Source organism: Aquarana catesbeiana, linkage group LG02 (genome assembly GCF_042186555.1).
Source record: "Aquarana catesbeiana isolate 2022-GZ linkage group LG02, ASM4218655v1, whole genome shotgun sequence".
NCBI lineage: Eukaryota > Metazoa > Chordata > Amphibia > Anura > Ranidae > Aquarana > Aquarana catesbeiana.
In genome coordinates this window covers 52,050,794-52,172,689 of record NC_133325.1, presented here as the reverse complement: position 1 = coordinate 52,172,689, position 121,896 = coordinate 52,050,794, and the positions used below count along the sequence as shown (strand labels likewise).

Genomic DNA, 121,896 nt, shown 5'->3' with positions numbered 1-121,896 from the left:
GTACACCCCTAAGTGAAAATGTCCAAATTGGGCCCAATTAGCCACAGTCTTTCATTCAGGTATTGCTGGCTGTTGCTGTCCCAAGCGGATGCATTTGGTCACTCCATCACTCATCACTCCACCTGTGACAGGAGCCGGCGCCAGGGGCGTAGGGAGGGGGTGGCTAGGGGGGGCTGAAGCCCTGAACGTGATCCCGAAAAGCCCCGAGTCTATGGAATGCTGCATTCCATTGTTAGCCCTGAGCGCCGGCCACTGGGACCGATCTGATTGCGGGTGCGGCTGAAAATGGCTGAGTGTGGCCGAAAGTAGCCGAGTCCCCGAGTGCCATAGCGGCCGAGTGCGGCCGAAAGTGGCCGAGTGCCGCAGCTCCCGCCTTCTGGAGCGGGACGTGTGACGTATGTATGTAGGTCAGGCAGGTTGGTGTAATGGTCAGTGTCAGGCAGGTGTGTTTACTGCTGGTCAGCATTGATGGGCACTGGTAAGTCACACAATCCCACCACCCAGCCCAAAAAAAAAAAGCCGCGCCAAACACCCCCCCCCCCCCTCCCCGGTTTTTGGACTTCGGCTGAAGCCCCTGGTCTTTTTGCCACCTAGCAACGCCCCTGGCCGGCGCTATACAGGAAGCATCGGCTTATGCGGCTCTGCTCTGCAGCCGCTTCCTTCCTCTACCGCCAGCTTCATTCAAAACACTGATGCTCTGGGATGGCAGGTCGGTAACCCACGATCTGGGCTTACCAACCCACCATTCCAGAACATGAGGTCACGGGCCACATCAGAGGGCTCCGTGGGCCATATGTGGCCCCCAGGCCACTGGTTGGGCACCCCTGCTCTACATAAAGATGGCCGAGAAGATTGCCAAGACCCTGAAACTGAGCTGCAGCATGGTGGCCAAGACCATACAGAGGTTTAACAGGGCAGGTTCCACTCAGAACAGGCCTCACCATGGTCGACCAAAGAAGTTGAGTGCACATGTTCAGCATCATATCCAGAGGCTGTCTTTGTGAAATAGACATTAGAGTGCTGCCAGCATTGCTGCAAAGGTTGAAGGGGTGGGGGGGTCAGCCTGTCAGTGCTCAGACCATACGCCACACACTGCATCAAATTGGTCTGCATGGCTGTCGTCCCAGAAGGAAGCCCGCAAACAGTTTACTGAAGACTGAAGCAGACTAAGGACATGGATTACTGGAACCATGTCCTGTGGTCTGATGAGACCAAGATAAACTTCTTGGTTCAGATGGTGTTAAGCGTGTGTGGCGGCAACCAGGCCAGGAGTACAAAGACAAGTGTGTCTTGCCTACAGTCAAGCATGGTGCTGGGAGTGTGGGGAGCTACAGTTCATTGAGGGAACCATGAATGCCAACATGTACTGTGACATACTGAAGCAGAGCATGATCCCCTCCCTTCGGAGACTGGGCCGCAGGGCAGTATTCCAACATGATAACGACCCCAAACACACCTCCAAGACAACCACTGCCTTGCTAAAGAAGCTGAGGGTAAAGGGGATGGACTGGCCAAGCATGTCTCCAGACCTAAACCCTATTGAGCATCTGTGGGGCATCCTTAAACGGAGGGTGGAGGAGTGGAAGAGGACTCCAGTGGCAACCTGTGAAGCTCTGGTGAACTCCATGCCCAAGAGGGTTAAGGCAGTGCTGGAAAATAATGGTGGCCACACAAAATATTGACACTTTGGGCCCAATTTGGACATTTTCACTTAGGGGTGTACTCACTTTTGTTGCCAGCGGTTTAGACATTAATGGCTGTGTGTTGAGTTATTTTGAGGGGACAGCAAATTTACACTGTTATACAAGCTGTACACTCACGACTTTACATTGTAGCAAAGTGTCATTTCTTCAGTGTTGTCACATGAAAAGATAGAATAAAATATTTACAAAAATGTGAGGGGTGTACTCACTTTTGTGAGATACTGTATGTGTTTTTTAAGCATGTGTGCAAAAAATGCAAAAACGGCTCAGGTAGCGAAAAGGTTAAATGGCAAAATGTACCTTTATGGACACCCAGGAGGCTGTAGTGGTGTAAAGTTGGGGTTTTACTTTAATATCTAGATACACTGATACATTTTTGCTTATTTGGCATCTGTGCAGAGAAATGCTATTGAGCAAAGCTGATATTATCAGACAGGGGCTGATAAGTGAGTAAAACTTCCACTGATTACTGACTAGAGTTCAACCATTGAGGTGAGCGGAGCAGCCTTGCTCCAAATCAGAGGATTGCAACATCCCGTCTAATAGCCGGCAGACTTTGGACCCCGATTTCCAGCTTTCAGGAAGCTCTCTTCTCAGTGTCTGCTGTGAGAACATGGCGATTGAGTTTGCTCCACGCTCGGTCCCTTTGGAAAGGAGGCTGCAGATGGTAGCTGTCCTGCAATGGGTGTACTCCTTCCTGGCTCTGGGTAAGGAACCGTTTACTGATCTGTGTTGGACTTAGGGTTGCCACCTTATCCCTTTAAAACCAAACACATATGAATTACACAGGTTCTGTGGTTGATTAAGGTGGTAATTAAACTCACTTGATGCCTTATCTGCATTAAATTAGCCTCAGAACCTGTGTAATTTCTATGTGTTCGGGGTTTAAAGGGATGAGGTGGCAACTCTAGTTTAACTTGGTTCACGCGAGGCGTATTAAAGCGTATGCCTGCGGGGGGCGCCATGTTTAGCTGCACAGGTGTTTCCTGCAGTCCCATTCATGTCAATTGGGATCAGGGCTGGACTGGGACAAAAATGTGGCCCTGGACTTCATCCAGACCGGCCCAGGGCACAACACATCAGGGCACGGTACATCAGGCCACATCAGGGTACAGAGCCCAGCACATCAGGGCACAAGGCACATCAGGGCACAACACATCAGGGCACAAGGCACATCAGGGCACAGCACATCAGGGTACAGCACATCAGGGTACAGCACATCAGGGTACAGGGCACAGCACATCAGGGTACAGAGCCCAGTACATCAGCGTACAGGGCACAACATATCAGGGTACAGTGCCCAGTACATCAGCGTACAGGGCACAACATATCAGGGTACAGTGCCCAGCACATCAGCGTACAGGGCACAACATATCAGGGTACAGTGCCCAGCACATCAGCGTACAGGGCACAACATATCAGGGTACAGTGCCCAGCACATCAGCGTACAGGGCACAACATATCAGGGTACAGTGCACAGCACATCAGGGTACAGAGCCCAGCACATCAGCTAATAGGGCACAACACATCAGGGCACAGTACATCAGGGCACAGAACATCAGAGCACACGACATTGAGGCACAGCACACCGGGACACAGGACATCAGGGCAAAGCACATGGGGGCACAAGGCACATCAGGGCATAGGACATCGGGACACAGCACATCAGGGCACATAGCACATCAGGGCGAATCAGGGCACGTGGCACATCAGGGCACGGGGCACATAGCACATCAGGGCACATGGCACATCAGGGCACGGGGCACATCAGGGCACGGGTCACATCAGGGCACATCAGGGCACGGGGCACATCAGGCCACATGGCACATCAGGCCACATTATGGCACATCAGGGCACATTATGGTGCACATCGCACATCAGGGCATGGGGCACATCAGGCCACATGGTACATCAGGGCACATAGCACATCAGGGCACGGGGCACATGGCACATCAGGGCACATGATGGGGCACATTATGGGGCACATGGCACATCAGGCCACATGGCACATTAGGGCTCGGGGCACATGGCACATCAGGGCACATTATGGCACATCAGGGCACATGATGGGGCACATCAGGGCACATTATGGGGCACATCAGGCTACATGGCACAGTAGGGCACGTGGCACAGCGGGGCACATCAGGGTATGGGGCACATCAGGGCTCGGGGCACATGATGGGGCACATAGCACATCGGGGCACATAGCACATCGGGGCACATGACGGGGCACATAGCACATCGGGGCACATGATGGGGAACATAGCACATCGGGGCACATGATGGGGAACATAGCACATCGGGGCACATGATGGGGAACATAGCACATCGGGGCACATGATGGGGCACATGATGGGGCACATAGCACATCGGGGCACATGATGGGGCACATAGCACATCGGGGCACATGATGGGGTGATGGGGCACATAGCGGGGCACATAGTGGGGCACATAGCACATCATCAGGGCACATTGTGGGGTCTTACTAGCCAGCATGCAGAGTAGCGCAGGGAGCTTCTGTAGTAATAAGTTCTCTCTCGTGTCATCACGCTGTTCTCCGGCGGCCCCGCCCCCTCCTCTCTTCTTGTCTATACCAGATGATCCTACAAGCCAATTAGTATAGACGAGAAGAGAGGAGGGGGCGGGGCCGCCGGATAACAGCGTGATGACACGAGAGAGAACTTACTACTACAGAAGCTCCCTGCGCTACTCTGCATGCTGGCTAATCTCGATCTACCCGTCAGGCGCCAGCTGTTGGCGGTTGACGGGTAGATCGCCGCACACCGCAGATGCGCCTGAAAGTGAAAGTGGCCCAGACTGAGCCATCGGCCCACCGGGAATCTCCCGGTAGTCCCGATGGCCAGTCCATCCCTGATTGGGATGCAATGGCTGCACGGATTCAGATGCTGCTTCCAATATGTCATCCATGCGGGTGCATGGCCCCGAACGCACATTGTCAGATTGGGGACAGAGTCTATATCCGTGCATCCACATCCCACTTGGCATGAATAGTACTGCCTGCATGGGGATGCACAGAACACCTGAGCATCCCTATGTGGGTAAATACATCTCTCCGCAAGTGTATGCTTTAGTACACCTTGTGTGAATCAGACCTTAAAAGTCTCTATTAAGTTTTTAGATAGAGTTGTGAAGAGTTAGAACCTCTGTCTTTCCTAGACATCAGTCTGCTGCAGGCAGGAGAAAGCATTTTCTCAGTCTCTCCTACCCTAGTGGTCAGATTGCAACACTGTTACTTTGTAGTCAGAAGGCGAGTGGTAGCTGTCGGTGTTGGGCCAATGAGCCGCGGGCTGGGAATTCCCCACCCCGCAGCTGCAGATAAAGGGGTGGGGATGCTTGTGACATCATTGACCTAATATGGGTATGTGCTGGGCCAAAGCCACATTAATGACCTAATATCGCCATATTAGGGGATTGATGTCATAAGCATCCCAGCCTCTTTGTGTATATGCAGCTGCGGGGTGAGTGAACCCCACTTGCCAGCTGAATGGCCTAGCACTGAGAGCTGTCTTCTCGGTTTGAACACCCCCTTTTAACCCAACACAGTAGCTGAAGGAGGTTGTACAACAGCTGGCTGTGAATTATACCCTCTGTTGCATTTGGCGGGCAGTACCACCACTGAATGCAACCCATTCAAGTGAATAGGGCTGTGATGCAACCCGTCCTGCAAATGCATGCAATACATGCGAGTGCAGAGCAGTGGTTTGGGCTATTTAGGGTTAAAAGAGGCACCATACACTATTTTACCAAAAGTATTGGGAGGCCTGCCTTTACAGCCACGTGAACTTTAATGGCATCCCAGGCTTAGTCCGTAGGGTTTAATATTGAATTGGCCTACCCTTTGCAGCTAGAACAGCTTCAGTTCTTCTGGGAAGGCTGTCCACAAGGTTTAGGAGTGTGTCTATGGGAATGTTTGACCATTCTTCCAGAAGCGCATTTGTGAGGTCAGGCACTAATGTTGGACGAGAAGGCCTGGCTCACAGTCTGTGCTCTAGCTCATTCCAAAGGTGTTCTATCTGGTTGAGGTCAGGACTCTGTGCAGGCCAGTCAAGTTCCTCCACCCCAAACTCACTCATCCATGTCTTTATGGACCTTGCTTTGCGCACTGGTGTGCAGTAGTGTTGGAACAGGATGGGGCCATCCCCAAACTGTTCCCACACAGTTGGGAGCATGAAATTGTCCAAAATGTCTTGGTATGCTGACGCCTTAAAGAGTTCCCTTCACTGGAAGCAAGGGGCCAAGCCCAACCCCTGGAAAAAAAACACTGAACCATAATCCCCCCTCCACCAAATGGTTTGGGCCAGTGCACAAAGCAAGGTCCATAAAGACATGGATGAGCGAGTTTGGTGTGGAGGAAACTGATTAGCCTGCACCTCCTGACCTCAATCCGGTAGAACACCTTTGGGATGAATTAGAGCGGAGACTGTGAGTCAGGCCTTCTTGTCCAACATCAGTGCCTGACCTCACAAATGCGCTTCTGGAAGAATGGTCAAACATTCCCATAGACACACTCCTAAACCTTGTGGACAGCCTTCCCAGAAGAGTTGAAGCTGTTATAGCTGCAAAGAGTGGGCCAACTCAATGTTGAACCCTACGGACCAAGAATGGGATGCCATTAAAGTTCATGTGGGTGTAAAGGCAGGCGTCCCAATACTTTTGGTAATATAATGTATCTCCTCCCAGCCACCTGTCATCCACCCTGTAAGGCGCCATTCACACTTGTAGGACTCCAAAGTTGTGCCGACTTTGGACTTCAACTTTGATGCAACTTGTTATGGGTGCAACTTTGATACGACTTTGGCTTTGAACAGTGATAATGGACAACTGTTGCACGCAAGTCGCATTGTATAGCTTTCAGGTACAACTTTCATGCAACTTCTGAGGGTTAACATTGTAGGCCCTCAAGTTGCCTGAAAGTTGGACAAAAGCAGTGCATGAACTACTTTGAAGTTGCTGCAATTTTAAGCCGTGCATATATGAATGGTGATCATTGGAAAACATGGGGAACGACTTGTCATGCAACTTTGAAGTCACACAAGTGTGAATGGAGCCTAAAGAGCATTCCAATTACAACTCGTAAAGCCTTTTTTTCTTTCCCCCCCCCTCTTGCCACCTCTGGTCCTGCCTGGCTGAACTCAACAAGAAAACCTTACAGGAAGGTGGTGCTTGCGATGCTGAGAGGAGTCAGAAGACTCTTTTTATATTTCAGGTGACATGAACATTTTACAAGTAGACTCTTTTGATATAATCACATGGACATAAGGAGGAGGACTTTTCAAAAGAGCACCACCATTCAGATGTGCCAACAAGATACCCAGTTATAGTGCTGCTGGCTACTTGTTTTGATGATCTGTCACTTCCTCAGGGTCCTTTTGAGCTTCCCGACACGGGGGAAGCATGTGACCTATTTCCTTAGATCTAGCGGCCAATCGCTAGGCCCAAGCACCTAATGGAGGGGGGTTACATTACTACTCCCTCTGACAACCAACATTGGAATTTCGGTAGAGGCTGCAATGGGAGGAAGGAGCAGAGAGGGTGGAGCCCTTGCCTATATAACAGCTGTCATGGCCAAGAGACAGCAGTCGCCGGGAGGCCTCCCAACGAGGCAAAGCTTCTTTTTTTTTTTCTATTTTTCGTGTCCGTCGGGGGGGGGGGGGGGGGGGGGCGTGATTGACGATGAATGGACATCGCAGGACACTTTATTTTTTATTTTTTCTTTCAAATATTTTATTGGAAAATTCACAAACAGCTGTTACATTAAGTTCCATACATAGTTTCAATTGAATATATGACAGTGAACATAGAAATAATGCATGAAATTTTGGCTTGATGGAAACTAAGTACTAGAATAACATGTATAATACTAAGTTGTGCGGCATGTTGGAACTGCGTACGTATATATTTGAGAGATGAAAGGGAGGTATGGTCCCTTTTTTAACACTATAAATCCGGGCCAATCCCCAACAACTGTGGTGGGGGGGCCCTAAAAAGTATTGCTAGTAACAGAGTATATTACTCTTTTTCAATTTTGGAGGGTAGGGTGGAATGGAGAGGTGAGATTATAAGAAAGGAGGGGAAGTAAAGAGGGGGTGTAAGCGGGAAAGTAGTAAATAGGAGAAGGGGGAAGAGGGGGGTGCCGGTCAGCCCGCGTGGGCACAGGTGCCAAAATAGAGTCTCGGGATGACATCCAGGTCTGCTTAAAGCGTTACCAGGTCCTCGTCGATATCTGTTGGCAAAAAGTGTTCCACCCAGGGTCGCCAGACTCTGTTGTGTTGGGTGGCCTTATCTAGGATTTTTGCCTCTGTTTTGCTATGTATCATTGCTTGGGTAATCCTATTCTTTGTTTCGGCTATGTTAAGAGTGGGGGTTTTCCAGGCCTTAGCTATCGTCTGCTTGGCTGCTGTGAATAAATGTAAGAGAAGTCGGAGTTGTGATCTGGTATAGTCTTGTGGAAAGAGGTTGAGGAGGGCAATTTTGGGGCTGGGAGATAAAGTGGTTTGGTGTAGGGTGGTTGCCATCTGAAATATTATCGCCCAGAAGCGTTGTACATGTGGACATGTCCACCATATATGTAGGTGCGTACCCCTTTCCCCACAACCTCTGAAACAGCTTGGGGAGGAGTCTGGTAGAAACTTAACAATTCTAGCTGGGACTAGGTACCAGCGCATTAGCACTTTATAGTTCGCTTCGGAGGCAATAACATTCTGGGATGAGTTTTTTGTGTTAGACCATATGGTCGACCAATCTTCTGGTTCGAGTGTAGTGTCGAGGTCTCTCAACCATCTTTGCGCATACGTGGGAAGATCTGGGGGTGGTAATGTAAGGTGGGAGTATAGGCGGGAGATAATACCCGGGGCATGCGGATCAGACTCGCACATACGCTCAAACTCGGTCAGAGTACCCAGACCAGAGTTGGTTTTTATAGTTTCTTGCACAAAGTGCTTAATTTGGAGGTAGCGGAAACATTCCCTATGGGGAAGTTGTGTTTGCTCCTGGATAATTGGAAAGGGTTTCACAGTGTCTCCACTAATGAGATCACAAATGCGAGTCAGACCCGCCTGGGCCCAGGCATGAAATGAGGTTGGTTCTGTGTAGGCTGGGAGGAATTGAGGGTGACCTAAGTAAGACAGAAGTGGGGAGTGTGGAGAGATTAGTTTAAATGGAGCTTTTAGTCTATCCCAAAGTTTAAGAGTGTAAAGTGTTAACGGATTAGTTATAGGTCCTCTAGCTGATGTAGGAAGCCATAGTAGATTGCCTATATTAAGCGGGTGTAAATCGATGGCTTCGAGGGCCACCCAAAGTGGGGTCTCTGACTTGGCGTGGTATAAAGTCGACTGTGCTAGACGGGCTGCGTGGTAGTAGTGTGCGAAATTGGGGATACCCATATTTTTTATTTTTTAATAAAGGAATTGTCAAAAACTGTATATTGTGGTTTTTACTCTTTGACACTTTTTTTTGGTGAATGGGTAGGGGTACAATGTACCCCTACCCATTCACATAAGGGGGGCTGGGATCTGGGGGCCCCCTTGTTAAAAGGGGGCTTCCAGATTCCGGTAAGCCCCCCGTCCGCAGACCCCGACAACCAATAGCCAGGGTTGTTGGGAAGAGGCTCGTGTCCCCACCAACAAAGTTGGGGGGGGGGGCACTCGCTCCCAAAGGGCCTGGTATAGATTTTAGGGTGGGGGGGGACTCCTTGACATTTTTTTTCCTTAATTCTGTCATAGGTTTCCCCTTAACCACTTCAATGCACTGTATTATATACTGTACACTGACTGCACTATATATATATATTTACACTGCCTGCACTGTATATATATATATATATATACACACACATATACACACACACACACACTAACACTATACTGCCTGCACGCCACTAACTTACCTGCCTGATCTAGCTTAAGTTCTCTCAATCTCCTCCACATATCACACTACCTACGGCTGCCTTGTAAGCAGCCTTATATAGTGTGAGGCGTGGACTTAGCCCCCTTAGCCATGATTGGCCAAAGGCACCCTGCCTTTAGCCAACCATGGCTCTCACAGCAGATCGCACTGTGATTGGCCAAAGCATGCAGGTCAGGTGCATGCTTTGGCCCATCAGCAGCTGTCAATGCACTGTGATCTTGCAGTGCATTATGGGGCGCTCCCCGGTGCTCAAATTTGCCGCAAACGCCCCATATGTTCGGTTCTTATGCGAACAAACAAACACCCGATGTTCAAGTCGAACTTACGTTAGATTCGAACATCGGAACCATCCCTAGTGAAAGATAGGAGCTGAATGATCAAATTCACCCTTCCCACGGTGCACACAAGAGGGGAGGATGGGAGGAGAAGGAGCAGATCGTCTCTCTCCTCTCATTCGTGCGAAGGAGGGGGAACTGTCAGTGCAAGCTCTGAGCTGTATAAGAGACACTCTCAGCTCAGAGCCCTGTGGCAAGCAGCCCTGCTGGGGCCCCCTGACAATGGCGGAGCACCAGGGCCTGGTTGCAAGTGTGACCTTTGCGACCCTGGTAGTTCCGCTGCTGGAGCGGAGGTTACGAGGGGAAGAGTAAGTTGATAGAAGTTCAGACAGATAATGGGGTGCTAAGCCATGAAGAGCCTTAAATTATGGAATCTTTGGAATACAATATTAACCACCCCACAACCATTTGTTGCATTTGAAAGGATGGTTGGGGGAATTGTTCTAAATAGTCATTATAAAATGTCCTTTTTTTCCCCTGTGTGTGCACTCATGTATGCAGAGTGCATGTGATCGCACTGTCATTGGATGACGCAGATCACCGTCAGTGTTAGGCAGAAATTCTACTTCAACTCCTAATTCTAAATAAACACATGAATTGCATACTGTATATGGGAAGGTCTGCAGACAGACCTTCGCTACCCCACAAGCCTGTGGCTGGGCAATGAAGGAGCAGCAGCACACTGTTGAGGTCATCCTGCTGCTCACTCTTGTCAGCTTGTTCCCTGTTAACACACGTGCATGCCCAGTCTAAATACTGCTGTGCAGAGAAGTACACCCAGACAGAAGCAGCTATTTACACTAGCTGCATTTAAAGTGAATATGTTCTACTTCCTATACTGGACAAAGTATTGGGTTAATTTTGCAGAAGCAGGCTGTGCTTCCCTGCAATCCCTGACTTCCCTGGTCTGCCTCCGGGCGCCTGCAATTCCTGTGTAACTTTTGACTTGCTAAGCATATTCAGCTAATGTGTTTTTTTTTATGTTTTTTTTTTTTTTATTGAATACAGAACTGCATTAATTGGCGCCTTTTATATCTTCCCGGAGTTTAGCTTTAAGGATTTTCAGTTGTATTGGATTATTGCTTTGTGATGTACAATTTCCTCCTCTGTGAATGTCTGGTCAGCTTATCTCTTACATAATCTCAGCGCCTCGTTTTATCCTGCCTGTCATTGCAGTTACTTAAAGCAAATCAGTGAATATTATGAAATATTCAAAAGGTGTTTTGCGTCTGATCGGTCGGCGACATCAACACTTCAACACACACTCTGGCCGAATGTGCACCTAGGTCCCCGAAAAGGACTGGAGTCAGCGCCGGGATAGAAAGCCAAAGCACTTTAAAGAGGACCTCTCTTTTGCCACAGTTATGCCGCATACACACGACCGGTCTTTGCGGCATACTTTGCCTGGGGGACTTTACGACGGACTTTCCGAATGAACGGACTTGCCTACACATGATCAACCAAAGTCCGACGGATTAGTACGTGATGACGTACGACCGGACTAAAACAAGGAAGTTCATAGCCAGTAGCCAATAGCTGCCCTATCATCGTTTTTTGTCCATCGGACTAGCATACAGACGAGCGGACTTTTCGACCAGACCCGAGTCCGTCGGATAGATATGAAACATGTTTCAAATCTAAGTCCGTCAGACTTTTGACAAAACAAAGTCCGCTAGAGCCCACACACGATCGAATTGCACAACAAAATCCGGTACGCCGGACCAAGTATGCCGTAAAGTCCGATCGTGTGTACGCGGCATTACTATCCAAAGCTGACAAACATTTGGAAGCAGAGCAAGTTGTGGGCCAGGTAGCTCACTGCAGTGGCACACTCTGTCCCAAACAAGCACCAGTACCCACAATCAGCAATGGCAACCTCCACCAATGGGGAGAAAACGTTCCCTTGACCTACTGAAGATTGACCATCTTCATGACAAGGCCATTTTTTGTGATACGGCACTGCTTTACTTTAGCTTCCAATTGCGCGGTCATGCAACGCTGTACCCAAATAAAAATGTACTGTATATCTTGCAAAAAGAGCTTTGTTTTGGTGGTATTTGATCACCTCTGCGTTTTTGATTTTTTGTGCTATAAACAAAAAAAAAAAAAGCTAACTATTTTTTTTTACTTTCTGCTATTAAACATATCCAATAAAAAAAACAATAGGAAAAAAAAAATCAAATTTCTTCATCAATTTAGGCCAATATATATTCTGCTACATATTTTTGGTAAAATCCCAACAAGCGTATATTGATAGGTTCGCGCAGAAGTTGTTTTTTTTTTTTTTTTTTTTTACTAATTATGGCGGTGATCAGCGACTTATAGCGGGACTGTGAAATTTTGCGGTGGACAAATCGGACACTGACACTTTTTGGAGACCAATGACATTAATACAGTGATCAGTGCTAAAAATATGCACAGTACTAATGACACTGGCTGGGAAGGGGTTAGCATTAGGGGCGATCAAAGGGTTAACTGTGTGCCTAGCCAGTGTTTTACTGTACTGTGAGAAGTGCTTTTACTAGGGGGAGACAAGAATCCTAGTCCCTGCTTTGCAGAGACACAGGATCCATGCCTTCCCTACTGGCAGAATGGCGATCTGCCTCGTTTACATAGGGAGACCGCTGTTCTGCCTCCTTACCAAACAATCGGTAGAGTTTCTGGATTCTGAGTCATGGGGAAAGCAAAAAAATTGTCAAAGGATCTGCGGGAAAAGGTAGTTGAACTGTATAAAACAGGAAAAAGGATATAAAAAGATATCCAAGGAATTGAGAATGCCAATCAGCAGTGTTCAAACTCTAATAAGGAGTGGAAAATGAGGGGTTCTGTTGAAACTAAACCACGGTCAAGTAGACCAACTAAAATTTCAGCCACAACTGCCAGGAAAATTGTTTGGGATGCAAAGAAAAACCCACAAATAACTTCAGGTGAAACAGGACTCTCTGAAAACATATGGTGTGGCTGTTTTAAGATGCACAATAAGGAGGCACTTGAAGAAAGATGGGCTGCATGGTCGAGTCACCAGAAGAAAGCCATTACTATGCAAATTCCACAAAGTATCCCACTTACAATACGCCAAAAAGCACAGACAATCCTCAAACCTTCTGGCACAAAGTCATTTGGAGGGATGAAACCAAAATTGAGCTTTTTGGCCACGACCATAAACACTACATTTGGAGAGGAGTCAACAAAGCCTATGATGAAAGGTTCACCATTCCTACTGTGAAACACGGAGGTGGATCGCTGATGTTTTGGGGATGTGTGATCTACAAAGGCACAGGAAATTTGGTCAAAAATGATGGCAAGATGGATGGAGTATGTTATCAAAAAATACTGGAGGAACATTTGCATTCATCAGCCAGGAAGCTGCGCATGGGACGTACTTGGACATTCCAACATGACAATGATCCAAAACACAAGGCCAAGTCAACCTTTCATTGGCTACAGCAGAATAAAGTGAAGGTTCTGGAGTGGTCATCTCAGTCTCCTGACCTCAATATCATTGAGCCACTCTGGGGAGATCTCAAACGTGCAGTTCATACAAGACAGCCCAAGAATCTACATGACTGGGGTGTTAAAGATGATTTGTCTCAAATCTGCTCAGACCATAACTCCCTTCACCCCTTATAAATAACCACATGACAACGAGTTGGAGTTAAATGGCCATAGCAGCCTTATATTAACAAACTGTATACATAACAGGTAAATAACACATTAAAACCCAGTTTTACTGGAACCTCAAAGGTCCTGGTAGGCATCAAAGAAGAAAGTACCTGCGTCCCACTTAATTAGGCCTCCAGCCGCCACAGCATCGATTCAGGCAACCAGTCGCAGATACCAACATACCAAAATAGTGGGAGCCGTACCTCAGACGGGTCCCTACCAAGTATATGTTTGCCCCATATTAACCTACCAGGACCTTGTACCCCGCCACCACCACACAAACATGACACCTTATGTTTGTGTGGTCCACCACACCCGCAGGACCCACCAAAGACTGGCCTGCACAACCAAACACCACCGTTCAATACCCACGGCATGCAAGTACAAAACCCATCACCGCACAATTACATTTCCTTGTTTGATCTGAGCTTTTCAGGTCACATGGTATCACATCACACATTTGGGCATGTCTACAGATCCTAAATGACAGCCCAGTCCCTCCCCCATCCTCCATGCCCAGTAACTAAAAAAGAACACAGTGGGTGGGATGTCACATCTTGATTGATGGATGATCCGCCATCCTTAACAGCATGAGGAGGACACAGGCTGTAGTGGAAATATCCTCCTACCTGAACACTCAGCACTCAGGCAGACCCTGCAGTTTATCATGTGGCCGTGGTATACAGATCAGCCAAAAAAGGTATATAGTGGCAGTATTTTAATGTAAAAAGAAGATTTATAAGCTGTGGGAGAGGTGCGGATGAACTATTTTTATATTACTGGGTTTAGTAACACTTTAATTATATCACTCACACTCCACGCAATTATCTTACAACATCCAGTAACAATGTTTCAGTTCAGCAAAAGTACGATTTATAGCGTCATGTTGCAATTGCTTGCACTTATCAGTTTTCGCTGTTCTCATTGTGATTTGTTCTCCTGCAGCACAGACTTGCATTATCCTGTTCTTCGCTCTGCTCTTCACCCGCTTCTGGATAATCAGTGTTCTCTATGGGATCTGGTGGTTTACAGACTGGGACACCCCCAGCCGTGGAGGAAGGAGGAGCCACTTTCTGCAGAGTCATGTGGTCTGGCGATACCTAAGAGACTACTTTCCTATCAAGGTACATGCTAACCTCAGTCTATTCATTTTTTTTCACCATCGACTCATCGGGTGTTTTGTGTACATATCTTCTTCATTCACCTTCGGTAATTGTTTAAAAATATTTAACTAGCAAAAGTGTGTCTGTTCCAGAACAGGAAAGTTTTTAGTGCAGAGGACAGCAGTGTTGAATCGTGAGGGTGGGGAGGTCAGCAGTGTGGTCTGTGGGGGAGGGGCAGTGGGGTAAAGTAGAATTCTCCATATTTATTTTTACAGACAGCAGAGTGCTCTCTATGCTCCTTTTTGTGTTTGTGTTTCTGTCTGCTTAGCTGCTCAATTGCAAAAAAAATAATAAAATCTGTTTACAGAGCTCAGTAGCTCAAATTGTACATTAAAAAAAGTTAGAATTGATTGATTCCTTCTCCTCTTTTCCTGCCCTCCTCCTCTCTTCCTGCCCCTCTCACACAGGGCCATACAGAGCTTCAATTAGAGAGAGCATGTGTAGGCAAACAGCTTCTGCTTGGATCTCACTAGTGCCTAGTTACTGACCGCTCCATAGCAGATTTACTGCTACAGGGTGGCTCTCCTGTGCAGACTCCCATGTACAGTGGAACCTTGGATTACAAGCATAATCCGTTCCAGGAGAATGCTTGTAATCCAAAGCACTCGCATATCAAAGCGAGTTTCCCCATAGAAGTCAATGGAAACTAAGATAACTCGTTCCACATTGACTTCTACTGCATGCAATACCGCATGTGGCCAGAGGTGGGTTGGGGGGCACTGGAGAGCCTTGGAAATACTCTGTGGCAGCTGGGCTGTACTCGGAAACCCTCGGAAAGGCTCGTTTTGCGAGACAACACTCGCAAACCGAGTCAGGATTTTCCAAAAAAAGTTGCTTGTCTTTCAAAACACTCGTTAACTGCGTTACTTGTTAACCAAAGTTCCACTGTATATGTGATTCTGCACTTCCACCAGCAAGGTGCATGCCAATCATCGAGCAGAGGCTCAGAACAGAGCTCTGCCTATGTAAACAAGGCAGACCTCTGTTCTGACAGGGGAGAAGTGATGGATTTTGTGTCCGTGCAAACCAGGCTATAAAATCCATCACTTCCTTTAGTAAAAGCATCTAACACAGTACACATAAACACTGGCTAGGCGCACAGTTAACCCTTTGATCACCCCTGATGTTTTACCCCTTCACAGCCAGTGTGATTAGTACAGTGACAGTGCATATTTTTAGTCCTGATCACTATATTAGTGTCACTGGTTTCCACGAAGTGTCAGATTGTCTGCCTCAATATTGCAGTCCCGCTATCAGTCACTGATCGCCGCCATTACTAGTATAAAAAAATAAAATAAATAAAAATAAATAAAAAATTCCAGTATATATCCCATCGTTTGTTGATGCCATAAATTTTGTGCAAACCAATCAATATACGCTTATTGTGAATAGATTATATATATATATATAATTTTTTTTTTTTTTTTTACCAAAAATATGTAGCAGAATACATATTGGCCTAAATTGATGAAAAAATTTGATTTCAAAATTTTTTTTATTGAATATGTTTTATGGCAGAAAGTAAAAATAAATAAAAATAAATGTGTGTGTGTGTGTGTGTATATATATATATATATATATATATATATATATATATATCAAAATTTACTTACCTGTAAAATCCTTTTCTTTGAGTACATCAGAGGACACAGAGCCAGTTATTATAATAATAAACTACTTGAGTTATACGCCACTTATAGGTGAATTATTGTTCTGATTGATCTACCAGTGTTCAAACAGGAAGTCCCCCCCTAAATAACCCCTCCTACACAGGAAGCACTTCCGTTTTGTAGCAAGCAATAAATTCCCAAAAAGTGGGGAGGGACCTTTGTGTCCTGTGATGTACGCAAAGAAAAAGGATTTTACAGGTAAGTATGACAAAAAAATCCTATTTTCTTTATTGTACATCATAGGAAACAGAGCCGGTTATTAGAATAACTACTTGGGACGTCCCAAAGCAATATCCTTGAGGAGTGGGAGACACCATCATAGAAACTGCCACCAGAGAAGGACCTACTCTGTTATTTGTAATACGCTGAGGCCAAAGGCAGTATCCTCCATGTTATTGACATCCACCTGGTAAAAATACTTTAGATGTATAAACTAAAGATCAAATAGTGGTCTTGCACACCTGGGCCATGGACACCTGATGACAGATGGCCCACTATACTTCCCCACACATGGTAGAGAATCTCTCCCCAGAAAAAAATGGGATGTTGCCCTTTAAACCATATGCATCATTGGTAAACTGGCAGATCCACTGCTAAAAATATATTCGACCTGGATGCCGCCTGCCCTTCCTGGGCTCTTCTGGCAGCACAAACCAGGATTCCTGACCTGTGCCGACAACTCAAGTAGATCCTGAGTGTCTGAACAACCTCTAGAGTATGTAGCGACCGTTCTTCTGCCGACTGTGGATTAAGAGAAAAATAAAAGGCAAGACACTGTCCTGATTCAAGTGAAAACTAGAAACCACTTTAGGCAATAAAAATGGATGAGGATGCAACATCACCTTATGATGCGAGACCAAGAAGGGCTCCTTGCATGAAAGAGTCTCTGACTCTGACACTCCACTTAGTGAAGTGATAGCAACCAAAGAAGCCACCTTCCGAGATAAAAGGACCAACAGAATCCCCCGATTGGTTCAAAAAGTGGCATCTGCAAGGACAGTCAAGATCAAATTCAAGTCCCAAGGACACAAGAATGGCCTGATAGGTGGGACTGTCCAAGTTACATGCTGTATGAACTATGAATCAAGGAGTGAGAAACAATGGCCTCTGGAAAAAAAAATGGATAGGGACAAACTCTGACCCTTAACGGTACTTAAGGCCAAACTCCTTGTCTCTACCGATTGGAGAAAGAAAAAGAAAATCTCCCACTCACATATTTCTGCAGGTGCCACTTCCTGGCTTCACCCCAGGCAAAAAAATATTTTTAAGTCCTGTAATTGAAGTTCCCTGAAGCTGGCTTCCAGGGGCTTAACAGTGCTGAGATACTGTCAGAAACCATGAATCAGACCGAGATAGAAGTACAGTTAAATCACACTTGTTAATAATAAAAGTAAATAGAACAAATGTAGTCAAAGCATAGCCAAAGTTCGGTAACCGGAACAGATAGTCAGCCAAGCCAGAAGGTCAGGGATCAATGTAGTGGAACAGCAAGCAGGATCTGGAGCCAGAAGGGATGTCAGCCAAGCAAGTCTTTAACAGGAACGCAGGAGATCGCCTTGGTCAACATCACAGAGACTAAGGCAGAGATCCTCTGGGCTGGACGGCTTAAGTAGGCAGGACTGACGAGCTGGATATCAGCAACAGGTGAGTAACTGTGGAGAGATAGGAGCTGGCAATTAGCCGACAGCTGAGAGGCCAGCTCAGAGAAGGAAAGGCTGAGCTCAGCCCTGACAGATACAGGACTCAAGACCATTAGGTCCTGCTGGACTGGGAGTGTCCAAGGAGCAACCCCCGCAAGACTCGCTATGTCTGTGTACCAAGCCCTCCTGGGCTAATTCGGCCCACACTATTATCAGTGTTACCACCTCCCCGGATTCTTCGCAAGAGATGTGGCAGAAGCCGAAACAGAGGAAAATCATCAAATAAGGGAGAACCGGTCCCTAAGGTGTTGCCAGTACATCTACCCCTATTGGCAGCAGGACTCTCGTCCCGGACACACCTGTCCCAACTTGTTGTAGAACTTGCAATCTAGTAGATTCACCTGCAGAGTTCCCTCTCCCACTATTCTCTCCCTGGAATATGTATTGGCGATAGAGACAGCACTTGTACTGTCCCAGACAACTGCCTAGACAACGTTGGTCCACCGCTATACAACACCGTAGGTACACTGTAAGTATGCGGGTACCCAGGTAAGCCGTTACATTGGTACCTAGGAATGCAAACACGCAAGTATACAAGTATTCTTGCTGTTCATGAATTACCATATGCAGTAAAATGCAAAAAAAAAAAAAAAAAAAAAAACCTATCTTTACAGTTCAATGTAAAAAACAAAAACAAAAAAAAAAACAAAAAAACATATTTATACATGCATTTATAGAATATGCATTTATGCACACATGTGCTCATCCAAGGTGTTTATGCTAGTAAGCGAGCATGTGTTTATGCAAAACATGCGTTTATGTGCAATCATATGTCTATGCTAGGGATGAGCTTCGAGTTCGAGTCGAACTCATGTTCTACTCGAACATTGGCTGTTCGCAAGTTCACCGAACAGCGAACAATTTGGGGTGTTCGCGGCAAATTCGAATGCCGCGGAACACCCTTTAAAAGTCTATGGGAGAAATCAAAAGTGCTAATTTTAAAGGCTTATATGCAAGTTATTGTCATAAAAAGTGTTTGGGGACCCGGGTCCTGCCCCAGGGGACATGGATCAATGCAAAAAAAAGTTTTAAAAACGGACGTTTTTTCAGGAGCAGTGATTTTATTAATGCTTAAAGTCAAACAATAAAAGTGTAATATCCCTTTAAATTTCGTACCTGGGGGGTGTCTATAGTATGCCTGTAAAGGGGCGCATGTTTCCTGTGTTTAGAACAGTCTGACAGCAAAATGACATTTGGAAGGAAAAAACTCATTTAAAACTACCCGCGGCTATTGCATTGCCGACAATACACATAGAAGTTCATTGATAAAAACGGCATGGGAATTCCCCACAGGGGAACCCTGAACCAAAATAAAAAAAAAAAAAATGATGTGGGGGTCCCCCTAAATTCCATACAAGGCCCTTCAGGTCTGGTATGGATATTAAGGGGAACCCCAGCCAAAATTTAAAAAAAAAATTGACGTGGGGTTCCCCCTAAATTCCATACCAGACCCTTCAGGTCTGGTATGGATTTTAAGGGGAACCCCGCGCCAAAAAAAAAAAAAAAACGGCGTGGGGTCCCCCTAAAAATCCATACCAGACCCTTATCCGAGCACGCAACCTGGCAGGCCGCAGGAAAAGAGGGGGGGACGAGAGTGCGGCCCCCCCCCCCTCCTGAACCGTACCAGGCCACATGCCCTCAACATTGGGAGGGTGCTTTGGGGTAGCCCCCCAAAACACCTTGTCCCCATGTTGATGAGGACAAGGGCCTCATCCTCACAACCGTGGCCGGTGGTTGTGGGGGTCTGCGGGCGGGGGGCTTATCGGAATCTGGAAGCCCCCTTTAACAAGGGGACCCCCAGATCCCGGCCCCCCCCCTGTGTGAAATGGTAAGGGGGTACTTACCCCTACCATTTCACTAAAAAACTGTCAAAAATGTTAAAAATGACAAGAGACAGTTTTTGACAATTCCTTTATTTAAATGCTTCTTCTTTCTTCCTTCATCTTCTTCTTCTTCTGGTTCTTCTGGCTCTTCTGGTTCTTCCTCCGGCGTTCTCGTCCAGCATCTTCTCCGCGGCGTCTTCTATCTTCTTCTCCTCGGGCCGCTCCGCACCCATGGCATGAGGGGAGGCTCCCGCTCTTCTCTTCATCTTCTTCTCTTCTTCATCTTCTTCTTCATCTTCTTCTTCTTCTTCTCTTCTTCATGTCTTCTCCGGGCCGCTCCGCAGCCATGCTGTGGCATGGAGGGAGGCTCCCGCTGTGTGACGGCGTCTCTTCGTCTGACGGTTCTTAAATAACGGGGGGCTGGGCCACCCGGTGACCCCCCCCCCCCTCTGACGCACGGTGACTTGACGGGACTTCCCTGTGACGTCACGGGGAATGCCACAGGGAAGTCCCGTCATGTCACCGTGCGTCAGAGGGGGGCGGGGTCACCGGGTGGCCCCGCCCCCCGTTATTTAAGAACCGTCAGACGAAGAGACGCCGTCACACAGCGGGAGCCTCCCTCCATGCCACAGCATGGCTGCGGAGCGGCCCAGAGAAGACATGAAGAAGAGAAGAAGAAGAAGAAGATGAAGAAGAAGATGAAGAAGAGAAGAAGATGAAGAGAAGAGCGGGAGCCTCCCCTCATGCCATGGGTGCGGAGCGGCCCGAGGAGAAGAAGATAGAAGACGCCGCGGAGAAGATGCTGGACGAGAACGCCGGAGGAAGAACCAGAAGAGCCAGAAGAACCAGAAGAACCAGAAGAAGAAGAAGATGAAGGAAGAAAGAAGAAGCATTTAAATAAAGGAATTGTCAAAAACTGTCTCTTGTCATTTTTAACATTTTTGACAGTTTTTTAGTGAAATGGTAGGGGTAAGTACCCCCTTACCATTTCACACAGGGGGGGGGCCGGGATCTGGGGGTCCCCTTGTTAAAGGGGGCTTCCAGATTCCGATAAGCCCCCCGCCCGCAGACCCCCACAACCACCGGCCACGGTTGTGAGGATGAGGCCCTTGTCCTCATCAACATGGGGACAAGGTGTTTTGGGGGGCTACCCCAAAGCACCCTCCCAATGTTGAGGGCATGTGGCCTGGTACGGTTCAGGAGGGGGGGGGGGCCGCACTCTCGCCCCCCCCTCTTTTCCTGCGGCCTGCCAGGTTGCGTGCTCGGATAAGGGTCTGGTATGGATTTTTAGGGGGACCCCACGCCGTTTTTTTTTTTTTTTTTTTGGCGCGGGGTTCCCCTTAAAATCCATACCAGACCTGAAGGGTCTGGTATGGAATTTAGGGGGAACCCCACGTCAATTTTTTTTTTAAATTTTGGCTGGGGTTCCCCTTAATATCCATACCAGACCTGAAGGGCCTTGTATGGAATTTAGGGGGACTCCCACATCATTTTTTTTTTTAATTTTGGTTCGGGGTTGCCCTGTGGGGAATTCCCATGCCGTTTTTATCAATGAACTTCTATGTGTATTGTCGGCAATGCAATAGCCGCGGTAGTTTTAAATGTGTTTTTTCCTTCAAAATGTCATTTTGCTGTCAGACTGTTCTAAACACGGGAAACATGCGCCCCTTTACAGGCATACTATAGACACCCCCCAGGTATGAAATTTAAAGGGATATTACACTTTTATTGTTTGACTTTAAGCATTATTAAAATCACTGCTCCTGAAAAAACGGCCGTTTTTAAAACTTTTTTTTGCATTGATTCATGTCCCCTGGGGCAGGACCCAGGTCCCCAAACACTTTTATTGACAATAACTTGCATATTAGCCTTTAAAATTAGCACTTTTGATTATTCATGTTCGTGTCCCATAGACTTTAACGGTGTTCGCGTGTTCGAACGAATTTTTTTCCTGTTCGCATGTTCTGGTGCGAACCGAACAGGGGGGGTGTTCGGCTCATCCCTAGTCTATGCATCATGTGTCCATGTATATATATGCAAAATGTGTCTCATGTAGACATGTGTCTATGCGCCTTACGCAAACACGAGCCTATGCGACATGTGCCTACGCAGACACGAGCCTGTGCGACATGTGTCATGTGCCTACGCAGACAAAAGCCTATGTGACACGTGTCATGTGCCTATGCAGACACGAGCCTATGCAACATGTGCCTACGCAGACACGAGCCTATGCAACATGTGCCTACGCAGACACGAGTCTATGCGACATGTGTCATGTACCTACGCTGACGCGAGCCTATGCATCATGTGCCTACACCGACGCGAGCCTATGCGACATGTGTCATGTGCCTTACACAGACATGAGTTGAGTCTATGCCACACGAGTCTTTGTGCCTTATGCAGACATGTTTTTAGCAAACATAAGCTTTCAGCAAGCATGAGTTTTAGCAAGCATACGTTTTTTTAGTAAAAATATAAGCTTTTAGCAACATAAGCTTTTCGCAAACATGAGCTTTTCAGCAAGCATAAACTTTTAGCCCAGTTTGCAAGTATGCACCTGCTCAACTGCACCAGGCCCCATACTAGTTGTGTGTCAAATGTGTCATTATTCTGGAGACACACTACTCTAAAGTGCACTGCTAGGGGTGTATCGACTTACAGTCGTACATGCCCCCTGAATTAAGCAGTAAGTATGCAGTATATAATCATGACTTGTCTGGCCACGCAGTTCTCCCCTAGTAAGTACTCACACTTCACTACTATTCATGGGCTGCTGTTATGTTTCAAGAGGCCCAGCTGAATCTGCCGAGCACATGGCCAACATGGGCACCCCTCTACTTCCTGCCTATATAGAAATCGGCCCCTGCGCCCTCTAGTGGCTGGAGGAGAAACGGCAGCCCATACTCCTAAGAAGTACACAGAGCATGATTTCAAACAGCACACTGCCCCTAGAGGCTACTGAGAGAACACCAGGCAGTCAGATATTTGTATAAAGAGAAACTGCAAGCAAATGCAGACTTACCATTCCTGCTGCAGGACTCTGAACATAACAGGAGTCCAATCTTCACCCATCACGGCAAACTTTGTCATAAAAGACCTTCAGGGTCTGGGTCCCTCTTAATGTGGGGTCCACTCCCCTGGACCTGTATAGCACCCTGCAGGAAAGCATCTTGGTCAGAACAAACACTGCACAGGGTTCCAATATGCAGGGTCCAGCGTCGTAAGGCTGCATTAAAGGCAAATCTCGAGGAGTCTTCTCTCCTTCCAATGAGGATCGGGTACCATCTATTTTGGCTGACAGATCTTTCAAATTCATCCAAATGAAGTCTATGATTCTAAATAGAACTGTCCAGACCTCCAAGTATGCACCCAGAGCACATGTATCACATCAGTGACCATCACCTTACAGACACTGGCGAAAAACTGAAGTGCTTCCTGTGTAGGAGGGGTTTTATACGGAGGACTTCCTGTTTGATTGTTCTAATTGATCTACCAGTGTCCATTCACCTATAGGTGACATATAACCCAAGTAGTTATTATTATAACTTGTAAACGTGCCCCGTCCCGCCTATCTCGCGCACAGAAGCGAACACATACATAAGTAGCGCCCACATATGAAAACGGTGTTCAAACCCCACACATGTGAGGTATTGCCGCAATCGGTAGAGCGAGAGCAATAATTCTAGCCCTAGACCTCCTCTGTAACTCAAAACATGCAACCTGTAAAATTTTCTTTAAACGTCGCCTATGGAGATTTTTAAGCGTAAAAGTTTGTCACCATTCCACGAGCGGGCGCTATTTTGAAGCGTGACATGTTGGGTATCAATTTACTCAGCATTACATTATCTTTCAAAATATAAAAAATTGGGCTAACTTTGTTGTCTTATTTTTTAATTTAAAAAAGTGTATTTTTTCCAAAAAAAGTGCGCTTGTAAGACCGCTGCGCAAATACGGTGTGACAGAAAGTATTGCAACGACCACCATTTTATTCTCTAGGGTGTTACAAAAAATGTATAATGTTTGGGGATTCTAAGTAATTTTCTAGCAAAAAAAAAAAAAAACCTGTTTTTAACAAATCTCAGAAAGAGGCTCAGTCCTTAAGTGGTTAAAGAGGTCCTGTCCTGCTTATTTCTATTACAAGGGATATTTGAATTCCTTGTAATAGGAATAACAGTGATCAAAAACATTGTTTTAAAGGGACAGTGTAAAAATAAAAAATAAAATGTAAAATAATAAAGAGAAAAAAAAAGTTTAAAGCGCCCCGTCCCGCCGAGCTCGCGTGCAGAAGCAAATGCTCAAGTCACGCCCACATATGTAAATGGTGTTCAAACCACACATGTGAGGTATCCCCGCAATTGTTAGCATGAGAGCAATAATTCTAGCAATTGACCTCCTCTGTAACTCTAAGCTGGTAACCTGTAGAAATGTTTAAAGCGTCGCCTACGGAGATTTTTAAGTAGTTTGTCGCCATCTCACGAGTGTGCGCAATTTTAAAGCACGTCATGTTTGGTATCAATTTACTCGGCGTAACATTATCTTTCACATTATGCAAAAAAATTGGGCTAACTTTACTGTGCTCTTCTTTTTTTTAATTCAAAAAATTTATTTTTTCCCGAAGAATTATGTTTGTAAGAGCGCTGCGCAAATACAGTGTGACATAAAGTATTGCAACGATCTCCATTTTATTCTCTAGGGTCTCTGCTAACAATATATATATATATATATATATATATATATATAATGTTTGGGGGTTCTTAATAATTTTCTATCAAAAAATAATAATTCTAGCAACAAATGTCAGAAATAGGCTTGCTCCAGAAGTGGTTAAAAACGTCTTCTGAAATGAGTTAACTCACCAGATACAAAGGCATATACAAAGATACTGTACAAATATAGAATACATAAAATACAAAGACCTATTCAAGGAGATATTTTATTATTAACAAAAAAATCAATCCCCACTTGAGATATCTGGGATATGTATCAACGCTCTTCCTCCATTCCTTTTCCCCTTTACTTCACACAACTCCAAAGTTCAGTAGAACAGAGAAAACGGAGATCTCCTCCACAGTGTACAATTGTTTATTTTATTTCAATAGTAATTATATTGCCTGGTGCTAAACTAATACACCCGATGTCCTCCAGGTCTAGTCTTCCAGGAGTGAGGAGTAGACATGTGCAATTCGTTTAGTTCCAAATTAGTTTTTCGATGATATTCAACAAATTTGTTAATTTGGAAATATTCTAATTAATGAAAACCCGTTTAAAAATTGTTTCCGAAAATGTGAAAAATTAGAAAATTTTGAAAATTCAAAAATCCAAAATAATAACTAACTAATAATAATAACTATTACTAACTAATAAATTATAGATATTGGAATTTCCTTTCAAATTTGGTTGTTGGTGAACGTAACGAATACGAATTTATCCAAAGTTATGAATTACCTGAAATAACGAATGTCGCATCTAAACGAATGGAATGTAACAAATTAATAATAATTAATAATAATAAAAACTTTTTATTATTAAGTTGTTAAGTTCCATTCGTTTAGATGCAGCATTCGTTATTTCAGGTAATTCGTAACTTTGGATAAATTCGTCACGTTCGTTAACAGCCAAATTTGAAAGGAAATTCCAATACCTATAATTTATTAGTTATTATTATTAGTTCTTTTGAATTTTCCGATTTTCCTTCTTTCGAATTTCTCAGATTTTTGTTCTAATTTTTGGATTTTTGAATTTTGGATTTTTCCAAATTATCGAAATAACAAAAACTGCATATAAACGAATGGAACATAACGAATTCTAATTTTTACGAAATTATTTGAAATAACGAATGACGCAAAAAACGGGGAAAAAACAGAATAAAACTAAAATGAACATATTTTTCGGCAGTGCAAATGTCTAGTGAGGAGCATACCGTCTTACATAATGACGTCACTGGACATTCTTAAAAAGGGTAACGGCACTTTTGTGTTGGCAAAAAAAATTAAAAGTATGTGTGTACATATGTACAGTATATGTGTGTGTGTGTGTATATATATATATATATATATATATATATATATATATATATATATATATAAATATTCAAATATTCAATTGCGACATTGTAATGGAATGTTATTAAAAACAATGGTCTTGCCTTTTCAATCTGCAGCTCTATAATTTTCTGTGAAGTGCAATATGACTACCTGGAGGCGTTCTGTACACAGATGGTGTACGGAACACACCCCACCCCACCCCGAAAATGTACAGGTAATTTGCTCACTGATTTTCTTAGAAGTCTGCACTAAGATACAAGTCAGATTGTGGGCATCCCCTGCAGCAAAATGTCATTTTTGGTGAGATACTCCCAAAGGGAAATCATCTGTAAAGGGATGCAGACCCTGCCACTTTCCTCAGAGCCCTGCAGGTGCAGAAGCTGATTGATAATTCTAAAATCACTTCCGTACAGATGCTCTCGGCACATGAACACAGACAAACAAACAGCTACTGCTTCAGAATAACAAAAGGTAGGACTCTGCAACAAAATTTGGTAAAATACTTGCAATGTACATCGATCACCCAGAGGGCAATGTTATTTTGTTTCTCAACAAAAGTAGAGTTATTTTTTAAAAGTGGTGACAGTGGCATTAAATAGGGAACAATTTGTACACGTCTTCTGCAATTTAACCACTAGGTGGCAGTATATATGTCTCCTTCCTATAGACTTTGCAGGCAACATTTTTTTGGCAGGGGAATTTATTATTTCATATTCTTGATAGGGATAGGATCGCACCCCAGGCCAATACACCTACAAGCATGTGCGGTGGCCCATCTCTACATTACCGTTATTGACGGGGGGGATATCTTATTTTACAAGCTTTATTGTTTTTATATATGAGGCTTACTTGTATGTCTGACAGTTTGCAATATACACTATATACTTCAGCCCCGGAAGAATTTAACCCCTTCCTGACCAGGCCGTTTTTTGCGATACGGCACTGCGTCGCTTTAACTGACAATTGCGCGGTCATGCGACGCTGTACCCAAACAAAATTTATGTCTTTTTTCCCCCCACAAATAGAGCTTTCTTTTGGTGGTATTTGATCACCTGTGCGGCTTTATTTTTTTGCGCCATAAACAAAAGAAAAGCGACAATTTTGAAAAATATTTTTTACCTTTTGCTATAATAAATATCCCCCCCCAAAAAATGTCTTCATCAATTTAGGCCAATATGTATTCTTCTAGATATTTTTGGGAAAAAAAAAATCACAATAAGCGTATATTGATTGGTTTGCGCAAAAGTTATAGCATCTACAAAATAGGGGATAGATTTATGGCATTTTTATTTATTTTTTTACTAGTAGGCGATCAGCGATTTTTATCGGGACTGCGACATTGTGGCGGACAGATCGGACACTTTTGACACTTTTTTTGGGACCAAAAAAAAAAAAAAAATAGCCACTGATTACTGTATAAATGTCACTGATAGGGAAGGGGTTAACAATAGGGGGCGATCAAGGGGTTTAATGTGTTTCCTAGGTGTGTTTCTAACTGTGGGGACATGGAACTGAGTAGAGGAGGAGCCAGATCGTTGTTCCTAACTAGTAGGAACAGACGATCTGTTTCTCCTCCCCTGTAAGAAAAGGGATTTGTGTGTTTACACAATTCCTCGTTCTAGCTCTCGTGCCCGCTATCGTGGGTGGCCAGCGGCGATCGCACCGGCCAGCCATGTGCATCGGGTTGCCCCCGCCATGCATCGGGCACGCACGTCTGCTATGGCTCTTAAAGGAGCCGCCATACATATACGGCGATTCGGGCAGGAGAGCCATCCTGCTGCCGTATATGTATAGGAGCTATACAGTGTATACATTATTTTGGATAATGTATACACTATATTACCAAAAGTATTGGGACGCCCGCCTTTACACGCACATGAACTTTAATGGCATCCCACTCTTAGTCCGTAGGGTTCAATATTGAGTTGGCCCACCCTTTGCAGTTATACCAGCTTCAACTCTTCTGGGAAGGCTGTCCACAAGGTTTAGGAGTGTGTCTATGGGAATGTTTGACCATTCTTCCAGAAGCGCATTTGTGAGGTCAGGCACTGATGTTGGATGAGAAGGCTTGGCTTGTGTATATGCACATATTTTCTTGGTATCGAGTTTAGAGATTTGACAAAGACCTGTGTGTTATATGTACAGTATTGGATGATGATTATATGTGTATTATATATGTATTGGATATCATTTTTGATATAACACAGCAGCTAAGATAGAGTGATAAGGTTTAGTGCAGAGACTGTTGGCTTATACTGTGTTTGTTTTTTTGTTTTTTTTTTTAAACTGGGATATGTGGACCTTTCCTATTGGCTGTTGGGTTCTAGTCTCCAGAAGACCGCACAGCATCATAATGAAGAACAGAGAAGATTTACGATTTACTGATCTACTTTTATTTATTATATAGAAGCATAGGTGCGAGCAGCCTATTGCATTAGGGTGTGCACCCCGAAGCTCAAACACACATGCCTTTCTCTGCAGCCTCAGCTGCACTGGACAGTGAATGAATAGGAAATGCTCTGTGCTGAGCGGCTTCCTGTTCATTCACAATCTGAAGCATAGTAAACAGTTTACAAGGCTTCAGTTATGATTGAACACAGTGAGTGTGTTCATTTAGAAAAGGAAGGGGCCGGTAAATGACATATTTACCAGCCCCTTCCCCTGCTCTCTATCTGGAAACATCCCCCGCAGCAGCTGGGAGGAGAGGAGGGAAGCCAGTAGACTGTAAGGCGGGTGGCAGCAACACAGGGGGGGGGGGGGGCCTGGGCAGTAGGGGGAATCTGCACCACAATTAGTGATTAGGGTGTGCCCTGTACACGCCTGTTAGAATATCCTATGTATAGAAGCATTTTTTTTTTAAAGGGAGGGATGGGAGAGAGATTTGCCCAGAGATTGGGTATTTTTTCTCAGTTCTCAGTTACAGGGGGGGATATGCAGAACAGTACAATACATAAAAGAACCGCGCTAAATATAAGCAATCAATGAATCCTCAATTATTTCGAATGCTGTAAAGTGATCAATATAAAATAAATTAAATATCGACACAATATATATGTGAAAAATAATCAGAGAAATGTGCTATAAAACTGGATGCAGATAAATATAAAAAGTGACAAAAAAAGGTAAAGTCCGTGACAGTAAAAGTGACTTCTGATATCAACAGTCCTTATTGCAATATGTTCCACCAATAGTGATTGGAAACTTTAGTGAATAAAAACATCTTGTGAGAAGAATCCACCACCTATGTAGATATATGTTTACCAGAGGTAAGCTGTAATGAAGCTTATGCCAGAAATCCACTCAGTGGGGACACCACCATCTGTCTCAGCATAGAGGGAGGATCACCCGGGACTCACCGACAACAAGGCCCAATAACTCAGCAATGGGAACCCAGGGGAATAAAAAACACATCCTCCATAGTGTGAATCCGCTTGAATAGTTTATTGAAAACAGTAAAAGTAGCGCACTTACCAAAAAGAACGAATAAAACAGCATGTAATATAAATCACCTGGCCGGCCTGCATGCACCCGTTCGCAATGGGATAGAAACGATGACGTCAGCGCGTCTGCCTTCCGACGTACGTTTCGTCCTATTGGACGTTGTCATAGGAACGTTGACGGTGGTGTCATGTAGGCTGGACGGGACCCTGTGATTTGTAACAGCGGCCCTGGACTCATCAATGTTGGTTGTGTTTCCTCTGATGGCGGATCCAGGCAAGCATGGAGAAGGTAAATCCGATTTGCTTTTGATGCCTGGCAACCTGCATACCAGTTGTATGTAAGACTAAAACTTTTTTTTTTAACCTTTGGATAGAATAGGAAAGAGTTAAACCACATCAGTTTATTTTTTGTGCCCTGTTGGGGGCATTTCCCTTCATTTCCTGTGCTGGTGACACATCAGAAAGTGCAAGGAAGTTTCTCCAAAGTGATGGGAATTACTCTCTTATGGTGGCCATACTCACTTTAATAAATGATTGATTTCTTTTGCCAGTCAATCTCTTCTGATAGGAATAATCGATCTATAGTTAACTACCCATTGCATTGATATGCCACACATGGGGAAGTGGATTTCGATCGATAGGATATGATCATAACTTGCAATTGTAGGTTATTGATCACATCTCCCCACCCCCATGTAATCTCATATTCAGATCAATTTAAACACGATCGCTGGTCCCAATCTATGGCTGGTCATAGCAGGAAGCGACCGAGATTCGAACCATGTATAGGCAGGCTGAATGTACCAAGTTGTTTGATCGATCAACTTGGGTACAACCAGCCTGCCGGATTTTACATACGATTATCGCCAGCCGGAAACTGGAGAAAGTGCAGAGAAGGGCAACCAAACTGATAAGAGGCATGGAGGAGCTCAGCTATGAGGAAAGATTAGAGGAACTGAATGTATTCACTCTTGAGAAAAGGAGATTAAGGGGGGATATGATCAACATGTTCAAATATCGAAGTGGTTCATATCGTGAACTTGGTGTTGAGTTATTCACTTTAAGGCCATCACAAGGGGGCACTCTTTACATCTGGAGAAAGATTTCATCTCCAAATATGGAAAGGCTTCTTCACAGTAAGAGCTGTGAAAAGCGGTGGTTCTGGCCAGCTCGGTAGATTGCTTTAAAAAAGGCCTGGATTCTTTCCTAAATGTACATAATATAACTGGGTACTGACATTTATAGGTAAAGTTGATCCAGGGAAAATCCGATTGCCTGTCAGGGGATCAGGAAGGAATTCCCCTGCTGTAGCAAATTGCATCATGCTTTATTGGGATTTTTTGCCTTCCTCTTGATCAACTGTGGGTATCGGATTGTGTGTGTGTGTGTGTATATAGGATTGTATTTTTTTGTTGTTGTTTCCCTTCTATTGGTTGAACTGGACATTCTTTTCTTTTTTTTTTTTTTTAACCAGACTAAATATTTAACTCTATGTAACCTCTGGTCAATAAAGGGATAAAGAATATATGTACTATAAATACTTAGCTTGTATTCCTGTAATGCCCCGTACACACGGTCAGATTTTCCGATGGAAAATGTTCGATGGGAGCCTTTTGATTGTAAATTCCGACCGTGTGTAGGCTCCATCGGACATTTTCCATTGGAATTTCCGTCGCGTAAAATTTGAGATCTGCTTCTTAAATTTTCCGCCAACAAAATCCAATGTCCAAATTCCGACGCACAAAGTTCCGCGCATGCTCGGAATCAAGCAGAAGAGCTGCACTGGCTATTGAACTTCATTTTTCTCGGCTCGTCTTACGTGTTGTACGTCACCGCGCTCTTGACGTTCAGATTTTCCGACAAGATTTGTGTGACCGTGTGTATGCAAGACAAGTTTGAGCCAACATCCGTTGGAAAAAATCCATGGATTTTGTTGTCGGAATGTCCGATCAATGTCCGATCGTGTGTACGGGGCATTACTCTTTCCCACTTGCTCAAAATGTCATTTTCAAGGGAACTTAGTTTACTGGAGTAAGGAGCTCCAAACACAGGGTCTAATAATGTGTTCAAATCAGCTGCTCCTGGCCACCACTAGAGGGTGCTAAGAGACTTTCTATGGGGATAAATGAGCAGGTCTCCCTAGTCCTTATAGTCTTAGGGAAATTTACCTTAAAGCGCAGTTCCACCCAAGAATTGAACTTCCGCTTTAAGGAAGGTAACCCCCTGACATGCCACATTTTTTTTGGGGGGGGGTACCCTCCTTCCCTGTCCCACTCGGCAATCATCTGGGACATGTCACAGGTCCCAGATGATTGCCCAGCCAGTCACGGCGGGCGCCCAAAGTTACAATGCCGGCACCGCAGAGAGGAGGAGGAGAGGAGTGGGGCTTCGCTCCCCCGCATCACTGGACCCTGGGACAGGTAAGTGTCCGATTATTAAAAGTCAGCAGCTGCAGTATTTGTAGCTGCTGACTTTTAATTTTTTTTTTTTAAGCAGAGCTCCACTTTTAGGCCCCTTTCACACTAAAGCGCTTGTAAACTGCCAGTAGAACACTGAGCGCTTTTGAAGAGCTTTTTAGGCGCTTTTGAAGCACTTTCCATTCATTTCAATGGAGAGGAGCGTTTTTTCACCACCCTGCCAGCGCACTGCCCCAGGGTGAAAGCATTTATTGGTTTTAATGAAAATAGGTTTTCGTGAGCTTTTCAGGCTTCTTTTTTAGTGTGAAAGTGCCTGAAATGCGCCTTAGTGTGAAAGGGGTCTAAACAGGAATTAAACCCTGATGTGTTTTACTTACTTTTCTTTTCCCTACAAAATCGCATACTAGCACATTATGTAACACTTACCTGAAAACGAAGCCCGCGTCGTCCGCGCTCTGTGAGGCTCCATTCCCACTAGCGCGTTTTTTGATGCATTTTGCATTTTGCAGAAATGCATGGGAATTTTTTAACATGGGTTCCTATGGAGCATGTTCACATCAATGCCTTTTTGTACCTCTGCGTTTTTGGAAAGGGTCAGGGACTTTTTTTCATGCAAAATGCAGCGTTTTGCATGTAATAGAATTCAATAGACCAGCATCAAAAACGCAAGTGGAGCGTTTTTGCAGCGTTTTTGATGCGTTTTTGTTGCGTTTTTGGCGGGGGGTTTTTTTGTTTTGTTTTTTTATTTCTTTTTTTGACTGTATACAGTCTAAAAAAAACTGTAAAAAAAAAACAAAACGCAAAACGCAGCAAAAACACTACAAAAACGCTGTAAAAACGCTACAAAAACGCTGCTCAAAAACGTGGCAAGCATCACAAAAAAAAACTCCAAAAACGCTCAAAAGCAACATGCATAGATGTGAATCGAGCCTCACTGGCCGGAGCGGCGTGACGTCACTCCCGTGCATGCGCGTGGGAGCCGCCAGTCACGGCACTCGCTACTGAAGAAACGGTACGGAGGGCCAATGACCTCATCGGCGCAGTACAAAGTGAATATCTCCGAAACGGCGCACGTTTAGGAGAGATTTATAGTAACTATCGGCAAGCTTTTTTATAGGTTTACCTATAGGTACAACGTGCAAATGGAGATTTACAACCTCTTTAAGGATAAGTACTAATCATGTACTCCTTCTTTAGATGGGCATAAAATTGGACTCGCCAACACCAAAGGTGCAAGAATCTGTCATATCCTCCCTAGATCTCCATCACTACTTGATTAGTCAATGGGGTTGATTTACTAAAACTGGAAAGTGCAAAAGTTGGTGCAGCTGTGCATGGTAGCCAATCAGCTTCTATCTTCAGCTTGTTTTGACAAAAAAACAAACAAACCTGGAAGCGGATTGGTTTCTATGCAGAGCTGCACCAGATTTTGCACACTCCGGCTTTAGTTAATCAACCTCAATGACCCAACGTTGATCAGCTGCCATATTTCTTCTGCAGGTTTCATTTAGGATTCATCCGACAAAAATTGCGGGTATGCCATACATCCCTCCATAAAGGTTCTTTTTTTTTTTTTTTTTCCCAATCACTTGTGATCGGGAATAATCATCTATAGCCAGCGACCCATTTGATCAATCTGCTGCACACAAGGAAGTTTATTTCCATCAATCACATTATGTAATCCCATAATCTGATCGATTGAAATATGATCATATTCATGAGCAAAGTATCTTAGTGCAGTCTGTGAGATACAATGTGACAGGAACTCTCACCAATTGAACACAGATGGTAAAAAAACAAAAACTGATAACTTTAACCATTTCATAATCTAGAAAAATAAAAAAAATCCATGAAACCTATTTTAAAATTGCTCAGTAGCGTGACATTAAAATTACTCAGGTACTTTAAACTTGAAGCAGAGTCCAGTAACAATAACATAGAAGATAAAATAAAAAAGTCGCTTTTTGGGAGTTGTCCCCTGTAATGATACTTTTGTGCCACTAGATGTCCTCAGTCTTCCAGTGTGAATGATGGCCAGCATCATTCAACCCATTTCTTTTGAGCACGGGCTGTCGTGGACCCGCCCCCATCATGTGACCGGATAGTGGAGCAAAAGTAGCACAATGATGAACTCGTCTCTGTCACTCTGCATTCTCCTCCTGTCAGCGTGTGTCTTATCACATTGACTGGCTGCTTGTGCTGCTACTTCTTCTTCTCCCACTCTGGGCTCTGCTGTACAGGGACTGCAAGAGGCTGATTCCAGGTCCCATTGCATTGCATTAAAAAATACAGCATTTAATGATGCATTATTGCATACAGGTCTACATTAAAGTGATAATAAAGCTTTGTTTTTGTTTTTTTGTTTTGTTTTAAATAACAAACATATCATACTTACCTCCACTGTGCAGCTCGTTTTGCACTGAGTGGCCCCGATCATCCTCTTCTGGGGTCTCTTGCGGCTCCTCCCCACATTAGATAACCCCCTGGGAGAAGTGCTCTCCCAAGGGGGTTCCCTTGTGGGCACGTGCTCCCGAGTCATTATTCGGCATCCATAGAAGCTGAATGTATGACTCGGCCCCCCCCCCCCCCCCCCCCGGTGCCCGGGTCATTGGATTTGACTGACAGGAGCGGGAGCCAATGGCTGCGCTGCTATCAATCTATCCAACCAAGGCCGGGACATTGGGGAGAGAAGGACGGCGCCCGAAGAAGATGAAGGGGCTCAGGTAAGTAAAATGGGGGGGCTGGTGACTAATGCTAATGCATTAAGGTGAAAAAACACGAGCCTTTACAAGCCCTTTAAAGCATTTGTTACCCCACTTCATATTTCATATTACTGATAGGTGGCTGCTGTACCATGTACTTGTACATGAGAGTCTCCTGTTCTCTTTGTATTGCTTCCTTTGTGTGAAATCCCTGGTGTTCCTGCCAATCCCTCTGCCACCCTATTAAAAACTAACCACACTAAGCAGGGGAGCACACTGTGGTCAGTTCTCTAGCCATGCTGGGAACTCAGTGTACTCTCCTCCAATGATCAGACTTGTCCGGACATGACCCCCCCCCCCCCCCACTGCACAGCCTGTCGCTGGGAAGCTCAGTGTGCTGTTGTTTCCCCTCCCCCAGCTGTTATGCAGCTGACAACAGAGGGAATGTGATCACTTATCAAAAAGGGCATTTACAATGTGTGTGTTTTTTTTGTTTTTTTTTTATACAAAAATGTTTTGCCTTTCATTTCTATTTTAAACTGGGATGTTTTACAAGGTGATCGTTTACAATCACTTTAATTTGTGTCTTTTCCATCTGCCCAGAATTCACCTTTAACAAATCTCTTTATATTTTAATGGAAGTACTTTAAACTAGTAATTGCCACTTCAGTAAATTGATACTTCTATATCTTTGGTGGTGAACCTGTGACCCAAGGATGGTATGCGGCCCCTTTGACACTCACTGTGCAGCCCTTGGAGCCCCTGCACACAATCGTCTGTTTTGGTATTTACTCAGGCCAATTGAGAGAGTGGATTAGGAGAGTGGATTAGGAGTTTAATTGGGCAGCACTTGTGCCCTTCTCAAGTACTTGACTTATTTGTCAAGTCAGTGGACCACCAATGCTGTAGAATATTAGTTTGAACAGAATGGGGGTCCCTTCTTTTTTTTGAACACTAGGTGGCGCTTGTAGCCAGTGTATGGATGGGACACATGGTCTGTCTTGTTTGCTGTTGCTGACTTCAAAGTTATCTTTCTAAAGGCAGTTCTTTTATCTCTGCTGAAAATATCTCAAGGTCTGAGATCCAGGCTCCACCAGTTCTCTGTGATAATGAATAATAATAAAAAAAAAAAACATTAGCCTCAACATTACCAGGGCAAACAACAGAGCACATAAATTTGTACACCATGCATTGCCCTCCAGCTGAACTGTATTGGAACGGAAGTCACAGACACACAACTGGACCTATAACAAGGGCCCATTGTCCTCTGTAGTGCCCACACGGACCATTCACACCACCATTCTGGGTCATCGTTTAACCCCTTAATAACGGAGGTAAAACAAACCTTAACGCCTGGACCCAGTTTTACAACTTTGGAGGTGAGTTGCCATCTAGATAAAGGAAGGCCCGTAGACGTGGTGTATCTGGATTTTGAAAAAGCATTTGACACAGTTCCCCATAAACGTTTACTGTACAAAATAAGGTCCGTTGGCATGGACCATAGGGTGAGTACATGGATTGAAAACTGTCTACAAGGGCGAGTTCAGAGGGTGGTGATAAATGGGGAGTACTCAGAATGGTCAGGGGTGGGTAGTGGGGTTCCCCAGGGTTCTGTGCTGGGACCAATCCTATTTAATTTGTTTATAAACGACCTGGAGGATGGGATAAACAGTTCAATCTCTGTATTTGCAGAGGATACTAAGCTAAGCAGGGCAATAACTTCTCCGCAGGATGTGGAAACCTTGCAAAAAGAACTGAACAAATTAATGGGGTGGGCGACTACATGGCAAATGAGGTTTAACCACTTCAATACCGGGCACTTTTGCCCCTTCCTGCCCAGAACAATTTTCAGCGCTGTCGCACTTTGAATGACAATTGCACGGTCACACTGTAACACTGTACTCAAACTAAATTTTTATCATTTTCTTCCCACAAATAGAGCTTTCTTTTGGTGGTATTTGATCACCTCTGGGGTTTTTTATTTTTTGCTAAACAAACTAAAAAAGACCGAAATTTTTGAAAAAAAAAACGTTTTTCTTAGTATCTGTCATACAATTTTGTTTTCTCCTTCACTGACGGGCACTGATGAGGCGGCACTGATATGTATAATTGACAGGCACTGATAAGGGGCACTGATATGCAGCACTGATAGGCGGCACTGATAGACACTAATAGATGGCACTAATGGGCAGCACTGATGATGAGGTACTGACAGGTGTTACTGCTGGGCACTGATTGACACTGTGGTGGGCTCTGATTGGCACTTTGAGTAGCACTGACAGACTTTATTGATGGGGCACTGATTGGCAGCTGATGGGCACATCTGATGGGGTCTGTCTGACATGTACCGGCACTACCTGGTTCACGCGATGATCAGCTGTGATTAGTCACAGCTGATCACGTGGTAAGAAGCCTCTGACAGAGGCTTCTTACCACGATTGGAGATGCGGCGTGTCAGACTAACACACAGCACCTCTGATCACCATGCTGCGGGACCCCGCGGGCGTGCACTGGCATGTTATCCTGACTGGACTGCTGGACGTCATATGACGACCAGTCAGGATAACAGAACCACTTCCCGGCCGTCATTCTACTATAGCCCGGGCGGGAAGTGGTAATGTAGAAAAATGTAAAATAATGCATTTGGGTGGCAAAAATATGAATGCAATCTATAGACTGGGGGGAGAACCTCTGGGGGAATCTAGGATGGAAAAGGACCTGGGGGTCCTAGTAGATGATAGGCTCAGCAATGGCATGCAATGCCAAGCTGCTGCTAATAAGGCAAAGAGAATATTGGCATGTATTAAAAGGGGGATCAACTCCAGAGATAAAACGATAATTCTCCCGCTCTACAAGACTCTGGTCCGGCCGCACCTAGAGTATGCTGTCCAGTTCTGGGCACCAGTCCTCAGGAGGGATGTACTGGAAATGGAGCGAGTACAAAGAAGGGCAACAAAGCTAATAAAGGGTCTGGAGGATCTTAGTTATGAGGAAAGGTTGTGAGCACTGAACTTATTCTCTCTGGAGAAGAGACGTTTGAGAGGGGATATGATTTCAATATACAAATACCGTACTGGTGACCCCACAATAGGGATAAAACTTTTGCAGAAGGGAGTTTACCAAGACTCGTGGCCACTTATTAAAATTAGAAGAAAAGAGGTTTAACCTTAAACTACGTAGAGGGTTCTTTACTGTAAGAGCGGTAAGGATGTGGAATTCCCTTCCACAGGCGGTGGTCTCAGCGGGGAGCATCGATAGTTTCAAGAAACTATTAGATAATCACCTGAATGACCGCAACATACAGGGATATACAATGTAATACTGACATATAATCACACACATAGGTTGGACTTGATGGACTTGTGTCTTTTTTCAACCTCACCTACTATGTAACTATGTAACGTGTTAGTAAAACGGTTCATATCTTTGCATTTGCTTGTTATCTAGGTGAATGACGTCTTGTTTCTCAGGACAGATTGCGCCTTCACTGGCCCAAAGTATTTAAAATATATATTTTTAAACTTTAGCTGTATATTTCTTGCCTATTGCCAGGACCAACCACCAAATTACAACTTCAAATAAATTCTCCTGCTCCTTCTGCCTTCTGTGTAGGGACACTATATGTCAGGGGTCTCCAAACTTTCTAAACAAAGGGCCAGTTTACTGTCCTTCAGACTTTGGGGGGGGGGGGGCGCACTGTGGCAAGTAGGTGTAGAAAATGTCCTGGCATCCATTGGGAGTACATCATGCCCTATCTTTGGTGCCAGTGGAAGGAATTCAGCCCCATCGTTGGTATCAGTGGAAGGAATCGTGCCCCATTGTTAGTGTCAGTGGGACGAATAGTGTCCCCATCATTGGTATCAGTGGGACGAATAGTGTCCCCATCATTGGTATCAGTGGGAGGAATAGTTCCCCATCATTGGTATCAGTGGAAGGAATTGTGCCCCATTGTTAGTGTCAGTGGGAGGAATAGTGTCCCCATCATTGGTATCAGTGGAAGGAATAGTGCTGCATTGTTGGTATCAGTGGAAGGAATTGTGCCCCATTGTTGGTGTCAGTGGAAGGAATAGTGCCCCATTGTTGGTATCAGTGGGAGGAATAGTTCCCCATCATTGGTATCAGTGGGAGGAATAGTGCCCCATTGTTGGTGTCAGTGGGCGGAATAGTGCCCCATCGTTGGTGTCAGTGGAAGGAATAGTGCCCCATTGTTGGTGTCAGTGGGAGGAATAGTGCCCCATTGTTGGTATCAGTGGGAGGAATAGTTCCCCATCATTGGTATCAGTGGGCGGAATAGTGCCCCATCGTTGGTGTCAGTGGAAGGAATAGTGCCCCATTGTTAGTGTCAGTGGGACGAATAGTGTCCCCATCATTGGTATCAGTGGGACGAATAGTGTCCCCATCATTGGTATCAGTGGGAGGAATAGTTCCCCATCATTGGTATCAGTGGAAGGAATTGTGCCCCATTGTTAGTGTCAGTGGGAGGAATAGTGTCCCCATCATTGGTATCAGTGGAAGGAATAGTGCTGCATTGTTGGTATCAGTGGAAGGAATTGTGCCCCATTGTTGGTGTCAGTGGAAGGAATAGTGCCCCATTGTTGGTATCAGTGGGAGGAATAGTTCCCCATCATTGGTATCAGTGGGAGGAATAGTGCCCCATTGTTGGTGTCAGTGGGCGGAATAGTGCCCCATCATTGGTATCAGTGGAAGGAATTGTGCCCCATTGTTAGTGTCAGTGGGAGGAATAGTGTCCCCATCATTGGTATCAGTGGAAGGAATAGTGCTGCATTGTTGGTATCAGTGGAAGGAATTGTGCCCCATTGTTAGTGTCAGTGGGAGGAATAGTGTCCCCATCATTGGTATCAGTGGAAGGAATAGTGCTGCATTGTTGGTATCAGTGGAAGGAATTGTGCCCCATTGTTGGTGTCAGTGGAAGGAATAGTGCCCCATTGTTGGTATCAGTGGGAGGAATAGTTCCCCATCATTGGTATCAGTGGGAGGAATAGTGCCCCATTGTTGGTGTCAGTGGGCGGAATAGTGCCCCATCGTTGGTGTCAGTGGAAGGAATAGTGCCCCATTGTTGGTGTCAGTGGGAGGAATAGTGCCCCATTGTTGGTATCAGTGGGAGGAATAGTTCCCCATCATTGGTATCAGTGGGCGGAATAGTGCCCCATCGTTGGTGTCAGTGGAAGGAATAGTGCCCCATTGTTGGTGTCAGTGGGAGGAATAGTGCCCCATCATTGGTATCAGTGGAAGGAATAGTGCCCCATCATTGGTATCAGTGGAAGGAATAGTGCTCCATTGCTGGTATCAGTGGAAGGAATAGTGCCCCATTGTTGGTGTCAGTGGGAAGAATAGTGCCCCATTGTTGGTGTCAGTGGGAAGAATAGTGCCCCATTGTTGGTGTCAGTGGGAAGAATAGTGTCCCATTGTCTTTACCAATTCCATAAAAACACACCCTATTAATAAGTGGGGGAAAAAGTAGATTGACAAAATCTTTTCTTGGAAATGGATCATTTGGTGGTGAATCTAATTTCAGTGACCTCACACCATTCATCCCTATTGATGCCTCTTTGCTTTCTATCAGCACAGCCCTCACCAATACTTTTACGTATGTGCATTGTATTAAGAAAGAAAAATCTTAGGCCTCATGCAAACGGACGCTTTCAGGTATCCAATGTAAATTGCATGCACATTTCCACACTCGGGAGAGAGTAATAAATAGCTGTATGCTGTATACACCGTGTCTGCAGAAACTTACATGGGCATAAATCACACACATGTAAATCAGAGTTTGTTGCCTCCATTGGGTCATCATTAAAGAGGAACTGCAGTCTGCTCACATAGTAATAAAAACCTTATTTGCCATTCTGAAGCTTCCATCCAACCACTTTGCATATTATTTTATATATACTGTAATTCTGTACTTGCCAAATATGCTGCAGAAATCTCCCTCCACTAAGTCTGGCTGCAGCCATTTTAACTGTGGGCAGCTGAAGCTGCTACCTGTTTACTTCCTGGATTTACACAGACACACACCTCCAGCTCTGCAGCTCTCATTGGCCCTCTTGTGACTCATCCCCCCCTCCTTTACTGGCAAAATCTCACGAGACTGAGAGTGAGAGTGAGAGAGAGAGACCTGTGCATGATGTCATAATCCTAGGCTTTTTACCAGACAAGAAACAAGAAGTGGGCTGTATAAGGTATTTACTGGCAGAAAAAAAAATGTTTTACTATCCAAAGTTAAAACAACAACAAGAGCAGAAGATTTAATGGAAAGATGAAAAAATGACTGAAGTTCCGCTTTAATATTACTGGTTGGGGGAAGAAGAAGGAGACCTTCAGGAAATGGTGTGTATGGAAAGGTGTCTTTATTGTCAGGGTTGAAGGGCAGACCAGACTCTGAGAAGTCTAGATCACCGGAGGGATCCGTCAAGTGTCATGGCGTCTTGAGGGTTAATCCACAGATGCCCTTCATTCTCTCAGCCTTCTAATCCTCCTGTCCTCCGCTGTCCCTGAAAACTGACAGGTCCCGCTGGTGTGATCAGATTATGTAACAAGCTGGATTTGAGGAGTTTGCGTATGTTAGCGGAATACAAGAGACGCCCCTCTCTGAACCATTCATTCAAGTTCACTTCTCTGGAAACCAGTGACCTAAGTGACTCTCTATGCTTATCAGCCACCATTTCCCTGCTGGTGTGATCATATAAATGAACCACTCCAGCCCTGGAAGGATTTACCCCCCTTAATGACCAGGCCATTTTTTGCGTTACGGCGTCTCTTTAACTGACAATTGCGTGGTCGTGCGACGTTGTACCCAAACTAAATTTACCTCCTTTTTCCCCACAAATAGAGCTTTCTTTTGGTGGTATTTGATCACCTCTGCGGTTTTTATTTTTTGCGCTATAAACAAAAAAAGAGCGACAATTTTGGAAACAAACTAAATTTTTTACTTTCTGCTATAATATATATCCAAAAATAATATATAAAAAAAATTAATTTATTCATCAGTTTAGGCCGATGTGTATTCTTCTACATATTTTTGGTAAACAAAATCGCAATAAGCGTATATTGATTGGTTTGCGCAAAAGTTATAGTGTCTACAAACTATGGGATACATTTTTTGGACTTTTATTTTTTTTAGTGTTTTTACTGGTAATGACGGCGATCTGCGATTTTTTTTTTTTTTTTGCGGGACTGCTACATTGCAGCGGACAAATCTGACCCCAAGTGACACTTTTTGGGGACCAGTGATTATTACATTGATCAGTGCTAAAATGCACCCATTAATGTATAAATGACACTGGCAGGGAAGGGGTTAACACTAGGGGGTGATCAAACGGTTAGCTGTGTTCCCTGTGTGTGTGTTCTAACTGTGTGGGGGATGGGCTTACTGGGATAATACAGAGATCGCTGTTCCTTATCACTGGGAACAGCCGATCTCAGTATTGTCCCCTGTCAGAACGGGGATCCGCCTTGTTTACATGTGTTTACTCTGTACCGCGGTTGCCAGTAAACATCGAGTCCGCCGGGCGCAACGTATCTCATACACAGACCGACGTACAGGTACGTCGGGAGCGCAGCCGGGCCGCCCTGCCACAGTATATGTGCAGTGGGCGGTCCGGAAGTGGTTAAACTGCATATACACTAGTACAATTTTGTTCTAATTTTTTTCCTTGTAAGATTGTCCATTACATTTTTCTGATCCTTTTTTTAATTTTTATTTTATTTGTCTTTATTTTCATTTTACCCAGTAAACAATATTTCCATGCAAAAGCAGTAAAATACATTCCTTACTCCCTCTTCTCCCCCCCCCCCCCCCCGAATTCCCATCCACCCTCCACATATTCATAGGCATGCGCACAGGGTGTGCCAGCTGTGCCTGGGCACTACCTAATCACCCTGTACAGTGCAGATCCCCCTACTGCCCTGGCTCCCCCCCCCCCCCCCCCACAGTGCTTCCGGTTTCCTTCCTCTTCTCTCCTACTGGCTGCTGCTGTATTTTTTTTTACTGCAGTGAAAAGAAAATTAGTAGGAGCGGATGGGAAAATGTATCTCGCATGTACACATTTCTAACTGTGGTTTTCTTTTGGTAAAGTCCATTCCTTCCAAAATTGATTGTTAAAAGAAAACTAAATCTCAAACTACTTTCAAACGACTTTTAAATTTTCAGGGAAATTTGTATACATTTTTTCTGTTTTCGGCTTTGGTGTTCATAGGGAAAATCCGTATTCTTGATGGGATTACAGGATGCTAATATATATATATATATATATATATATATATATATATATATATATATATATATAGCTATCTATATAGATATACAGTATCTCACAAAAGTGAGTACACCCCTCACATTTTTTAAAATATTTTATTATATCTTTTCATGTGACAACACTGAAGAAATGACACTTTGCTACAATGTAAAGTAGTGAGTGTACAGCTTGTATAACAGTGTAAATTTGCTGTCCCCTCAAAATAACTCAACACACAGCCATTAATGTCTAAACCGCTGGCAACAAAAGTGAGTACACCCCTAAGTGAAAATGTCCAAATTGGGCCCAATTAGCCATTTTCCCTCCCCGGTGTCATGTGACTCGTTAGTGTTACAAGGTCTTAGGTGTGAATGGGGAGCAGGTGTGTTAAATTTGGTGTTATCGCTCTCACTCTCCCATACTGGTCACTGGAAGTTCAACATGGCACCTCATGGCAAAGAACTCTCTGAGGATCTGAAAAAAAAGAATTGTTGCTCTACATAAAGATGGCCCAGGCCAGGGATATGCAATTAGCGGACCTCCAGCTGTTGCAAAACTACAAGTCCCATCATGTCTCTGCCTCCGGGTGTCATGCTTGTGGCTGTCAGAGTCTTGCTATGCCTCATGGGACTTGTAGTTCTGCAACAGCTGGAGGTCCGCTAATTGCATATCCCTGGCCTAGGCTATAAGAAGATTGCTAACACCCTGAAACTGAGCTGCAGCAAGGTGGCCAAGACCATACAGCGGTTTAACAGGACATGTTCCACTCAGAACAGGCCTCACCATTGTCCACCAAAGAAGTTGAGTGCGCATGCTCAGCATCATATCCAGAGGTTGTCTTTGGGAAATAGATGTATGAGTGCTGCCAGCATTGCTGCAGAGGTTGAAGGGGTTGTGGGTCACCCTGTCAGTGCTCAGACCATACGCCGCACACTACATCAAATTGGTCTGCATGGCTGTTGTCCCAGAAGGAAGCCTCTTCCAAGGATGATGCACAAGAAAGCCTGCAAACAGCTTGCTGATGACAAGCAGACTAAGGACATGGATTACTGGAACCATGTCCTGTGGTCTGATGAGACCAAGATAAACTTATTTGGTTCAGATGGTGTCAAACGTGTGTGGCAGCAACCAGGTGAGGAGTACAAAGACAAGTGTGTCTTGCCTACAGTCAAGCATGGTGGTGGGAGTGTCATGGTCTCTGGGAGTGCTGCCAACACTGGTGAGCTACAGTTCATTGAGGGAACCATGAATGCCAACATGTACTGTGACATACTGAAGCAGAGCATGATCCCCTCCCTTCAGAGACTGGACTGCAGGGCAGTATTCCAACATGATAAGGACCCCAAACACACCTCCAAGATGACCACTGCCTTGCTAAAGAAGCTGAGGGTAAAGGTAATGGATTGGCCAAGCATGTCTCCAGACCTAAACCCTATTGTGCATCTGTGGGACATCCTCAAATGGAAGGTGGAGGAGGGCAAGGTCTCTAACATTCCCCAGCTCTGTGATGTCATCATGGAGGAGGGGAAGAGGACTCCAGTGACAACCTGTGAAGCTCTGGTGAACTCCATACCCAAGAGGGTTAAGGCAGTGCTGGAAAATAATGGTGGCCACACAAAATATTGACACTTTGGGCCCAATTTGGACATTTTCACTTAGGGGTGTACTCATTTTTGTTGCCAGCAGTTTAGACATTAATGGCTGTGTGTTGAATTATTTTGAGGGGGCAGCAAATTTATACTGTTATACAAGCTGTACACTCACTACTTTACATTGTAGCAAAGTTTCATTTCTTCAGTGTTCTCACATGAAAAGATATAATAAAATATTTACAAAAATGTGAGAATATATATATATATATATATATATATATATATATATATATATATAGATAGAGATAGAGATATATATATATATATATATATATATATATATATATATATATATATATATATACACACATACATACATATTTACAAGATATGTTGGTGATACAGCCACAGAGAGACATGGTAGCATTTGTCTGGGGTCAAATTTAATCCTACCCGATTTTCTACTTGCCCCCAATGTTTGCAAAAGGTAGCTGGAATCAATTCGTTTAGGACAAAAGCACCAAAATTGGCGAACAGCAAAGAAAACCTATTCATCAAAAATGAGCACATTAATACACTTATATGCTGTATTCATTGAAATGAAGCATATGTTTTAAAGCTGAAGTTTAGGTATGGCAATTTTCACATAGATAAAATTGGTCCAGCCTGGACCACTCTAATGCCCCGTACACGCGATAGGATTTTCCGACAACAAATTCCATGGGATTTTTTCCAACGGATGTTGGCTCAAACTTGTCTTGCATACACACGGTCACACAAAGTTGGTCGGAAATTCCGAACGTCAAGAACGCGGTGACGTACAACACGTACGATGAGCCGAGAAAAATGAAATTCAATAGCCAGTGCTGCTCTTCTGCTTGATTCCGAGCACGCGTGGAACTTTGTGCTTCGGATTTATCTACACACGATCGGAATCTCCAGCAACGGATTTTGTTGGCGGAAAATTTTATAGCCAGCTCTCAAACTTTGTGTGTCGGAAATTCTCATGGAAAATGTGTGATGGAGCCTACACATGGTCGGAATTTCCGACAGCAAGGTCCTATCACATATTTTTCATCGGAAAATCCGACCGTGTGTACAGGGCATAAGTATGTATGTGAGACCCCAAATCATTCCTTTGCCCTCAAAAGCATCTGGACTGATCATACCGAGATGGGTTTGATCAGATGCTTTATAAGTTTGTAAGAGCTTGTAAACATCAAACCAAAACCAAAGATGAAAAAATCCTTGGGAGGGGAGGGGGGCTTTCCATGTCCTGTAGAAGTGATCAAGTGGCTGTATAGTCACTTGGATCACTTTTATAAGAGAACCCATCACCGGCTGAAAATATTGATACTTTGATGATACCTCATTCTGGTATAACCACTTCAACTGGAGGATGTATGGGTATATCTTACAGAGTTGAAGTGGGTAAAGTGTTTGTAAAGGTTACTTTGTTTTTTTTTTTTTAAATATCACACTTACCTTCTCTGTGCAATGGCACAGAGTGGTCCCAAATGTCCTCCTCTTCTGACGAGTACAGTGCTGGATCGAGATTATGCTCAGGTGAGTGCTTGGGGGGGGCTGGGATTTTTTTTTTATCAAATTTTATTGAACAAGAGTTTTTGTAAGCTAATATAGTCTCCCCCCCCCCCCCCCCCCCCAGAGGGTCGCTGGATTTTTGGGTCCCCCTATTTCTGCACAGCCAAGCAACACACTCATATTTCCAACTTTCACTCATAGGCAGTAAACAGTCCATGGGCTTGTTTTTGTTGTTTTATTGGGGGAAAACAACTTGGATAGGGAATAGGGATTAAGGGATGCCCAACTTGAGGACAACTTACTTCTGTCTTTAAACTTCACAACTGGCAAATCCTGGACTGTATTCCCTCCAGAACACCAACAGTCACTTCTGAGGTGGCAAAGAATAATTCCTCTTATAGGAGCTCTGTGTTTCTGTGTTTTCTTAGTGGAAAGTCCCATACTTGTAGTTGCTCTATGCTCCTTCTCCCGAAAATACCAGCTCACCTGGCTGCTTGGTAAAGTATCCCAGGACAAGGGATTGGACTTAGCTGTTGGCACTGTCCATAGAACGCTTGCTAGATATCACATCTGGCAGTCTTCTCCCTTCTAGGCCCTGGGGGTGTAGAGTTACTCACACTGTCCCTGGAATCCAGCTGCTTTTGCAAAAAAGACTGCTGTTCAGGCCTCCTGCTGTCCAGGTCCTCCCATACAAGCCGGGGTGTCCTTTAGAAAAGACTGTAGGGCAGTGGAAATTCCCTCTATCCTTCCTCTCTTTTCCTCAGTTGCAGCCTGGAAGCAGAGCCCCCTCAGCCACTGGGACCCCTCCTTGGCTACACAATACAGCCTCAGTACTCCATCTTCCATCTGACAACAACCCTACTGGCCAGGCTCCACAATATGGGCTAACCTAGCCAACCTGTCAGGCCTCCTGCCTGGGGATAGACCAGATTCCCATAAATATCCAGATCTCAGACTCTTGGCCTCCACCCACTAGCTTCTAGAAACCTCCAGAAGCTTCTAGAACCATGGGGAGGTACAAGAGTCCTGACCTGTACAGCCCTCTGACCACAGAATCCCAAACCAATTACCAGACTCACCCAGACTGCTGTGGGTCAACATATATTTACCTACTCTAACTATACACTAGAGGGTGCTACACTAACAACAAAGAAATAAGTTGCCTCACAGGGCGGGAGTTAAGAAATAAAAAGAGTGACCAAACCAATGATAAAAGAAATAGAATTACAAAATATCCAGTATGTAGACCAGAGCTACAGATATTCCTCAATCAGCCATACAGATACAAGGAATACTTTGATCTATTTGGACCATATATCGTTAAATTTGCGCATAGAATTCATGGGATAAAAAGGGAGGACCGTACACACGGGCCGAATATCGGCTGGTTCAATAGAAACTGGCCAACCTTAATTATGAGGAAAGGTTACGAGCACTGAACTTATTCTCTCTGGAGAAGAGACACTTGAGAGGGGATATGATTTCAATGTACAAATACTGTACTAACTTTTCCGCGAAAGGGAATTTAATAAGACTCGTGGCCATTCACTAAAATTAGAAGAAAAGCGGCTTTACCTTAAACTGCATAGAGGGTTCTTTACTGTAAGAGCGGTGAGAATGTGGAATTCCCTTCCACAGGCGGTGCTTTCAGTGGGGAGCATAGATAATTAAAAAAAAACTATTAGATAAGCACCTGAACAACCACAACATTCAGGGATATGCAATGTAATACTGACATAAAATCACAAACACATGTCAGACTTGATAGACTTGTGTCTTTTTTCGGCCTCACCTACTATGTAACAATTGGCCTGTATGTACGGCATGTCAAATAGGCATGACCAAAAAGGACTGCCGATCGGCATCCAATCAGTGCTCTTAGCCAATGGTTGAAAGAACTGACCGGTGTTTTCTGGCGGGGGGGGGGGGGGGGACGCAATAACAATAGCACAGCAGAGGAAAATGCTGTACTAACATTGCATAGTTAGTACAGCAACTACTCCCGAGCGCTTCAGTTTTTTCCTTCAGGCCATTGGCTAATAGTGTGTGGAAGGCTTTAGAGATCTAGTTATTAAGATCCATTATCTGGTTAGAAAGAGTTGGTGGGCGAGGTCCATTTAGGTGCGATCAGCCTACGATCTACGAAAAAGAGCTCTAGAAACAGTGACCATCGAATCATGACCCATAGAGGAGGAGTCAATGTAGGTGAAAAAGCACATGAGGGGCTCTACTAAAAGGTTAGTCCCCAGTAAACCTTTCATAGAACTAACAACCTAGGTCCAATACCTCTTCAACTTGGGACATTGCCATAGGAGATGGATAACTGATCCTGAAGAATGACCATATCTATCACAACAGGAGTTGTTTCTCATCCCAACGGTGTGTAAAAACGTGGGGGTAATGTATACCTTGTGTAAAACGAATGCCTTGGTCAATCTGTGAGAAGAAGAGAGAGAAACTTCTTGGAGGGATTGTAAGATGTCATCGGAGATGGGGTATATGTCCTACTTCTCCCAGTGTGCTCTGCAAAATTAACGGGGTTTTCAATTAAAAAAATGGTCTAGTAGCATCACATATGAAAGTGAGATCAAGCATTTCATAGCGGAAGGTTGGTCAATGTTATCAATTGTATGCATAGGGAAAAAGACAGAGGCCAGGTTTGGTTGCACCTCTGTAGCATGTCTCAGCTGAAGGAGCTGATTCTGACTTTCAAAGTCAGAATTTTGAGTTTGAATCTCAGAATTCTGACTTTCAAACTCAGAATTCTGACTTTCAAACTCAGAATTCTGTAAGAAAAAAAAAAAAAACATTTTTTTTTCAAACTCATTATTCTGTTTTTTTGTTTTTTTTTATGATGGCCCCAGGGCTCTTCCATACTGATAAAACCATTTGGGATCTGAAAAGTGTTTTTTTTTTTTTTAAACGTAATGCAGAGAATGCATTACAGTAAAGAAACTATTTTGCCTTTATAACCACACGTTTTTCCGCCTTTTTGTACTACTGAGGCTCCTTCTACATATGACCATTTTAATCTATTCTTTCACCATACAGTATGTTCTAGGTACCATTAAAGCCTCCTCCCATATGAAACCAGCTTAGGTCACTCTCCTCTTGCACCTGAAATCCCACTAAATCATCTTAGATACCTTCGTAAATCTACGCTCTATATTTAGCAAAGCAGCTGACTTTGTCATGGAAACCTCTCTGGTCACTGACCCGTCTAAACTGAATTTAGCTTACTCTGTATTATCCATAAAACTAATCCAGGAGAGTTAAACAAAAGCCCCGGTGAAGCATATGTGAAGTAAAAGTAAGTGGCGCGCAGGTACCCCTCCTCCAGATGCGGCTTAAAGGTTAGAGGTTGTAGATTAACCGCTTCAGCCCCGGGAAGATTTTACCCCCTTCCTGACCAGAGCACTTTTTGCGATTCGGCACTGCGTCGCTTTAACTGACAATTGCACGGCCGTGCGCAAACAAAATTGAAGTCCTTTTTTTCCCACAAATAGAGCTTTCTTTTGGTGGTATTTGATCACCTCTGCGGTTTTTTATCTTTTGCGCTATAAACAAAAAAAGAGTGACAATTTTGAAAAAAAAGCAATATTTTTTGCTATATTAAATATCCCACAAAAATATATAAAGAAACAGATTTTTTTCCTCAGTTTAGGCCGATATGTATTCTTCTACATATTTTTGGTAAAAAAAAAAAAAATTACAATAAGCGTATATTGATTGGTTTGCACAAAAGTTATAGCGTCTACAAAATAGAGGATAGATTTATGGCATTTTTAAATTTTTTTTTTTTTATTATTAGTAATGGCGGCGATCTGCGATTTTTATCATGACTGCGACATTATGGCAGACACATCGGACACTTTTGACACTATTTTGGGACCATTGTCATTTATATAGCGATCAGTGCTATAAAAATGCACTGATTACTATGTAAAAGACACTGGCAGGGAAGGGGTTAAACACTAGGGGGCGATCAAGGGGTTAAGTATGTCCTAGGGAGTGATTCTAACTGTGGGGGGGATGGGCTACCACTGACATGACAGCAATCAATGCTCCCAATGACAGGGAGCGGTGATCTCTGTCATGTCACTAGGCAGTACAGTGAAATGCATTGTTTACATAGGCATCTCCCCGTTCTGCAGCTCCTCGTCGCGATCGTGGGACACTGACGGGCATCGAGTCCGCAGGACCCGCGGGCACGGTCGCGCTGTATGCGGCGGGCGCGCGCCCACTAGCCCCGCCAATTAAAGGGGACGTACAGGTACGCCCATTTGCCCACCGCTGCCATTGTGCCGACGTATATCGACGTGCAGCGGTCGGCAAGTGGTTAAGTCAATAAGCAAGATAATGGGTATGTAATATGAGATCATTTTTGTATAGTGTGGTTTGTTTGAGGTATCATATTATCCCTATGTGTGGTAATGATAGGGCCCTACTAGAATGACGGTTATTGACTGTGCTGGAACCATAGTGAACGTTGCTTCTCTGCTACTAAAACCGATTGAAGGTTTTTTCAGCCAATGTGACCACTTATATGAACTTGTTGGCTTTCCCATTCCAAAACCGTAGCCATTAATATGGAGCTGACTTCTTTGTGGCCATAACATCCTCCACTCTTCTGGGAAGACTTTCCACAAGATTTGGATTTTTGTAGGAGTTCTTGGTCATTCAGCCAGACCAGCATTTTTGAGGTCAGGTTCTGATGTTTGGAAGGTAAGACCTGGTACGCAATCAGCATTCCAATTCATCCCAAAGGTGTTCAGTAGAGTTGAGGTCAGGGCTCTATGTAGGCCACATTCATACCAAACTGGTCAAACCATGTCTTTATGGAACTGACTTTGTACAGAGGGACGCAGTCATACTGGAACAGAATAGGACCTTCACCAAACTGTTACCACAAGGTTGGAGGTGCACAATCGTCCAGATGTCTTTGTATGATACAGCATTACCGGTACTCTTCTCCAGAGACACCTGATCTCAATCATTAAGGGTGTGTCTAGTAGTGATGAGTGAATTCTCTACTGATTCGAATGCCTTGAGTACAGCGAGTCCTGCAAAATGTTTGGTGAATCCAAACTTTTTGTAAAATTGCATTGGCAGTATTGACTGGTGAATCATAATAGCCAGCTCTGCATATTTTTACGGCTACCAGGCATTTTACTGTTAAGAAAGCATGGAGAGCAAGCAGGGCAGATGTTAGAAACCACGGGGCCTCATATAACCAACATGACAGGCCCCCCCCAAAAAAAAACAGTTTGCTATGCTTCGCTTATGAATGAACACAGTGAATGATCTGTACTGATCACTCACTGTGTTCATTCAGGAAAGGAATTTTACTGGACCCTTTCCCACTCTCCATCCTGAAGGATCCTATCGTGTGCTTGCAGCTGCTGGTGGGATGGAGGGAATCAGGTGGCACTTTCGGGATGGGGGCACACAGGGGAGCCTGGGCAGCAGGCGGAAATGTACGGGTCTCTGCAGCAACCAAAAGCTAGCGGGATGGAGAGGAGAAGACAGCTTTTAGCTGCTGCACAGCAAGCCATACAGGGGATTGGTTCCAGTATTTTCCCCTCGCCATCCTTGCCCACATCTGATTGACCCAGCTGTCTGGACCCCATACAGGAGGACTAGTGGTACCCCCTTATCCACAGCCCTGAGAGCAATGCACTACAATGGTGGACCTGTACCAAACATTACGTGTAACTAAAGGCAAACTTCTTCTTTTTTTTTTTTTTAGGAGAGTGGAGAGGGATTAGAACACCTGTCAGGTTTGTATTGCTGTCTGTGCCCATGTTACAGAGATTCCCCCCCCCCTTTATTTGTCCTGTTTACCATTATCACTGAAAGTAAAGGAAAAGCCCAAATTTTGAGTTGACACCAGAACAATAATAGACGGAAAGCTTCTAATGGGGACACTATTTCTTATGAAGGAAAAGAAAATCCATGGTGCTGCAACCATACATTTCAGTATCCATGGGATAAGGTTAGATAATCTATGCCAGGACTAGAGTTGCCACCTCATCCCTTTAAATCTGAACACATGTGGCTGATTAAGGTGGTAATTAAACTCATTTGGTGCCTTGCCTGTATTAAATTAGCCTCAGAACCCGTGTAATTAATGTGTTCGGGTTTAAAGAGATGAGGTGGCAACCCTAGCCAGGGCACACTCTGTAGATATCATTGACATCTTGAAATGAATAGAAGTCCAGCACCAACTAAATGCAGTAAAATTGTAATAGACTTTATTCTTACTCCATCAAGACATAAAAGACATAGAATTGACATTTTTCAACCCCAAACACTCCGGGCCTTAGTCATGATAAAATATTTATACAAAGCAGCTAAAATCTATATAGCCTCCCCTCAACTGTGGCAAGAAAGGTGGAGACCGCAGATAGAGAATGCATAACAATTGTTAATTCATTAACCCTCTGAGCGGCTACATCCTTACACAATGAAAGCACGACTTGTCAAATAAAAAATGATTGTGCAAGATGATACATTGTATCCTAATTCAATTTAAAGAGTTTGTTACCCCCAACAGTTCATATTCCTGATATGTTGCTGCTGTACCATGTACTTGTATGAGAAAGTATCCTGTTCTCTATGCATTGGTTCCTTTGTGTGAAGTCCCTGGTGTTCCCGCCAGTCCCTCTGCTTTCCTAGTTCAAGCTGACCACGCTAAGCAAGAGAGCACACCATGGTCAGTTCTCTAGCTATGCAGAGAACTCAAGCTGCTCTCCTCCAATGATAACAATTGTCCTGACACGCCCCCTCTGCACAGCCATTCACTGGGAAGCTTAGTGTACTGCTGTTTCTACTTCCCCCAGCTCTTATGCAGCTGAGGACAGAGGGAATGTGATCACTTACATAAAAATATTAAATATACCTTTTTTCCCTTTTTTAAATCTATACAAAAATGTTTTGCCTTTCATTTCTATTTTAAACTGTTTTTTTTTACAAGGTGATCATTTACAATCACTTTAATCATTCTACATACATCCTATGTATATATCCTATGTATATATATAGATATATGTATATAGATATAGATATATATTTATATATAAAGAGAGAGAGAGAGAGAGAGAGAGAGAGAGAGAGAGAGAGAGAGAGAGAGAGAGAGAGAGAAAGATACATGTGTGTGTATACATCTCTCTGTCTCTCTGTCTCTCTCTCTCTCTCTCTCTCTCTCTCTCTCTCTCTCTCTCTCTCTCTATATATATATATATATATATATATATATGCAAAAATATTCATTAAAAAAAAGGTTATAAAAATATATATATATTTATATATATATATATATATTAACAGTTTTTTTATTAATATTTTTGCAGGCCAGTCAAGTCCCTCCACCCCAAACTCGCTCATCCATGTCTTTATGGACCTTTCTCTGTACACTGGTGCGCAGTCATGTTGGAAGGGGACATCCCCAAACTGTTCCCACAAAGTTGGGAGCATGAAATTGTCCAAAATGTCTTAGTATGCTGACGCCTTAAGAGTTCCCTTCACTGGAACTAAGGGGCCAAGCCTAACCCCTGAAAAACAACCCCACACCATAATCCCCCCTCCACCAAATGATTTGGACCTGTGCACAAAGCAAGGTCCATAAAGACATGGATGAGCGAGTTTGGGTTGGAGGAACTTGACTGACCTGCACAGAGTCCTGACTTGAACCTGATAGAATACCTTTAGGTTGTATTAAAGCACAGACTGCAAGCCAGGCCTTCTTGTCCAACATCAGTGCCTGACCTCACAAATGCGCTTCTGGAAGAATGGTCAAACATTCCCATAGACACACTCCTAATCCTTGTGGACAGCCTTCCAAGAAGAGTTGAAGCGGTTATAGCTGCAAAGGGTGGGCCAATTGAGTTTTAAATCCTACGGACTAAGACTGGGATGCCATTAAAGTCCATGTGTGTGTAAAGGCAGGTGTCACAATACTTTTGGTAATATAGTGTATACATTACATACAATTTACCGTACTGGTGACCCTACAATGGAAATAAAACTTTTTCGCAGAAGAGAGTTTAACAAGACTCGTGGCCACTCATTAAAATTAGAAGAAAAAAGGTTTAACCTTACACTACGTAGAGGGTTCTTTACTGTAAGAGCGGCAAGGATGTGGAATTCCCTTCCACAGGCAGTGGTCTCAGTGGGGAGCATCAATAGTTTCAAGAAACTATTAGATAATCACCTAAATGACCACAACATACAGGGATATGTAATGTAATACTGACACATAATCACACACATAGGTTGGACTTGATGGACTTATGTCTTTTTTTAACCTCGCCTACTATGTAACTATGTAACTATTATCCAAAATGGGGGGGGGGTGGCTTTTAGTTCTACTTTAACATTTTTTGTTTTTCTTTTATTAAAGAAAACCCTACAGTGAGGTGATGGTCCTTCACTTTATGACTTTTTATTGTAATATGGAAAAAATAAATTATTTAAATTACAGGTTTAGGGGATGCTTTAAAGCTTGCACGCGGTGTTATAGAACAGCCCTGTTTTTAGGGACAATGACAGCGTACTTTGGCAGCGCATATTTGGCCGTTGAATTGTTATGTTTCAGATGATAATCATTTCACAAGTGCATGTAATGTTCACAAACCTTCCCTTCAAGGGCTGCCAAAGACCGTTTGATTCAGTCAGTGAGGACATCATTGTAACAATAAACTCAACCTAACCGCACATGCACAACAAAATCTTTCCCCTTAGGTGTCACCTGTGTTGATGGGGGGGAATCAAGCAATTTCCTTCCACCCTTGGTGTAAAGAAAGAAAATTGCATAATCTACGGGCTGCTCTAAAGACGTGTTGGCCATAATGTATACTGTGCATACATCTACATAATGGCCAGTGTTCCTGGGGACCCAGGGGGGCTCAATACTCCTTTGACATGGAAAAATACATTCAAAGCTGACCATAGATGGATTCCAAATTTGGCCAGTTCAGCAGGGACTGTATTTTGCCCTCCCTGTTTGACAGAAGTCGATTGTTAGATCAATGCGTTAGATCAGCCTTTCTCAACCTTTTCAACACAGAGGAACCCTTGAAATAGTTCTCCGGTCTCGAGGAACCCTTGCAATAGTTCTCCAGTCTCGAGGAACCATTGAAATAGTTCTCCGGTCTCGAGGAACCCTTGAAGTAGTTCTCCGGTCTCGAGGAACCCTTGCTAAAAATTAGAAGTCTGCAACTCATGATACATTAGTGTGATGGTCAGTGAGAGGAATGGTCCTTACAATTGTTGTCATTGGGAAGAATTACCTCCTTATAGATAGATCAATGGTGTCAGTGGGAACTTATCTGAGAGCCAGAAATTGCCCAATGCTGAAGGAACCCCTATCAACCTCTGGAGGAACCCTAGGCTTCCACGGAACCCTGGTTGAGAATCACTGCGTTAGATCGTTAGATCATGTGCTTGAAAACTTTTGGAGATCACTGGAAAACTTATGTCAGGTATCGCTGTTAGAATACATTGTCCCTCGTTTATGTGGATGGAGGAATCCCCCCTGCCAGGACAATCTGTTCCTCCCGCTGGCTGAATGAAGGTAGAAAATGAACCACCTATAGATAAATTAGTGCTAGGTGCACTTTAGTTTTTTTAAACTGTGTGTCAAACAGTGGAAGTCATAACATTGCCTTGAATAAATCTGAGGTTAAACATTAAATTGTATGGAGTTCCTACTCCATGGGTTGAGAACCTGGAGGAAAAACATGTTTATTTGGAAGTTCTGCTGATTATAATGAGTTCAAGGTTAAAAATGTAGTAACTGGAGAGGTCAATGATTAACTGATTAGGGAATTGTCTCAAATCGATACATTAGAGACCAAGATGATGGTAGGGATTGGAGAAGACACAGATAATGATCACCAATAGTACTCTGCGATGACGGGGTTTATCGTGGAGACACCCACTTGCTGACACTGGAATTTATTAGCTGGATCCTGCCCTGAACAGGGAATAGGATCTACTATTCCTGGAAAACAACAGGGACACTCTGAACATGTTTCTATGCACCAAGAAACGGCAAAATACATGTATTTAATGACCGATTAAAATTTCAGTTGAATCAGCCAAACAAGTCCAGGGGCATCAAACTAAAGTTCTTTAAAATCTTAGGCTGATTAGTGTATGGCTGAATAATAAAGACCTGCAGATTCCTCCATCCACATAGGAATTGAGGAATCTCTCCCAGCGGGATATTGTGTACAAGCAGTGAGACCCAGTCCTATCAGAATTCTCCAACCAGTAGTTGCAGCTGATTGCCTGCAGCCACTGATCATTCAAAAATTCAACATGTCCCTGTAGCACTCTGCTAGTTAGGCTGTTAGATACATTTTAGTTTTGGGCTTGCTCTGTAATTGGAGGAGCAGTGGTTGTTTGGTCTGCTCAGGGCTTCACAGAGATTTCAATTTCTTCCTCCTTTCTCTAGAAGAAGTTTCTGGAACATAGTGAGGGAGAATTCAAATGACCAGCATGAATATTGAGCAGGACCTAGCCAATCCCTGTGGAGGTGTGTCAAGATGGTGGCTTGGATGCTGTTTAATAGTCTGGAGCTCCGAGGAGATTGTCTTTCACCCCTGAGGGGATGGATCTGTGAGCTGTAAAGGAAGTGGGGAGGAAGGGGCTGTAGGCCCCTGGAGTCCTATGGACTTGAATACTGGACTACTTTACCAGAGGCCATACTTATGGACTGACTGTGTGCCAGAATCCTGTGAGTAGATCTTCTTTACTTGTTCTTAAAAGGAGAAGTCCAGCCTGAGCTCATTTGGCTGGCCTTCTCCTATGGGTCACAGGAGTGCAATCCGCTTTGCACTCCTGTGACCCGTTTTCAGCAGAGAGCGGTCTGAAGTCCGCTCTCTGCTGAGGTCATAGGAATCCGTCCAGGCACGGCATCATCGCGACAATGGAAGTCTGGATCCGCCAGGTGCCTGGACTGACACCCGTCTCAGCCTCTCAGCGAGCCGCTGAGAGGCTGAGACAGCCGCCCCCCCGCCCCTCCATAGCTCAGCGCTCCAGTGAGCGTCATTGGTGGCTGATGCTCCAAATTTTTTGGGGGGGGGGCGCAAAAATTTTTTGAAAAAAATTCATCCATTGCAGCCACTGTGCCATCAAACACTGCCACTATGCCCTCAAATGCTGCCACTGTGCCATCAATTGCAGCCACTGTGCCATCAAACGCTGCCACTGTGCCCTCAAACGCTGCGACTGTGCCCATCATATGCTGCCAGTGTGCGCATCATATGATGCCAGTGTGCCCATCATATGATGCCAGTGTGCCCATCAAATGCTGCCACTGTACCCATTAAATGCTGCCAGTGTGCCCTTGAATGCCCCCTGTGTGACCCCCTGCTTGCTCGCCGTCTGCCCGGCACTTACCCTGTTTTGGTGGGGCAGCGTGTGACTACGACGAGTGGGGTCCTTCATGCGTCTCCTTCCGTCCTCATCTCCCGTCCTCTCCTCCTGCTGGGCGTCCAATAGAGGCGCTTGTCGTTTCAGCCAACCAGGTGACAGGTAACAGACCCGAGCACCTGATTGGTGGAGAGGCGGTTTAGTGTTAGAAAAAAGAATATTCATTCGCTTTTCTAACACACAGCTGAGTGACCTGTGAGCGCCCAGCATGGCGCTGGCAGGTCACCTATTTTGAAGCCCATTAGAGCCTATGGCTCTAATCAGGTGCTTCAAAAACACCCCCCACCGCTGTAATTCAGGCTCCTGAAAGGGCCCGGGCGCCTGATTAGGGGGTGGCAGCAGCGGCCATAGATAGATTCATGCAATGCATGAATCTATCTATTGGTGATAGAGGGGCAGCAGGAGAGAGGGGGCTGTGCCGTACACCCTTAATGCACGGGCCGCCACTGGTGGACGTGGAGGAGCAGAGTGGAGAGATGCTGATTGACAGTCAGCAGCTCGGGGAGCTGTGAGAACCAAGCCATCGGCGATGTTCGGTCGCTCGGTTCTCAGTGTAGAGGCGCCAGGGGGACAGATACAGCATCGGACTGATGCTGCATCCACCTAGGTAAGTATGATGCGTAAGTATGTATGGTAAGTATGGGCAGCGCTGCCCATTCATTTCAATGGGCAGGGGCGGTGGAGGAGCGGTGTATACAGCACTCCCGCACCGTTCCAAAGACACTGCTTGCAGGACTTTTTTTTTCCCATCCTGAAAGCGAACCCCCCAGTGTGAAAGCACTCGGGCTTTCATACTGGGGTGGCTTGAGAGGCGCTTTACAGGCGCAAATTTTAGCGCTAAAATCCCTGAAAAGCGCCCCAGTGTGAGAGAGGTCTTAATCTCCCTTGTCTCTGAAGCCCAATCCACATTTGGATCGAGCTTCAAAGGCTACTGACAGGCGGTGGGGAAACAATGCGATGCCTCCTCACCGCCAACTTTAGCACTATTTTACCAACAAACGCACCGGAAACCGCATGCATTGCACAAGGTTGCAGGGAGTTTGCAGCGCATCCCCTTGACATGAATATGTAGTGTTCGGTGGAAGACATCGCCACAAAATGGGTCAAGTTCGCCGCGGGTGCAAAGCATCGTGGCATCAGCACCCTGTCGACTGCCTATTACAGCTTCAAGCAGAGCTCTACCCAAAAGGCCTTGTTTACGCAGGGTGATGCAAGGGTTTTCCATGCATCCCATGCAGGCAATCCTATTGATGTCAATTTGGACACAGCAGCTGCACAGGAATGCACAGGTGTTCCCTGCACGTGCGGGTAAACACAGTCCTCCATGGGCGTAGGATGTAGCACACCCCATTGAGTGAGGCCTTAGTAGGAATTTTTAGCAGAAATTTTGTAAGGTATGTTGTGGTTTTATGTGCAAATAAGGACTTTTTTTGGCGTTTTTTTCAGTGAAAATAGTGATCTGATAAACATTTGCGCAAGTATTGTGGGGCTAAAAAAATCAGTAGCACCTTCTTTTTATTCTAAAGGTCATGTGCTTTCAGAAAATGTATGGTTCGGAGGGAAGGGGTCTTTTTCAAAATCTGAAAGCTATAAGTGATAAATAAAAACATCCAAAATTTTAGAGACATTTTTGCGTACGTTTGATTTTGGCCATTTCGCAAAAAGGTGCAAATTAAAATTTACAAATATTTGCTATTTATTAACTCAACAAAGGATAAGCTTTTATATTTAGCAGGAATTTAGCAGAAATTTTGTAAAATTTTGTGTTTTTATCAGCTAATATGGTTTTAGTTTCTTTTTTTTTAGCAACAATATTGTTTTGATAAACATTTTCGCAAATCCTGTGGGGCCTTAAAAATTTGTAGCACCTTTTTTTTTTATTCTAGAGGTCATATGCTTTCAGAAAATATATGGTTTGAGGGTCTTTCAAAAATTCTGAAAGCTGTAAGAGAAAAATGAAAACCTTCAGATTTTTAGAGAAATTTGGATATTTACACTTTTGCGTACGTTTGATTTTCACCATTTTGCAAAAAGGCGCAATGTAAAAATTACAATTTTTGATTATTTTTTAAGTCCATACAGATTAAGCTTTTATATTTAGCAGGAATTTAGCAGAAAGTTTGTGGTTTTATCTGCTAATAATGGTTTTAGTGTCTTTTTTTTAGCAACAATATTGATTTGATAAACATTTGCGCAAATACCGCTGGGTCTAAAAAATCAGTAGTACCTTCTTTTTATTCTAGAGGTCATATGCTTTCTGAAAATATATGGTTTTGGGGGTATTTCACAAATTCTGAAAGCTGTAAGGGAAAAATAAAACCTTCAGATTTTTTGAGAAATTTGGATATTTACACTTTTGTGTCTGCTCAATTTTTACCGTTTTTCGCAGGCGCAATTTAAAAGTCACAAATATTTGTCATTTATTAGCTCAATACAGGTTAAGCTTTTATAATTAGTAGGAATTTTGTAAAATTTGCTGTGTTTTTAGCTGCTAATAATGATTTTAGTGTATTTTTAGCAAAAATATTGATTTGATAAACATTTGCGCAAATATCGTGGGACCTTAAAAATCAGTAGCACCTTCTTTTTATTCTACTGGTCATGTGCTTTCAGAAAGTATATGGTTTGGGGGGTCTTTTACAAACTCTGAAAGCTATAAGTGAAAAATAAAAAAGCAAAGGAAAAATTGCAAAAACGGTCTGGCCACCTGAGTGTACAAAATGGAGCACAGGGCCTGGCAGCGAAACGGTTAAAATAATACACTTCTGTAGAAACCATACACCATGAATGAGACTTGGCCGGTCCCTCCTGGACTGGCTGAAATATAAATCAGCGTATGACCAGCTTTACAGTTGGATTTTCATGCTGGGACACAATCAAGTGGCAACCCATCCCAAACTTGTTTACAACCAAAATGGTTTTGAAAACAAAAAGAAACACTGGTTTAGGGGACTATGGAGGGGTGGGGAGGCTGTTTTGCTTAATCCTTGGCCGGAGGCTGAGCACTGATCAAGCATGGTCCTGAGCTTGATCAGCTTCAAAAGATTTCAGAAGTGACATTAGGGGGTCTAATAAAGAACCTGTCACCTGCACTGGGGTTATTAGTTCCATGTAATAACAATATAGTAAGTAAAAAAAAAAATAAAAAATTAAAGTATAATAAAAATGCATTTTAAAAAGCCCCCAGTTTTGGCATATTTGGGATCTGCAGTATTTACTCAATGTAACCTCATCTTTTATATTTTCACAAAAAAACTGGGCATTGTGTTTACTTTTTTTTTTACTGATAAACGGTGGTAAAATTATGATGTAAAGAATTTAAATGGCACCATTGTATTTTACAGAGTCTGTGCTTTCAAAAGATATATAATGGCTTAAGGTGATTGTAAAGGTTTGGTTTTCTAATAATAAACACGTTATACTTACCTACTCTGTGGATTGGTTTTGCCCAGGGCAGCCCCTGAACCTCCCTTTCTGGGGTCCCCTGCCGGTGCTCTATGCGCTCTCAGCTGCTCAACCCTTCCGAGTGCTCCCATAGCAAACCATTTGCTATGGGGGCACTCTTGTGGGCACGCTCCCGAGCTGGACTGTGTGTGTCCATAGACTCGCACAGCGCAGCTCTCCTCCACAGGATTGGATTGACAGCAGCAGGAGCCAATGGCTCCCATTGCTGCCTCTGTCTTGTGAGGTGGGAGAGCAAGGATGCTGCGCTGAATGGAGATTGGGCTTGGTAAGTATTAGGGGAGGGGCTGGGGGTGATCTGAACATGAGGAGTTTTTTACCTTTAATGCAGAGAATGCTTAAATTGTAAATTTTTAACATGTGTTCAAAAAGTAAAAAATGGCTCCAGCAGCAAAAGGGTTAAAGGTGAACATCCACTTTTGGGGTAAATGCTGTCCTATAACTCAAGATGTAAACTCACTGAATATACTCCTCCCTTTAAAAATTGTAGTAACTTTCCAACCACCTTGTAACAATATCAGTTATTCTCTGAATACAGGGAGACAACAATAGAGGAACGGCTTTACTGGGAGGAAGTTGTAGACTGTAGATTGGCTTTAGCACAATATCCGGCTGTTTTAAATACTCCCTTAAGCTGATAAATAGTATAAGCCTCTTATCTGTCTTTCTGTCAGTTGTGGCTCTTTATCCAAATGTTTCCTGACTTTGTGATGTTTGACTAATAAGTCCTAATCTCTTCTTATGTGGCCTTTCTCCCACCTGCCACACACAAATCCTCCAGACTTCTAGGAAGTGTCTTTTGGAAATGTTAGAGACTTGCGCGATGTTTGTCTAGTCCTTCTTGGAATGTACTTATATTTTAGAAACATTGCATTAGTGCTCCGGTGGAAATTACCAACTGTACGTGGATCAAAATGAGAAGCTTTGTACAATTCTCTCTCTCCCTCTCTCTCCCTCTCCCTCTCTCTATCTCCCTCTCTCTCTCTCTCTCTCTCTCTCTCTCCCTCTCTCTCTCTCACTCTCTCTCTCTCACTCTCTCTCTCTCTCTCTCTCTCTCTCTCTCTCTCTCCCTCTCTCCCTCTCCCCAAAGGGTCCCAACACGCTTATATGGTTCTCTATCTCTCTGACTTTCTCCATTCCTCTCTCCTAAAGCCCAAGTTGGAATTTAAGGGTGGTAGGAGAAGATAGGGGAATGACCAGAATGCACTGAGATGCAAAAACCTTCTGACTTTACAACCCCTTTAAGAACAACAAAGCAGATGACACGTTTATCTTGGTAAAGGTAGCACAGTCTAGCTCTCACAACCTGGAACCATAGGGTAGTTTACAGAACAGTCTATTTTCTCATAGCTGGGGGCCATGAAATAGCTCCAAAATAGTTGAAGTCTCAAAGCTGGGGACCATAAGGCAGGTCTCTCTAAATACACAGTTTTATCGAGTCAGTCAGGGTCTCTATTGGGTCCTAGATGAGCAGTATTATCCTCAGACTCTTTCCCTTGATAGAGAGGTCCAGCATTCAGTCCAGAGGTGCTTCAGGGCAAGCACACCCCTGAAGCTCACAGATCCATCCCTGGTGGGGGAAGGACAATCTATTCCAGGCTTCAGGCTCTTTACCACCTTCCAGAGCACCTTCTGGGCACACCTCCCCAGAGATTGGGCAGGGCATAGTAAATATTCAGGCCAGTCATTTGAATTTCCTACCTAAAGCTCTGCAAGCTTCTGCCAGAGGCAGGGGGAAACAATCAAACTCCTAGCCTATGAAACCATGAGCAGACTAAGGCAAATGATCACTACTACTCCTCTGATTACAGAGCAAGCCAAAAGCTAAATTTGCCTAGCATCCTGAAAAGTATTGTGCAGCCAAGAAGAAAACCCTATCTTCGGGTCTGGGTCTAGGAAAGCACTTGGTTATTAAAGCGGACCTTCCCTCCAAAAAAGAGGTTTACCCTATTGCTGTCCTTCCCCCTTCTGCAAAATTTAACCACTTGCTTACTGGGCACTTAAACCCCCCTCCTATCCAGACCAATTTTCAGCTTTCAGCACTGACGCACTTTGAATGACAATTGCGCGGTCATACAACACTGTACCCAAATGAAATTTTTATAATTTTTTCACAACAAATAGAGCTTTCTTTTGGTGGTATTTGATCACCTCTGCAGTTTTTACTTTTTGTTTAAAAAATGTAAAAAAATGAATTTTTTTTTTTAAACAAAATTTTATTTTTTATATTTTGTTATAAAAAATTTAAAACGGGTCATTTTTCTCCTTCATTGATGTACGCTGATGAGGCGGCAGTGATGGGCACTGATGGGTATCAGTGATGGGCACTGATGGGTGGCAGTGATGGGCAGCACTGCCAGGTGGCACTACAGGTGGGCATTGATAGGTGGCACTTGTGGGCATTGATAGGTGGCACTTGTTGGAATTGATAGGTGGCACTGTGGGCACTGTTAGGTGGCACTGTGGGCACTGTTAGGTAGCACTGTGTGCACTGTTAGGTGGCACTTATAGGTGGCACTGATGAGGCAGATGTGTATCTACCACTTGGGGACCGATGTCCCTGGCATCCGAGCCGGTGATCGGCTTTTTTTTCTACTCGCGCTGTCAGCGTGAGTTAAAAAAGAAAAACGATTACCGATCCTTTGTTTACATCATGTGATCAGCTGTCATTGGCTGACAGCTGATCACATGGTAAGGGGCCGGGACCGGCCCCTTACACAGAACGGTGATCAGCCGAGTCTCAGTGACAGGGAGCGTGCACAGACGGCCTCCCGGGAATGCAGGTCCGCGCTGTGGCCCTCATCCGGCCATAGCACGGATAGCAGGTGGTTAAAGGATAAGTCCACCTTTGGGAACATGTTACCCGTTTTTTTTTGGGGGGGGGGATATGTAACATGTTCCCAATGCTGCAGCTGCTGCCTGCCTCTAGTAACAGCAAGCGGGGGACCTTCTGTGAATGGAAAACTACAAGTACTGACAGCCTTTGCGGCTGTCTGTTTGTAGTTCTTAATGAACTACCATGGCACTGTTGAGCGTTCAAGGTAATTCATTCTCTTTCTGTCTGTGTGTATCTGCCTCCCCATACGGGGTACAAGCAGACAGATACATTGACAAGTCTGCAGGAGTCCTGCATGGCACCCGTAAACTGCTGATTGTGGATGCAATGCTTTCCAGGCTCCAAGTAAAAAATATAATAAATGCACATTTTTTATCTGCAAAAAGATGTGCATTTTTTTTTTAAGGTGAACTTTAAATCAGTTTTTTAAATTGACCTTTTTTCTTTTTTTTTCTTTTTCACACTTCCCCTGCCCCCTTCCTCCATTCATGCCAGGGCAGGGATGACAGCTCCTATGCTCATGTAGCCTCCTGGGATATCCACCTCAAATATCACAGGAGGCAACATCTTCTATACAGCGACTGGACGAGAAGGGATCCGGTGGCTCATCAATGGGCCAAATGCAAGAATCAGGGAGAGACAGACCGATCCCAGGGAGTGAAAGGTGATGGTGCAAGACCCGGCATGCAGAGCTTATAATTATAACAGGGCAATGTTGGATTTGTTGGGCGTGTGGGTGGGGTAATTGAGGATAATCCAGCATAAAAGGTAAGAGGGGGTACAAATAAAATTTACCATATGGTGTGAAGATCCTCTTTTAGGTCAACAGCCCTTTAACACATTTCCATACTTTTTTTGAACATCAACTAATCTGCTAGGTAAAAAAAATGGACTGGGGAATAGTAGTATGCCTTTGGGCTGATGTGTATGGGCCAATTAATCCTCAGAATACTTTATTAATCCCAACAGGGAAGAAGCAATCACTTTTCTCCTACAGGCCCCACCTGTGTGTGGATAGAGCTTGAGGCCCAATTTCAGAAAAAATTTTTAAATAAAATGCGAAATTGACCAGATGTTATGAAATTAAATAAGCAAATTTTGCTTCAATATTCAGCCTTCCTGCTGCTGCTCTTCTGGATTGAATGACTCCCAGAATGATTCAACCCACTTCCTGTGAGCCTAGAGCGTCATGAACTCACCCCCCGGATGTGTTATCATGCCAGCCTGGGGTCACAGTATTGATGAACTATGTGAGCACTGTACAATGCAACTTAAAGGACCACCTAGCAAAAAGAGGACCCTGCTGATCACATGACTGGCCAAAAGACAGCTCGAAAAAAAAATACATGCATCCATTTTTTGTCATATTCATTCTACAGAATGCTTGAGCAGTGACCATGTTTTCCTAATGCTATCTAATTTGTTTAGGTTGAAAATCTGTTCCAGCACCATGGACAGTTCAGCCTGATTCCTATTGGTATCAATGTGTACACTAAGGTGCTGTGTAAGGAAAAGTTGTGAGGTTTTTTTGCTGGTAACTATCTTACCCTTCCAATTTTTTTTCTACTCTACTTTACCCTGCCCTACTATTGGATCATCCCCAGATGGATCTGTCCCTACCACAAGCTCCTCCAGTCCTGAGTGCACCCAACCTTCTGCTCCACTGTTTACTTGCTCTGCTTAGGGCCTTTTTAATAAAAATATACATAGGAACATTTGTGCCAGGCTTGCCCCCTCTATGGTCTCACCAACAGATACTCAAGTAGTGGAGCTTACAATTTGTTGATGTTCCCCAGAGCCTGAGATTTGGATGCAACAATCAAGTGTAAATTTAATGTAACTACTCAAGTTCATCTATCTATCGCCTATGCCTAACATTTATCCCCCACACTTATCCTGACCACCTCCATCCTTAGCCCTTTAAGGTTCATTCCAGATTTGTCACAAATATTTAGGAAATCATTTCCCAACCCCTGATCAAATAAAGGCAAATCTCACCTCAATATTCACCTGCTCTTTGGTGAAGTCCTCCACAGACTTAGATTTGTAAACTAGTTCTGATCTTTCTTTTTTCAGTTTAAATGATGACAAGTGTCATCCATTCAGTCCACTTCTTTGGAGGTTAGGGACATGCACCTGAGGGTTTGCCATCGGGCCACAATGGGTGCACAGGAGAAGCTGCAGAGGTCGGCAAGGACAACCCACCGCTGGAGGTAGAGGACTTGTGACATGACGTGGCCAGACTAAAAACATCTGAGACAAAGGGGGCTAAAACGAGGCTTTAACATTTTCCCTAATTTGGAAGTTTGCCACCTGGTGCTTCAAAAACCCATTCTTGGCTCAAGTAATGAGAAATCAACTAGCCCATTGGAGGTAGAGAACACTTTTCAGGGTAAAGGGTAAATATTGGGAAGAGCCTATTAGCTTTATCAGATAGAAGGTATCACGAGGGGGCCAGATGGACCGAATGTTCGTTTTTAAAGTAGACCGAGCATAAATCCAAGCAATCATGGGTGTAATCCAGGATCAGAACATTTAGACAGATGACAGTCAGACAGACCTCTATCTAGAACAGGGGTGTCCGACATTTTGACCTTCTTGGGCCACATTGGAAGAAGAGGAATTGGCCACATATAAAATACGCTAAAAATAAGGGACAGCTGAAAAGCAGAAAAAAGTTGGGCAGATCACAAGTTAACAATCACTGATAAATTTGAGTAATAAAACTTCAATTCTTGTTATATTTCTTATTATAAAAGTAAAAGACTGTTTTTGATAAATAAACACATCAATATCTGGATGGCTGTAGTAGCAATTCTCAATGAATTCTCAAGATGCACATCAGATATTTTGGTTCTAATTTTACCCTTTGTGTGCTTCATCCTTGAAAATAGTTGCTCACAAATATTGGTGCTCAAAACAGTTGACATGAATTAGGCATGATTGTGATAAAATAGGAGATTTTTCTTTGGGAAGATAAAACTTATAAAAAAAGTCTAGTAAAAAGAGACACTGTCAATTTTTTCTTTGCCTGTATGTGCTTGCTAAGTGTACATGCATTTTTACCAAAAATTTAAAAAGCTCGATATTTTTAGGTAAGTTTACAATTTTGTGTTGGGCCGCATTCATAGCCGTCTTGGGCTGCATGTGGCCTGTGGTCTACAGGTTGGACACCCCTGATCTACAAAGGTCCACCTGTTTACTAGGAACAGGCAGCAGTCTACTTAAAGTGTACGTAAACCCCCCTATCGTTTTCAGCCAAGGAAGCTGCCATCTTTGCCTCTGTTTAATCTACAACTGCCATGATGCTGCACATGTGATCAGTTATGACACCAGCCATTGGATGGTTTGACAGTTTGGTTGAGAGCACAACCAATGGGAGTGTTACATTTCCGGCAAATGAAACTGTTTTATGGATGGGTTTACTTCCGCTTTAAGCATTCCCGATTTAGGATAGGTGAGCTACAGTGCAGTAATGACCAGCAGCTGGCAAAGGCTCAAGGTTGAGCCTTTTATATAAAAATATAAATGCAAGTTACTCTTTAGGGGAAGAACTCCTAGGGGCTTCCAGGATGGTGAAGGATCTAGGGACCCTAGTAGAAGACAGACTGAGAAATATCATGCAGTGTCAAGCAGCAGCTACCAAAGTCAGCAGAATATTACCATGCATTAAAAAGGGAATTTACTCCAGAGATAAAACGATAATTCTGGTAACTTTATAAAACTCTGGTTCAACCTCATTTGGAGTATTCCGTCTAGTTCTGGTCACCAATCCTCAGAAAGGATGTGCTAGAACTAGAGAGTCCAGAGAAGGGCAATTAAATTAATATGGGGACTGGAGGACCTAATTTATGAGGAACGACTACAAGCGCTAAATTTGAGACGCTCGAGAGGGGATTTGATAGCGATATAAAAATATCTCAACGGTGATCCCAGCGTAAGTATGAAACTTTTCAGTCCCAGGGAGTGTAATGTCCCGTACACACGGTCGGATTTTCCGACGGAAAATGTTCGATGGGAGCTGGTTGTCAGAAATCCCGACCGTGTGTAGGCTCCATCGAACATTTTCCATGGGAATTTCCGTCACACAAAATTTGAGATCTGGATCTCAAATTTTCCGACAACAAAATCCGTTGTTGTAAATTCCGACCGTATGTACACAATTCCGACGCACAAAGTTTCACGCATGCTCGGAATCAAGCAGAAGAGCCGCACTGGCTATTGAACTTCACTTTTCTCGGCTGGTCGTACGTGTTGTACGTCACCACGTTCTTGACGTTCAGAATTTCCGACCAACTTTGTGTGACCGTGTGTATGCAAGACAAGTTTGAGCCAACATCCGTCGGAAAAAATCCATGGATTTTGTTGTCGGAATTTCCGATCATGTGTACGGTGCATTAGAGAACACGGGCCACGCGATGGAAGATGGGTGGTTTAAGCTTAAGCTTGCGTAGGGGATTTTTCAAGGTCAGGCCGATAAGGATGTGGAACTCCCTTCCACAATCGGTGGTGTAGGCAGGAAGTATGGCTAGTTTTAAAAGACTTTTGGGCGTGCATCTTAGCGAAAACATATGGGGGATGTGGGAAATGTTTTTTTTCCACACACACCTACACAGGTTGAGCTGGATGGACTATTGTCTTTATTCAACCTTACCAACTACAGTGGTACCTTGGATTTGGAGCATAATTCGTTCCAGAAGAATGCTTGTAATCCAAAGCACTCGTATATCAAAGCGAGTTTCACTATAGGAAATAATGGAAACTCAGATAATGCATTCCACTGGCACTGCTAGTGTATGCAGTAACGCATGTAATCAGAGGTAGGGGGGGGCGCCGGAGACATTCGGAAGCACTCGGAGAGCACTAGGAGCCACTTGGATGCACTCGGAGAGCACTAGGAGCCGCTCAGATGCTCTCGGAGAGGCTTGGAGACACTCGGGAACAGAGTGTTTCAGATGTGTTTCCGAGCGACTCCAAATGGCTCTGAAAGGCTCTGAGTTTTCCGGGTGCCCCACACCTCTGGCCAAATGTGATACTGCACACTGCAGAGGCTTGAATCCTGCTCGTTTTGTGAGACAACGCTCGCAAACCGAGTCAGGATTTTAAAAAAATAATATCTTGTATTGCAAAACGCTCGTAAACCGCGTTACTCGCAATACAAGGTATTACTGTATGTAACTATGATTGTTCTAACAGGGCACCTAGAACGCTAAGGTCTTGGCCAGATTGGGTAACTATGATCTCATGTCTATGGGTGCTTTAGGGTGACTATAGAGGGTCAGATGTCCACGTAAGAATGATAGCTAGAAAACATTTGCCCATTCTTTGTGGAACCTATTGCTAAGTGTCTTAAGCCTCATATACACAATCGGACTTTCCAACGGGAAATGTTCGATGACAGGTTGTTGGCGGTAAATCCGACCGTGTGTACGCTACATCATACAATTGTTGTCGGATTTTCCACGAACAAATGTTGGCTAGCATGTTTTAAAATTTTCCGCGAACAAATGTCTGTTGTTGGATTTTCCGAGCGTGTGTACACAAGTCCGTCGGACAAAAGTCCAAAGTACAAACACGCATGCTCGGAAGCAAGGACGAGCCAGAAGCGGTCGGTCTTGTAAACTAGCGTTCGTAATGGAGAATTAACATTCGTGACACGGCAATTTATGAAATCTCGAAATACAGCGCACAATTCTCTTCTTCTTTAATGGGATAATAATGAAGCTGCTTTGCTGATGATACTGATGGAGTTATTGCAAACTAATTTTCAAAGGTTTTTTTTTTCTAGTGATATCAATAATAATATTATTATGCTTTTTTTTTTTTTTGGCAAGTTACCACAACACCATTATCCCGTAGTTTTTATAGTTTTTAGGATCAAAGATACAACTATGTTGGTGTCCCTTGTTAATTTTACATTGTATTTTTTAAAATATAACTGCCTACTCCCAAACTGTCATTTGCAGTAAAACACATAGCCAAGTATTATTTTACACAATTTTTTTTATTGTGCATTAAAAAAAGAAAACAAATAAAATTAGACATGATATCTGCCAATAGAACTTAACCAAAAAGTGCATTCTATGCATCCAAAAATATAGAAAATATAACAAATCAAATCATTATTCAACCAAAAAATAAAATAAAAGCCTCATGCATGTGTCCTGCTTCTTATTATAGGGGGTCAACAATGCCAAGAGTTGGTGAACAAAACAATAATAATCTCCTGCGCTTGGGTGTTTAGTCTATAAATTGGTGGTGCTGCCCTCCTCAGAACAATGGGTATTCTCGAAACTGGAACAAAAAAGAAAGAAGGAGGGCGCACCGACCTTGTACATTACCAATGGTAGAATTTTATTAAAAGCATAAAAACAATGTTTATACCTACAAACAAGCATGTAAAGAGGCTTGTCAATTGGTGAGACTGTGTCTCTAGACACCTGCAACCCAGACCTGATGTTGAGGGGATCAGATGAGATCCCAAATTGATGATGCGTTTCAAGGGCGTACCCTTTTCCTCAGAGCCTTCACCGTCTAGGCTCTGAGGAAAAGGGTACGCCCTTGAAACGTGTCAGCAATTTGGGATATCATCTGATCCCGTCAACATCTGGTCCGTGTTGCAGGTGTCTAGAGATGCAGTCTCACCAATTGATAAGAGTGGGTGAAAGCAGGGGTCCGTCATCCGGAGATAATTCCAAAAATCATCCGGATTATTCTTCTGGAGCTCCCGCAGCAAAGGCATATGACATAATTGGTCATGATTAATAAAGCAACCAATTTTTGGTCCAAGAAATCCTCTTCCTCCTGTTCCTGGACTGGTCAAAGCAATAACTCCAAGGCCAATAATAAATAACACGTTATCTCCTCCAATTCCCCGTCTGGTTGACGAACAGCCGTTCAGAAATTAACTGAAAAGCGCAACATGAAAAGTGCGAAATGAAAAGAGAAAAAAGAAAAGCATGAATCAACATTTACCAAACTTCTACTAACACGAAATTAGCAGAAGGAGCCCAAAGGGTGGCGCTAAAGAGCTGGAAAACAACATTTACATCTAGTACGTTCGTAATTGTTGGCCAACAATTGTGTGGCCGTGTGTATGCAAGACATGTCTGGGCTAACGCCCTTCAGACAAAATTGCACGGTTTTGTTGGCGAACAATCCGATCGTGTGTACGAGGCATAAGACTCGGCTCAAAGACAGAACAGTAGTGGGTCACTCCCTTCTCTCTTCTCAATGAGTAGGGATCTCCGCCAACTTCACTTCTTATTACACACACAGATATTATCAATCCCTGTGGTAGCCTTGAAACTGCATGGGCCAAGTTACCCATACAACGACTTTTTTTAAATGTTAAGCTGCATATATTTTTATATTTATTCAGCATTTATCACAAAAAATGTAGTTGCAGTGCAATGATTAGTGGAGGTTTTATACTGTTTGTTTTTAGTAGCTTACAGGAGGATACAGAACTCGCAGAGGAGGCTCGGCCTGGTGATCATTAACCAACAAAGCTCTGTCATTGTTTTGTATATGTCACTTATTGAGAGATATCAACCAGAATCTGTTTGTTTTCCTAGTTTGTGTTTAACTAGAATGGGAAGCCCAAACAGAAGTGGACTTGAACTCGAGAGTTCATGGTGAAATCTCAGAGGACACTGAGAGCTTAATAAGCAAAAATACAATTTGGTGTAATAGAATTGAAATGGTAGAGACGCACAAAATACTATTTTTTATTTATCCATGGGGGTCGATGACTGGTATTTACATTTTACCACCGCTTGTTTGACCACCGCAGCTCAATACCCAACAGAAAGGCCCTTCTTAACCACTTCAGCTCCGGATGATTTACCCCCCTTCATGACCAGGCCATTTTTTTTCTTGCAAACAGGCACTGCTTTACTTTGACAATTGCGCGGTCGTGCAACGCTGTACCCAAATAAAACTTAAATTTTTTTCTTTTTTCCCACAAATAGTGCTTTCTTTTGGTGGTATTTGATCACCTCTGTGGTTCTAATTTTTTGCACTATAAACAAAAAAGACAGACCATTTTGAAAAAAAAAATTCTTTTACTTTCTGCTATAAAACATATCCAATAAAAAAATGTTAAAAATCACATATTTCTTCATCAATTTAGGCCAATATGTATTCTGCTACATATTTTTGGTAAAAAAAATCCCAATAAGCGTGTATTGATTGGTATGTGCAATATATAGCATCTACAAACTCTGGGATATATTTATGGAATATTATTATTATTATTTTATTTTTACTAGTAATAGTGAGATTGCGACAGACAAATCAGACACTGAGTGACACTTTTTTGGGGACCAGTGACACTAATACAGTGATCAGTGCTAAAAAAGATGCTCTGTCACTGTACTAATAACCAGTGGTGGCTGGGGGGTTTTTCTTTTGGGGGGGTGGCAAACAAGCACCCCTTCTCTCCGGGGGGTCGGTGGCACAGCACCGACAGCACCCCCCCCCCCGGTGGCGCAGCACTAACAGCACCGTCCCCCCTCCCACTGACACCACACACACCAACCCCCCCTCTGGGAGGCTGGCGGACAGACACAATCTAGGGAAGGTGGGCTGTGGTGTCCTCTCCTCCTCTCCAGGGGTGCTGGCAGCGTCTCCAGTGTTCGCTCCTCCCACGGCTTCCTGCGCCGTGTGTCTCCTCTGTTCCTCCTAAGCGCTATGCATCCAATAAGATCGCCTGAAGCTTTGGCCAATCGGGAAACGGGTCTGACGACCTGCCTCCTGATTGGTGGGGAGGAACTTTAGTGTGAAGAAAGCGAAAATGCATTCGTTATCGTCACACAACTGGGTGGGATCAGGGTGCAGTGTTCTGCGCCCCAAGCCCACCCTTTTTAGAGCCTATTAGAGCCTCCGGCTACCTAATGTTATTTGACATTCATTTTTATATGTAGTTTAACTATGGAGGAGGGGATATTGTATTGATATGGAGATGTCCTTATGTTTTTTTCTAGCCCTGATGAAGGGGGCATTTTTGGACCCCCCCCCCAAGCACATTGGATACTTTTTAGATTGTCCCTCTGACTCGTATTGAAATAAAGTTGTATGTGGACCTTTAAGCAGTAGTGTGGTGTTTTAATTTTTGCTAAGCTTAAAAAAAGCTAATAGAGGATCTAATCCTAAGAGGTTATTCATACCACAACATACAGAAAATGCCCCGCTGTTCTCCCCACTGCCCCCCTGCCCACCCCACTGCCCTCCTGTTAACCCCACCAACCCCCCCCCATTCATCCCACTACTCCCCTGACTTGAACACCACCCCCTATCCACCTCACCAACCCCCTGTTCACCCCACCACCCCCACCCCCATTCACCCCACTGCTCCCCTGACTTGAACACCACCCCCCTATCCACCTCACCAACCCCCTGTTCACCCCACCACCCTGTCCACCCCACTGAATGTTGACATGTGGTTTTAATGTGTTGAACTGCATTTTTACCTGTGTCTTTTCTTCTGTACAAAGAAAGTAAGTAAAGATCAGGGGTCAGGATGAAGTACTACAGAAAGATCAGGGGTCAGTATGAAGTACCACAGTACCACAGAAAGATCAGGGGTCAGTATGAAGTACCACATAAGGATTCAGGGGTCAGAGGTAACTAATATTTAGGGGTCAGGAGTAAGTAACGATGTGATGTTTAGGGTGTCTGGGGACTGACCCCTTGCAACAGGGACTGTCCCTGGGAAACTGGGACAGATGGTAACTTTATGCTAATTGCTACTATAAACATCCTTGGCAGTGGTATAGTTTTGTCCCGACCTCTCCTGAGTCTTTATGCAGACTAGTGACCCTGATCTTTGTGTTTTGCAGTTAGTGAAGACCGCAGATCTGGACCCTCGCCAAAACTATGTGATAGGTTTCCACCCTCATGGTGTTCTGGTGGCTGGAGGCTTCACCAATTTCTGTACGGATGCCACTGGGTTCCCCGAGCTGTTCCCTGGGATTACACCATACCTGATGATGTTACCACTCTGGTTCCGAGCGCCATTCTTTAGAGACTACATAATGAGCGGGGGTAAGTTCCATGTAAGTAAGTCAACAGAGTTCGGGAACAGTGCACGCACAACGTCAGGAGATGGGGCTGAGATGCCACAGAAAATGATTAAGGACTCATGGCTTCTGGTTAATCAGCCGAATGGCATGGGGGGCACACGTAGAACTCAAGGGCTGGCTACCATGGCACTGCAATGAGGGGAGTTTATATGTTGGCAAACATTAAAGCCTCTTGACGGTCATTGGCAGACTGGCTGAATTCCAGACTTTCCTTCAGTCCTGAAACGTTGTACAGAATACACTACTGTATTGAAATAGCTTACTCTGATTTCACTGCACACTGTGAGCTTCTTACAATGTGTACTAGAAGTTGCAGCAAGTCAGACAGAGCCCGACTCGTTTCCTTGCAGGAGGACATCCAGCACCATCTAGTTCGGATCACAGTTCTTTCAACTATGGGGGCTCTGCATCACATGTGGGCATTGCCTAGGGTGGTCTGCATGAAAATGTAGCTTGCCTAGAAACGCCCACTCCCCCAGACTAACATCCACCCATCTAGGTATATTGATATTTGCATAACTCCAACCAAGTTCCAGTCCACTGCTAGACATGTGCACTGCCAAAAAATGTGTTCGTTTCGATCATTTTTTTAATTTTCCTTTTTCCGGGTTATTCGTTATGATCGAAATTCGTTATTTCGAAAAAAAATCGAAAATTCGAAAATCCGAATTCGGAAATTCGAAAATCCGAAAATAAGAAAGAAAATTTATAAATCCAAAATAATAACTAACTAGTTAGTAATAAATATTAAATTATAGGTATTGGAATTTCCTTTCAAATTTGGCTGTTAGTGAATGTAACGAATACAAATTTATCCGAAGTTACGAATTATCCAAAATACAGAATGTTGCATCTAAACAAAAGGAACATAACAAATTAATAATAATAATAATAATAAAAAGTTTTTATTATTATTTATTCGTTCCATTTGTTTAGATGCGGCATTCGTTATTTGGGATAATTCGTAACTTCGGATAAATTCGTATTCGTTACATTCACTAACAGCTAAATTTTGAAGGAAATTTCAATATCTATAATTTAATAGTTAGTAATAGTTATCATTAGTTATTACTTCAGATTTTCAGATTTATGGGTTTTAGAATTTTCGGATTTTAGTTCTTTTCATTTTTTTTAATCTTCGGATTTTCGTTCTTATTTTCTGATTCTTTCATTTCTGAATCTTCAAATATCCGAATTTCCTAATTTTTGGAAAAATTTGTTAAATGGGTTTTCGTTAATTTGAATATTTTCTGAATTAACAAATTTGTCGAATTTAGTAGAAAAACAAATTCTGAACGAGACGAATTGCACATGTCTACCCACTGGTTGCCAGGGCTGTTGACTATTAGGAGGCGTACTGAGGCAGGGTGCTGTGATGTTTTCAGGAATCTCTAGACCGCACCCTGTCAGCCCCTCCCACCCCCAGCCATGATCTGTCTACATTGCATAAAGAAACGCAGAGACCCAGTGATTACATTTACTGTGCCTAAAATAATGTAATGAAAACTGAAAGAAAGGTTTTACATAAAAATATCCTTAGAATGTTGAGCAAGCGGAAAGGTGGAACATGGCATGACTGAGCCTATTCAACATAATTGCCAGCATATTTTCTTACGTAAACAAGAGTACAGCGTATGGGCATATGCAAAAATTTGAACATTTTCTATTCCTTGCATACAACAGGACATAGGGTAAATTGTCTTGTCTTGATTGCACTGAAAAATGGGGATGAACCAGCCCTAAAAACCCTATAGGGCACGGGTCTCAAACTGGCGGCCCTCCAGCTGTTGCAAAACTAGTCCCATCATGCCTCTGCCTCTAGATGTCATGCTTGTACCTGTCAGCCTTGCAATGCCTCATGGGACTTGTAGTTTTGCAATAGCTGGAGGGCCGCCAGTTTGAGACCCCTGCTATAGGGGCTCTAGCTCTTACCTAGAACTATCCAAAACTAAGAAAAAAGTTTTTTTGTGGAATGCACTTTACATCTATACAATGGCAATATAAAATATGTGAACCCCATTGGAATTAACTGGTTGTCTGCAGTAAATTGCCTTAAAATGTGATCTGATCCTCATCTAAGTCACACTAGTGGATGCCTAACAGTGGTGGCCAGTGGTATTTTTTTGGGGGGGCGGCAAACAGTAACAACAACCCCCCCCCTAGTTGTTCAGTCAGGTGGGTCTGGTGCACTTACCCCATTTATGGTGGGCAGCGCTTCTCCCAGTGGCTTCCCTTGCTCGGTGGCGGTGGCTTTCCCTTCCCCTGCTCTCCACGGACATTGCGGTGGCTTCTGTTTCCTCCCTCCTCCTCGGCGGCCAGTTGGGACTCTTCTCATTTCAGCCAATCAGAAAACAGGTCTCAGACCTGCTTCTGATTGGCCAGATTGAGGATCAGTGTTTCAATAGTGAATATTCATTCACTGTTGTAACACCTGGGTGGGCTCCTGGAGCAATGCTCTGCGCCACGAGCCCATGGCTCTAATCAGGTGCTTCAAAAAACCACTCCCACTGCTGTAATTCACGCGCCCGGCATCCTGAAAGGGGCTGGACACATGAATAGGGGGTGTCCTGTCAGAATAGCGACCGTGGATAAAGCATGGGGATGGCGCATGTGGATAGAGGCGGCGGCACTCCGGCGCCCCTAATGGACGGGCCGCCACTGATGCCTAAACACTTTGAGATTGCTTTGTATACCTTTCCAGCCCTATGCAGATCAACTAACTCTTGATCGTATGTCATCAGAGCTCCCTTTGGCAAGGCATGATTCACATCAGCTGATGCTTCTTATGAACAGCAATCTTAAAATGTTTGTTTTTTGTCAATCAAAGTAGCTTAAACCACACCACCTAACTCATTTCAATAATTGGAACCAGGTATGCAAACTAGTGACTTCAATTTGCTTTTGTTGAAATAATTAGTTCATGGGTTCACTTACTTTCTGATTGTTACTTGGTATCAGGAAGCAAATTTGGGACTTGCATGAAATGCGTATTTTATTCTCCTTCCTCTGAATCAGTTGGGGCTTTGTATGTGTGTCTAACTACCTACCCCTCATTTTTATCCTTTCCTAGGACTGATCCCCTCTGACAAAGAGAGTGCTTCCTATTTGCTGAGGGACAAGAAGGGTGGAAAAGCAGTAGTCATCGCAGTGGGTGGAGCTCCGGAGTCACTGGATGCGCGACCTGGCGCTTTCACATTGCTAATAAAAAACAGGAAAGGATTTATTAGGCTGGCCATACAACATGGGTAATGCTATTTAACCCTTTTGCTGTTAGAGACTTTTTTTCAGTTTTTTGCACATGCTAAAAAGAATTATTTTAGGCCTGAAGTTTACAGTACATAAAACCTCCAAAACATATGTTTTCTGAAAGCAGACACCCTAGAGAATTTTAATGTTGCCTGATTTTGGTGCAACAATTTAGAAAATGCAAAATTTTGGGAAAAAATGCACTAAAGTTAATTTTGGGGCACACAAACACAATAAATTACCCATTTTTTACTAAAATATAAAAGAGAAGGTTGCGCCGAGTAAATTAATTCCCGTCACAATAAACCTTAAAATTGTGTGCACCCATGAAATGGCAACAAGCTACAGTACCCTATATTTTACATAAGTGACGCTTTAAAAGCCCCTACAGGTAGGTTTGCCACCTCATCCCTTTAAAACCGAACACATATTAATTACACAGGTTCTGTGGCGGATTAACCTCTTGCCTACCAGCAACTGTGGCAGGTCGGCTCTCCTGCGCAAACCGTCGTAAGTGTATGTTGGTCTTTGCATAGGAGATCGTGGGCGCGCGCCACGGGAGTTTTACTTATCAATGGGAAACTCGATCCCAGGACAATACACGCAATTGCCTTGATTAAATCAACTTTACACAAGAAGCTCCCCCCCCCCCCCCCGTGTCCTCTGATTATATCCCTCCCTCCATCACATCTTATTTTTGAGGGTGGCTACCTTTTGTTTTCCATGGTCCCACTGTATGTAGGAACCTAGCCACCCTCTCTTGCTCACTCCTGAGATGGACTATGGGGAAAGGAGAGATTCAGGAGCCAATAAATAGTGAGTGCGTATGTATTAATATTTTGGAGAATAACGATATTGTTTAGTGTCACTTTAAAACCCATCCCCGGGATGAAGAAAACATATTATTCTTCCAGCAGGGGCCCTGTATCCTGTTAAATATTTGTGAGGTCTAAGGGGAGAATGCTGCAGAACATGTGCAAGGGTCCCGCTATGGGACTGTAATAAATGTTTTCAGTTTTGCAGAAACACACTATAGTCTATTTGACATGGTTTCCTATGGATGTAGTTCACATCTGTGCATTTTATGGAAGGGGCCTGGGATTTTTTTCTGGTTTCTGGTTCCATAGACTTCAATGGATCAAAAATGTGTATTGAAAAATGCAAAATGCACCTGCAATATGCAAACCGCGTGCAGGGGGCATTACCAGGGATGTTGAGAAGCAATCAGGCGGTTGCACAACTGCTAAATTGCTTTCGTCTGACAGTCAGCTTGTCCGATATACACGCACTCCCAGTGGCTGCAGACAGCAGGAGTGTGGGTAAAACCCCCCGATGTACGTACCTGGCGGTAAAAAGGTTAAAATGTTGTGAACCCTAACAATGAACTTCTCCTGGAAAGAGTTGTGTTACATCTATTCAATGAGTGCAAATAATAAAAAAGAAACAATACCAGTTATAAATTACTGGATTGGAAAAGACCAAATAAGACAGTTTTAATTAGGGATAATAAGCCTAACCAGTGTAGGCCTAACTTTTTTTTATCTATGCAGATAGAGGGTGTTGTAAATAATATAAGTGATATAATGTGATGTGATTTAAAACTACTACACACAATGAGATTATCGGACGAATGACTGTCCGTTTTTTGGGGATTTTTTTTGCATGCCAATCTCTATTTTGAATGCGAATTGGTTACTAAAGTACGAAAATTCTCATAAAACATAAAAAAAAATCGGAAGTTATGAAATGTATTTGTATTGTCTTTTCTGTGCCAATTAAACAAAAATGTATGATCTGGTATCGTACGAGAAAAATGTTCATGTTGGAAAATTTCAGATGAAGCTGTAGCGATCAGATTATCGTACGATCATGTGGAAAGTGGAATTTTTCGTCCATTTTTATCGTGTGTACGAGGCTTTAGGTACACACTGCGAAAAAAAGAAAAAGCAGTTTAACTATCAACATATAAAAGCAGTGTATCTTCTAATAAAGGCCCTATAATTTAAGAGTAAACAATATACCCCCGAAACATATGAAAATTCTAGAATACCACCCCTAAACATAAGACGTTTTTTTAAAATAGAAGCTTCACAGCAAAAAAAAAAAAAAAAAATCTTACGATTGATGGGACAGCAGTTAAAATGAACCACTGATCTCAAATCAATCACAAAAAGTGAAAGACAAAAAAGCCCCAATAATAACAAAATGCAACAAAACAGTTGATTATTAACAATCATAAATAAAGTGCAGTTTCCTAGTTGACCCTAATTTCTCCCTATGCAGCTTGTCATCCTTCCATACAACAGCTTTCAATTGACTGACACAATGGCTGCTTTGTGCCCCCCTTTTTAAAGTAAGTCCCCCCTTATTGACCTTCTAATCTTGTTGGACATAGTTCAAAAGCCATGCACTGTTTTATGATTTGAAAAAACCTCTCCTGGGCGAATTAACAAAAAAATTTGACAGGACCGCGAATCCCAAACCTGCAAGATTCACCTCCAACCCACAGTAAGGATGAACCTGAACATCATCCCTAATAATCACAGTTCTGTCTTGGCAGTTTATTTGAGGATATTAGGCAGGCACTGAACACATGGACATTTAAAACCCAGATCTAGACAAAACATTTTACTTCATTTTGTATAAATTTGGCTAAATACGATCCAATTGGGGAGTAACAGGCCAAAAAAAAATGCCTGAAGTTCAGCTTTGGGTTGGATTTGTGCCTTTTGTGTTGCGATTACACTGTTTATCCATTCCAAAATGAACTTGTCAAAGGCTTTGCAGATATTGCTGAAACTAAGATTAAACAATGCCTGTCTGTTTGGGACCTTAGGACTTTACTATATGTAATATAAAATGTACATTCTTCTATGTATTTCTGTTCAGGGCTTCCTTGGTTCCGGTATTTTCCTTTGGGGAAAATGAGCTCTTTGACCAGGTGGAAAATCCCAAAGGCTCTTTCCTCAGAAAGGTGCAGGAGAAGCTGCAGAAGATGATGGGGGTGGCCCTGCCTTTGTTCCACGCTCGAGGAGTTTTTCAATACAGCTTCGGTCTGATTCCCTATCGGAGACCAATTCACACCATTGGTATTTTCTTTTTCCTTCTAGAGATTTTCAAAAATAAGTTTTATTGTTTTGCTGATCAGCTATGACTAATCTAGAGCAGCATTTTTTTTCAGTCATGGCCCCTTTTAAAAAGTATTCAACAATCTCGAGGCACCCCCAGTCTATAATATAAAAAATTCAAAGTTTACTTATCAATGGGACACCCGAGCCCAGGACAATGCACGCAACTGCCTTGATATAATCAACTTTACACCAGAAGCCCCCCTCAGGTCCTCTGATTACATCAGAGGTCCCTCCATCACATCAGAGTAACCCTTCACATCAGAAGCCCCCCATGACATCAGAGTCCCTCCATCCCCATTATGTCATAGTATTTGCCCCCCCCCCATCACTTCAGAGACCCCTATCAGACTACCCTCATCATTTCAGAGCCCCCAATCACACAGTCCCCCCATCACAGAGCCCCCTGATCATGTAGTTCATTAATCACAGGCTCTCCAACAGGCCCTAAACCAGGGCAAACTTGGTCCTATGCTTGCGGCACCCTGGTGGCAAAACACTGATCTAGAGCACGGGGCTTTCCAGCAATGACATTACATGCTTCATTGTGCATTAAAAAAAAAATAAAACACTCCAGGTGTTAACACAATGATCATCCTCCTGGTTTAAATGTCTTAGGGCTACCACTGGGGAAATTTCCTCCAGAGTGGGATAGGAATTTGTAAATTCCACCATTGGATACATAATAAGTCTGGTTGAAAAAAGTCCTTCTAGTTCAACAAAAGGGGAAAACAAAAAAAGAACATTTTTACAATCCTATATACACAATTCTATACCCACAGTTGATCCAGAGTAAAAAAAAAACAGCGAGGCTTGATCCAATTTGCTCCAGCAGGGGAATAACTTTCTTCCTTATCCCCCAAGAGTCAATCGGATATTCCCTGGGTTGATGGTTCACGAAAATGTTTTGTCTAGAATTCTACTTTAATGTTGACCTAGCATCAAAATTGTCATGTTATGTGCAGCACACTAAGTGATGTGTAAGTATAACACATCTCCAGGTATTTATTAACTCTCATTAAGATCACAGTACTCCCCTTGACATTGCCTTTCTGTCCACAAGGATGGAGCCATCTATGTTCAGGCATCATCCACAGTCACCATCTACTTCCTTGACTGAGATGCCGGCTCAGAGATGGCATAGTCCAGGGCCGTCTTTAAGGCGGGGCAAAAGGGACAGCTGCCCTGGGCCCTGTCATTGTTGTGGGGCCAAACACAGCTGCCTCATACTTGCCAACTATCCTAGTTTAAATTACCTCATCCTTTGAGGTTTTAGTCCCGTGCTGTGTCCTGATATCTCAGTGTGAAGTTCAGTTCCGTTACTAATGCTCCCCAGCTCTGCCCTATTGTTGTGTGCAGATGACTCACCTGAAGACCCTGTGTTTACATGTAATTACCGGCATTGATATGTAAATAGCGGCGGCATTCATATGTATGGGTCGGCAGCATTTATATGTAAATAGAAAAGGTGAAACAGTGTTCATATGTATATCATGCCTGTGGTCATATCCACCATCACCTATACTGAATGCTGCCCACTGGGGAGATAAAGGGACATGCTTGAAAGTCCTGTCTGCAACTGTGGTCATTAAGCCTACCATCAGCCTGTTCTGCAAAGGTAAACAAATTAGTGGGGGGGGGGAGGGTAGTGTGGGGTGTGCAGAGGTAGGCAGAGAAGGAATTACAGTTTGGGGTGCACAGGTGAGCAAGGAGGGGATGTGTGAAGGTAAGGAAGGTGAGTGCAAAGATGAGCAGAGGAGGCAGATAGAGTTAAAGGGGTGGAGGGTTGAAGTGGAGAGGATGGGGGCGGTTTGGGTGCAGAGGTCGGCATGGGTTTTAGGATGCAAAGGTGTACTGACAGGGTGGATAAAGATGTAGGTCACCTATAGGGCAGCCTATTTATTTCAATGGGCTGCTCTATGCTCTACAAATGGGGAAGAAAGTCCCAAACCCATTTTCAAAATCACACGGTTCCAAGGCACATGTCAGCAGATGTGTGAGGGTGTCATTAACAATTAATGGCACTGCTGTGTATCTGCTAAAGGGCAGCACGTTTCTGTGGTGTCAGGAAAGCAATTTTGCATGCGTTCCCGACACACACAAATGTGAACGCAGGCTAAATGTCTCAGTTACATTGGTGGTCAGTGTAAATCTTCTCATTACATTAGTGCTTGGTGTAGAATCCTTTCATTCACACTAGTGGCCAGTGTGAAGGTCCCCCTTACATTGGGGATCAGTGTAAATCCCTCTTTACATTAGTGGTTACTGTGAATGCTTCTATTAGATTAGTGGTCAGTGTAAACCCCTATTACATTGGTGGCCAGTGTTGAAACTCCTCTTTATATTGGTAGTCGGTAAAAAAAAATCAGCATTGCCATTGATCACTCCCTCCCCTCCTCCCAGCACTGCCACTGATCCCGGGAGTCCTAGGATCCCCAGCAGTTTTCTGTCTATTAATGGGTCCCCTCACCTCCCCAGTCCATGGTGTGCAGGCAGTGAGGAGATGTGCTATAACCTCTAGCAACCAATCAGTAATGATCTGCAGTAACCTCTAGCAACCAATCAGTGAGCAGTATTGATGTACAGTAATCTCTAACAACCAATCAACACGCAGAAATCATGTGCTGTAACCTCTGGCAACCAGTGAGCCCTAATTTGTGCTGTAACCTCTAGCAACCAGTCAGTGAGTAGTAATGATACACTGTAACCTCTGGCAACCAATCACAATCGCTGCTGCAGTTCTTGGATATCTTCGCAAACATCTCACACAGATTAGCCCTGCTGCAGCCTCTCTCTTTGTGACTCTGAACACTGGGGGAGAGGAGACTAAGAAAATGCTTCCTCCTGCCAGCAGCAGACTGATGATATCTTTTTAGCCTAGGCGAAGTCACTGGATTAGAGTTTTAATGATAAAAGTTAAAGCTTTTGAAAAATTATACTGTTGTGCATTGTGATTTACAGTATCAGGAATGTATTAATACAGACATGTAAGGTTAAAGTGATTGTAAAGGATCGTTTTTTATTTTTTTAAAATAACAAACATATCATACTTACCTCCAATGTGCAGCTCGTTTTGCACAGAGTGCCCTCGAACCTCGTCTTCTGGGTTCCCCCCCTCATCAGATAACCCCCCTAGGAGAAGCGCTCTCCCGGGGTTACCTTGCGGGCGCGGTCCCGAGTCCAGCATTTGCGTCCATAGACACGAATGCCGGACTCGGCCCCACCCCCCGGCGCACGCGTGATTGGATTTGACTGACAGCAGCGGGAGCCAATGGTTGCGCTGCTATCATTCTATGCAATTAAGAGCCATAACCTACGTGGAGAGAGGGAGAGTGCGTCTCCGCCGACAGAAATATGGGGCTCAGGTGAGTAAACCTGGGGGGCTGGGGGGCCGGTCACTGCCAGGTGTTTATTCACCTTAACGCATCCTAAACACGAAGGTTTACAACCCCTTTAATGAAAGTTTTATAAATCACTCTTTTAACTATATATATATATATATATATATATATATATATATATAATTTTTTTATTTTTTTTTTACTTTCCGATACAGTAGTATGATTAGGAACCTTGTTGGGTTTTCAGTAATCTGTGGTTTACTCTCACTTCTTGCCCCAGTGACAACAGCTTACTAGACAAAAAGACAGGAACTCTCCAACAGCAACGCAGAAAAAGTAAAAATACTCTTTTAGTAGATTAGAGGAAGGCTAGAGCCTCTGTCAGATTTTTATTTCTGTCTTTTTCCCTGTTGCATGTTTAGTCGACTTCCTGTATGATGAAACCATTGTCAGCAGAATAGAAAGTGGGGGAAAAAGTTATGTAATAGAGCCTTGTATGGCAATAACAAAAAAGCAGGAGTTCTAATCCTTCTCCGTCTTATCCAAAATGAGATAAGACAATGAATATTGTGTACTGAAAAAAGGTATTATGGTTTTATTTAAAAATGTCCTAATCATTCTGTGTCCTAAAGTAAAAGAAAAAAAAAAAAGAAAGAAAGAAATAATGATAGTGTAAATCAACGGTTTCCAAACTGTACCCGAGGGCCAGATGTGGCCCTTTTCTGGCTTTTTTTCTGGCCCATGGGGCACTATTCATCCCACTGACACCAACAGTGGGGCATAATTCATACAACTGACACTAATAATGGGGCATTATTCCTCCCACTGACATCAATGATAGAGCACTATTTCTTTTGTTGACACCAATGGTGGAGCACTATTCCTCCCACTGATACGAACATTGGGGCACTATTCCTTCCACTGATGCCAACAACTGGGCACTATTCCTTCCACTGATGCCAATGATGGGGCATTATTCTTCCTACTGATACCAATGATGGGGCACTATTCCTCCTACTGATACCAATGGTGGAGCACTATTCCTCCCAATGATGGGGCACTATTCCTCCCACTGATATACCAATGATGGGGCACTATTCCTCCCACTGATTCCAATGACGGGACACTATTCCTCCTCTTACTGACCACAGGCACTTTATAACTGGCCACCAACCCGAGGCAATGTTTGCTCTCACTGATGCTGGGCCTGGGACATTTTCTACCCCCATTGGCCACAATCCGACCGCCCCCCCTAAAGTCTCAAGGACAGTAAACGGGCCCTTTGAAAAGTTTGGAGACCCCTGGTGAAAAGGGTGAATTGTAAAATGCACCGTTCAGTAACCATACATGTCTGCATTAATACATTCCTGATATATCACAATGCATAACAGCAGTATAACTTTTCTACAAGTTTTAACTTTTATCATTAATACTCAAATTCAGTGTTCATGGTTGGGGGGGGGGGGGGGGGGGGAGGAACTAGGGAAGCCAAAACATAAGGAGAAATAAATTCAGCTTTAAATGTTCACAAGTCTCCACAACTGACTTTGACCACACTTCAGAGGATGAGTTCATCCAGTGGCCAAGGGACAAAGGCCTGTGCTGACTACAGGAGGGATTGTCTTTATTAATAATACTGCCAGGCCATTAATCAACGTTCCCCGGATAAAATATTGTATTTCCAAATATAGATGAATTTCTCCATCTTTATAGCCAAGAGACTTTGGTTCTCCCAATAAATGTTGTCACCAGCAAAGTCTGTAAAAAACAATAGTAAGTCCAAGTAAAGAGCGCCTGAGAGATTTTTTTTTTAATCTAAACTGGATTGGCTTCAAGGGGAAAATTAATTGAAATGTAATTGTTCTAAAATCATCACTCCAGTCTGGAAGTATTAAGATTCAATAATGACTCTGTAAGGGCCGATGAGCAATATTCCATTCGGATTGATACAGGTTTCAGCCAATCAGTATATAGTGAACAAAACTGAACCACAAGAGTTCCCACAATGCAATATTCTGCTGTAGGTAAACCCAGGGCCGTCTTTAACATTGATTGGGCCCTGGGCAAACATTTTCTTGCCCCCCCCCCTACATTCCAAGACATACAAAAAAATAGCAGGTCGGCTCAAAATCAGTTTTCTGCAGCAGATCACGCAGCAATTGAAATTGGTTGCCAGAGATTACAGCCTATCCTTACCGCTCACTGATTGGTTGCGAGAGATTACAGCAGATTACTACTGTTCACTGATTGGTTGCTACAGGTTACTGCACACCATTACCGCTCACTGATTGGGTTGCTAGAGGTTACTGAACACCATTACCGCTCACTAATTGGGTTGCTGGAGGTTACTGCACACCATTACCACTCAGTGATTGGGTTGCTGGAGGTTACTGCACACCATCACCGCTCACTGATTGGGGTTCTAGAGGTTACTGCACAGTGCACACCATTACTGCTCACTGATTGGGTTGCCAGAGATTACTGCACACCATTACCGCTCACTGATTGGGTTGCTAGAGTTTACTGCACACCATTACCGCTCACTGATTGGGTTGCTATAGGTTACTGCACACCATTACTGCTCACTGATTGGGTTGCTAGAGGTTACTGCACACAGTACTGCTCACTGACTGGGTTGCTAGACCTTACTACACACCATCACCGCTCGCTGATTGGGTTGCTAGTGATTACTGCACACTATTACCGCTCACTGATTGGGTTGCTAGAGCTTACTGCACACCATTACCGCTCACTGATTGAGCTGCTAGAGGTTACTGCACACCATTACTGCTCACTGATTGGGTTGCTAGAGGTTACCGCACACCAATACCGCTCACTGATTGGGTAGCTGAAGATTACTGCACACCATCACCGCTCACTGATTTTGTTGCTATAGGTTACTGCACACATCACCGCTCACTGATTGGGTTGCTAGAAGTTACTGCACACCAATACTGCTCACTGATTGGGTTGCTGAAGATTACTGCACGCCATCACCGCTCACTGATTTTGTTGCTATAGGTTACTGCACACATCACCGCTCACTGATTGGGATGCTAGAAGTTACTGCACACCATCACCGCTCATTGATTGGGTTGCTAGAGATTACTGCACACCATCACCGCTCACTGATTGAGTTGCTAGAAGTTACTGCACACCATCACTACTCACCTATTGGTTGCTAGAAGTTACTGCACACTGATTCCTGTAACTCATTCATTGTGTCCCCCTCTGTAAGCTGCTCTGGCCCAGCTGCTGCTTTATCAATCCACCCCACTCCGCTGCTGACAGAAGGGTGAAGGAGAGCAATCACAGCCCGCTATTTATCTTTCATCTTAGCCCTGCTGACTGGAGAAATGGCGGGGGCAAGCAGGGGGTGGGACACTGACCGTGACCGGAGAAGGGGCGAGCGGGGGGAACACTGACCGTGATCGGAGAAGGAGCGGGGGAAACACTGAGCCGCTCTGCCTCACTTCCTGTAACATCCGCTGGTGACTGACATAGGGAGAAGCGGGATGAGCGTGCTCCGGCACATACAGCCCACAGCTTGCCTCTCCCCTGTCACACTCAAGCGGCCAGGTGAGCAAGTGGGGAATTGGCTGCACCCGCTAAACAGGACAAATATTTGCGGGCAGCGTGGGCTCAATGGGCAGTTGCTTTTGGGGCCCCCAACAATAATTGGGCCCTGGGCAACTGCCCCTTTTGCCCCGCGTTAAAGGTGGCCATGGTGAACCACATAGTGAATGTGGGGTTACAATACAACATTTCCTAAAGCGGACCTTCCAATAAAATAAAGTAACCACCTCCTCAACATGGATAATTAAAGTAAATTCTGGTTTGAAAAAACAGGTTTAAAAAAAACTATTTTCCAGTATGTATTCTTAATCCAGAAATGTCCCTTCTATTGCTTTCAGCCTCCTCCAAATCTCCAAATTCCCTTTCTTTTTGCTGCTGTAATCTGACTTCCTGTTAGAGGGTGGCCACCTTTCGCTTTACTCTGAGTTTATTATTAAAATCGAAAAACCAACATTTTGCAATCATACTCTAGCATATATAATCCTAATGCAATCCACGAGAATTACCAAAATCAGTGGTGGCCGGTGCTCCATTTTTTTTTGGGGGGGGGGGCAGCAAACAACCCCCCCCCCCACCAGGTCCACACTTACCCCATCCAGGTCGCGGCTTCCCCGGCTTCTCCTCCTCCAATTCACTCTTAAGACCCGTTTCCTGTCGTGATTGGCCCTAGAGGAGAAGCCGGAGGACAATAGCGAATATTTATTCCCTGATGTCACAAGTGGTGGGCAGGAGGGGCGGCTGCCATGGGCACTAGGGTATCATGTGAGGTGTAAGGGCACCACAATGAGATTGGGGGGGGGATGTTTTATGTTGTAAGTGGGGAATTTGGGGGATGGCAGGTGGTAAACATTGTTCTAGGGCGATAAATTTGGCTGGGGTGGTAAGAGTGGTGATTTAGGGGGAATTGTGTTAGGAGCTGGGATGGGGGGGAGAAGATCTGCGCTGGGTGGGGGGGTTGGGGGGGGAGTTTGTGCTTGGACATCAGGATTTGGAGTGAGGGGGTGATGTGTACTTGGAGTGGAAATTTTAATAGCAGAGGATTTGTGCTAGGCGAGGTGATTTTTTTTTTTCTGGGTGGGGGTGACTTAGGGGAAGTGGGAGCAAAGATTTGTGCTAGGAGTGGGGATTTTGGATGGGGGGCAGATTTACACTGGGAGGAATTTATGCTTCGCATTCAGATTAGCGCTTAGTTTTTTTTGTGGGGTGATTTCTACTGACACATAATGCTTATCCGTCTTGGGGGGGGGTGCAGTTTGGGATGTTCGCCTTGGGCTCTAGATGACCTTGTCCCAACACTGCAAGTGGGTGGGCTCACTGCCCCCCGAGGTCAACCTTTTTGAAGCCAATTGGCACCTCAAGCTCTTAAAAAAAAAAAAAAAAAAAACCTTGTAGAAATCTATGCATCTGGTGTCCCGCATGGAGATTAGGGGAGCTGCGCCCCTTATGGACTGGCCGCCGCTGACCACAATACATTGTCACGTTATTAAAAACATACAATGACAAGCACTGAATGTAGAATAGTAATATATCAGGACATCAAGGGTTAGAACATTCTAACTTATAAAGGAAAATAATGAGAATCAAAATTAAGGCATTAAATAAAAATTACCCTTGCAGTAGGGGCCCCGTATCCTGTTAAATATTTGATAGGTCTCTAAGGGGAGCCTGCTGCAGAACATGTGCAAGGGTCCCACTATGGGACCATAATAAAGGGCCCTGCAATTGGAGTAAAGGGCCCTGGGATTTTAGAAATGGCCCTAGGCCCAGAGGGAAGTGCCCCAGGCTCGGAGGGAAGGGCCCCGGACAGAGATGGGGGGGGTGGCAGCTTCATGGTTTCTTACACGGGGGCCCTAAAGGTTGTATTCATTCCTAATGAAAAGCCAGGAACTACAAAGGTATGTATAAAAATATGCTACCAAAATTAAAGCCCTATCTGTGCGCCCCCCCCCCAAAAAATTGTACATTATGTTGGGCTAGACTGCAAACGCTCAAAAGCTATGTGCAGAATAGTGATGTTGCCAAAATATATATGAAAAAAAACTGCTCTGGGCTCAAAGGGATTTAGGAAGAGAAAGTCCCCGGACTCAAGTGGTTGATACTCCAAAGGTCTTCTTGAAAGTAGGAAACAGCGTACAGAGGACAAACTGACGTACGGAAATCTGTTGTATTGTTAAGTGAAGCCTGCGAAGTTCAGTGAAGTAGAATTATTATGGCAGATGGATGGACGGTCCTGCATTCTAGGAACAGATCTAAATAATTAAGAGTCACAGTCACTCCGCCATGGTGGATAGAATGGAGGGTAACACCTGTTCTCTATCAGTGACGTGGAACAATGGTACAGGGACACATAAGCCAGCACAACGGAAATAGTGCACTAAGATACCTGAATTAGTATTGAGGTTAATGGACTGTTCAAGTCCCACTTAACAATTTAGCACTGAAACAAAGATAAGGGACACAGGTTGTGTGTGTACAATCTTTAATCAGGCTCTACAAAACAAACTAGATGCTGCTGGTAATGTGGCCTCTGGCTTGGCAAACCACCACTTTAATTACTGGCAAAAAAAAAGAAAATTAAAAAAAAAATGTATTAATTTGTTTAAAAGTGGACTTGCTAACTTAGAACCCCTGTCGTGTCTGTCATCTATATTTGCATTATGCATGCATATATTTACATGTTATTGTTATTTTTGTGTCCATTTTTGCATTTTGTATACATACATATATATATATATATATATATATATATATATATATATATATATATATATATATATATATATATATATATATATATATTTATATATATATATATATATATATATATATATATATATATATATATATATATATATATATATATATAAATATAATGATATTTAACATGTATGTATGTATGTATGTATGTACGTATGTATGTATTTTTGTATCTATTTTTGCATTTTGTTTACATAGATTTTACAATTATTTATTTTTGTAACTATTTTTACATACATCTATTTACATTTATTTTTGCATTTCATATACCGGTACATATATTTGCCATTTATTTATTCTGCATCTATTTTTGCATTATGTATACTTTTATTTATTTTTGCATCTGTTTGTATTTTGTATACATTTTTTCCCCCTTTTTTTGTTTTGTATCTATTTTTTGTATATATATATATATATTTATATATATATATATATATATATATATATATATATATATATATATATATATATATATATACATACACATACATACATCTATTTTTTTTCATTTTGTATACACATTTACATTCATTTATTTATACATCTATTTTTGTATCTATTTTTTCATTTTGTATACACATTTACATTCATTTATTTATGTGTCTATTTTTGCATTATGTGAACATGAATTTATTTATATGTATTTTTGCATCTGTTTTTGCATTTGTATACATTTATTTATTTTTACATTCTGTATGTGCAGGCAGGTGCAGTTAGTTTCCTCCACTGCAGGTGGTGCTCAACCGCAGTGTCTCTGCAGCTGGAGAGGAAATCAGGAGGAACCTCCTCTATGGTTTCCTGGGTCACAGGGGGGAGAAATCCGGTTGGATGGTGTTGCCCCATGTGATTCTGGCAGCTATCTTGGGTCAGGCAGAGCATATTTAAGGCCCTGGATCCCAGAATTGGCATGCTTCATGCAAGTGGGTAGTGCAGGAATAGGTAGCCCGTCTGATAGGGACAGTATTAGCGGTAGAGAAAGGTTCCTGACAAGGAGGGAGAGCGCAGGGTTGTTTCTCTTCTGGACATTTTTCCGATTGCGCACAAGATGGCCAGGCTGCATTTTGCCCCTCTCTATAGACGCTGTCACTCTGGCTGGAACTTGTTCTGTCCACGTTGATGTAACCATCAGTGTACCTGGTTGGGTAGTCTTCTCACCGTGATTGTTGTAAACTGTTGCTGCATTGCTTCAATACAAGTTTATTATTGCACCTGACTATATGAATTATTGTCGCTGAACTACTCTGCACCCCATCTACACTTGCACATATTTTTTTATTTATTTATCTAGAATAATGAAGGAGAAATCGGTCAATGAGTACGCTTGTTTTGCTGATAATTGTCTAGCAATGGATTTCCCTCACTTTGAAAACATTTCCTCCTATTTCCTGTGGCCATGGGACACATTTGGCCAAAAACATCTGAAAAGGTCTTCCTGACAGACTCCATGGCAGTCTACATGTGGGTTAACCCCGCCTCCTCTCCAAACCTATAGGACCCCATTCCCATAAATTTGGGCTCACAGCCAGAGACTGCATTCCTTTTTTGTCCTCCTCATTGGACCTACAGCGATGCACTTACGTTTCCTGACGTCCAAAGACTGAACAATTAAAGTCCCGAGTGGGTTGGTGTCGGACATACGATGTTAGTCATGTCAAGATAGCCCAGGGCCTAGCCATGGGTGGGTGTGTGGCTTCAGGCATATATGTCCAGTGGTGGGGACAGCCTGCGTATGCCCAGGTATGAGACGTCTTCAAGGGATCGGCTGGCAAGGTCTGGAAGCGCCCAAGAATTCCTTTCTCCATGGCAGAGAATTTTGTCTTTGTTATTTGTCTCCCCCTCACTCCGTTATCCTGCTTCTGGTACCCTCATGGTGCTTGAACAACGCATCTCCCTCTACCGGGTCGTAGCCAGGGCGAGCTTCTGCGCATGCGCAAAACGTCAGGTGAAACCCGAGGCCTGGTTGGTGCATGTGCAGCTTGGCGGGGGACACACCAGCCACGCTGCCGCATTGCGGCGGGTCGCCGCGGTGACGTCACTACGGCGGGGAATCTAAATCCCTGCTAGCCCCTGTCACATTGGGATTATCTGTGGGCAGACTGCAGCAGTTTCCCCAGGTACCAATCACCCAGGATAAAGGTAAGCATTAGCCTGGGACCATGGTGCAGAAGTATGAGGGGAGAAAGATGACTCTTAAAGGGGAAGTACATTCCTTTCTTCTAGGACATGTAGTGTTCCTACACACTGCAGGATTGTCGCCTATTAGTCCTCCAGGGTGCCATGGACAGGTCACCGCCTCCATGCAGCCAGCCCTCACGCTCTAGGTATGTGGGGGTGTGACGAGGTGGGCCAGGTCTGCTGTTGGATGGATGCATGCCCCAATATCATGCCTTTTTTCTACCCTTCTCTTTATTTAGCCCTTCCAGACCGGACCGCCAGTTCACTGTACGAGACGACAGGGTCCTTGCCAGGCCGCAATGTCAGCCTTCCTCATCCAGGTCCAGACGTGACCCTCTGTCTAGGACCCATCAACAGAGGAGATGTTCCCATTCCTCCTCCAGACACCGCACCCATGCCATGACAGCCACTCTGATTGCAGAGCCTGCTGGGGATGTGGGACACGAGTCCTGTAGGGCAAGTCCTTGTGCGAATCATGCTATGCCCAGGCGGTCAGGGAAAAAGAGACCAAAACCCGACATATGGAGTCGCTAGTTAAGCGTGTGGTGCAGCAATCCCTGAAGAAGTGGGATACAACCCGCACGTGGAGCCAGTCCACCGCTTTATCAGGCTCCCTGGCTGACAAGGCCCAGGAGGATCCAGGCCTATCCCAGCCTTATGACATATCTCCCGTGTCTTCAGCTAGTGACTTCCCCCTGTTTCACCACTAATTAAAGCGGTCAAAGAGGCCCTTAAGTGGGAAGATCCTTCCACTCCCCCAGCTAAGCAAAGGAAGTTCTTTAACCACTTGACGACCGCCTCACGCCGATTTACGTCGGCAAGGTGGCACGGACAGGCAAAATCACGTACATATACGTGATTTGCCTTCCGCGGTCGTCTTTTGTCCCACGGCGATCGGAGATGAGGGGGAGGCCATCCGTTCGTGGCCCCCCCCTTGCGATCGCCGCCGGCCAATCACATCATTCCTTTGCTGCTGTATGCTAAACAGCAGCAAAGGAAATGATGTCATCTCTCCTCGGCTCGGTAATTTCCGTTCCGGTCCGAGGAGAGAAGACAGGTATGTGAGTGCACAACACTACACAACACAGTAGAACATGCCAGGCACACAAAACACCCCGATCCCCCCCCCCGATCGCCCCCCGATCCCCCCCCCAATCACCCCCCCCCCCCCCCCCTGTCACAAACTGACACCAGCAGTTTTTTTTTTTTTTCTGATTACTGCATTGGTGTCAGTTTGTGACAGTTACAGTGTTGGGACAGTTAGTATTACCCCCCTTTAGGTCTAGGGTACCCCCCTAACCCCCCCTAATAAAGTTTTAACCCCTTGATCACCCCCTGTCACCAGTGTCGCTAAGCGATCATTTTTCTGATCGCTGTATTAGTGTCGCTGGTGACGCTAGTTAGGGACGTAAATATTTAGGTTCGCCGTCAGCGTTTTATAGCGACAGGGACCCCCATATACTACCGAATAAATGTTTTAACCCCTTGATGGCCCCCTAGTTAACCCTTTCACCACTGATCACCGTATAACCGTTACGGGTGACGCTGGTTAGTTTGTTTATTTTTTATAGTGTCAGGGCACCCGCCGTTTATTACCGAATAAAGGTTTAGCCCCCCGATCGCCCGGCGGTGATATGCGTCACCCCAGGCAGCGTCAGATTAGCGCCAGTACCGCTAACACCCACGCACGCAGCATACGCCTCCCTTAGTGGTATAGTATCTGATCGGATCAATATCTGATCCGATCAGATCTATACTAGCGTCCCCAGCAGTTTAGGGTTCCCAATAATGCAGCGTTAGCGGGATCAGCCCAGATACCTGCTAGCACCTGCATTTTGCCCCTCCACCCGGCCCAGCCCAAGTGCAGTATCGATCGATCACTGTCACTTACAAAACACTAAACGCATAACTGCAGCGTTCGCAGAGTCAGGCCTGATCCCTGCAATCGCTAACAGTTTTTTTGGCAGCATTTTGGTGAACTGGCAAGCACCAGCCCCAGGCAGCGTCAGGTTAGCGCCAGTAGCGCTAACACCCACGCACGCACCGTACAGCTCCCTTAGTGGTATAGTATCTGATCGGATCAATATCTGATCCGATCAGATCTATACTAGCGTCCCCAGCAGTTTAGGGTTCCCAAAAACGCAGTGTTAGCGGGATCAGCCCAGATACCTGCTAGCACCTGCGTTTTGCCCCTCCGCCCGGCCCAGCCCAGCCCACCCAAGTGCAGTATCGATCGATCACTGACACTTACAAAACACTAAATGCATAACTGCAGCGTTCGCAGAGTCAGGCCTGATCCCTGCGATCGCTAACAGTTTTTTTGGTAGTATTTTGGTGAACTGGCAAGCACCAGCCCCAAGCAGCGTCAGATTAGCGCCAGTACCGCTAACACCCACGCACGCACCGTACACCTCCCTTAGTGGTATAGTATCTGAACGGATCAATATCTGATCCGATCAGATCTATACTGGCGTCCCCAGCAGTTTAGGGTTCCCAAAAACGCAGTGTTAGTGGGATCAGCCCAGATACCTGCTAGCACCTGCATTTTGCCCCTCCGCCCGGCCCAGCCCACCCAAGTGCAGTATCGATCGATCACTGTCACTTACAAAACACTAAACGCATAACTGCAGCGTTCGCAGAGTCAGGCCTGATCCCTGCGGTCGCTAACAGTTTTTTGGTAGCTTTTTATTGAACTGGCAAGCGCCAGCGGCCTAGTACACCCCGGTTGTAGTCAAACCAGCACTGCAGTAACACTTGGTGACGTGGCGAGTCCCATAAGTGCAGTTCAAGCTGGTGAGGTGGCAAGCACAAGTAGTGTCCCGCTGCCACCAAGAAGACAAACACAGGCCCGTCGTGCCCATAATGCCCTTCCTGCTGCATTCGCCAATCCTAATTGGGAACCCACCGCTTCTGCAGCGCCCGTACTTCCCCCATTCACATCCCCAACCAAATGCAGTCGGCTGCATGAGAGGCATTTTCTTTATGTCCTCCCGAGTACCCCTACCCAGCGAACCCCCCAAAAAAGATGTCGTGTCTGCAGCAAGCGCGGATATAGGCGTGACACCCGCTATTATTGTCCCTCCTGTCCTGACAATCCTGGTCTTTGCATTGGTGAATGTTTTGAACGCTACCATTCACTAGTTGAGTATTAGCGTAGGGTACAGCATTGCACAGACTAGGCACACTTTCACAGGGTCTCCCAAGATGCCATCGCATTTTGAGAGACCCGAACCTGGAACCGGTTACCGTTATAAAAGTTAGTTACAAAAAAAGTGTAAAAAAAAAAAAATATATATAAAATAAAAAAAAATAGTTGTTTTATTGTTCTCTCTCTCTCTATTCTCTCTCTCATGTTCTGCTCTTTTTTACTGTATTCTATTCTGCAATGTTTTATTGTTATTATGTTTTATCATGTTTGCTTTTCAGGTATGCAATTTTTTATACTTTACCGTTTACTGTGCTTTATTGTTAACCATTTTTTTGTCTTCAGGTACGCCATTCACGACTTTGAATGGTTATACCAGAATTATGCCTGCAGGTTTAGGTATCATCTTGGTATCATTCTTTTCAGCCAGCGGTCGGCTTTCATGTAAAAGCAATCCTAGTGGCTAATTAGCCTCTAGACTGCTTTTACAAGCCGTGGGAGGGAATGCCCCCCCCCCCCCACCGTCTTCCGTGTTTTTCTCTGGCTCTCCTGTCTCAACAGGGAACCTGAGAATGCAGCCGGTGATTCAGCCAGCTGACCATAGAGCTGATCAGAGACCAGAGTGGCTCCAAACATCTCTATGGCCTAAGAAACCGGAAGCTACGAGCATTTTATGACTTAGATTTCGCCGGATGTAAATAGCGCCATTGGGAAATTGGGGAAGCATTTTATCACACCGATCTTGGTGTCATCAGATGCTTTGAGGGCCTTGGAGAGATCTAGGGTCTAATAGACCCCAATTTTTTCAAAAAAGAGTACCTGTCACTACCTATTGCTATCATAGGGGATATTTACATTCCCCGAGATAACAATAAAAATGATTAAAAAAAAAAAAAATGAAAGGAACAGTTTAAAAATAAGATAAAAAAGCAAAAAAATAATAAAGAGAAAAAAAAAAAAAAAAAGCACCCCTGTCGCCCCCTGCTCTCGCGCTAAGGCGAACACAAGCGGCGGTCTGTCGTCAAACGTAAACAGCAATTGCACCATGCATGTGAGGTATCGCCGCGAAGGTCAGATCGAGGGCAATAATTTTTGCAGTAGACCTCCTCTGTAAATCTAAAGTGGTAACCTGTAAAGGCTTTTAAAGGCTTTTAAAAATGTATTTATTTTGTTGCCACTGCACGTTTGTGCGCAATTTTAAAGCATGTCATGTTTGGTATCCATGTACTCGGCCTAAGATCATCTTTTTTATTTCATCAAACATTTGGGCAATATAGTGTGTTTTAGTGCATTAAAATTTAAAAAAGTGTGTTTTTTCCCCAAAAAATGCGTTTGAAAAATCGCTGCGCAAATACTGTGTGAAAAAAAAAAAAATGAAACACCCACCATTTTAATCTGTAGGGCATTTGCTTTAAAAAAATATATAATGTTTGGGAGTTCAAAGTAATTTTTTTTGCAAAAAAAAATAACTTTTTCATGTAAACAATGAGTGTCAGAAAGGGCTTTGTCTTCAAGTGGTTAGAAGAGTGGGTGATGTGTGACATAAGCTTCTAAATGTTGTGCATAAAATGCCAGGACAGTTCAAAACCCCCCCAAATGACCCCATTTTGGAAAGTAGACACTCCAAGCTATTTGCTGAGAGGCATGTCGAGTCCATGGAATATTTTATATTGCGACACAAGTTGCGGGAAAGAGACAAATTTTTTTTTTTTTTTTGCACAAAGTTGTCACTAAATGATATATTGCTCAAACATGCCAAGGGAATATGTGAAATTACACCCCAAAATACATTCTGCTGCTTCTCCTGAGTACGGGGATACCACATGTGTGAGACTTTTTGGGAGCCTAGCCGCGTACGGGATCCCGAAAACCAATCACCGCCTTCAGGCTTTCTAAGGGCGTGAATTTTTTATTTCACTCTTCACTGCCTATCACAGTTTCGGAGGCCATGGAAAGCCCAGGTGGCACAAAACCCCCCCAAATGACCCCATTTTGGAAAGTAGACACCCCAAGCTATTTGCTGAGAGGTATAGTGAGTATTTTGCAGACCTTACTTTTTGTCACAAAGTTTTGAAAATTGAAAAAAGAAAAAAAAAAAGTTTTTTCTTGTCTTTCTTTATCTTCAAAAACAAATGAGAGCTGCAAAATACTCACCATGCCTCTCAGCAAATAGCTTGGGGTGTCTACTTTCCAAAATGGGGTCATTTGGGGGGGTTTTGTGCCACCTGGGCATTCCATGGCCTCCGAAACTGTGATAGGCAGTGAAGAGTGAAATCAAAAATTTTCACCCTTAGAAATCCTGAAGGCGGTGCTTGGTTTTCGGGGCCCCGTACGCGGCTAGGCTCCCAAAAAGTCCCACACATGTGGTATCCCCGTACTCAGGAGAAGCAGCTAAATGTATTTTGGGGTGCAATTCCACATATGCCCATGCCCTGTGTGAGCAATATATCATTTAGTGACAACTTTGTGCAAAAAAAAAAAAAAAAAAGTGTCACGTTCCCGCAACTTGTGTCAAAATATAAAATATTCCATGGACTCAATATGCCTCTCAGCAAATAGCTTGGAGTGTCTACTTTCCAAAATGGGGTCATTTGGGGGGGTTTTGTGCCACCTGGGCATTCCATGGCCTCTGAAACTGTGATAGGCAGTGAAGAGTGAAATCAAAAATTTACACCCTTAGAAATCCTGAAGGCGGTGCTTGGTTTTCGGGGCCCCGTACGCGGCTAAGCTCCCAAAAAGTCCCACACATGTGGTATCCCCATACTCAGGAGAAGCAGCTGAATGTATTTTGGGGTGCAATTCCACATAGGCCCATGGCCTGTGTGAGCAATATATCATTTAGTGACAACTTTTTGTAAATATATTTTTTTTTTTTTTTTTGTCATTATTCAATCACTTGGGACAAAAAAAATAAATATTCAATGGGTTCAACATGCCTCTCAGCAATTTCCTTGGGGTGTCTACTTTCCAAAATGGGGTCATTTGGGGGGGTTTTGTACTGCCCTGCCATTTTAGCACCTCAAGAAATGACATAGGCAGTCATAAACTAAAAGCTGTGTAAATTACAGAAAATGTACCCTAGTTTGTAGACGCTATAACTTTTGCGCAAACCAATAAATATATGCTATTGACATTTTTTTTACCAAAGACATGTGGCCGAATACATTTTGGCCTAAATGTATGACTAAAATTTAGTTTATTGGATTTTTTTTATAACAAAAAGTAGAAAATATCATTTTTTTTCAAAATTTTCGGTCTTTTTCCGTTTATAGCGCAAAAAATAAAAACTGCAGAGGTGATCAAATACCATCAAAAGAAAGCTCTATTTGTGGGAAGAAAAGGACGCAAATTTCGTTTGGGTACAGCATTGCATGACCGCACAATTAGCAGTTAAAGCGACGCAGTGCCAAATTGGAAAAAGACCTCTGGTCCTTAGGCAGCATAATGGTCCGGGGCTCAAGTGGTTAAGCACCTGGGGAAGGAACGCTCCAGTTTCCCGCTCCTTTCAGAATTGAAAGATATCATTGATGAAGAATGGAGCAAAGTAGACAAGAAAACCTCTTTGTCATGCAAAACCTCCAGATTATACCCCTTCAAGGCAGAGGAAGTAAAGCATCTGGAAAACGCCCCCCTGGTGGACGCAGCATTGATGCGATTAACCAAATATGTCACTCTTCCTTTAGAGGACGCTGTGTTCTTTAAGGACGGGCTTGAGAGGAGAATAGATCAAGACCTCAAGAGGATATACGGGCTGGCCGGTATAGCTTGTAAACCCGCCTTGGCTCTCGCGGCCATGTCCAAGGCAAAGGAAGCTTGCATAGAAAATGTGGACTCCGTGCTCAAGGGGGTTTCAGAAGAACTGGCCAGGGGCTCGGCAGTCCAGGAATTGAAGCTGGCAGTGGCCTTCCTGGGCTAAGCTTCTATCGACCTGATCCGCCTGTTGGCCCGGACTATGCTATTCTCGGTCACGGCTATGCGGGCTTTATGGTTACGTCGTTGGCTCGCTGATCCAGCATCTAAGCAAGCCAGGTGTAGGATCCCCTTTGAAGGGCCCTCTTTGTTTGGCAATAGGCTGCCATAGCCCGGGCCACGGGTGGGAAGTCCAGCTTCTTGCCCCAGGATAGGCATCTGCTTGGCCAGAAGAGGCCCCAGCGGAGAAGACGCAGTACCGAGTATTCAAGAGAAGCACGCTCTTACAGGCCTGGCCGGGATTTCAGAAGGAATTGGAACAGAGGTCAGACATCCATCCAAAAGCCTGCTAAAAGCCAGGCGTCCAGCGGACTAAAGCCGGCTAAGTTGTTTTGAGATTGGGTCCACCCAGGCGGATCGGGTGGGGGCGCGTCTGTTTCTCTTCCGGCACGTCTGGGTGGCCTCAATCTCGGACAAGATGGTCTCTTCAGGCCACACATGGTCCTTCACCAGCCCCCCCCCCCAAGTTTATTTCTACGGTCAGAAGAAAAGTAGGTGTTACTGTCCTATGCGGATTCGCTGACGGTACAGGGAGCCGTGGTGCCTGTCCCGAAGGGCGTAGAATTCCAAGGGGTGTACTCCCCTCTCTTCCTAGTGCTGAAGAAAAACGGTTTATGGTGTCCTGTGATAGACCTAACCTACCTAAACAAGTTTATAAAGCACGGAAGATTGAAAATGGAGACTCTGTCTACCTTACAACAAGTCGTGCAGCCAGGCGATTGGCTAATCTCAATTAACTTAACCGCATGCCGACCAGGCGCCGCAGTTATACTGCGCCAACGTGGCTTGGCTGCGCGAATCGCCGGCATGGTACGTTGGTACCATAGACGGCCACTAGGGGGCATCCCCTAGCCGATGCGAGTGCCCGGCGGTCTCAATCACCGCCGGGCTCCCGCGATCACTCGGGGCACATGGAGAACCCGGAACTGTGTGTGTAAATATATAACCCGATTTTTGGGTAAAATATAAAAGCCGAGGTTGCATTCAGTAAATAGATACCCAACATGTCAAACCTTAAACATGTCAGTACCCTATATTTTCCATAGGTGACACTTTAAAAGCCACCTATAGATCATCAGTTTAGCGTTATGGTGGAGGTCTGGTGGTATAATCGCTCTTGTATGTAACGTGTAGCGCAGTTGACATTTTCCGGCATAAGTGCCCTGCCGCATGCGTTTGTATTTGCTTATATGCGGGGTGAGGAGGGGCTCAATTTTTTTTTTGGGGGGGGGGGGATATTTATGTACTTGGTGTAACTTTAATTTTCTACAATTTCAAAAAAAAAAAAAAAAAAAACATTTTTTGCTTAACTTTGTTTTTCCATCAAATAGGGCAGTGGCATCCAAACTGCAGCCCAGGGCCGAAAGCAGCCCTTTGCTTGCTTTTATCTGGCAAGCAAATTATTATTATTTATTATTATTAATTTGTTACATTCCATTCGATGCGGCGTTAGTTATTTCTGATAATTTGTAACTTAAGATAAATTCGTATTCGTTACGTCCACTAACAGCCAAATTTGAAAGGAAATTCCAATACCTATAATTTAATAGTTAGTAATAGTTATTATTATTTGTTAGTTATTTTGGATTTTCGAATTTCTGATTTTTCCAAAGTATCGAAATAACGAATACCGCATCTAAACATATAGAACATAACAAATTCAAATTTTTCCGAAGTTATGAATCTATTTGAAATAATGAATTTCGATCATAACGAATGACCCGAAAAAAAAAAAATAAACAAATGAAATGAAAGCGAACAAATTTTTCGGCAGTGCACATGTCTACGATTTAATACATTCTTAGTATTGAAAGTGAAAATATCAAAAAAGACACTGCGCTAGCTGGTGACAAAGGAAAGCAGCTACATACAGTGTGACAAACAAACAGTAAAAACTCTATAAAAAATGTAGCGCATGAAAAATGTTAATAAGATGTGCTCCCAAAGACCACAAACCTATCAGCCGGTTGTGGTAAATGGAACAAATAATGCTAAAAGTCCATGTGTCATAAAAATTAAGTGAAGGCCAGAGTCTCTAAATGTGCACATAAAGAAAGTCACTGGTAATGAAGGATGTTCCGAATGTAGGAAGGAGACTTGGTAGATCAGTACATGGACGCCTCCTTAACTCACAACGGCATCAAAACAGAAAATGGTAGGCGTAAACTCTTACCTGATCCAGTGGACTCCCCTGTCAAGGACATGGAGTCATGAAGGCATGGTGCCACCCAGGGCATGTGGAGTGATATCTGGACCGTCGAACCTCACAGGTAAGCGATTCACAGGAACTGGCATGGTCATCGGATGGATGTTCACGGTGGATCTAGGCTGGATAATGCCAGCTGGGATGTGCTGCGTATGGTGGAGGTTGGGCATTCACTTCTTTATGTAAAGAGAAAAATAAAGCCTCCCCATGGTGCAGATAAAAAAGGTATCTTTTATTGCTAAAAAAACAATGCATATATAAAAAAAGTGAACACAATAGAGGTCAAGGGCAACAAATGAGTGTGGAAGTCCGACGCGTTTCGACCCATAGGTCTTCTACTGGGGCAGTAGAAGACCTATGGGTCGAAACGCGTCGGACTTCCACACTATTTCATTTGCTGCCCTTGACCTCTATTGTGATCACTTTTTTTATATATGTATTGTTTTTTTTAGCAATAATAATAATAAGATACCTTTTTTACTCTGGCCTTCACTTAATTTTTATGACACATGGACTTTTAGCATTATTTGTTCCATTTACCACACCTGGCTGATAGGTTTGTGGTCTTTGGGAGCACATCTTATTAACATTTTTCATGCACTACATTTCTTATAGAGTTTTTATAGTATTGAAAGTGGTTGATTCCCCATTGACATCACCAGGGAGGAGGGGAGGAGAGTGGTGGGAGGTCACATGAGCGGACAGAGGTGCTCTTAAATAAGATATTTTGCTGCATAATTTTCAAAACACAGATACTGCACAGTATATCTTTCTGTAACAGAGGAGCTTCCAGGATTTGGGATTTGTGATTTTACAGCCACAGCAGCGGTAGGGGAGGAGATGGCTGACACATAGACTCCCTAGCTGGCAGGCAGGGAGGGAGGAGGAGAGGGGGGAGAGAGGAGAGACTGCTTGATGACAGAGGCACATAAACTGACCACGGTATTGTGGATCAGCAGCCATGATTACCGTGGTCAGCACACTAAGGGGGACACAAGAACAGGCAGGATCAGGAACAGGTATTTTACAGCATAGAGAGGGACAAATGACACCGCACAAGCACTGTGCTCTATATCCTGCTTTAACCACTTAAAGACCAGCCGCCGCAGTTGTGCTGCGGCAGGTTGGCTCTTCTGGGCGAATCGCTGTCATTGTACGTCAGCCGCTTTAAGACCACTAGGGGGCGCGCGCGTGTGACGCCGGAGCCGATGCGCATGGCCGACGGCCGCGATGCCCGCTGGCCACCCGAGATTGCTGCTGAGAGAGACAGAACAGGGATCTGTCTATGTAAACGGACAGATCCCCGTTCTGTCAGGGGAGGATAGACAGATCTGCTATTCCTAGTGAACTGTCTCTTCCTCCAGTCACTACACTTAACCCCTTGATCGCCCCCTAGTGTTAACCCCTTCCCTGCCAGTGACATTTATAAAGTAATCAGTGGCTATTTTTAGCACTGATCGCTGTATAAATGTCACTGGTCCCAAAAAAGTGTCATAAGTGTGTGATCTGTCTGCCATATTCCTGCTAAAAATCGCTGATTACCACCATTACTAGTAAAAAACAAAAAATGAATAATAGAAATGCCATAAATCTATCCCCTATTTTGTAGACGCTATAACATTTGTGCAAACCAATCAATATACGCTTATTGCGATTTTTTTTTTTTTACCAAAAATATGTAGAATACATATCGGCCTAAACTTTCATTTTTTAACATTTTTTTTGGATATTTATTATAGCAAAAAAAAATTGTTTTTTTTTTTTTTTTTTAAATTGTCAGTCTTTTTTTGTTTATAGCGCAAAAAAAACAAAAACGCAGAGGTGATCAAATAATTTGAAATAAAATATGGATGCGCTCTAATTAATATCAATCTGTGTACAACTCACTCTATAAAAATGCAAAATACGTGCGAATAAACAATGTGATCAATTAAAGTGCATAAGGTGCATTCAAATCCTTTCTAATAAACTTACTAAAAGGGTGCTGACAAATAGACTTGCCATTAAAATGAAAACCAATATTGTGTGGTGTTAATAGCAAGAATTCAACAAAAATATAAATAAAGACAATATTGCTATGTGCAGGTACTACTATAGACTTCAAATACACGGTATACTTTGGAGAGTAATGAGAAAACAATAGAAAAAAAGCTAATTATATAATTAGCCCAGCAGTCTATCCATCATCAAGTTGAGGGGTTAACTGCTATAATGATTAGTAATCCTGTTGACAACTTCACTCAGCAAGAATCATAAGTTCTTTCCCCAAACGAAGAAACAGTGATGTGTTAGGCTTTGATTCAATAAGTAGTCTCAACATGTGATGAATTTATGCAAAGAAACAGAAAAACATATAATTGCGCAATGAGTTTAGAACAATAAGAACCGAGCAGGTATAGCATGACAGAGATACACTCACAGACATCCGATAAACCAAGGCATATAGGTTAGCAGTCAGCCGCTGTGAACATGGCTCATACAGAGAGACACTGCTGTCAAACTGATGTGTCAAAACAGCAGTGATCATACACTGGCTCCTCCCACGCCTTACGTCACTGACCACGTGACTTTCTCAAGGATCCTTTTCTTTTGTTGAGAAAACACTTTGAAAAACAGCCCTCTAGCATTTCTAGTCACAGCCATCTCGAGTAAGGGCAGATGATCCATGTAGCATTTACTTCATGCACTCCGTCTGCCCTTAGCCCAGGCATGCAGGCAGGAGAGTGTGCTTAGCTGAGAAAGCCCCTAATCCACTTTTCCAGATGAAAAAAAAAAATGCCTATGAAGTCTTTTGGGATGCATGGCCATTGGCCTAGGCCAGAAACCAGGAAGCAAATAAAGAAATAGAAAAAAAATTAAGACAAGTAAATAATGTGTGTGCCTCCTATCTAATAGTGCTAGCAGCATAAGGATTAAACATAGTTCATGTTTATTTGGAGAGCATGAATCTATCTATGGCCGCCGCTGCCACCCCTTATTCAGGCGCCCGGCCCCTTTTCGGGCACAGGGCGCCTGAATTACAGCGGCGGGGGGTAGTTTTGAAGCACCTGTTTAGAGCCTGAGGCTCTAATAGGCATCAAAAAAGGTGACCTGCGAGCGCCATGCTGGGCACTCGCAGGTCACTCAGCTCTGTTAGACAAGTGAATGAATATTCGCTTTCCTAACACTAAACTGCCTCTACACCAATCAGGTGCTTGGATCTGTTACCCGTCACCTGACTGGTTGAAACGACAGGCGCTGTGATTGGACGCCAGGCGTCCAATCATAGCAGAGGACGGGTGGAGAGGATGGGAAAAGACATCGAGGAGCTGTCCCACGGAGACAGGTGCAGACGGCGGGCCGGCGGGGGGCACACTGGCAGCATTTGATATGGAACAATGGCTGTGTTTGATGGGGTACAGTGGAAGCAATTGATGGGCACAGTGGGAGCAATTGATGGGCACAGTGGCGGCAATTGATGGGCACAGTGGCTGCATTTTATGGGGCACAGTGGCTGCATTTTATGGGACACAGTGGCGGCAATTGATGGGAACAGTGGCTGCGTTTGATGGCAAAGTGGCTGCGTTTGATGGGCACAGTGGCTGCGTTTGATGGCAAAGTGGCTGCGTTTGATGGGCACAGTGGCTGCATTTTATGGGGCACAGTGGCTGCATTTGATGGCACAGTGGCTGCGTTTGATGGGCACAGTGGCTGCGTTTGATGGCACAGTGAGGCTGCAAGTGATGGGGTTTTTTTTCAGAATTTTTCAGTTTGTTTGCACCCCTCCAAAAATTTTGAGCACCAGCCACCACTGTGGGAGAGTTTAGTTCCACTTTAAACTTCAGATAGAGACACAAGTGAAATAATTCCCATCTAGTACAAAGTGTTCATTGTATTTATCTGGAGCTTCTTCCCAGAGAGGAGAAGGATGAGGCTTCTATTAGAAGGGACACTCTGGATCTTGCTGACAAGCTTGATATGGTGACAGCACATCGGAGAGATGGATAAATAATTCTTCTTGTGCTCGGCACTAATGTGACGAGCAAACAGTGCATTGTACTCAATGTTCCGCTAGATACTGTTACATGCCGGCTGCTGTCAGGTTCAGTATTATTAGAAGAAGTTAATTGCACTAATGTCCACTCTCAGGCCGTGTTTTGTAAAGTCAGCACTGGGGTGAATGATCCAAGGCTTGCCTCACCGGGTCACTTTTCCATATTGTGAACCAGGGAGGGGTTATTGTCAGCTATTAAAGCACAACTCCGGCCACAACTAGAGCAGGGGTCAGTCAGAACCATTGTTAAAGGAGGGGAAAATAATGAACAGGCAGGATTTTTAATGCGGAAAAGACAATCTAAGTCTCTTCTGCATTAAAGTTGCTTACCTTCTTGTCGGCCCCTGTAGACCGAGCTGCGCATGCGTTGCTCAGTGTACAGCTTCGGCAATGCCGAAGATGAATGAACTCCCGCTCATGCATGGGAGTGACATCCCCTTGGCCTGGCCAATGTAAATAGCTGGAGCCTGGAGATCGGTACTAGGAAGCAGACCGACTGAAGATGTCAGCAGCCGGAAAGGGGGCTCCGGGACACCACAACACTGGAGAGAAGGGGAGTATCGTTCTGGTTTTAGAGGTGCACTGAATGGAGATTTTGGTACCAAAAATTCAGGATGCACTTGGCCGAAACTGAAAATGACAGTTTTAAAAAAATATATATATATTTGTAGCGGACCCCATGTATGAGCTGCAAGTGGAATGGGATCCCCCACCCTGCACAGCTAGGCACAGCACATTTTCACAGGCTCCCAGAGTCTAGAAACAGTCCAGTGCTTGTTTTTGTATTTTTATTGAGGGGATAAAACTTGAATGGGGAGTATGGGTATTATGGGATGCCCACTTGACTTTAGAGAAACTTTAGGGACAAGTTTCCTATATACAGTCTATATACACTCCTTCACTTCCTCCAGCATAGTTACATAGGTCAAAAAAAGACACATGTCCATCCAGTTCAACCATAAAAATAAATAAATAAATATCATACAATCCCATATACACAATCCTATACCCACAGTTGATCCAGAGGAAGGCAAAAGGCCCCAGCAAAGCATGATCCAATTTTCTACAGCGACAATTGAAGCAAAATAGCACAGTATAGCACACTAACTAACTAACAGCACTGAACAGAGCCCTGTTCTATCTCTCTCCACGCCGAAATCACACTGAAAATGGCTGCCATTGAAAGAATACTTTTATACTATGAGGTGGGAATGAGCCATGATTGGATAAAGTCACGATGACAGTGTCCAATCATGACTCTGACAGTGCTCTGTGCCCTGATTGGCATAAGCTTATAGCGCTTCAGCCAATTGGGGCTTGTAATGCACTGTTCAGCGCCGCAATGCATTGTGGTTGGTTCGGGGGGGCGAACAAACGGTTGACCGATCCGCTTGTTCGACTGTTCATCGAACATCCGAACGGCGAAAGTTTGGCCCAAGCTCATGCTCGGGCCGAACTGTTCGCCCATCCCGAAGGGGTAGGCTTTTGTTTGGCTATTTTTGTTCCTATTTGTTTTTCTAGAACCCTGTACAGCACCTGTATATAGACTTGTATATATCACAAATAAACACTGCACTGTTTGTCACTACCTCACTGGATTTGGTATCTGTGCCTGAAAGACTGCTCATCCCAGGGAGCTTTATACATGCTACCTATCCCCCAGGTTAATATATATATATATATATATATATATATATATATATATATATATATATATATATATATATACACACAGTATCTCACAAAAGTGAGTACACCCCTCACATTTTTGTAAATATTTTATTATATCTTTTCATGTAACAACACTGAATAAATGACACTTTGCTACAATGTAAAGTAGTGAGTGTACAGCTTGTATAACAGTGTACATTTGCTGTCCCCTCAAACTTACTCAACACACAGCCATTAATGTCTAAACCGCTGGCAACAAAAGTGAGTACACACCTAAGTGAAAATGTCCAAATTGGGCCCAAAGTATCAATATTTTGTGTGGCCACCATTATTTTCCAGCACTGCCTTACTCTTGGGCATGGAGTTCACCAGTTGTCCCTGGAGTCCTCTTCCACTCCTCCATGACGACATCACAGAGCTGGTGGATGTTAGAGACCTTGAACTCCTCCACGTTCCGTTGGATGATGCCCCACAGATGCTCAATAGGGATTACGTCTGGAGACATGCTTGGCCAGTCCATCACCTTTACCCTCAGCTTCTTTAGCAAGGCAGTGGTCGTCTTAGAGGTGTGTTTGGGGTCGTTATCATGTTGGAATACTGCCCTGCGGCCCAGTCTCCGAAGGGAGGGGATCATGCTCTGCTTCAGTATGTCACAGTACATGTTGGCATTCATGGTTCCCTCAATGAACTGTAGCTCCCCAGTGCCAGCAGCACTCATGCAGTCCCAGACCATGACCCACCATGTTTGACTGTAGGCAAGACACACTTGTCTTTGTACTCCTCACCTGGTTGCCGCCACACATGCCTCACACCATCTGAACCAAATAAGTTTATCTTGGTCTCATCAGACCACAGGACATGGTTCGCCATGTCCTTAGTCTGCTTATCTTCAGCAAACTGTTTGCAGACTTCCTTGTTCATCATCTTTAGAAGAGGCTTCCTTTTGGGACGACAGCCATGCAGGCCAATTTGATGCAGTGTGCCGCGTAAGGTCTGAGTACCTACAGGCTGACCCCTCACCCCTTGCACCTCTGCAGCAATGCTGGCAGCACTCATACCTCTATTTCTCAAAGACAACCTCTGAATATGACACTGAGCACTGACCATGGCGAGGCCTGTTCTGAGTGGAACCTGGCCTGTTAAACCGCTGTTTGGTCTTGTCCACCTTGCTGCAGCTCAGTTTCAGGGTCTTTCAGGGTCTTGGCAATTTTCTTATAGCCTATAAGTGAGTGAGAGCGATAACACCAAATTTAACACACCTGCTTCCCATTCACACCTGAGACCTTGTAACACTAATGAGTCACATGGGAGGGAAAATGTCTAATTGGGCCCAATTTGGACATTTTCACTTAGGGGTGTACTCACTTTTGTTGCCAGCGGTTTAGACATTAATGGCTGTGTGTTGAGTTATTTTGAGGGGACAGCAAATTTACACTGTTATACAAGCTGTACACTCACTACTTTACATTTTAGCGATGTCACATGAAAAGATATAATAAAATCTTTACAAAAATGTGAGGGGTGCACTCACTTTTGTGAGATTATGTAAAGCCATAATGTGCTCACATTACGTGAAACTTACCTTAGAACGAAGCTGTTCCAGCGCCACAATGTCAGCGTTGCAGCCGTTCCATCTTCACCTGTCTTGCTTCCTGGCCGGAGCTGCGATGACGTCACTACTACGCAAGTGCGCGGGAGCGGACGTTTATGGCACAGGGCTCGGAAAGAATGGGTGGCCATTCACTGGCGCATGCACTCTGAAGGAGGTCACTGGCTGCATGTAATGTAAATCTCTCCTAAACGGTGCCTTTTTAGGAGATATATTCTCACTAGTTTACTTCCCCTTTAAAGCTGATCATACACTAGCAGAATTTTGAATGAACGCTTGCACAAACATTTGTTCGAAATTTTGAACAAAGATTCTCATCATACATTCAGTGACAAAAGTGCATCAGAAAAGTTGGCCTTTAACATTCGATTTCAAAATAAATGGACTTTTCACGAACGAAAAACCACATTAAAGTGGTTCTAAATGCAGAAGGTTTTTTTACCTGAATGCATTGTTTGCATTAAAGGTAAAGAACCCTGTGGGTGTAGCTCCCTCCCCACCAGCCCTTCTAATATTTACCTGAGCCCCATCTCGATCCAGTGATGTGCATGAGAGCAGCGGCTCGGGTCTCTCTCTTCTATCAATCACAGCCAATGAGTCAATGAGTAGAGAGCGGGGGTGGGGCCAAGCCACACTGTGGACAACGTCCATTCAAAGGAGCACAACTCGAGAGTGAGCCTGTTCGAATTTCCCCCATAGAGGCTTGCTCTTGGGGACACTTGGCAGGGGGAAGGAGCCAGGAGCGCTGGTGGGGGACCTAAAAAGAAGGGGATTGGGGCTGCTCTGTGCAAAACCGCTGCACAGAGCAGATAAGTATAACATGATTTTTTTTTTTTTAAAGAAAAATGTCAACCATTTAGAATCGGCAATAGGTAGCAGCGCTAAATAAACTTTAGGTTGCAGAACATACACCAGTGATATTACAGTCAGCAGTATAAAAATTGAAAAAAAATATAAAAAACGTCCATTAATGTAGGTAGGTAGTGCTCAAGGATCAAACAAACGTGTTCAATAAAGTCCAAAATGATGAATTTCGTCCTCCACCACACCACCAGTGATAAACCATACAAAATGCTCGCTTACCAGACGGCAAGCTATAGACGCTTGCGACCTATACCCGGCCAGGGCCTTTATCCAATGAGGGGCCACAAGGACAGATTCCAGGCAAAACCCTTCTAGATGATCAGCATAGGGACCGCCAAACTCGCCAGTCACAGATCGTGATAGGATGGAATATGGTGGTATTCAGATGTTCCCAGAACAAGAAAGGATCATCATAGCGTAATACTGTTACACATAATTTGTTTGTATAAAAGAAAGTCACTTACAATGTTTCGAAGCAGTAAAAACAAAACAGCCAGCCGGCTTGTACGGACACCCGTCCCGCGAGACGTCAGCACGTCAGCTCCTCCCAATGCGCATTTCGTCACACAATGACGTCGTCTGGGGCACAACCATTTAGAATCACTTTAACTGTTAGAAATTTGTTCATTCAAGAAAACTTTTCCACCTTGCTCCTGCAAATTTTCTTGTCAATTTACTCAAAAGTGCCCGTCAATTTGACCCCAGTAACGAATGGAAAATCGAATAAAAATGTTTAAAATATATTTTTTTTTAACAAAATTTTTTTAAATAAAATTATTTGTGTATGGTCAGCTTAAAACTAGAACAGCAATTTTTGGTGGACTCCCCCTAACGTGATGTTCTCATTTCCATTTGCAAAACCAACGACTGCTATTTCATTTTTCTTACAGTTGGAAAGCCGATCAAAGTGACGGAAAATGCAACCCCATCGGATGAAGAGGTGGACAAGCTGCACAAACTCTACATGGAGAAGCTGAGCGAATTGTTTGAGGAGCACAAAACTCAATTTAACGTCCCGGCTGACAAACATCTATCCTTCGTATAAGGACTGCAAGAAGCCCAAGTGACTCTCATGTACACTCAGCCTTGGCATAAAGAGAACCTAAAGTCATATAGCCCAATCTTCGTTAAAGAGAACCAGTTACCAGTCATCTATGATAATCCAAACCTCCACTCTTGAGATAGTTAATAGTGCAGGCTTTCTACTTAGGGATTTCCGTGATGGAAATTGGCCGAAAATTAGCATGTATATTAACGATGTCAGAACAGGATAAGCTGTACACCAAGCACACCTACTAAAAGAAGAAGCAATATCCTTACCTCTATGGCCGCCTGTCAATAGTCATATGGCCCAACATTTGTTAAAGAACCAGTTAACGGTTGGCATCTATGATAATCCAAACCTCCACTCTTGAGATAGTATAATAGTGCAGGGATTACCTGTTTTTTTTGTTTTGTTTTTTGTTTTTGTTTTTTTTGTTTTTGTTTTTTGTATTCTCTCCCTATCACTTCTCTCTGGATTATATGTTGTAACCAGATAATACCAATGCAAATAAATTCTGTCCTTGAATAAAATGCTGTGGCAATTATTATTTCTAATCAATTGAAAGGGACACTCCATTGAAACGAGAAATCTGACCTGGAATTCCATGCGTTGAACTTAGCATTGACCTTTTCTTTGCTTTGGTTCAGTATACCCTACCAACCTCCTGCTGAAAATTACCTGGTTGGTAGTTGGGGGGGGGGCAATTCTGTAGTCCTAACATGCTTCCTGTCCTAGGTTCAAAGGAGAAGGTGGAGGGAAGCAGATTGGCACTAGGCAGAGGACCTAGAATGCCACCACTCCAAAACAACAAATGGCTACAAGGTAAGAACCAGGGACTTTCTATGATGGCACCCTTGGGTATAAAGTCAAAGCATGGGTATAAAAAAGATATTTCCAAATGTATTAGTCACATCACACAAAAGAATTGAATACGATGCTCAGTACAATGTTGTGTGTTTTTTTGTTTTTTTCCTAACCTTCTACGAAAACCTCTTAGATGGGTACTAGGTTAGGTAGATTTAGTTACAGGCTCACTGTAATTAGTGTAGCTACATGTTATTGTTTTGGTCTGTTCCGTGTTTCACTGGATGCAGAGTCACCTGCTTCCCCCAGTCTGTCTGGAAAGGTTCTGGAAGATAGTGAGCTGGGAGAGTCAGATCAACAGCTGAATATTTTTGCAGCCTTGGCCAATCCCTGGGGAAAGATGTCCAGATGGTGGCTGGGAGGGAGCATTAATACTCTGAGGCCTGGAGCAGAGGGGGGCTTTTTCCTAGAGGAGGCAGACTTGCCATGTGTTGTTGCTGTTCATAAAGGTCTCAGCTAGGGTAGCTGTAGTGCCTTATCTGCTGAAAGTTGCTGGAGCAGATTTTCATCCGGGGATCTGGTCTGGTATCACTGGAAAAGGTGTCTGGAAGGTATTGGAAGAAGGCAACCAACTATTCAAGGGGGAGCATTGTGCCTGGTGTCCTGGCTCAGTCCACTATAGACTTGTAAAAGGACTCTGACTAGGAGGAAGATTAGTGTCCTCAAGTTGCTACTAGAGTTACTGGAGTATCCCACAGTTGCCCTACTCCTATGAAAGTTCAAATTCTGCAACAAAGCATCGGAAAAGCATACCCCTAGACTGTTCAATGAGCCAAAGGAGTTATGCCGCGTACACACGGTCGGATTTTCCGACGGGAAATGTTTGATGTGAGCTTGTTGGCTGAAAATCCCACCGTGTGTATGCTCCATCGAACATTTGACATAACTTTCCACCAACAAATGTTTGCTAGCAGGTTCTCAAATTTTCTGGCTACAAAACGTTGTTGTCGGAATTTCCGATCGTCGCACAAAAGTTCACGCATGCTCGGAATCAAGCAGAAGGTGCCGCACTGGCTATTGAACTTCCTTTTTTCTCGGCTCGTCGTACGTCTTGTACATCACCACATTTCCACGTTCGTAATTGTTGGCCAACATTTGTATGACTGTGTGTATGCAAGACAAGTTGGAGCCAACAACCTTCGAACAAAAATTCGCAGTTTTTTTGTCGGAAAGTCCGATCATGTGTACGGGGCATTACTGTGACTATGTGCCTGGCTGCAGTTACTAATACCAGAAAAGGTCCTAGGGACCTTATACTGCAGGCTCCTGCAAGAGTGAGCGCTACATATACAGTATATGCATTATACTAAGTGTCCCATTTCAGATATCGGTTTGAAGTCAACGTGTTTTATGGATAGCTCCACTTCGTCAGTGAAAGGGTTGCAAGACATCCATACATTACCATTGACCTCAATATAGTGGTCTCGTTGGTTTATAGCATCATATGGTTATATCAATCTAAAGATACTTCGCCAAGGAAATAGCTAATAGGTACCTCCTCTATGGAACTAAGAGGTAGAAAGATCCAGGACTTAATGTTGTCCTATCATAAGGTGGTAATATTGGAGGAGACTTCCTCTCTTCCTCAATCCACAGAGTAGGATTAATATTGTGGTCATTTCCTGTCCTAGGGTGACAACGCTGCTCCTCCATAGATACAGTACAGTGTGTAAGCGTTGCCATCCTAGAATTGTAAAATGTGTTACTGGCAGGATCACCAGGTGAAAATAAAAACATCAAAAAAGAAAATTCATTCTGCCACCATAAATGAGAACTGCTAAGCGATTATTGTTGGGTTTAGATGTTGGGTGCCCTGTTCAGACTATACATGTGTGCGTTGGTGTGCAGAAAAATGCAGCTCAAAGGACCTGGTGTGAACTACCCCCGATCTGGATTTTCACAATACTTATTTTGCCCATTAGAGGGCACCCCTGAGCATCATGTTGTGCCATCTGTTTATTTAACAATGTCTCCGACTTTTACAGTGCCATCCTTCTCATCACCATAATGCCGTGTACACACGAGCGGACTTTACGGCAGACTTTGCCTGGCGGACGGGATTTCGCCGGACAATTCAATCGTGTGTGGGCTCCAGCGGACTTTGTTTGCTCAAAAGTTGGACGGACTTAGATTTGAAACATGTTTTAAATCTATCCGTCGAACTCGAGTCCGGTCGAAAAGTCCGCTCGTGTGTATGCTAGTTCGATGGACAAAAAGCCATGCTAGGGCAGCTATTGGCTACTGGCTATGAACTTCCTTGTTTTAGTCCGGTCGTACGTCATCATGTATGAATTCGACAGACTTTGGTGGATTGTGTGTAGGCAAGTCCGTTCATTCGGAAAGTCCGTCATAAAGTCCGGCGTAAAGTCCGCCGAGCAAAGTCTGCCGTAAAGTCCGCTCATGTGTACGCGGCATTAGAGTCTAATCCTTCTACAAGACCTTGTTTTATTCACTGCAGCAGCTTCTAATTTCCCTGACAGAGCCATGGTGATTAAGCTTATTTAAGTGATCAGACTCCTTCCACAGCACAACACACCCGTCTGTTTTCACTGTGCTGCAGTGTGTATTACAGATGGCGTGTCCTGCTATAGGCAATTAGAATCCTCGCTATACACATGGCTGGAAATATCAAGTTCTCTTCCTACTCTGCAATTTTAGGCATTACCTCGGGATCTCAGAATTTATGTCCCACATGTGAGATTCACCACTTCAGACTCCCATCTTTTTTTTTATTCCCCATAATATTTTTTAGCTGTGATAATTATTTATGACTATTACTTACACCACCTCCCAGCTTCTGAGTGTGCTTAGTAGTATTAAATAAAAAACTCCATAGTTAACGTGTCACTAAATGATATCCTTATTCTCCTAAAATAATCCATACACATCCGCTACTTAATAGTCCCTGTAATCTATTTTTCATGAAATAGTTTCTGAGGCCCAGTTCACACCAGGAATTGCTCAGGAATTAACCCAGCAAATTAAATTCAAAATACTAACCACAACATACAAAGCCATTCACAACTCTGCCCCGAGCTACATCACCAATCTTGTCTCCAAATATCACCCAAATTGTCCTCTCCGCTCTTCTCAAGACCTCCTACTCTCAAGCTCTCTCATCTCCTCCTCCCATGCTCGTCTCCAGGATTTCTCCAGAGCCTCTCCCATCCTCTGGAACTCGCTACCTCCACCGGTCCAGCTATCGCCTACTCTTGCTACCTTCAGGCGATCCCTGAAAACTCATCTCTTTGGGAAAGCCTATCACGTCTCCAACTAATCTTTTACCACTTCCATCAGCTCATTCCCCACAGTTACAACCTTTTGTACCACCTGCCCCACCCTATTAGATTGTAAGCTCTTCTGAGCAGGGCCCTCTTAATCCTCTTGTATTTTATTGTTTTATAACTGTATTGTCTCCTTTTTATATTGTAAAGCGCTGTGTAAACTGTTGGCGCTATATAAATCCTGTATAATAATAATAATAAGAAGAAGAATGCAATCGTCAAGACCAGTGCAAGGTCCATAGCCTGCCTTGAATGTGATGCCAAGGGATAGTACACCGCTGGAGCATGGTGGAGTGCCATCTGCTGCAGGAGTGGAGGATCAGGTAAGTTGAAGTGCAAAAACTCTCCCCTAGACTAAAGAAGCAGTTAAAGCGTTTGTTCACTCAGGATGGAAAAAATAATTAAAAGTCAGGAGCTACAAATCCTTTCTGTAGAATTTCTTCTCCCTTTTTTTTTCTATTATTTTACTGTTGTATTAAATCATGAACCAGTAAAAAAAGCTGGTAAGCTGGCCGGGGACCGAATGAAGCGGGAATCACCTTTGATTGGGTCTCGGATATAGTAACCCGGAAGCGATGTCATGACATCACTTCCGGTTTACAGAAGGCTTAAAGGCGCCAAATTTAAAAAAAATGACAGCATTCAAAACAGCCAAACTTGGAATTTTGAATTCTTTTAAGTGCAGAGGAGGAATTTGGAATTTGGGGACCCCCAGACCCCAGGTCTCTCCATAAAGAGTACCGATCACTGCCTTATACTGTCACAAGGGATGTTTACATTCCTTGTGACAGCAATAAAAGTGATCAGAAATTTTTTCAAAGGGGAAAAAATAAAAAAATAAAGCTCCCCACCCCCCCATGCTCGCACGCAGAAGCGAACGCATACGTAACTCGCGACAGCAAATGTAAACCTTGTTCAGACCACACATGTGAAGCATCGCCACAATCGTTAGAGCGAGAGCAATAATTCTAGCACAAGACCTCCTCTGCGACTCTAAACTGGTAACCTGTAGAAATTTTTAAAACATCGCCTATGGAGATTTCTAAGTACCGTAGTTTGTCGCCATTCCATGAGTGTGCACAATTTTAAATCATGATATGTTAGGTATCTATTTACTCAGCATAACATCATCTTTCACATTATACAAAAAAAAAAATTGAGATAACTTTACTGTTTTGTTTTTTTTTAATTTATGAAAGTGTATTTTTTCTGTTTTTGCTGTGTAATGTACTTGCAGGGGGCTGTGTAATGTAAAGAAGGTCAGTGGTGCGGGGGCTCTGTAGTATGCAGGGGGGACTGTGTAATGTAAAGGGGTCCAGAGGTACGGGGGCTGTGTAATGTAAAGGGGTCCAGAGGTATGGGGGCTGTGTAATGTAAAGGGGTCCAGAGGTGTGGGGGCTGTGTAATGTAAAGGGGTCCAGAGGTACAGGGGTTGTGTAATGTAAAGGGGTCTAGAGGTATGGGGGCTGTGTAATGTAAAGGGGTCCAGGGGTATGGGGGCTGTGTAATGTAAAGGGGTCCAGAGTTAAGGGGGCTGTGTAATGTAAAGGGGTCCAGAGGTGCAGGGGGGCTGTGTAATGTAAAGAGATCCAGAGGCGCAGGGGGCTGTGTAATGTAAAGGGGGTCTGAAGTGCGGGGGGCTCTGTAATGTAAAGGGGTCCAGAGGTAAGGGGGCTGTGTAATGTAAAGGGGTTCAGAGGTATGGGAGCTGTGTAATGTAAAGGGGTCCAGAGGTACGGGGGCTATGTAATGTAAAGGGGTCCAGAGATACAGGGGGCTGTGTAATGTAAAGGGGGTCAGAGGTGCGGGGGCTTTGTAGTATGCAGGGGGGGCTGTGTAATGTAAAGGGGTCCAGAGGTACAGGGACTGTGTAATGTAAAGGGATCCAGAGGTACGGGGGCTGTGTAATGTTAAAGGGTCCAGAGGTGCAGGGGTAGTAAAATGTAAAGGGGGCTAGAGGTGCGAAGGCTGTGTAATGTTATCTTCATTTATTACCAGGTGAATGCGGCCCTCCATGCATTTACATACATTGAATCTGGACCTTAAGTGGAAAAAGGTTGCTGACCCCTGCTTTATGCTGAATCTAAGCAATGCCACTGCTTTTTGCAGATCACCTTACTAGAGACAAGTAATATCTGCTTGTATCGTGGATACATGACAGGTGCACTTTATATACACCCATTGCCTGACCTCGCCATACACCTCAGGTCAGGTAACTTCAGGAAAGGACACTACAAGGATAACATCCATACTTCAAAACAATTTGTTCCTTCTTCGTGATTGCACAATTATCAGTTATGATGAGACCTTGGAGGGTGCATCCTTCACTCGATTTACCATTTTTACTCATAACACATTTTGCAGAAACCTCTTTTCTCTATGGATGGGTGTAACAATACTGCTATTAGCATACTTGTCCCTATAGAAGGAAAGCACATACAGTAACTGTTTTCTGTTTCAGCTCCCTAATCTGTAACATGCGTACTGCCACAACACGTAGGTGTAATGGAGCTCTAATGCATACCCACCAAATTTAGAACTTGAGAAAGGCAGACATGCTGGGTCAAATAATGTGCTAAATGTGCAGCTTTCTGTGGCAAAATATAGGCATGGCTACATTACCACCATACTTACCAACATTATGATTTTGGGGCACTGTTTACGCTGCCCATGGTCCGTAGTTCCCTTCGAGACCCCAGCTCTAAAGATGTGTGCACTGCATATCATACTCACTTTGTGGATGGGACTACCGTGCCTTACATATGCAGCAGCCGCGATCCCCGCAATTAATATTTTTAGGGGTTAATGCGCATGTGGACAGAGGGCCAAGATGCAGGAATAACCTTTGAACTCTTAACCCTGAACCTTGTGTTTTACTTATTCCTGACCTTGAACTTGCATTACTTACTTCTGAACCTTGTGCATTTGTTAATCCTGAACTCTGTGTGTTACTTATTCCTAACCCCTTATTACGGTGCACTTATAACTCCAGACCAGGTGCATATCTTAAACCTGAACACTTTGTGTTACTTAATCCTGACCCCTAAACTCCGTGTGTTACTTAATTTTGACCCCTGAAATCTGTGGATGCTTAATCTTAACCCCTGAACTACTGTATGTGTGTTACCTAATCTTGACCCCTTAAATCTGTGGGTGCTTATTCCTGAACTCTGTGTGATTCTTAATCCTGACTCCTGAACTCTGTGTGTTACCTAATCGTGGCCCTTTAAATCTGTGGATGCTTAATTCTAAACTCTGAACTCTGTGTGATACTTAATTCTGACACCTGAAATCTTTGAATGTTTACTCTTAACCCTGAACTCTGTGTTACTTAATCCTGACCCCTGAACTCTGCGATACCTAATCCTGACCCCTGAACTCTGCAATACCTAATCCTGACCCCTGAACTCTGTCTGTTACTCATTGTTGACCCCTCAAATCTATAGGTACCTAATCCTGACCCCTTCACCCTGTGTGTTACTTAATCCTAACCCCTAAACTCTATGTGATACTTAATCCTGACCCCTGAAATCTATGCATGCTTACTCTTAACCCTGAACTCTGTGTGTTACTTAATCCTGACCCCTAAAATCTATGTGTGCTTAATCTTAACCCCTGAACTCTGTGTTTTACCAAATCTTGACCCCTGAAATCTGTGGACCCCCAATCCTGAAGTCCTGAAATCTATGAATGCTTAATCTTGACCCCTGCACCCTGTGTGTTACTTAATCCTAACCCCTATACTCTGTGTGATATCTAATCTTGACCCCTGAAATCTATGCATGCTTACTCTTAACTCTATGTGATACTTGATCCTGACCCTTGAAATATATGGATGCTTAATCTTGACCCCGGAACTCTGGTTGTTACTTTATCCTGACCCCCGAACTCTGTGCATTACTTATTTCTGACCCTTGAAATCTATGGATGCTTAATTCTGACCCCTGCACTCTGTGTGTCATGTAATCCTAACCCTGAACTCTGTGTTACTTAATCCTAACCCCTGCACTCTGTGTGTCACTTAATCCTGACCCCAGAACTCTGTGTGTCACTTAATCCTGACCCCAGAACTCTGTGTGTCACTTAATCCTGACCCCTGAACTCTGTGTGTCACTTAATCCTAACCCTGAACTCTGTGTTACTTAGTCCTGACCCCTGAACTCTGTGTGCCACTTAAACCTGACCACTGAACTCTGTGTCACTTAATCCTAACCCTTGAACTCTGTGTGTCACTTAGTCCTAACCCTGAACTCTGTGTGTCACTTAATCCTAACCCTGAACTCTGTGTTACTTAGTCCTGACCCCTGAACTCTGTGTGCCACTTAATCCTGACACCTGAACTCTGTGTGCCACTTAATCCTGACCCCTGAACTCTGTGTGCCACTTAATCCTGACCCCTGAACTCTGTGTGTCACTTAATCCTAACCCTGAACTCTGTGTTACTTAGTTCTGACCCCTGAACTCTGTGTGTCACTTAATTCTGACCCCTGAACTCTGTGTCACTTAATCCTGTCCTATGCACTCTGTGTGTCACTTACTGTAATCCTAACCCTGAATTCTGTGTTACTTAAACCTGACCCCTGCACTCTATGCTTTACACTCTCTTGATCCATAGCAGCATAGGCTCAACTGGTTCTAGCTACTGGTAAGAATATACATTAAAGAGCTTTTCGCTAGTGGGGAGGGTATTTTTTGCTTCCTGCTGGAATAATTGAAATCTCATAAAGTGGTTTTACTTTGGACCTACAGTGGGGATGGAAAGTATTCAGACCCCCTTAAATTTTTCACTCTTTGTTATATTGCAGCCATTTGCTAAAATCATTTAGGTTCATTTTTTTTTCCTCATTAATGTACACACAGCACCCCATATCTACAGAAAAACACAGAATTGTTGACATTTTTGCAGATTTATTAAAAAAGAAAAACTGAAATATCACATGGTCCTAAGTAGTCAGACCCTTTGCTGTGACACTCATATATATAACTCAGGTGCTGTCCATTTCTTCTGATCATCCTTGAGATGGTTCTACACCTTCATTTGAGTCCAGCTGTGTTTGATTATAGTGATTGGACTTGATTAGGAAAGCCACACACCTGTCTATATAAGACCTTACAGCTCACAGTGCATGTCAGAGCAAATGAGCATCATGAGGTCAAAGGAACTGCCTGAAGAGCTCAGAGACAGAATTGTGGCAAGGCACAGATCTGGCCAAGGTTACAAAAAAATTTCTGCTGCACTTAAGGTTCCTAAGAGCACAGTGGCCTCCATAATCCTTCAATGGAAGATGTTTGGGATGACCAGAACCCTTCCTAGAGCTGGCCGTCCGGCCAAACTGAGTTATCGGGGGAGAAGAGCCTTGGTGAGAGAGGTAATAAAGAACCCAAAGATCACTGCGGCTGAGCTCCAGAGATGCAGTCGGGAGATTGGAGAAAGTTGTAGAAAGTCAGCCATCACTGCAGCCCTCCACCAGTCGGGGTTTTATGGCAGAGTGGTCCGACGGAAGCCTCTCCTCAGTGCAAGACACATGAAAGCCCGCATGGAGTTTGCTAAAAAAAACACCTGAAGGACTCCAAGATGGTGAGAAATAAGATTCTCTGGTCTGATGAGACCAGGATAGAACTTTTTGGCCTTAATTCTAAGCGCTATGTGTGGAGAAAACCAGGCACTGCTCATCACCTGTCCAATACAGTCCCAACAGTGAAGTATGGTGGTGGCAGCATTATGCTGTGGGGTTGTTTTTCAGCTGCAGGGACAGGACGACTGGTTGCAATCGAGGGAAAGATGGATGCGGCCAAGTACAGGGATATCCTGGATGAAAACCTTCTCCAGAGTGCTCAGGACCTCAGACTGGGTCGAAGGTTTACCTTCCAACAAGACAATGACCCTAAGCACACAGCCAAAATAATGAAGGAGTGGCTTCACCACAACTCCGTGACTGTTCTTGAATGGCCCAGCCAGAGCCCTGACTTAAACCCAATTGAGCATCTCTGGAGAGACCTAAAAATGGCTGTCCACCAACGTTTACCATCCAACCTGACAGAACTGGAGAGGATCTGCAAGGAGGAATGGCAGAGGATCCCCAAATCCAGGTGTGAAAAACTTGTTGCATCTTTCCCAAAAAGACTCATGGCTGTATTAGATCAAAAGGGTGCTTCTACGGCGATCTGTGACTGGCTGTGTCCAAGGGACACGGCCAGCACAGAACTTCCCCGATGCACACCCGCGGGAGCGTGCATTGTGGAAGTAAACAGCAGGGACGGCCGCCCGGCAGGTAGCGTCCGCGCTGCAGCCATCTTTCGGCTATAGCGCGGGCGCGAAGTGCTTAATAAATCAGCAAAAATGTCAACAATTCTGTGTTTTTCTGTCAATATGGGGTGCTATGTGTACATTAATGAGGAAAAAAATAAACTTAAATGATTTTATCAAATGGCTGCAATATAACAAAGAGTGAAAAATGTAAGGGGGTCTGAATGCTTTCCATCACCACTGTAGGTCTTTTTTTCAACCTGAAGAGTTGTACTTATTTGAAGCTCCTGTTTTCGTTGCTGGTTGATGATGTTTTATAGGACAGTGCAGCTGGAACATATTAATAATCTCTCTGCTTAGGGTGACGATAAGATACAGTGCAGGTGCGGTCAGCTGTGCCGATCTTGTGCATGCAAACAGCTCCGACCTTTGTAATGAGAGTCTGAAGGTCAGCCTTGAGTTTCCCAATGTGCCAATGTATGTGCTGCAGTGAAGTATTATTACCCTTTTTATTGTTTAACATATGTTTCAACTTACTACGCAGCATATGAAAAAGTTGAAAGCTAAACTTCAGGCAAATAATAAAAATACAAATTAATGCAGCTATTTTAATGTCTATAGTCTGGGCACATATGAGCTTTATTGCATTGTTTAATGTACTTTTCTTAATACAAGCATAGTGAGTACCTGCATTTGACTTACAGGTATTCGCCTCTTGTTATCCCCTGTCAAGAGGGAGAAGCAGCACAAAAGAGCCAATCAGTTGTGCTTTACTGCTCATGTGTTCATCAGTCTGCTACTGCTTCTTCTTTCACAGTCCTATCACAGGCTAGGGGAGGGACAAGACTCGTAAATGTTTCTTAACTACTTTAGAAAAAACTCAGGTCTCCTGCCAGGGCTGGGACAAGGAGTGGGCAGGAGGGGAAGCTGCCCTGGGCA

General features: G+C 43.9%; 1 protein-coding gene across 1 annotated transcript; it reads left to right on the top strand.

Annotated features, from left to right (window-relative positions):
- The first annotated feature begins 2,254 nt into the window (after positions 1 to 2,254).
- Positions 2,255 to 111,092, top strand: MOGAT2 (monoacylglycerol O-acyltransferase 2). Its single transcript, XM_073612881.1, has 6 exons — positions 2,255 to 2,410; positions 14,573 to 14,751; positions 73,555 to 73,759; positions 76,868 to 77,042; positions 79,933 to 80,132; positions 110,408 to 111,092. The coding sequence occupies exons 1-6, from the start codon at positions 2,317 to 2,319 to the stop codon at positions 110,560 to 110,562; spliced, it is 1,008 nt and encodes a 335-aa protein (XP_073468982.1). The 5' UTR covers positions 2,255 to 2,316; the 3' UTR covers positions 110,563 to 111,092.
- The last annotated feature ends 10,804 nt before the right edge of the window (positions 111,093 to 121,896 follow it).

Bases quoted from the DNA above. Each gene is read 5' to 3' on its own strand.
- MOGAT2 (XM_073612881.1), top strand. From the start codon at position 2,317: ATGGCGATTGAGTTTGCTCCACGCTCGGTCCCTTTGGAAAGGAGGCTG. The intron at 2,411-14,572 runs GTAAGGAACCGT...GTTCTCCTGCAG, and splicing joins GTACTCCTTCCTGGCTCTGG to CACAGACTTGCATTATCCTG. The intron at 80,133-110,407 runs GTATTTTCTTTT...TTTTTCTTACAG, and splicing joins GAGACCAATTCACACCATTG to TTGGAAAGCCGATCAAAGTG.